The 144,179-nt window shown below is 47.0% G+C and overlaps 2 protein-coding genes and 1 long non-coding RNA gene across 3 annotated transcripts in view; all 3 read right to left on the minus strand.

Moving 5' to 3' along the window:
• Positions 1-2,881: 2,881 nt before the first annotated feature.
• Positions 2,882-51,704, minus strand: rab4b (RAB4B, member RAS oncogene family). Its single transcript, XM_052044094.1, has 8 exons — positions 51,574-51,704; positions 29,391-29,471; positions 28,351-28,465; positions 25,627-25,689; positions 17,886-18,040; positions 16,044-16,139; positions 13,612-13,772; positions 2,882-11,912 (listed from the first exon to the last, which is right to left on the minus strand). Exons 1-7 carry the CDS (start codon positions 51,587-51,589, stop codon positions 13,657-13,659), a joined length of 642 nt encoding a protein of 213 aa, XP_051900054.1. The 5' UTR covers positions 51,590-51,704; the 3' UTR covers positions 2,882-11,912; positions 13,612-13,656.
• A 716-nt stretch (positions 51,705-52,420) lies between these two features.
• LOC127586422 (uncharacterized) lies at positions 52,421-87,244 on the minus strand. Its single transcript, XR_007958682.1, has 3 exons — positions 87,174-87,244; positions 53,870-54,054; positions 52,421-53,078 (listed from the first exon to the last, which is right to left on the minus strand). It is a non-coding gene; the product is annotated as an uncharacterized LOC127586422 (long non-coding RNA).
• A 49,488-nt stretch (positions 87,245-136,732) lies between these two features.
• The window catches only part of rhoub (ras homolog family member Ub), a 14,498-nt gene continuing 7,051 nt past the window's right edge, over positions 136,733-144,179 (minus strand). The window contains exons 2-3 of the mRNA XM_052044195.1: positions 141,645-141,703; positions 136,733-139,887 (exon numbers count right to left, since the gene is read on the minus strand). Of these exons, the coding sequence (XP_051900155.1) occupies positions 139,429-139,887; positions 141,645-141,703 (518 nt within the window). The 3' untranslated portion in view covers positions 136,733-139,428. The remainder of the gene's footprint in view (positions 139,888-141,644; positions 141,704-144,179) is intronic.

Below are 144,179 nucleotides of genomic sequence, written 5' to 3' on the forward strand. Positions count from 1 at the left end.
TAACAGAATGTTATTGTTTATTGCTAGGGAATTGAATACGAAAGTGGGAAGATTTTGCTTCATTATGTAGGGCATCACTGAGACCACATCTGAAGTTCTGTGCACATATTACATCTCCTATTTAAGGATTTTAATGCAGTTCAAAGGTTTACTAGATTAGAATCGGCAGGTTGTCCTATGAGGAAAGGTTGTATAGTTTAGGTGCATCGTCTGGAGTTTATGAGAGGGAAATATATTGAATGATGCAAGGTTCTGAGGGACCTGACAAGGTGAAAGTGGAGAGGATGTTTCTTGGATGAGATCAAGTACAAGGAGTCACTCTACAGAAATGAAGAGTCCGGATATAAATGAGATAATTTTCATCTCTCTGAGGGTGGTGCAAGCAGAGTCTTTGAACATTTTTAAAGGAGAGGCAGATGGATTCTTGATGATCAAAGGGGTGAAAAATAACTGGGAGTAGATGGGAATGTGGAGGTTACAATCAGAATCATAGCCATACAGCAGAGAAACAGGCCCTACAGCCCACTGAGTCTATGCCAACCATCGAGCACCTAGTTACGTGAATCCTACATCAATCACATTTTATTCTCCTCATCAACTTCCCTAGATTCTACCACTCACCTGCATACTAGGGGCAATTTACAGAGGCCAATTAACCCACCAACCTGCACATCTTTGGGATGTGGGAGGAAACTCAAGCACCCGGGGGAAACTCGTACGGTTCCAGGGAGAATGTGCAAACTCCACACAGACAGCACTGGAGGTCGGGAATGAACTCAGGTCTCTGGCACTGTGAAGTGGCAGCTCAGACCAGTCACGACCTTATTAAATGGTGAAGCAGGTTTGAGGGCCTGAGTGGTCTACTCCCAAATTCGTAGGTCTGGTCTCTGTGTGACTCCAGACCAAGAATGTGGTTAATTCATGAATGCAGCCTCAATTTGTGTGGCAAAACAGGGCAATTAGGACCACACACATCAGTGTTAGTCCACTGAGACAAACCATCACAAGAGAATCTTTAATACTGCTTAGTTATTGGTACAATTGGAAATGCTCATGTTTGGCTGGAAGGATTGGGTTCAAGCCCCAGCACACCATAAGCCCTGGGCTGATGACTCGGTGGATGACTGGTTTACCCGCACAGTATGTTTCACGGTCACAGAATCATCACTATTGTAACGTGGGCAGCAGATTTGCAAGCTCTGGCACACATCATTGGGATGATGAACAGATAATCTGTGTTTAAAGTATTTTCAGAAGATTAGCCAGGACAAGAGGGAAAATTTCTCAGCTTTTTCTTTTTTGAGACGTATGCATTCCTTAATGTCTCATCTAAAACACAGCAGCTGTAACAGTGCAGTGCTCTCTCAAACTGTACCTCAGTCTGGCCGTAGATAGTATGCTCCATGCTCTTCCCAATCTCTTGACCAACATTCCTCCCTCAATACACATTAGCAAGAACAGGCTTCACTTTACTTGCTAATCGTGGAACTTTGATTCCAATTTGGCTCCAAATTTACATCACAGAAGGAAGCCATTCAGCCCATTGTGTCTATGCTGGTTGGGAAGGTGCTATCAGGCTAACCTCACCTTGCAGCACTTCAAGGATGCATCCAAGTCCTTTTGTACAATGGCTGGGAAGCAAACTGAAAGCAGTCCTCACAAGGATGACACAGGAGACTCTTTACCTTTCAGTCCAGATGAAGGGTCTCAACCTGAAATGTCGACTGTCCATTTCCCTCCACAGATGCCGCCTGACCCGCTGAGTTCCTCCAGTCTTTTTGCGTGTTGCTCACAAGGGTGATGCCAGAAGTGCAGTGGGCAACTCCACAGGGAAGACCAAACAGGAGAGCACCAGACGAGAGGCAGAGTGAACAAATGAGTATATTCCTGGAGAGATCAGATTTTCCCCGGGCCTGGGCAATTTCTGTTACCATCTCAGATATCCCAGTGCATTACATTTCAAAAAATTAAAATTACAAGTTGGAAAGGAGAACCCCTGATAAAAGTCCTTGCCCCAGTTCATTTATGGTCCATGCAGCTTTCCCTAGTCCCCTGCGTCAATGTGTGCCTCTCATCGACTTGGATAGTTGACTTTCCATCGGAGTCCCCATGGGTTAGGTGTGGAAGTGCTTCCATGTGGGAGAGATGAGAAACAGAAGGGGTTATAAATATCACGTGTTTGCAGAACAAATCCAATGGGGAATACCAGAGAGTCATAGAGATACAGAATGGAAACAGGGTCTTTCGCCCAGAGTCCACACCGACTATCAAGAACACATTTATAACAATCTTATATCTACCCCATCTTTTTTTACCCTCCCCACATTCCCGTCAACTCCCTCCAGACTCTACCCTTCACCTACACACTAGGGACAATTTGCAGCAGCTAATTAACCTACCAGCCCGCACGTCTCTGGGATGTGGGAGGAAACTGGAGCACCCGGGGGGAAACTGATGCGGTCACAGGGAGAATGTGCAAACTCCACACAGACAGGTCAGGATTGAACCTAGGTTTCTGGCACCTGAGGTAGTGGCTCTACTAGCTGGGACACTTCCCTGGAGGGCAAGAATGCCAAGCTTAGTGCTTTTTCAGTTTTTATCTTGTTATTCCTTCATGGGTGTTAAGGGCAAGGCCCCTACCTCAAGGTGGGGGTGATCCACCTTCCCGAACCACTGCAGTCCTTCCGGTGTAGGTGCCCCCACAGTGCCGTTCAGAAGGGAGCTCCAGAATTTAGACCCAGAGATGAGAAATAGTGACGTCGGGACTGTGTGATCCCTCATACCCTCGCTGTGACTGTTCCACTCACATGAACCATGCCCATGGTGCTCTTCACCTGAGACAGACAGCCCCAAACACAGCAAACAAAGACAAGAGTGCAGATGCAATTTTAAGGTGTTTTAATGAAATCAATGACCTTGTTACAGGAATCTGGTACATCTGAGGCAACGTGCTGTTAGCAACAAGTTGCAAGACATGTATGAATGCATGTATAAGCAAAAATAAAACACAAAGAAACAACTTAACAAGGAATCATTGGAGATTTAACCTTTCCCCGAATCACAGTACGAGTGCTTTTCAAAAAAGTTTTATAGTGCAGTCTCTGTGCATATGCTCTCCACACACTTACTGAGAGAGGCACAAGACACAATGGATTATTATATTGAAGATCACGTACCCTAAAAGGCCACAGCAATCTGCTTCTGTTTAATTCCACCGATACTCCCTTAACATTCGTACATTAACATATAGAATAAGTTGAGCTAACTGCGATTTCATTGAACATTTCCAAGGCCCACTATCCGATTTCAATAAATTATTTGAATGGGGTGGAAAAGATAGCATGTAAAACAAGGTGAAGAATTGTTTGATTTTTCTACTTTATGTCTTCAAATTGGAACAAAAGGTGTGTTCTTGCTATAAGGTGGAAGGAAGAGTAACAGGTGATGCTTTTCGGAGTCTAGTTCCCGGCTTGTGTCAGGATGTTACAACATGGATGTCCTTGTGTTTAGCCCCACACACCTCTCCCAATCAGTTCCATTCTCCGACATCCACCCTGGCTCACCCGAGGGGAGAGCTACCTGGACCCTATGCTTGCCAGGATTGGAAGGTTAAGCTTCAGGACCGCGAGCCATCCGGGGACTAAAGAAACAGAGATTGCTTCATTCTATTTGAATGCTGCCAAGAATTGGTTCTTGGGGGGGGGGGGGGGGGGGGGGGGGGCGCGATGCATAGAGTTCAGTTCAGAGAGACTTTGGGAAAATGACTTGCGTGTTTGGTGATCTTATGCCAAGGTTGGAAGTTCACTCTTTGCCAATCCCAGGGGTGTGCTGAAGGGCTCGGAAGACTATCTCCCACTATTGAGCCTCTCTGGCGGCAGCTGTGCCCAATTTTTGAGATTGGCCGGGATAGCATCGAAGGTTTGCAGATTGGGAGCTCACGGGATGTCAGGTGGGTGAACTTGGACCAAAGTTCCTGGGAATCTCCTGCAAGCGCTCTACCACAGATCCTGCCAGCAAGGAACGTTTCCACATTACACTGGAGCCCCTGCTTACTTGGTGAATGCGGTTTAAGAAAAAAAAGAGGTATGTGTACCTCCAGGTGTCACAGATGGGGTGGGGGGGGGGGTGCGGGCGTAACTCCAGTGGTGGTCCTCAGCAGGTGGTGTTGAAGAGGTGGGGGGGAGGGGGGGGTGAGGAGAACATGAGGGAGACCAGTGGAGGAGATGCAGCTGGTTGGGTGTGACCCTGCTGTGCGCTGTGGCACTTAGAACCAGTACCGTTGGGGGAAGCACACAGTCTGGTGATTCTTCCAATCAGACTGAAGCTTCAAATCATGTGGCTCCCCAACCAATGAGCGAGACTCTAATGGCCACAGGGAGCCTGCTACAACAGTCAAGTCTCATGAGGTTGGAAGGCACTCGGGAATGATGAACGCCTCCTCCCTCCAATGCTGCTCACTTCTCCCACAAGGAGGCTTGCTCGCTCGTAGCCACCTGTCCCCACACACTATCCCAAACACGTCTGCTTCTGGTTAGCTCCCTCTGTCCCACCCACCCCACACCCCGAGGTACTGGTCATTGGTTGCCGATCTCACTCCAGCTCTCCCTCCCTCCCGGTGTGAGGCCAGACCAGAGAGAGTTGGGTGGGAGGGGGCATGGCCCTCAGGAATGAGTCAGATCCTTGCTCCCTCCTGATGCCATACGCGGTGCTCTCCAGTGAGGAAGCAATCGGGAGATGGGGAGATCACTCATTTGCTCAACCTTAATTTAACTCAGAGGGCAGTGCGGCTACAGAGGAAGGGGTGCGCTCATTCAGAACATGGGTGGTCCTTCAGAGTAAAGGAATACCATGATGCCAGTGGTGCCCCTACCACGTTGAAGGAGACAGGGCCTGAAACCTCTCAAACATCATCCTCTTTTGGTACAGAGTTAAGTGCGACTTCAGATTTCAAAGAGGCCTCAGAGCCATGAGGAGGAGATTCTGTCAATCCTGTCACAGCCCAACCTTATACACTCCTTCTGCTAAGCTGCATGCTCCAATTGATTCTAAAATCCCGGAGAACGAGCGGCAGTGTTCCCCCCACCGAATCCCACTTTAAATCCCAAAGGTTTCTACTCATTTCTCCAGCAAGAAGGCTGCGGGCACTAAAGATTTACAGCTGGAACATTCTGCAACTGAAGCCTCTTCCTGTCCTGCTGCTGCCGCCGCCCATGACGAAAGGGCCACAGGGGAATCAGGAGCTGCCGTTGGGGATGATCCCACAGGAACAGCGGAGCGTGGCTGAACTCACAAGCTCTGCCCGTGGGCAACGGTGCCAAGAGTGGGAAGCTCCTACCAGCTGTAGCTATTCAGTGGGGCTTCACTCATTCTCTCTTCTCCCCACGCCTTGGTGTCCAGCAAGTGGATAGCCCAGAGTTCCCACTCCATCAACAGTCCACCCATTCAGGGCAGCAGGTCTTGGGTAGAAGAGGGATGCCAGGGACCTCTGCGCTCCATTGGAAGTGCAGCCATGTTCCAAACACATAGGTCGGGCAAAACAACAATTAACAAGCACATAGGGAGCGCCCTTGGTGGCTGCAGCCCACCAGCAGGGGACGAAGAGGGGGGAGGAATGGTAGCCAACTGCATCACCTGTCCCAGGTACTAGGGAGCAGGTCCAAACCCAAATGTAAGAGGGTGATATGGCACACACGCCATACAGGTATCCAGAACTGCGCAGCACAAAAGACCACTTATAGCCTCATTTCAAACAACACTACTGACGGGTGCTAAAAATACCAAACAGCCTTAGATGCTGCCAAACTCAATTAGGCACAGCTCCACCATCCTGCATCTCACCATCTTCCTTTGTGCAGACATTTGATGTGCAGCAATAATCACAGCAGACCTTGCAATGTCGGCAGGAATAAATAACATTGACAAACCCCAATGGGAAACAAAAGTGAAACCTATTTACAGATAAGCTCCAAATATACAGAACCCATTAGCAGTGCGGCAATAGTTTTGTCCTTCAAGATAATTCCTATTGTGTTTAAGTGCTGCATTCGGAGAATTCACTGGGACTGCAGCAAGTACTGCAGCCTAAATAGAGCAGCAGCTCAAGGGAGTTCCGTGTTTAGGGAGACCATAAGAAGCCTCTGGATCCCATTTCCAGGAATGCACAGGAAACTATTGAAAGATCCATGGAATCAAGGGCACCAGGCAAGGGGGAGGTTTAAGCCATTTGCATTGGTTGGATAACCGGCCTGTGGTGTGACAGGAGAAGGTTCCTGTATTTTAGGGAAAAAGGCTTTGTGATGTTTCCTCCCTCGTCTAATCAAACATTCAACCTCCTCCTGCGTCAAAGGGAAGGGATTCCAGCTGGAGACTTCTGAAACAGTCGCTCTTGCTGTTAGTGTGGACAGCTAGCAAGTTATTCAACTACAGGGGGCATCACGCCGGTCTTATAGTGATATCCCATCCCACCCCACCCCACCCCCTGCTAACTCCAGAGCTCCTGCTTTGTTTCAGCTCCACTGACAGTACAGACCAGAAATAATATCTGCCTTATTGATGCTAAATAGATACTGACACACATTCAGTCAATAAGCCACCGGGACAAAACACCTGCAAAGTAGATAAGAATTCGACTGTATGCAAGAGAGCACTGTGCAACAGGAGAAGAAATATTGGCAATGGACGGGCTTTTGTTGGTTATGTCAAGCCTAATAATGGCTCACAAGGATGCCTTTAGATTCAATCTGTTTCTGCATTGTCCAGTGGGGCTTGTATACGACTCTCATTTCAAGGTGATCCCTGCACATCACCACTCGTGGGAGAGAAGCGAGGGGACCTGTGTGCACTAGATCTCAGGAGGAAAAGACAAACGTTTCCAGGACCAGCGGTAATACAACAGCACACTTCATAGCCGGCAGGAAGCCTGGGAACTCCCCTTCCTACACGTAGGCAGAGGGCAACAGCAAGAAAAAAAAAACAGCCTGTAGATTTTTATACTCCAGGGATTAAACCTGCTCCAACCCACTCTTCTGATGGCTCCATAAATTATTCCATTCTACCAGGACAAAATATTCCAGCTGCTACTCGCACAGTGGGGCGGACAAATCAGACCTGCAGATTAACTGCCTGTGAGAGGTTTGCTCTGCAACAAGTGTCTAGTCCTAGTGCATCAATGTGAGAGATTTCCTGAGGTTTTGACCGCACAGTGGCAGGACTGTCATCCAGTGGTGTACTATAGATGCAGTGCAAATGATTAAGTGCACCAAGTCTACAGTTGACCCAATGCACCATACAACAGAAATTATCAGCTGGCAGCGAAGATTCTGTTGGTGTCTTTGACAAGCTGAACTAGAGGAATGACCATGCAAACTGCTCATATGTAACAAAGTGGTTCCTCCTTTCACTTCCTTCCCCACGTCCCAGATTCGAGATTCAGTACACCGAGTTATTTAACACTTTGGTAGTTCCACAGTCGGTAAAATCTGATTACAAACCTGCCAGCAAGATGCTATTAAGAGTTAATGGGGGGGGAAAAAAAAATCACCCAAATTGCTAGTTTAAAGTTAAACTGGAACTACACTGCTTAATGAAACACTGCGTCATCAGTTGAATGAAACAAGACTGCACGCTATTTCTGCCTGCGCTTCCTAGGACAGGACAAAGCTGTTTTATTAATCAGCGACCCCTCCCCCACAATATAATTGATGGATATTCATGAAGGGTGACTTTCTTTTAAAAAAAAGTTTGGGTGCATTTTTATTCAGGACCAGAGAAGGGTAGAAGATGACATACAGAAAGCAAGAGCAAGAGGAAAGCATGCAACAGAATATGCAGCATCTTCTTGGTTGCATGGGAATGTACTGAATGCTGCCTACAGACGCGTTTGGGGGGAGGGAAGGGAGAGAGGTATCTAGTTACGGCAACAGTATTAAGCAGGACATGACTTCCTCAGGCATTAAGTTCAAATGCATTAGTATTTGCCTGGAAGTGCAATGTTAGCAAATTCAATATGATAACCTCATTTGCTAACGTCACGTGGCAGGGTTTCAGAGTCCAGATATTTCAACAGGCCTCTTGTGTGACTCATCAACCACCAGAAAGCTAAAAGCGGCTCTTCCAGGCCTGGGGACAGGGAGGTGGGCCGAGAATGCATCAATTTTGGATTGAGCATTACCTGTGACATTGATAAGAGCAAAAAGTAACTAGTTCACGGGTCAACCTGTGGGGCAGTCAGTAAGTCTTCCCCTCAGTTACAGAAAGCAGCTGTTAGATAGAGCAGCAACTAGCAGCCTAGGTCCCAAAGTAGAGGCTGCAGCTGGTTTCAACAGTGGCCAAGATTCAGCTGACAACCACCACCCCAGTCGGTATCCTGTCTGATGGACTGACTCAGGAAGCTTGTACCATTAAGCCAAGGCACCAGAAGTTCCGTCAGACGTTTCTAAAGGGCAAGTCTCTTTCTTCAAACATTGCCACAGTGACCTGCTGCTTCCTCACAATGAACAAATGCAGAAACAGAGCTCTGGTCAAACTAATGAAAAGGCCTGGTGCAGAAGGCAGCAGACGCACACTTCCTTCGTCTCGTTGGGAGGGGGAAGGGGGTGGAGAGGAACCCAGGAGGCAGAGGGCATAGCATCCAACAGATGGCACAGTGCTGGGCATCCCGCCAGGGAACACATCAAACTATCCTGTAACACACTCGAGGTCAGGCGACATCATAAATTGCCAGCACTGAACTGCATGCTTTAATCATTATCCCAACCCCAGGTGTGTGTCAGCACTGAGATGTCTATATACAACCGTCTGGCGTGTACCTTGCTGCTTGCAGGTTATTTCTATCCATTGCTTGTGGAGACATTTGCTCACTGCTCGATACAAACCCCAAAGTCTGCTCCCACGTCCCAAAGGGGAGTTGAACTATTTAAATGAGTACACTGTGGGTCAATGGACTGACTCTGCTAAGGGAAAGTCCCATTTTAGTGATAATTTTTTTTTGACAAATTATGTTTCTATGAGAGACAGGGCAGGAGAGAGAAGTAAAGAGGGGATGGGTGGAGGCAGGAGGGAAAGGCCAAGGGAGGTGGGAGAGACAGTCTGAGGAGAATGGGGGAAGATCACCCAGGCAGAGAGTATAAAAGCAGGCACACCATCTATCATCCAGTATCCCTTATACATCCCATTTCTGCAAAAGACACTTTGAACGTGTCCAGTACCTGAATTTGGCCAACACGTGTGGTGAGATCCCTTGTCCTGAGGGAGGTCCAGTGAGGTGGGATTCTCAAGAGTTGGGCCTGGTTGCTCAACTGAGACCAACTCTGACCTTTGGATCAGGTTGAAGTGAGTTTGGATTAGGCTGAAATACTTTAAAACAGTTGAAAATAAATATTAACTTGTTAACTGTGTTAAAGTTGTAACGCATGGCTATATTGCACTGTAGTGCAGGATTTAGGCCTATTTTGTGATGCAGGGCTCAACACTCTGCTTGCATTAGCTTAAAGTTAAGATGCAACAAAAATGCCAGCATTTGAGGTGCTGCAACCACTGGGGAAGGGGCAGTTAAGAAAACACAACAAGCCTGCACTTTAGAAGTCCCTCACAGATATTTAACAACTGCTTTGTAGTTGCAGTTTTTGAGTGGTTAAAGGGTCCAATTGGATCAAGAACTGGTGAGGACATTTCACAGATCAATGCCACAGAAGTTAAGCAAAAACGTGCAGTCAGTAGCCTTTAAGAATGTGAATAATTCCTACTAGATACAGTTCTAGAGTACTTGTACTCTGGTACTTCAGTGGTGGTCATTCTTCCTGTCTGAGCAGAGACATTGAACGCTGCAGGGCTTCTCAAACTTGGGACACGAGGTGCAGGCTTCAGTTTTTGCCCACTAACTGCACACCAGATTGTGGGTCAGGGTGCTGGAACTTCTGTGTTGCCTGGTGCCAGTGAGGACCCTGGCCCTACCCCAGCCAAGACACACTCATGTAGGTTTGCCTGACTCAAAACCGCTAGGAATTTACCTCCTGGAAGTGTTAGTATGTTAAATACTACTGCCCGCTGTTAGCAGCTGCTTCAGGCTCCATGCAGCCCTCATCTACCTGTCCCTGTGATTATGGCCGTGTGGGAAGGAATGTTCTCCCACCTGCTTGATACGTGCAGGCAGGATTCAGAGGGCCAGACTTCTCTTTGGAGTATGCCATGACGAATATAAAAAAAGATTAGCAGAAAATAATCCAGTTGGGAATGCTGTGGGAGCTAATGTAACATTTATCAAGGCAAGATGACAAAATATTAATAGGAAGCGAGGTTGGCTGAAGAACAGCTTAACTTTCTTTCCAGAACCCAAGGGAAACTTAGTACTGCAAGTCCTTTGCTCTTCAGTTATTGAGTTTGGTAGGGAGAAGGAATGGGGACATGCAGCTGGGACTGACAACGAGACAAGGTGTTGGTTTATAGCTGCAATGTTAAAGGTGGATAGAAACTGAACAGTTAACCATTTGTACGGTAACACTGAGCAACCGTTGGGTTCAGATTTATTCAGCCCCAGTATTGTTGGGATACTTGAACGGAGCAGTGAAGAATCTGCCAACTCTACAGGGTGTTGAATGGCGATCTCTTGTTGAGCATACTAACCACTCACCACCGTGCCAGAAACAGTTCCCAGTGGTGGAGGGAGAGGACACAGAGGGGAGGTTCAGCCTCAGTCCTCTGGATAGTATGGGAATGTAGGTGGTCTTTACACCTTCATACTGCAATGCAACAGGGTCTGGACAACCCATCCCCTGTTGGGTTCAGTCAGAGATTGAGGACAGGACAGGCATAACCTGCTGTTGAGCTGTGGGCGGGGTGATGGGTCATCCTCAAGATAACTGTCACAGAACCATTCCCCCCAACCCAACAAACACTAAATGTTTGCGTCGAAGTATGAAATATAAAGATATTTCTCTTCAGTATTGGAAAGTTGGAACCCTGTTCTCAGAAAGGTGCAGCAGGAACAAGATTTGTAATTTATCTTTGTTGGGGAACCGTCTTAAGAAAGCAAAAGGATTTGCAGTACGCTTATCTGAATGGCTCCTCTTATGTTCCCATAAATGGACCAAGATCCAACCCTTGGACAGGACAGAGAGGAAGGGATAGGGTAACAGAGCACGGTCATAAATGTGCAAGCTAATATTGTAAAAGAAGCCTGGCAGAGAACAAGCACTCTCGCTCTATCAGATAAGCAAGATATCAGGAGAGGAGGAAGGAGGCTTGAAGTCAGGACAGGGACAATTAGGTTAGCAGGTAGAGAACCAGAATGTGCAAAAGCCTTGATGAGAGCAAAGAGAAACCAATCACCCAGTGCAAAAATAGTGCTACCCACGCTGCACTGGGATTGATTACACTGCCAATTGCAAAGTAAACTTAAATAAAATGTTATTGTGCCACTCGTGCTAATGCACAATAAGTTGCGATTATGTGAGAATGGAGGAAGTCTATCTACATTGACCAATTTGAACAATAAATACACTCAGAATGGCGGTAGCGAATGAAGTCTATTGCACGGAGTTTGCCAGTATAGTTATGGGTTAAGTAACATCACTCTTTACTGAAATAAAATTTAAACAGCCCAAATGGGAGAATCTAAACCATTCCACACACATCTTGTGTGGTCTCTTTTTGAAAAAGAGGATATTATTTTCCATCTTTGCACCCTGTGGAGTCATGTGGCTAGGAAAGCTAACCAAAAGGGATACAGTTATATAAAACATTGGAATCGTAAGGATTGCTCACTAAACAGGCAGATGACACACAGTATACTGTACAGGGAGGATCACTGGGTCATTAGACCTCAAGGCAAGGCACCAACCCCCAGATAAATCAACCAAGGCCAGTGCTTCACCCCCTGGTCCTAAGGTTTCCATCAAACTGATCAACTTGCAGCACTGTTGGAGAGAAGAAAAAGAGCGGTCAGACCTATTACCAAGTAAGATTGCAACAACTCACATAGAAATTTTCTTTAACTTAAAACATATCCCCAAGAACATCTGTAGCCTTAAAGAGCAATGGAAACTGTGACAGTTCAGTCTGAATAGTCTACATTACTTTCACCTGAAGTCAAGGATGAACCATTCCCATTTAACATACCACGTCAATGGTTCAGTGCATTAAAGGTACGTGTGTTACTGTCTCAATCCTCAAAGCTATCACTGATTCCCATGTGGGATGGCAGTGTTCAGTTATTTGTCCTAAGCACTATGCTTTAGTTGAAGAAATATACATACTTAGTTTACCTGCCCAATATTCATGCGTATCCTTTGAGTTCGTTTACCTTGTTGTAACGATATTCAACAACTGAGCATCCACAGCCTCCCCGAGAAGAGAATTCCAAAGATTTAACACCTTACACGAAGATAATTTACCTCACCTCATTCAGCTCCTAAATGGCTGCTCTCTTATCCTGAGACACTGCCCCAGATGTAGGTTCTCCAGTCTGAGGAAACAGTTCCTTAGCATCTACCTTGTCAATCCCTCCCAGAATCCTGGATGTTCCATTCTTCCAAACTCCAGCGGGTATAGGCCCGTCTTCCTCACTCTCTCTCTCTCTACAGGACAAGTTTATTTGATCTTGGTCTTATGTGGGATTTGCCGATCACGGCTACAAATACCGTCTATCCAATCTCCAGGCAAAGTCAAATCCAACTAACCATTCTCAGATTCCTAATTTTACTTTAGATATTCATCCTACAATAAGATTAAAAGAAAAAAAATGCGGCGCTGGAACATCAATAGAAAACTGATGATAAAATATAATACAAGATCTGAAGAGGAAAGTGAAGGCATTTTCAAAATCATGAGATTCTAATCATCACCTAATACAAGTTGCACAATACAGGTTAGATACAGGGTAAAGCTCCCTCTACACTGTCCCATCACACACTCCCAGGGCAGTATCAGTACAGGTTAGACACAGAGTAAAGCTCCCTCTACACTGTCCAATCAAAACACTCCCAGGGCAGGGACAATATGGGTTAGATACAGAGTAAAGCTCCCTCTACACTGTCCCATCAATACACTCCCAGGGCAGTATCAGTACAGGTTAGATACAGAGTAAAGTTCCCTCTACACTGCCCTGCCAAACATTTCCAGGGTAGAGACAGTAGAGGTTTATGCAAATCAGAAATGAAATTGAATGTTCCTGTTCTTAGATGCTTCCTCTGAGACCTGGACTAAAATCCAGTCAAAACTGACAAGATAGCATTCGTTTCTTTCTGCAGAAGGTCTTGTTCAAAGTACACGGTGCCCATCCATTTGGTTATGACTTAAACCTTTTGGAACTTCATTCACCTACCTTAGTATCTTTATCTCAACAAAAATCCCATCAATCTCAGTACTGAAAATGTTAACTCACCCCCAAGCACAGCAACATTCTGGGGGAAAGCTCCAGTACACTCTCTATGAAGAAAAGCTTCCTACATCAGCTCTGATCAGCCCAGCTTTGATTTTAAGGTGATGCCCCCTTTGTTCTTGAGTTACTAGTCAGAGGAACTCTCTCCTAGGGACCTTAACTAATCCTTTAACCACCTTAGACACTCAACCAGATCCCCATAAGTCTTTCACATCCAAAACACGCAGCGATCTTACCTGCTTTTACATGAGCTCCGCAGCATCAGGTCACCACCGCCGTGCCTAGCAGTTGCACTGCTGTTTGTTTTGTGTCTGCATGCTTCTGGGCTGCCGCAGTTGGCGTAGTGAGGCATCACCGTACTGGATCCCCGAGCCCATGCGCTCAGGGTCTAGCTCCCCTGTAAATTACCAAGAAGATAGGAGCTGCATTTACTTAGAGTCACACAACATAGAAACAGGTCCCGAGTCCAGGCCAATCAACCACCCATTGACATTAATCCCATTTTTAAAAAAATTCTCTCCACATTCCCAACAATTTATGTCTGTCCTGATGCAGGGGTTTGACCCGAAACATCAGCAATTCCTCCCCCCCCCCCCCCCCCCCCCACAGATGCTGCTTGACCTGCTGAGTTCCACCAGCAGATTGTTTATCGCTCCAGATTCCAGCATCTGCAGTCTCGTGTTTCCATACTGCACTCGGTGTTCACAATGTGGTCTCCTCTATACTCCTGTCACATTAATTCCTTGTCCCACTTCACTCTGACCTCTCTGCCTTTGGGCACTCACAGTTTTCCAATGTAAATTTGAGGAACAGCATCTCACCTTCAATTTGGGCACCTTGGAGCTTTTGGGACTCAATACCAAATTCAACAATTTCAGTTAAGCACTTCCCCCCCCACCCCCTCCCCCAGTCCATAGATGTTACAAAAGGGCAGCACAGGAGTGCAATGAGCAGAGTGGCTGCCCCACAGCGCCGGTGACCAAAGTTCAATCCTGATCTCTGGTCCTGTCAGTGCGGAGTTTGCACGTTCTCCCTGTGACTGCGTGGGTTTCCCACAGGTGCTCTGGTTTCCTCCCACGTCCCAATGACATGCGGGTTGGTAGGTTAATTGGCCGCTGTAAATTGCTTCTAGTGAGTGGTAGAATCTGGGGGCAGTTGATGGGAAAGTGGGGACAATAAAAATTAGGATTAATTTCAGATGTTGATGGGTGTTTGACAGAACAGATTTGGTGGCCAAAGGGGCCATGAGATGTTGTTGGACAATCGTCTCTCCATGGCTTCTAACTGCAGGTATTTAAGATCATGGTTTCCTTGATAACTTTGCTCTGCACCCTATCACAGACATTTCCTTTGTTGTCTCCACTCTTTCCCCCTTTTCTGTAACTAAGACACACACTTTTATCCTCACTTTTCCAACTCCGACAATGGGTTATTGACCTGAAACGCTGGCTCTGCCTCCCTCTCCATGGATGCTACCCGACCTGCTGAGATCTTCTGGCATTTTGCATTTTTGTTTCAACTATTACTCTACCAACTGAACTACAGACAACTGCAGGGTCCAAAACCCCATCCATTAGAAAAAGTCAGGCCGACATACCCGGTAATTAACTCTACCATATGGAATTCTTAAATTCCAGGTAAAACTGCTGGTTCACTAGTCATTTATTAATTACAGCAGATAATGCATTATATAATTTCATCTCAATGCACTAAGAAACACCTAAATCAGCAACAATTTGCATTGATATAGTATCTTCAATGGAGTAAAACCTTCTAAAGCACATGTGAGGAATTTAAGGAACAGTCAAGATGCAATGAGAACTCCCTAACCTGTCTTTAAACAGCGCCCTGGGATCTTTAACATTTACCTGAGCAGAAGATTTGATTTAAAGTCTTAGCAAAAAGATAAAACGTCTCCCTTTCTGTGTAAGTATTCGACTTGGAGAAAGAAACAAGCTTCTTGTGATGCAACACGTGGACTAGGGAGACAGGCAGTTGAATAATTTACACCCAGTGAAATGTTTCTGGCCACTATTTAGTGACACATGTGTGGCAGCAGCTGAGACTTGACTGTGATCCTTGCTGTGGCTGAAGAATGTGACACTTGGACTTGAATGACGAATGCCCAAATGGCAAAGAAAACACCGTTTGAGTGTTTAACAAACAGAGGAAGGATTAATAGAGTCATACAACACAGGAACAGGCCTTTCAGCCCATCTGGTCCATGACAACCAAGATGCCCATCTAAGCTAGTTCCATTTGCTTGTGTTTGGCCCATATCCCTCTAACCTTTCCTATCCATGTACCTGTCCAAGTGTCTTTTAAATGCTGTTAATGTACCTGCCTCAACTGCTTCCTCTGGCTGCTCATTCCAGATACAGACCACCCTCTGGGTGAAAAAGTTGCCCCTTAGGTTCCTATTAAATCTCTTCCCTCTCACCTTAAAGCTGTGCCCTCTCGTCATTGATTCCCCAATGCTTAGATAGTGCAAGAACAGGCCCCTGCCCCCGGTGAACAGGCGATGTTCAGCTCAGTCCTTCGAGCGAGAGCAGGAGGGTGCTGGCATTGTGGGACCACAGGAAGTGGAGGCAAGAACAAAGCCCGAGAGGTTCACTGGTGGCAGGAGGGCAGAGAACAAACACTGTTCCGCAGCACATTTTGTTTTTACCTGATTCAATTTTATTTAAGATGGTCCTTGCACACTTCAGAAATGCTTCTTCCACATTTTCTCCAGTCAGTGCGCTTGTTTCCAGGAACATCAGCTCTACGGCAGGAAGACCAAAAGAATCTCAGGTGAGCTCTTTAAAAACCCTCAGTTACGTACTGTTACCCCAGCATCCCTTGTACAATGGTACAGTTGCTGTCCAAAGCCGGAGCAATGCACGGAGGGAAGGCGCAACCCCCAGCTTGCTGTCCCATTGACCTCAGTCACATTGCAGATGGGACAGGGCAAGCTTGGTGCTTCTTCACAAGCTCAGCCTGTACTCTCAACTGTTTGGTTTGCATAGAACCAATTAACTTCTTGCTGGCCTCTGCTCTCCAGTTTGCCTACAGCATAGAACAAGGCCACTCATCTCGTTGTGCCAGCTTGTTAAAAAAGCTATCCAATTAGTCCTGGTCCACACACCTTTCCCCTTGACCACCCCCCCACCAAAATTCTGTCTCAGTACCCGAGATGGTACGAGGAGAAACTTTTCCATGTGGCAAGGAGCAATGACCTGGCAAGCACAGTGGTGAAGCCTGTACAGCCACTGCCTCAGAGTTCCAGCAACACAGATTCAATCCTGAGATCTAGTGCTGTCTGTGTGGAGTTTGCCCGTTCTCCATGACTGCATGGGTTTCCTCTGAGTGCTCCGGTTTCCTCCCACATCCCAAAGTCGTGGGGTTGGTAGGTTAATTGGCTGCCGTAAATTGTTCCTGGTGTGTAGGTGAGTGGAAGGATCTTGGGGGACTAGATGAGAAAGTGGGGAGAATAAAAAATAGGATTAATGTAGGATTAGTTTTAATAGATGGATGATGGTCAACATGGATTCTGTGGGCCGAAGGGCCTGTATCGTGCTGTATCTCTCTCTGACTATCTGGAAGTCACTGCTTCAAAGTATGGTGGAAGCAGAGTCAATCATGGTTCAAAAGGTACTGGAGAGATACCCGATGGAGAGATCGCAGGGCTAATGGGAAAGAGCTGGGGAATGGGATTGACACAACCTCTTCTGTAGAGAGCTGGCACAGGCTCGATGGGCTGAGAGGTCTCTTTCCATGCTGTAATATTTCTATAATTCTATCCAGTTCCCTCTGAAAGGGAGCATGCAATCTGCTTCCACCACCCTCTCACCCAGGTGACATGATGTGTTTTCATGTAATGTGTGGTACTGGGATTTTCAGGAAAAGGTCAAACCACTGCAAGACCAATATAAAAAAGGGAACCTTGAGCAAATGCAGTGTCAGTAGAGATCAGGAGCCTCAGAGGTAGAAAGGCAGCAGCAGGTTCAATTTCACATTGGGTCAAGTCAGTCAGCGAATCTCATCTCGGGTCCCGTAACCGAGGTGGTAAAGATGGTAAAGAAAAGCCCAGACTTCTAAAAGTTCATTGGAAACCCCGCTTCAGGTATGTGGTAATTCCCTGCACGGGGATTTTGTGTGTAGGCCAGGAAGCTCTTGACTTGAGCAGGCCAACAGCAAAGAAGGTGCTTGAAAATCCTGATCAGGTTTCTGCTTTCACGCAGCACTGCAGGAAGGCGGAGACCCGTGGATGTTGAGCCAGTGCGAGAACAGGCTCCCTCTCCTGGTGACAGGCAATGTTCAGCTCACGAAGAACAGCCCTTTGTGCGAGAGCAGGAGGGTGCCGGCATTGTGGGACCATAGCCTTCAGGAGAAGGAAAACAGAAATAGAAGCAAGAACAAAGCTCGATCTTCCAGTGTGTTGGTCACTGCGATGCCAGAGAAGGCCAACAACTTCCTGATGCAGATTAGCTCAGGTTAGCTGGGAAACAACTAAACTGCAGAGAGTTACCATTTTCTTGTGCAAAGCGCGATGCCTCCAGGAACGTGACCTCTCGATCTGCGTCCAAGTCCTTCTTGTTCCCGCAGAGAATAATGACTATATTAGGACTGGCAAGGGTCCGGGCATCTGTCAACCAATTTGTGAGTGCGTTGTAGGTCTCACGGCTTCATAAGGAAAGAAAACAAAGGTCAGTTACATTTATTTTTTCTGGATAAGCTTTATAGAATCAAGGTGACGAGATGTAAATCACCCATAACCTAATGGAATGATGGAACAGGGTCGACCTCTTGTTCTCATCTTCCTTATGTACTGTTGCCATCTGTCCATTGGAAGCACACTCTCTGATATGCAAACTGCCTCATTTCCCTCTCCACACAGTGCAAGTTGCTTGATTGGGATCACATTGGTGAGCTTTGGTGGCTCACAAAGATTGCAGCAGATTCGAGGGGTTAATTGGCCCACCTGGCTCACCTTCAACAGAAACTACTCTCTTCACCGAATCACAGTATTGTGCTCGAAGTGCTTTACGACTTTGGCCCTGAACTTGTCTCTTGGCACTTTTCCACTGTGTTTGTGCTTTAGGGTAGAAACCGTGGTGCAAATGCTCTGCTTTATCAAGTTGCTCATTAGGCATTTCATAGGATTAGGAGTAGACCATTCGGCCCTTCAAACCGCTCCCCCATTCAATACAATCTAGGCCAACTATCCATCTCAGGTTCTTGCTCTTTCCCCCTACCCTTGATGCTTCGTGTCTAGTCACAAGATCACAAGACAAAGGAGCAGAAGTAGGCCATTCGGCCCATCGAGTCTGCTCCGCTACCTCCTGTGAGCTACACTATTCCCATCTAGACCCAATTCCCGGCCTTCTCCCCATATGCCTTGATACCTTGACTAATTAGATACCTATCAATCTCCTCCTTAAACACTCCCACTGATCAGGCCTCCACAGCTGTATGTGGCAACAAATTCCATAAATCCACGACCCTCTGGCTAAAGAAATTTCTTCTCATCTCTGTTCTAAATGGGTTACCCTCCAATTCTTAGACTGTGCTCTCTAGTCCTGGACTCACCCACCAAGGGAAACAGCTTAGCCACACCTACTTGTCCAGTCCTTTCAACATTCAAAATGTTTCTATGAGGTCCCCTCTCATTCTTCTGTACTCCAGTAAGTACAGTCCAAGAGCCAACAAATGCTTATCGTATGTAAGCCCTTTCATTCCGGGAATCATCCTCGTAAATCTTCTCTGAACACTCTCCAACATCAGTACATCCTTCCTAAGATAAGGGGCCCAAAACTGCACACAGTATTCCAAATGAGGTCTCACCAGTGCCCCGCAGAGCCTCATCAACACTTCCTTATTTTTATACGTTATACCTCTCGAATTGAATGCCAACAAAGCACTCGCTTTTCTTACCACCGATCCAACCTGGTGGTTAACCTTTAGGGTATCCTGCATGAGGACCCCCAAGTCCCTTTGCACTTCTGTACTTTGAATTTTCTCCCCATCTAAATAATAATCTGCCTGTTTACTTCTTTATTCATCTCCCTCTTAAATATGTAAAGCAACTTGGCCTCCATAGCTCCCTGTGGTGGTGAAATCCACGGCCTCACTACCTCAGAGTGAGAAATTTCTCATTTCAATCCTAACATTTTTATTGTAACCCGAGACTGTGACTCCTTAATCTTGATAAACCAACCAGCAGAAATGTCCTTCCCACATTCAGTCTGTGTAGCCCTGTCAGAATTTTATATGTTTTGGTGAGATCCCCTCTCATTCTTCTAAACTCTAGTAAATACAAACATAATCAACCAGTTTCCTTACATAGCAATCCAGCTATCACAGGAGTCAGTCTGGTGAATCTTTGTTGCAGTCCCTCTATGGCAAGGACATACTTCCTTAAGGAGACCAAAACCGCACACAATACTTCAAGTGGGGTGTCACCAAGGCATGTTATACCTGTAGCAAGACATCCTTGCTCCTGTACTCAATTTATCTTGCTATGATGGCCAGCATATCAACTGCTTACTGCAAATGCATGTTTGCTTTCAGTGACTAGTGCATAAGGACACCCAAGTTCTTTTTCTGCATCAACATTTCCCAAACTAACACCATTTAAATAACATGCCAACTTTCTGTATTTCCTACCGAAGTGGATAATTTCACATTAATCTAATTATACTGAATTTTGTCCACTGGTTCAATCTGCCTCAGTCACCTTGAAGGCTGAGGTCTTTTTCTGCATGGCAGGTGGTGATCAGTAGGATGTTGCTTAGGCCTCAGCTGTTCACCATATATATCAGTGACTTGGATGAGTGAACCTGATGCAGGGTTTCAACCTGAAACAGCGACAGTTCCTTCCCACCCCTCCACAGATGCTGCTCGACTCGCTGAGCTCCTCCAACAGAGGGGGAGCAAACATCATTCAGCTTCTGAAATCATTCCCACTCTCCACCTCCCCCCCCCATCTGCCTAACCACCCCCTCACCTGGATTCACCTATCACCTGCCGGCTCTCGCTCCACCCCTTACCCCCACCTTTTTTTATACCCGCTATCTCCCCTCTTCCTTTCAGTTGAGACAAAGGGTCTCAACCCAAAATGCTGACTGTCCATAAATGCTGCCCAGCCCGCTGAGTTCCTCCAGCAGACTGTTTGTTGTTCCAGATTTTGGAATCTGCAGTCTTGTGTCTCCGTAATATTTCTAAGTTCGTTGGTAACATAAGCTGGGTGGGAAGTATGCAAACAGACTTCAAGGTGATTTAGACAAGTTGAGTGGGCAAATATGTGGCAGATGCAGTGAAATGTGGATAAATATGGAAAAGATAAAATACTATTTAAATGGTGATGGATTGGAAAACGTTGATGGACGAAGGGATATAGGCATCCATTGTGCCAATCACTGAAAGCAAACATGCAGATGCATCCAGCAGTTAAAGAGACAAATGGTTGACTACAGGAACAAGGACGCTTTGCTGGAAATACAAGTAACTTGGTGAGATGGCATCTGGAAAAATGTGTGCAGCTTTGGCCTTCTCACCCAAGATATATTTTCCATGGAATGAGTTCACCAGTCTGGCTCTTGGAATGTCATAGAACCATAGAACACTACAGCACAGAAAACAGGCCAGTCGGCCCTTCTAGTCTGTGCCGACACTTTATTCCGCTAGTCCCATTGACCGGCACCCAGTCCATAACCCTCCAGACCTCTCCCATCCATGTATCTATCCAATTTATTCCTAAAACTTAAGTGAGCCCGCATTTACCACGTCAGATGGCAGCTCGTTCCACACTCCCACCACTCTCTAAGTGAAGAAGTTCCCCCTAAACCTTTCCCCTTTCACCCTAAAGCCATGTCCTCTCGTACTTATCTCTCCTAATCTAAGTGGAAAGAGTTTACTCGCATTTACTCTGTCTGTACCCCTCATAATTTTGTAAACCTCAATCAAATCTCCCCTCATTCTTCTACGGTCCAAGGAATAAAGTCCTAACCTGTTCAATCTTTCCCTGTAACTCCTCCTGAAGACCCGGAAACATTCTAGTAAATCCTCTCTGCACTCTTTCATTCTTACTGATATCCTTCCTATAGTTAGGTGACAGAACTGCACACAATACTCCAAATTTGGCCTCACCAATGTCTTATACAACCTCACCATAACATATGACAAGAGATTAGATAGACCAGGCCCCTGTCAACTACAGTTTAGAAGAATAAGAAGAAATCTCATTGACTGAGCTTAACAGACTGCTTGTAGGGAGGATGTTTTCCCTGGATGGGGCATCTGGATCTGGAACCAGGACTTACAGGTTCAGGACTTGGGATAAAACAATTAGGGTTGAGACAAAGAGAAATTTCATTAAATGGTGTGGTGACCCTGTGGAATTCACCATCACAGAAGACTGTGGAGGCCAAGCCACTGAATATATTCAAGCAGCAGAGTGATTTTTAGTCACAAAGAGCATTAAGGGGCATGGAGAGGAAACAGAAATACAGTAGTGAGTGAGGATCAGCTGAATGGCGGAGCAGAGTCAAAGGGCTGAATAACCTGCTTGCTATTTTTCTATGCTTGCCTTAACCATGGTATTAAACTGTTTAATGTTTATTCTAGTGTGTAACAAATTAAAGAACTCCTTCACATGGTGAACAATATCAAAGGGAAGTTCAGAAACTGCACGCTGTCAATGGGACTGCAGTAGATCACAGCAAGTGTGAACATTTTTACGCACTTTACTAGTGAAGACTACGTCACAGTACATTACAAATCAAGTCCTCTCAACCGATGTGACAGAAGCTGAAATCAGTCATGTATCAAACAGGAACATCAGGTATTTAAAAAGATTTTGAACAGATGGATTAATGTAGTTTAAAGACAAGCATCTGCTAGCTACATCAGTAACAGATCCCTTGTTACAAATACTATTCAGAGACTTTTCAGCTTCAGAGAGTAACAGGTCATTTGATCAGCATTATCCAGGATATAGCTTATGCAAAGCAGGCAATGATAACTGACTGAATTTTAAAAGAACATTGGAACATTTTCATGCAAACTTAAAACACTGATACTCAAACATGACGAATAGTTGTTGTGGGCAAAAGCTGACCAAACAGCTGAAGGGGCACAGCTCATTCTGATCTGTTTGCATGTTAGAATCTACATTGTTTTCTTTTTACTACCTTGATGTACTTGTGCATGGCATGATCTGCCTGGATGGCAGGCAAACAGAAGTTTTTCAATGCATCTCGATACACATGATGATAATAAACCAATATCAAGAATTGGTTAATAGTTTGTACCTGGCTATTATAGTGCAACCTGCTTTTTGAACTATAGTAAACTGCTCATTGACTGGTGAGTTCTGCCTGTTCCACACAAGGAACCACTGGTACTGATTCTGTGAATCTTTGCTGCAAGATGTTCATCATTTACTTTGAAACAGACATCAAAGAACCAAATATTCTTGGCCTTTTTTTTGGTTTACACACAAATATTTTACTCTTAATACCTCACTGTACACTTTCATTCCAAATAAACTTGACAGCTAGTTTAACCTAAATGATATGTTCTAATATATCAAGTTAAAGTTATCAATAAAATGGAAGCAGCATGGCAAGGAATAGTGTTGGCCCTATTTCTCGATGCACTTCAAAGAGGAGATTCCGATTATGAAAATAATCTGAATTTTAACACATGGATCGGATCCCTACGACTCGAAATGTTCGAGCCAAGTGGCCAATGCTACCTACACACTTATTATGGGAGCAATTTCAACACATTGTACAAAGATGTCACGTAAGATGGGCAGCCTCATTCTGCACTGACACCATGTGGAGGTGTTAAACATAATTTTTTTTTAACAAAATAAACTCTATTCATAATAAAAGAAAATATATACAATAATAAAACAGTGCAAACCTTTACATTCGTGTACAGATCAGTTCTTAGTGTTACTTTTTATAAAAACCACAGCACCGATGCCACTCATGTCGCTCCCTGGGTGATACCCCAATCCCATATTTACAATATTTGAGGGGCTTCCTCGCCTGCCCCTGCCCCTCCCTCTCCTGTGGCAGAAGAACCCTAAACTGTCATCCTTCCCCACTGAGCCCTTGTGCTGGCTGCACCCAGCTTCAGTGCGTCCCTCAGCACGTACTCCTGCAGCCTGGAATGTACCAGTCGGCAGCATTCCCCTACGGACATCTCGCAGTGCTGGGAGACCAACAATTTTCGGGCAGACCAAAGGGTGTCTTTCACCGAGTTGATGACCTTCCAGCAGCAGTTAATGTCCGTCTCTGTGTGTCCCCCACCGGAACAGCTCGTAGCTCAGAGAATCCTCCGTTACACAGCTGCTGGGGATGAACCATGACAAGGGCCCCTGCACCTTTCGCCACACCCTCCTTGCAAACCCACAGCCCACAAAGAGATGGGCGACCGTCTCGTCCCCAGCGCAGTCCTCCCGGGGGCAGCGCTCGCTGGGGGGTGATGTTCCACCTATACAGGAAGGATCTGACTGGGAGGGGTGCATTAGAATAGCACTATATTATAGTGGAGTACTGGACCAATGCAAAAAGATCACCATGCTGATACATATCCTCCCCTCTCAGAGTCATCCTGACTGTCCCTAGGATGGCTCTTTGCTCTGGTGATAACTACGTCTCCCTATGCTAACAACATAAGATTCTCATGCATTCAGCTGCATTGGCTTGCTGCCTGGAGTTTTGCCCTTTTCCAAGACTTTTTAGCAAGTCATTTGCTGTTGTGTTTGTTTTGTCTTAAAACAGTTTTGCACATCGTGTCTGAAGGGCTTCCTACTTTCCAAATGACTGGTGGTTACATTGATTGCTGTTATTGGGTTTAATTAGCATTAATATATTAGAAAGCAGGAAGTATTTCAATAAAGTCTAGGAGCAGGGGTGTAACATTTGCATATTACGTCTATTTGAATTATAAGATAAGCGTTTAACTGTAGATTCTATTCTCCCAAGCATGGACTTGTGGGACCTTGATTAACCAGTGCCAGACAGAGATGCTTGCCTGTTCATTGTGGGAGGTTTCCATGCTCCGGTTCCAAAAGGCCGCGCTTCCAGGCTTGAAAAGCCTGCCTCAGGAGCCTCCAGAGTGCATTAACCACAGTAAGTGTGCCTCAAGTGCACTAACCGCAGTTAGCATATTAAAAAGTGATTCAATCTTTCAAGTTTATTTATACAGGCTTGTAACCAGTAAAAATTTTACTGTAATCACATTTGCAAACTCCTGTCACTGGAAACACATTGTTTAGACCACTGAAAGTATGCTTCAGAAACTGGAAAAAGATACCATTGTAAAACAATGGCCATGGCCAAGAAAGCGCACTAGCACCTCTACTTCCTCAGGAGGCTAAAGATATTTGGCATGTCCCCATTGACCCGCAACAACTTTTATAGATGCATCATAGAAAGCATCCTATCCAGACGCATCATGGCTAGGTAATGGGAACTGCTCCGCCCAAGACCCCAAGAAACTGCAAGGGAGTTGTGGACACAGCTCAGCACATCACGAAAACCAGCCTCCCCTCCATGGACTCCGTCTAAACGTCTCAATACCTCGGTAAAGCAACCTACACAATCAGAGACCCCACCCACCCCAGACATTCTCTCTTCTCCCACTTCCCATCGGTAGAAGATACAAAAGCCTACAAGCACGCACCACCAGGCTTAAGGACAGCTTCTATCCTGCTGTTATAAGACTATCGAACCATCCCCTTGTATGATAAAACTCTTGACCTCACAATCTGACATATAGTTCAACAACTGTCATCAGCAATCTCTCATGAGCCAAAAGTGATATGTGTTTTCTGCAACTGAACAATGGCTGCACTTCGAAAATATTGAATTGGCTATAAGGTGCTTTAGGGTGCCTCATTATTCTGATGTCCTGTTAGCTTGATCAATTGTAGTATGTTGTTGATACATGGTTAATGGCCAGCCCTTTCACTCTCCAACATCCCTGCACTCCTCCAATTCTGGCCTGACAACCACCACTGGTGGCTGTGGTTTCAGCTATCTTACCCCCAGGTTCTTAAACTTCCTCCCTCAAACCCTCTGCCACCTTCTTCCTTCCACATAAAACCTTGAACAAAAAACACAGATGCTTGAAAATGAAACAGAAACAGCTGGAGGAAACAAGTTTTTCGAGCACGTTCTGTTTTTGTCCGACAGATCAAGCACTGTTCCACTGCTTTGTAGAAAGGAGAGCAGAACATAAATAAAACATACCTTGTGATATCATATACCAAAAGTGCACCTGCTGCTCCCCTGTAGTAACTCCTCGTTACTGACCTGAAAGAGACAAGGGAAAGGTGAGGCAAATATTTGTTGAAAATTAATTCACAGAATATGGCATCATCCACTAGGCCCAGCATGTTACCCATTCCTAATTCCTCTTAAACAGTGTTTTCCTGGGCCACTTTGGATGACAATTAATAGTGAACCACATTGAAATGGATGTCGTCAAGCTGTTCAGTCTGGGTAAAGACAGTAGATTTCCTTCTCTAAAGGACGTTAGAGGATCCGATGGTTTTTTTTATGAAAATATCATCGTTTCAGTCACTGTCACTGTCACTAATGCAGTTTTTTCCCCAAACTGGAAAATAATTAATTGAATTTATAATACCCACCATACCTAGATACTTCTGGATCACTAGCATGGGCATCTGGATTATTGATCAAGAAATTTAACCACCACTACAACATCCTAATTATTCAGTCAGTAAATATACTTTAATATTTGAATGATGAGGGTAGGGCAGTGGATATTGTTTACATGGACTTTAGTAAAGCTTTCAACAAGGTCCAAGCATTGAATCATGGAAACAATGATCCTATGTATTTTAGCACTAGATAGGAGGCAGGCTCCTTTTTGTTTACCACTGTGGCTGGGGTTGATGCATATACCATGCCTGCCACAATCCATTCCATTCCTAGACATTAAACAACTTTGAGTGTGACTGTGACAGCTGTCAAGACTCTGCAGGGGGGAATAAAGATGTCACTTTATTGTTGCGGCCCAGTGCTTTTCTGAAAAAGTCAGAGCAAATCAATAAATACTTCAGCTACTGCAGAGAAACAAAGCCGAAGTCTAGAGTAAAATAGTGCTTGTGCACTGCGCAAACAACAGTCAGGATGATGCTAAAAGGGGTTCATTCCATCTACCAGTTTCTCTTCAAGGTGCTAAAGTATACAGAATCGTCGATCCTCTTACACTTTAATACAAGAGTCGTTTCAGTGAGTTTTTGGAAGTGAACAGGGAAAAGAACCTTTGGAAGTATCACAGCCAAACCCAATCTTGTCCTCACTAGACATCACAAATGCACAGATCTGAGAAAGAGTGATCAGGAACAGAAGAGGCACCAGACTGGTTGATCCATCATTTGCCATATCCTGATTCTGCTGCTTCCCTATAAGAAGAGACTGGATAGGCTGGGACTGTTTTCCCTGGAGCGATGGAGGCTGAAGGGTGACCATACAGAGGTTTATATAATCATGAGGGGCATAGATAAGGTGGATGGTCTTTTTCCCAGGGTAGGGGAACCTACAACTGAAGGGCAGAGGCTTAAGGTGAGAGGGGAAAGATTTAAAGGGGATCTGAGGAGCAACTTTTTCCACACATAGGGTGGTGGGTACGCAGAACAAACCGTCAGAGGAAGAGGTAGAGGCGGGTATAATTTCAAATGTCTGAAATACATTTGGACAGGTACATGGATAGGAAAGGTTTAGAGGGGTGTGGGCCAAAAGCAAGCAAATGGGACTAGCTCAAATAGAACTCTTGGTCGGCACGGACACGTTGGACCGAAGGGCCTGTTTCTGGGGTGTATGACTCTATGACTCATTGAGTTTGGCAAATTTCCATCTGTGACTCTGAGGAACAGAGAACCAATATGTGCTCAGTTCACTTCATTGGGCACAGAATGGTAAACAGGCTTCAACCCCATCTGTCTGGCTGGTAAAGGCATTGAAATGGTCACAGAGACCAGAAAAATCTCAATTACAATCATGTTTCTGTGGTCATTAAGGTTATCAGAAAACTTTAAAAAATTTGCTGGTTAAAATAGGGGCAAAAGAAGAAAGATCGACACTAAATGCAGAAAGGTTGGAGGTTGAGCAGATACAGGTTCATAAAAGGGAAAAAAAAATTCAAAGTAAGAGATTGTAAATTCATGAAAAGTAAGGAGTGTGCCTAAAAACAATAGGGAAAATATGCACAAATACCCTGATGGCAACATATGGACAAAGCCATAATAAAAGGCAAATGGAAAAGTTGGATTTATAATTGGAAGCACATAACACAAGCAATTGTGAATTTGTGCAAGACATTAGGTTTCATAAGGGACAGTCACTCCAATGAAGCAAGAACATTAATGCAATGTCTAAAGGTACAGTACAGGTTCACCTGGAAATTAAACACTGACAGGCACTTGTAATTTCATATTTGTTAAAGACATACTTTTGAACTATAGACATTTTTAAAAACATTCTCTTATTAAGCTTGGGATGAAGCCAGGATTTATCCTCGTGTTGAACTGCTCTCAACAACATGGTCGTGAGCTGCCCTTTTCAAAAGTCACTGTCCACATAGTGATGATACTAGTTGGCCAGGGGACCCAGGATTGTGACCCTGGAAAGATATATATCCAAGGGATATATTTCGAAGTCAAAGTGTGCAAGCTGGAGGGCAGCTTGCAAGTGGTTGCCAAGCATCCGCTGCTGTTGCTTTAATGTGGGTTTCGAAAGCATTTTGGAAGAAGCCTTGGCAGGTTGCTGCTGTGCATCTTGTAGACGGTACACACATATAAATTGGCATAATGGTTGGCACAGACATTGTGGGCCAAAGGGTCTGTTCCTGTGCTGTACTGTTCTATGTGCTATAACCACAGACTAATGTACAAAGAAGACCTGTATAGAGAAATGTATAGATAAACAAATGTATAGCTTCAGGCTCACCTGAAACGCTCTTGCCCTGCTGTGTCCCAAATCTGTAGTTTAACGGTCTTGCCCCCAACGTTAACTACTTTTGATCCAAACTCAACGCCGATCGTGTGGTTGGAGTCCTGTTTGACTGGAGGTAGTGCATTGAAAGGGTTAAATAAAGCATTTAACAGCGAAGAGGATAGATATAAAACTGTAAAATTCATACCAATGAGCACCAGAATATTTCAGCTCTGAATATGGAGATTTGGTTTTAAAAAACAAAACTGATCATCTGTTAGCAGATCTTGGGTCAGGAAGCAAGGTTGCTTCCCAACACCGAGTAACAGACCTATGTGGGATTCAGTCAGAACGTGACATGGATGGGACTCTGTGCACCTTATATCACCCCTGTAGAGTAAACACTGTTAGGGTGGGGTTGGAAAGAGTGTGGGGCGACCAAGGGTTGGGAAAGGCACAATACCAGTAAACCACAGGGGTGTGGGGAGGAAAAAACAAGTCAAGTTTTTTGCTCCTCCTGCTCTCTGTTCAATGAGCCGTACTGGAAAGTACACTCAATGGACCTTATAAAATCAGTCTCAGTGATGACTCCTTCTCAGAACTGCCTGCCTGCAGACAGATGCAAATAGTGAGTTATTGCAGGAGAAGGAAGGCCCACATACAACTGTACCCCATCCTGCAAATGGCTGGTTCACTCACTAGAAGGGGTATAGTGGCCCTGGGTTACAACTTGTGAATTAGCAATGTAGACCTGGGTTGCCAAGGAACATGCAGACAAAAATTCCATGTGTACCCAAGAGGTTGCACCTTTGAACAAAGGGAAGGAACCTGGGAGATGTGAGGGGGGCAAAGACGGGATAAATTGTAGGGCAGAAATCTGACAATATTACCATGAACAGATGCACTCCACACCACAAGGATAGGGAAAGAGCACAGTCCTCTTCCCAACATACATCTAGATAACCATGGGAAGTCCCTGCAGTGAATTCAACCTGATACACACAGAGCAGGGCTCTAGCTGCAAGAAGTGAATTCCATTTAAATGAGACACTTACATTTGTTTTCAATAAACTGATGAAGAAGACATGATTTCCCTGTCCCCGCACTGCCGATAACCAGGAACTTAAATAGGAAATCTGTGAGAGGAAGACAAACAGAATCAATACAGTAAAAGGTATAGTGCAATGAGGTCACACCCTCAGGAAGCAATTGAATAAATTTACGTTAACTCAAGCCTTAGGCAATTCTAACGTCTGCCATATGGCATCACCGTTGTGCATTTCTGGGTGCTGGCAAACACCTTGTGCAAGTGCAAACAATTAGAACATAGAAAACCCACAGCACAATTCAGGCCCTTCGGCCCACAAAGCTGCACCGAACATGTCCCTACCTTAGAAATTACTAGGCTTACCCATAGCCCTCTATTTTTCTAAGCTCCATGTACCTATCCAAAAGTCTCTTATAGGACCCTATCGTATCCGCCTCCACCACCGTTGCTGGCAGCCCATTCCACGCACTCACTACTCTCTGAGTAAAAAAACTTACCCCTGACATCTCCTCTTTACTTACTCCCCAGTACCTGTGCCCTCTTGTGGCAACCATTTCAGCCCTGGGAAAAAGCCTCTGACTATCCACATGATCAATGCCTCTCATCATCTTATACACCTCTATCAGGTCACCCCTCATCCTCCGTCGTTCCAAGGAGAAAAGGCCGAGTTCACTCAACCTGTTTTCATAAGGCATGCTCCCCAATCCAGGCAGCATCCTTGTAAATCTCCTCCGCACCCTTTCTATGGCTTCCACATCCTTCCTGTAGTGAGGCGACCAGAACTGAGCACAGTACTCCAAGTGGGGTCTCTTTGAGGCTGCTGTGTTTCCCTGCTCCTACTTTACTGAGTAGCACCATCACATCAGGTCCAGTGTTTCTCCTCCTCCACCCACACTCTACCTTCCCATCACCACACACTGCTCCCCCTACCCCACTGTTCCCATCTACCCTACCTGATTCAATGCTCCGCCTTCCTCTCCTACCAAATTCCATCTTCAGCCCTTTGTTGCCTCCACCTCTCACCTCCCACCTTCTCTACATGCCTATCACTCCCCCTCACCTGGATCCACCTATTGTTTGCCAGCTCTTGCTCTCCCCTTCCCTCCACCTTTTCTTTATACTGGCTATCTCCCCTCTATCTTTCAGTCCAGATGAAGGGTCTCAACCAAAAACATTGACTGTCTATTTCCCTCCATAGATGCTGCCTGACCTGCTGAGTTCCTCCAGCAGATTGCATTGCTCCACTGTTTGCCAGGCCTATCTGTTCAAAGGCTGCATGCATTTCTATAGCACCTTGCTCAACCTCTGGTCATCTCAAAGTGGTTCACAGGCAATGATATAATTTTGAAACATAATTATTGTTGTAGTGTGGGAAACACACCAACCATTTTTGCACAGCAAGCTCCCACTAACAGCCATGGGATAATGGCTGCATCATCTGTTTCGATGTTAGTTGAGAGACAAATTATGTCACACTGGGGTAAAATTCTTCATGATATTGCCATGAGAGGTTTTATATCTGTACAAGAGAGCAGACAGCACCTCACTTAGCACCTCATCTGGAAGTTGGTATCTGTACTGCTCCCAAGTGAGGCACTCGTTCCACAGCTCCTGGTGGAAGGGTCCAATCACTCCCTGCCCAGTGTCATAGCCGGGTGGGTCTGCTCTGAGACACTGCTGTGAGCAGCTGCAACACAGAGGCCACAACGTTGGCTGCCTCACCCCTCCCCACACCCAAAGCTATGTGATGGTGGTTGTTTATGTAGCTTCACCCTCCTTCCTGGAGAGGAATGTGAACTGGAGCAAGCTGCGTAACACACAGCCTGTAGTTCTGTTTAAACACTCCATGCCTCTCTACACCAGTCAATTGTGCAAAATAAAACTCCAATAATCCCAGACTTTGATGGTGCTGGACCAGCCAAATTTCTGGACTATTGGATAATACCCCAACAGAATTGATTCACTTTTAAGGTGTTGCATAGTAGTGCAATATATCTTCCCAGCAAATTCAGTGTGTTTAAAGGAGTGCTGGAAACAGGGCCCCAGTGAGCTTAAAGGGAGAGCGGCAAACGATGCCCTGGTGAGTTTAAAGGGGGAAGGCGAGCTCAACTGGAAAGAGGGTCGAGTGAGCCTGATGCTGAACCATTGGGATTTCCAAATAATCTGATACCAGTTGCGCAGCCCAAACCATGAAAGAAGCTACCCAACACCCTACTGACACGAGTATGCTGCTAGATGTCGGTTGAGAATACTGAATCAGAGCTCTAGTTTCCATTCACTCCGAGTTCTTGGTTCAACAACATCAACTGTAGTATGATTAGGCCACAGCACCCCTGGTGTCTATATGGTCAATAAAATCATGGTTTCATCTTTTACCTCAAAACCACTAACCCCAAGTCCTACGATTCCTTTAATATCCAAAAATCTATTGGTCTAGAATATACTCAGCAACAGAGTGTCCAAAACCCTCATGGGTAGAGAATTCTCATGGGTAGAAGATACACTGTCCTCTGACTGAAGACATTTCTCATCTCTGTCCTGACTACAGACAGAGGGACTGACCTCTCTTTTTGAGACCGCCATCTCCAGTTCTAGATACATCATCCCTGCATCTACCACGTCAAGCCTCTTAAAAAAAATTTGTAGGTTTCAATGAGATCACCTCATTCTTCTAAACTTGAGTGGATAAACCCATTCTGGTTAATCTCTCCTACAACACACACCCGCCATCCCAGGAGTCAATCTGGCGAACTTTTGCTGCACTCCCTTTATCAGTGTCCTTCCTGAGACAGAACCAAACTCATTCACACACTCTAGACATGGCCTCCTGAAGGCAGCTGATATAATTGTAGCAAACATATCTACTCCTGCAATCAAATTCTCTTCCAATTAAGGACACCATACCACTTGTCTCCCAAATGTCTGCTCTCCTGGCATGCTAATTTGCAGCTATTTCAGTTCCTCTGAACACCAACACCTACCTACGCTTAGCCTTTCTATTTCTTTGACCAAAGTGGACAACCTCTCAATTTCCCTTATTATATTCCATTTACCGAGTCCTTAGCCATTCTCCTGAAGCCTCACCACATCCTCCCGAGACTCCTGAGAGTCCTCAACAAGAGAACTTGTTTGTTGATCATTCCATATCACAACCATTCACTACACATGAAAACTTTTCCTCACATCACACCTGGTTGTGGAAAAAAAATACATTTTTTTTATAAACTCAATGAGTGGTCAGGATCCAAAACGAACTGCCACTGGGGAGCTGTACAGGTGGATTCACCCAGGGTATTCTAAAGGGATAAATATTTGGAAGGAAAACATTTGCAAGGCTATGGGCAGTGGGACTAACTGGACTGCTCTTGCAATATGCTGGCGCGCACACACACATGCTGGAACCTTCCATGAATGTGGCCCTTCTGCAAATCTCCTCAAATTCGGTTAAACAATAAGGGTCAAAACCAGCAAAACTTGTTCAATACCACAACAATTACCAATCAAACCCACTTCACTGGCTGTGAAGGGTGCTCTGGGACATCACAAGGTCATGACAGAGATGAAAGAAATTCAAGTACATTCATTTTTATGAAAGATCTCACTAACTTCACAAAGGATTATAGAGTTGGGTGATTGCAAAAGCTAAAACAGACAAGTATTACAACAGTGAGGGAACGGAAGGAAAATAACTGCTAACACTGGTAACGTGAAACACAGTGCGCTGAGAGAGGCAAGGGGATACCTTGGCAGACTTGAAACTCAAGCTGGATACAAACAGACTTATGGGACCGAGGCACACAGTTTATTCCTTACCTCTGGTGTGAAAAGGCAGAGAGAGCAGTAAATGTCATTTTGAATCCCAGCTCTGCAATGAAATACTGAATTGCTGGCAGGACAGAAATGAGGAGTGCCAACTGCAGGTGACAAGTGGATAACCAGCCTAGGGTCTTTGCTCCAGACTGTCATCCCATAATGTCCTGCCACCAACTACACATCTGGAGTTTGTTACAGCAGAACTGTCCACCAGAAAATACCAGGAGCCAACCAGACTATGCCTCCAGCAAGTGAGGGTGAACGCTGGTTAGAAAATTGAAGCAAAGTTTTGTTTCACATCTTTACACAAATTACAAGAAATTCTGTTTTATAACCAATACTTAATGTCACAAATGCTTCCCATAATTAACTCTTCTTGAAGCAAAAGGAATGTGATCAAAGGTTCTTTGCAATGACTGAGCCACACAGCTTTCTGTTCCCAAACACACCAAACAGAATGAGACTTTAAAGCAGATACTTTTTGCTTATTCTGCAATGTTACATAGATAATGGCTTACCCCTCCCTCACCACCGTCATATCTCTGCTAATGACATGTCACTCCCCTGTCATTTCACAGATTTTGGCAGGGGTTGCACCTCATTCAGGTGCTCATTACTGAAGGTCATGTCAGCATGTTTCTCTGTGTACCTCATCACTACCCTGCATACTTCTGCCTCCATCATCAACATTCCACCTTTTCTCAATCCTTTACTCATTTCCACCAGACTCAAATATCCAATGTTCTCCTTGCCAATATCTCAAGACGCACCATGTTCTACTCACCCATCATTGTGCTTGCTTGCCCTGTATTGGCTCCTGGTCGAGCATCATCCTTAGTTTAAAATTCTAATCATGTTTAAACCCCATCGTGACTCCCTCAATCCTATAAATGTTCTGCATTTCTCCAATTTTGACCACCATACGATTCTCAACTTCCTTTTCCACACCATTGGAGATGTTACTTCAGCTGCCTTGGGTCCGTCTGACATCCTCCTCACTTTTTCTACCCTATTACATCTTTAAACCTGTTTGACCATCTCTGCTAATACTTATGTGGCTCAGTATCAAATTCAGTCCGATAATATTCTTTCTGGCTCTCTATTCCGTCAAAGTACCATAATGATGCTTGTTCTAGTTGGGTATAACCCTATTATGGGCTGCACTACACAGCTGCCAGTGGATGGGCTTCAGGATGGACTTCTCTTGTTGAACATCAGCTTCTTGCTGTGCATGCTTGTCCCAGCCATTGGGGAGCTATATAGTCTATTGATTCCATTAGGCTTGAGCACTTAGGCACATCTTCCACATCTCTACCGTCTCTCCTCAGGTTGATTAAATTTTAATGGAATCCATTCCAGGAAACAAAAGAAGCGTAGTTAATCTGAGCGGTGACAATGGAATGGGAATAACACTGGTGCTGATCGAAGCTTTCCCTACTTATTATTGGATGAAAAGTACTGGAAATTGATTAAAACCCTACATGATCATGTGCACTTGGAGATTTGCCAGAACAGAACTGATATCAAAGTAATCAAACATCTATTGTATAACAGTACACACACTGAGCCTGATGGGACCACAACTACGTGTTGAGTTGGTCTTGAGTAAAATAAGATCTTGGGCCTTGTTTGGCTCTGGCCAGGCCAGGCCAACACTGGCTACATAAACAGGTTAATGATCTTTATATACAAATGTACCACTTTATAAATAAACGCACTATTACATATCAATAGGGGCCATACAAGTACCCTGCATTGCTGGTTCGAGTGGGTGTTGTGCTGTGTTCCTGGGCATAGCTGTGATCCTGAGTGGCGAGGGTCAATTATATAAATATATGCCAAATCCTTGGGCTGGGTTTGGATCAGTAGCATTTTAATTTTATACCAGAGCAAACCTCAATCCTCCCTCTCCCTGACAGTCTACTAACCTCACCACAGAACAGTTCATATAGAGGGCATACAATCATCTTCTGCAGTCAAAAAATGTCATGCTTGCCAGTAACTCCTACACCTTGGGGATTAATTCAAAAGGAACTGAAAAAAAAATTAATAATTAATCTGGATTCTTCAACAACTTTAGAGGAAAATTGACTGATAATTTGAGATGCCATGGATTAGCACTGTTCAGGTCTATTCTGCGTAGGTTCCCAGTGGGCTGTTAGAACCTCACCTGGGATGGCCCGGTGACTAAGAACCCCCCTCATAACTCCAACTCAATCACACTTCATCAGAAAGGCTGGCTCAGCCTTGCCTGTTCAACACTTGCAGCCAACAGGAGGTGGTTATCTTTTTTGTTCAAGCCACATGTTCAACAACAGTCTAACACAAATAATTTCCAATTTAGCCATGTACGATGTACAGTTGGTGAATGCTATTTACATACTAAGCCACGAGCATCCAGTCAATGCTCCATTTTGGGGATTTTGAGATGTTTTAGCAAAGCTGTCAATTAACCAATTGCTGATTTGGACCAAAATTTGTAACAAGCAGCAAAAATGTCTTAAGAATGCAAAGCCAGGAATTAATAGTTTTCTTTCTCTTATTTGTCAGTTTTCAAATCCACCCCCCTCCCCAACTTTTCTCATCGCAAGTCTTACCGGTTTCCCTCTGCAAGTGATCAACTGCATAGGCTTTTAATGGGCAGGAGAAGACAACACAGAATTCAAACGTCCATGTGATTAACAATAAGTGGGCTGGGTTTGCTGTTTCCGTGCTAAATGATGGCCTGCATACTTTGATAAACATTAGCCAGAGTCTTGGCCGCTGGTTTGCACTTAAAAGGACAAGTCAAATACCATTTTACCACAAGGAACAAGTGTTTTGTTTTAAACTGAAACTTTGACTTTTAAAAGTGGACCCTCCCCTCTTGTCTCCAGGTCCATCTCAGATGACCTATCCTGGGCCCAGCACATAGATGCAATTATGAAGAAGGCGTGCCAATGCCTCTACTTTCTTAGAGGCTTAAAGAGATTTGGAATGTCACCAAGTACTCTAACGAACTTCTACTGATGCACTGTTGAAAGTACCGACTGGTTGCATCCTGGTCTGCTATGGCAATTCCAACGCACAGTTATGCAAGAGGCTGCAGAGAGTAGTGGACACAGCTGGTCCATCACGGGCACAACCCTCCCCACCATTGACAGCATCTACAGGAGGCACTGCCTCAGAAAGGCAACATCTATCAAGGATCCCTACCATCTGGGACGTGCCATCTTCTCTCTGCCACTGTCAGGCAGGAGGTACAGAAGCCTGAAGTCCCACACCACCAAAAAAAGTCTTTTTTTCCTCTCTTTTTATTGTCTTGTATAATTTATATTCTGTGTGTTGTCTGTACCTACTTCCCTGTGATGCTGCTGCAAGTTTTTCATTGTACCTGTACCTTACTATACTTGTGCACACGACGCTAACCTCGAACTGACGACTTGTTACCAGGCTACATCAATGTAAACTTTGCCCAAACTTCCCCGTGCCCATTTGGACTTCTATTTTCTTTCCTTAATCTCTCTCTCTCTCTCTAGATAAATATCCCTATTCAGATTCACAACTCCCTTTGCCTCGATCATTGATAAACTGTTGCTGATTGTTGCCTCAGACTGTTCTCCACTCACAGTCCTCTCCCAACTAAACCTCTCCGCCTGTCACTGCAAACAAAGACTGACCCACAAGATACCTCAGAATTCCCACCTCCCTTCTAAACATAGGAGATTATGGAGCTGCTCAGTCACACCCTCAGCTCAACCTCCGGTGTCTTGGCCTTCATTAACATCGTCACTCTCTTGTGGCCTTGTTGTGGACTTGATCAATCCTGGTACCTTCCTGGTCCACAGTCCAGCAACTCCATAACAATCTGAAATTACATCAAGTTCCTCACATATCAAAAACCTCAAGGTGCAACACAAAAAGCATCTGCAGTCTCTCATCTCCCCAAAAACCTCAAGGTGCTTCACAGAGAAAGATGAACAGGATAGGTAGATGGATACTTATTTATTAGATACTTATTTATTAGTCACATGCACATCGAAACACACAGTGAAATACATATTTTGCGTAGTGTGTTCTGGGGGCAGCCTGCAAGTGTTGCCACTCTTCCAGCACCAACACAGCATGCCCACAGCTCCTAACCCGTACATCTTTGGAATGTGGGAGGAAACCGGAGCACCTGGAGGAAACCCACTCAGACGTGGGGAGAATGTACAAACTCCTTACGGGCAGCAGTGGGAATTTGAACCCAGGTCGCTGGCACTGTAATTGCATTACGCTAACTGCTATACTACTGTGCCACCCGACTATGTTGATCTTAAGGTAACTAAAGAGAAGCAGTGGGGAGGTTTAGGGAGGGAACTCAAGGGTTTATGGCCTGAAGGCATGGTTTCCACCGGTGGGGAAGGCAGAAATTGGAGGACAAATTCATTGAACCAGCCAGAGTTAGATGTGCTTGAGGGAGAGGGAGTGGGAAAGTAATTCACAGCTTGTAGGTGCAACAAATAAAATCACCACTGGGTTATACCACAAACCTAATGAGAGTGCTCCAGAAATGATCATGGCTATCAATATTGATCAAGTTGCTTAATCTTCTCCACGAAGCAGAGCTCTGGTGCCAGAATAAATGCCTCACTGTATCCCTGAAGCCACACCCAGCCCGAGCAAGGGTGACACTATTCACATTTACAGTGCAGAAAGCCTTTACATTGTTTTTCCTTAATCACATCTCTCCCTTGTTCTTAGTGTAGTGTTGGCTTGGGGAGTATCAATTGCCCAATAGCAACCTGCCTGCTCGAGATTTAACAATGAATGGGGTGGGGGAGCGTCAAACTCAAATCTCCATGCTGTCTGCACCCTTGTACTTTCTAATCCAGGCATCACCAGTGAACCCTGGCTAACTTTATGCTTCCTCATCCTGCGTAGTAGTGGCAGACAGGCAAAGGAGTTAATTGGTGATTGGTGAGCATGGTGGATTGTTCATAGTTGTGGGTGGGAGCAATAGGGAGTTGTCAGAGATCAATTTGCAGACTTTTCTGGGGCAGACAACTCAGAACAGACCAGGATCGAGTCCAAAGTCAACCTTGGCTCAGCTAAGTCACCAAACAATCCCACTTGTGGTAATCGCAGCACTGGGCATGGAAACTGAGTCAAGGTTCCAATGAGGCATGTGATGAAATTACCAGGACTATGAAATAATTTCCGAGTTGTCTTAAAAAAACCCCATCAGATTTGCCAATAAACTTTGGGGAAGGAAATCCGCCAACACAAGAAAGAAGGAAGCACAGATACCAGCAGGAGCCGTTGGGACAAATGGCCTGCTTCTGAGCTAAACATTCCCTGCAAGTGTTTCGAGCTCACACAATACTGATTTTTAATTGCTTCTCAAGTGGCCTAGCTACCAGTTATGCAAGTAACCATAACAAAGCAATACATTTCTGCCAGCATCCTGAACACAAGACGTAAATTGGTAGATACACCCACCAGTACAAAGTTCTAGAAATGTTTAAATATTCATTTAAGGGAAACGGGCTTTGTAGGTTGAGCTTGCATTTAATTGCCCATCTCTAGTTGTCCTTGAGAAGATGGTGGGAGCTGCCTCCTTGAACCACTGCAGTTCTTGTGCATACAATATTTACTACTAAATGGAAACACAATTTCAAACATGCAATGAATTCACCATCACATAGAGTAGGCAATGTTCTTAACACTACTTTCCACATTCTATTCAATTCAGATCAACAGTCTGCTGTAAAGAGCAAGACCTAGTTAATTTATTGCACTAGGTCTGGGAAACTGTCACTGACTATCCTTTTTTCCAGGTTACTGGGTTCTTTCACTTCTAACAATAGAGATAAAAAACCCGTCAATGGTTCCCCAAGATGATGAAACACTCAAATCAACCACCAAAAGTGAACTGGGCAGTTTCCATTTCTTGTAGCCTGGAGGAAGAACAGCTCAGCTACTATCACACGCCCAAAATTCCACCCTCTCACCAGAAGCCATTCACCAAACTCAAGGGAACTGCCCACCTCACCCATGGCAAAAATCATTGCAGCTACATATAACCACTGACAATTATATATATTGGGTCTCGGAGTAGGTAATACATTAATGAGTCTGGTGAGACAGTCATTTATTTGTCTGTGCACTCAGGATCTGCAGAGTCCTGCTTCTGGTCATTGTTGAGTGATTCTGGAGAGAATGTACAAAGTGCAGGGCCATGGAGTACAAGATCAGGGATGTTGATGATTCTATCTCCCCATTCCCCCTGCTGAACTGCCTGGCAGAATTCAATGGCCAAGATTCTTGCACATAGAAAAATCACATAGGTGAGGATCCAATCAGCACCAACCTAATCAGACCCAAGCAAGAGATCACCCACTCAGGACAGGAGCTAGGAAACACCGTAAGATATAAGAGCAGAATTCGGCCATTAAGCCCATCGAGTCTGCTCCACCATTCAGTCATGGCTGATCTTTCTTTCAACCCCATTCTCCTGCCTTCTAGCACTTTATGCTGAATTTTGTTATTGTTTTCCCTTGTACTACCTCAATGCACTGATGTGATGAAATGATCTGTATGGATGGCATGCAAAACAGTTTTTCACTGTACCTCAATACATGTGACAATAATAAACCAATTTACTTTACCCTTAACACCCATACCAATCAAGAACCTATCAATCTCTGCCTTAAATACACCCAATGACTTGGCCTCCACCACCCTGAACTGCCTGATAACGAATTCCACAGATTCACCACCACCTGGCTGAAGACATTCCTCCTCATCTCAGTTTTAAAGGGACGTTCCTTTAGTCTGAGGCTGTGCCCTCGGATCCTAGACTCTCCTACTAATGGAAACATCCTCTCCACGTCCACTCTATCCAGGCCTTTCAGTATCTGGTAGGTTTCAATGAGACCCCCCCCCCCCACTTCACTAACTACACCCATTTCTCTGACAGATTGCAAGGAACCCCGCCTTCCATTTCCTACTTTGCAAGTATTTAATGCCCTTAAAGTAAAAACAACCAACTTCACTTCACAATAAACAATCTGCAATCTGGTGGAGGAACTCAGCGGGTTGAGCAGCATCTGTGAGGGAGAGAAGAAATTGTTGACGTTTCAGGTCGAAATCATCTTCGCTTCACAATACCCTATCCTCATATTCTGTTACCTAACCCAAACAAAACACAAGGATAGCAGAGCAAAACACTGGACAATTTTGAGTCTTAAAGGAGAGATGTTCGGGTGTTTCGGGAGGAATGTGCAACATTTAGAGACTGAAAGCACAGCTACCTATAATGGAGGGATGAAAATTTGAAGATGCTTCTGATTCTAGTGGCTGAGGAAGAGAAAAAATCAAAATGAATAAAGTAAGAAACATTTAAACAAGTGAATAGGGCAGACATTATGGTTTAAATATCTTCTTATTTCAAGATAATTTTTATAATTATGAGCAACATGCTGCTGTAATCCAAACACACACACTGGCACTCTGTAGCCCACAGAATACCCATGCACTGCTCTGCAGGCTTATGACACTAGGCCAAGGATTGAGGAAACTCACTGAGTGCTCGCCACCCAACCCCCATCACCCTCAGCTGGTTGATTCAGCAAGTACAACCCTGTACCAGCTTCAATGCCCACAATCAGTACAAAGTACACAATATCTGTGGGAGCAGAATCGGCCAGTGATTTAAGGCATAGGACACATTGCTGCCAGTTTGTTCCACGCTGGTGGCTGCCCAGAAACAAAATGAAAAGAAGAAATGAACCAACATCTCTGCTGCTCTCTCAGGGAATTCCTGTTACAAGGTGGATTCCCTTCACATTCTTAATGGATCATGCTGGGATATGGCTTCAAATGCACTCATTGGCCATATTTCGCTCCCCACTCCCCCCTAGGTGAAGGTACAATGAATCTTGACAAATTATTCAAGCCTAGAAAGGGGGTGGGGTGGTCACATAAGCCACATACATAGACCTGTCTAGCTCAATGGACACAATCCTTGCCTACCATGATACTCTCAACCACTGACCACTGAGGAGAGATAGCTCAGTATGGACCAGCGAGGGAGGATGAAAGGTTCCTGGTCCACACCAGACAATAAAAGGTGACAAGGGTGGTAAAGGGATGAACCTCATAGCTACCCAAATTAATTGTGGCTCGGAGGCACAAAACAAATGAAGGAGTGTAGGAGGCTGAGGGGTGATTTTATAGAGGTTTATAAAATTATGAGGGGTATAGATAAGCTGAATGGTCATCTTATCTTTACTAGGGTATAAGAGTCTAAAACTAGAGGGCACAGATTTAAGTTGAGGGGGATATATTTAAAAGGGTCTTCAAGGGCAACTTTTTCCACACAGAGGGTGGTGAGTATATGGAACGAGCTGCCAGAGGAAGTGGTAGAGGCAGGTACAATTACACCTTTTAAGACCCTTGGACAGGTACACGGATAAGAAATGCTTGGAGGGATAAGGGACAAACACAGGCAAATGGTAGCTTAGGTAGACAACTTGGTCAGCATGGACAAGTTGGGCCAAGGGCCTGTTACCAAGCTGTATGATGCTATGACCACCATTCCTCTTCTCTCATGATTCCCGGTAAAGGAGAACCGAGAAAACTGGACAAGCCATGGCACAAATAGTTCAACTCTTCCCCTCTGATTCTAGATAATCAGGCTGACACAGCCAGGACAGAATCTGAGGAAGTGCAGCACTGCATAGGTGCAGTTCTTTGCAACAGATAATAAAGTGGTCTGCCCTCTCAAAGCAAAGAGACCCCCAAATCATCAAACTCTCCTGAAGTTCTTCCCAGAGTCTAAGACCTCAACTAACATTACTAAACACCCAACATCCAGCAATTTATATATTGCTCTTTGCAGGAGCTTGAGTGAAAATTAGTTTTGGGTATGTCATAGAGTCATGGGTATGTCATGTTTCCGAAATTGTAACACTTCAAATGTACCTCATTGGGTAAAGGTAAATCCAGACATGTTTTAACAGAATTGCCAGCTATACTCAACTAATAAAATCTGTTTAATGAAGTAAATTCAAAACTGAAATATTTAGGTTGTTCAAAGAAAACAAACATTGCTATCGACGGTTGGCAGGGCTGACTTTCAACTCTGTCCTTCAGTTAGCTTTCAATCTCAAATTCCATCTATGCTAGCATACTCACATGCATGCCCTTGTGCTCAGAAAGGTGAGGGATCCTGACAATCTGGAGACAAACAGATTCCAACTTGCTCAGCCAGTCCAACCATCAGATTCTTCCCAACAGGAATAAAATGAGGAAAGCCAAAGAAAATTGTAACAAAAGGAAGGCCATAATCTTTGACCAATCTTGTATTCCTTTCACTGTCATATCTGATTGCTTGAAGTTGACGTATGGAAGGATACAGTCCTAATTTGCGCAAATGGGATCATGTAGATGGTCAAAAAGTGTAGATGTCATGGACACAGTGGGTCAAAGGGCCCGTTTCTGTACTGTATGACTATGATGGGAATGTTCTGAGAGCTAGGCACACATCAAGAAATGGGTGAAGTGTACAAGCCAAGGAGATGCAGACACTGATTGTAGGAGCATGCCACTTCTCAACTGAGAGAAAGAACCTGATCATCAAGTGTGAGGTGCTCTTGGCATTGCTGTATTTGGCACAGCTGTTGCCCATAGCCCAGTCCTATGCTGCAGCAGTCACGTGAACCATCATATTTGGAGGGTGCAAATGGATTGTGTCTGCAGAGGAAGGCAGGAAACGTAGTGAACATGGCCTTCATCCTGATGGTTATCTTTGTGTGTGGCTGCAGCAACCTGTGCATAAACCCCGGGTATGCAAGCACCAAGTGTCAGTATGAGCTTAGGCTCTTTCTCAGGTATTTCAAAGGACAGGACTGACCACATTGCCACTAAATGTTACTTTGAGTTGGACCATGCCCCTACTTTGCAGGAAGTCTGTGCAGAAGAGCACCTTTTATCACTGGTCAATCAGGGAACAGTCTGTGCAGAGTATCCTTAAGGCCTGTCAAAGTTACTTGGAAGAATATCTCATCACCAGAACCTGCTTGGCTGCTGGTGAGAAGGGCCCTTCCAGCTCATCCTGTAGACACAACTAGAGTTCTCAGCTCCCTCATGGCAGCAGTACTGGGGATGGGACCGCCATCCATCTCCTTCTGGAATGCCTATTAGCTAAGACATCGGAAGAGATGTTGCCTGCATGGGCTACTCCTGCACATTCTCCTCTTCCTTGCCTCATCTGCACACGTTGTGGTGGTTTGTTCTGCCACCTGGCAGTGAGTGGGGTCCCCATGAAGGTCTCCTTACACAGAGTTCCTTCCCTATACATCAGGGATAGCAAGTGTTGCACAAAGCAGTTCAGTGCAACAGGTTTTTAAGTCAGTTCATGGACTCCCAGGCTGTCTGCCATTTCTGCATTAGTGTTCCATGTATATATGGAGTGAGAGAGATTGCAGGCACCATTTGAGTATACGAAGCGGCTGCTCGTCAAGTTTTGCTTGCACTCTCCCGACCTTCAGGCACCCAGTTCAAAGGTAGGGAGGGGAGGACGTGAGTCAGTGGGGGAACCTCCTCCTGAGCCTGGTCAAGGTGTCCAGGCAGCAGGATGTGGGGTGGGGTTCCACCCAAGCTGACTGCCTGCCCTTCTTCTGAGGATAATCCTGTATCCAAGCGACCCTGGAGAGAGATCACGGTGTCCATTAGCTCTCTGGAGGCTTCAGGGACCAGTGGCACCACAGTGGTTGGATGGTCATGTACATATTATATAAACTTTTTGTTTTAAAGAGGAACTGTCTGCAATCTTTGCTCGTGGGCTGATGCGTTCCAAAGTCCAGGACTACGTACCAAGGAGGTCACTATAGCCACTGCAGAGGCTTGATGAGGAAAGGCCACAGTTTAAGGCCCTCCCATCATTGCACACTGAGGGGATGGAGGCTGCGTAAAAACCTTTAACTTATCGAATATGGAATGTATGCAAAAGAATAACTGATGTCATGTCAATAGCAAGTAGATTTTGTACGTAAATGGAACATGGTGGTTGTGTAATTCTACAAGGAGAAATTAAACATCTGTACTCTCCCAAGTTTAGAGAAATGAGAAGTGTCCTCACTGAAATATACAAAATACTTGATAGGCTAGATGTGGAGTTGTCATTTCAGGAGCCTAGAACCAGGGGGCATAGTCTCAAAATAAGGGGTCAACCATTCAGGATGGAAATGATATTCACTCAGAGGGTGGTGAAGCTTTGGATTCCACTATCCAAGAGGGCTATGGAAGTTCAGCTGCCGGGTATATTCAATACAGAAAATGATAAAACTTTTAGATATTAAGGATCTGGGGTTAGTGTAGGAAAATGGTACTAAGGTAAAAGATCAGCCACAATCTTACTGAATGGCGAAGCAGGCATGAGGAATCTACTCCTATTTACAGTCTAATGTTGTGCTTTGTAACTTGAACGGCAACATACAAATGTATTTTTAATATTTGAAAATTTATAATAGTTTGGGGGAAAATGGTGTTGAAGAGTTGGTGTAAAAAAAGCTCAAATTTCACAGCACTTTATTTCTACACGGCATGTCAGCAAGTCATCAATTGGATCAATCTACTAGAATCCTTATGAGATTTTTTTTACACAGTTCCTTTCATAACCCCAGGGCATCCCAAAGCACTTGACACCTGATGATGTACTTTTGAAGGGGAATCAATGTTGAACTGCCAAAATGGAGAGGCACAGCAGTGAAATTCCACACAAGATCCCAGAACAGCAATGTGATGGATGATCAGATCATTTTTTAAGTGACAGCAGAGAAGAGCAAGGCTCACTGCAAACACAGCAGAGAAGTTGCCAAATGAATGACTGCACAAGCTGGTCTCATGTTAGAGACACAGCAAAAACCAACCCCACTCTGACCTAACTGTATGCCCGCACTCAAATAAACCCTTCCCATTTCTGTCTTCAGTAGGAGGCAGTCTCTGCCAGAATAAAGCCAGTTTTTTTTTGTAGTGTTGTACCACTGTTTACTTCTTCCAGAGAACATTGGAATGCATCACTGAAAGTGTGATGGAAGCAGATTCAAAAGCAATTTCCGAAAGAAAATTGAATATAAAACTAATAAATAAAAATCTACAGGGCTAAGAGGAAAAAAGCAAAGACAGGGACAATATGAATACCTTTTTCTAAATGGATCGATGAAAGAAGTAGTTTCCCACTGTAATTGGTGTCCTGTAATTCCAGAACACCTACAGCTAGTCACATCTATTATAGGTAGCTTATACCAGAATGAGCATTTCAAATAACAGTCAAGGCAATTGAAAGCACAGAGGCCATTTAGTCCACTGTGTTTGTGCCAGGTCTGCAACCCAATTCCACTTTCCACTGTGTCTGCTGCCTTGGAGGTTATGGCACATTGAATGCATATCCAAATATTTATGTGATTTGAGCCCCCACCCATTCAAGCAGCAAGTTCTATACCCCCACCACTCTGGGGGGAAAAGCAACTTCTTGAATTTCCTTCTAATCCTACCAATTCTCCAGCAATGGGGAATAGTTACTTCTTATCCACTCTATCTAGGTCTTGATTTTATACATCTTGATAGGCTGAACTGCCTCATGCCTCATAAGAAAACATGAATTCTCCCCTCAGCCACCTTTGCTACTAAGGAGACACTACTGGCTTTTCAACTTTGCCTCATAGATAAAATTCGCAAATTATCTTTGTACCCAAGTGCCCTGTGTTTTAAATTCTCTTGGACAGCTGCTGAAGTATCCTGTAAACTTCCTTAACCCTGCCCAAATCTTTAAGTAATTCACAAATATGCACAAGACCTCACTGCTCCACTACAGTATCCAACCATTCAATGTGCCTTCTTATGCCTTGTCTACCATCCTCAAATGCACTGCCTCACATTTGCCCAGACTGATTTCCATTTGCCACTTTCTGCCCCCTGACAACTTCCTTCTTCGCTGTCATTGATAAGGCACACAGATTCCATACTTTCTCCAAATACTTTTCATTTCAAATGTAAAGTAATAAGATTGGGAAACCACAGGGTTACCCCATCGCACAGAAGTCACAGTTACAGAAAGACAGCTGTGATCAAATATCCTGTTGATCACTGTATTATCTAGGAGTTCATTCTTGAATCCACACTGTCAAATTCAGTACCTCAGTTCAAGGATTCCAGAGAGCACTGCACTGTAGCACTGACGGTTCTTCACTCTTTTGCAGATCATTCTACCTCATGGTCATAGATCTGCAGCTAAATGTTGTCAAGCAGATAACGTATGGGACCATAGAGTCATATAGCAGGGAAACAGGTCGTTTGGTCCAGTGAGTCTGTGCTGACCATTAAGTACTCATTTATACTGATCCCATATTTTCTCCACATTCTCATCAATTCATCCAGATTGTACTATTCACCCACACTCAATTTAAAATGACCAACCCACACACCTTTGGAATGTGGGAGAAAACCAACACAGTCACAGGGAGAAGGTGCAAGCTCCACATAGACAGTACCAGAAATGAATGTAGGTTGCTGGAGATGTGAGACAGTAGCTCTGCCAGCTGTGCCACCCTTAAGTTGACTCCAGGGTAGCCCACATTACCCTGCCTGCCATAGAACAGTACAGCACAATACAGGCCCTTTGGCCCACAATGTTGTGCCGACCTTTAAACCTCGTCTAAGACTATCTAACCCCCACTCCTCCCACATATCCCTTTATTTTAAATTCCTCCATATGCTTAACTAGCAATGTCTTGAATTTGACCAATGCACCTGCCTCCACCACCGCCCCAGGCAGCACATTCCACGCCCCAGCCACTCTCTGGGTAAAAAACCTTCCTCTGATATCTCCCTTTAACTTCCCACCCATTACTTTAAAGCCATGCCCTCTTGTATTGAGCAGTGGTGCCCTGGGAAAGAGGCGCTGGCTGTCCACTCTATCTATTCCTCTTAATATTTTGTACACCTCTATCATGTCTCCTCTCATCCTCCTTCTCTCCAAAGAGTAAAGCCCTAAGTCACTCCTCATAATGCATACTCTCTAAACCAGGCAGCGTCCTGATAAATCTCCTCTGCAACCTTTCCAAAGCTTCCCCTGAGGCGACCAGAACTGGACACCTCAGAGTACTAAGTGTGGTCTAACCAAAGTTTTGTAGAGCTGCATCACAATGATTCCAATGCCCCCTGAGAGATGGAAAAATTCAAAGGCAGCACCAACCTCCTCAGTCACTAAGACCTGGCAAAACCACATCAGTGTTTATAATCACACCAGTTATTCTGGGAAACAGCAGCCAACATTTGTGCTGTGGATACAACCCACTGCCCCATAGAATTACAGAAATGTACAGCACAGAAACGTACCTCATGGCTCACCTCATCCTTGCTGACCGTGATGTCAATCTACACTAATCCCATTTGCCTGCGTCTGGCCTATATCCCTCTACTCCTACCCAAGTACCTGTCCAAATGCCTTCTAAATTTTGTAGTAGCACCTGTCTCCACTACCTCATCCCAATATTAACACCATCCTCTGTGGGGAAAACCTTAATCCTCAGATCTCCTTTACAACGTCCTCCTCTCACCTTAGACTTGCGCCCTCTAGTTCTGGACTCCTCTGCCTTGGGAAAAAGGTTCTGACTATCCTATCTATGACCCTCATAATTTTGTACGCCTCTATAAGGTCACTCCTCAGCCTCCTGTGTTCCAGTGAGAATAAACACAGCCTATCCAATCTCTCCTCCATTCCAGGCAACATCCCAGTGAATCTCTTCTATATGCTCTCTATTGCCATCACAATTTTCTTGTAGTGTGGCGACAAGAACTATACACAAACACTGTGTGGTCTAACCAATGTTTTGTACAAATGCAACATGATGCCACAACCCTTATACTCAAATGTCTTGGCCTTTAAAGGCAAGCATACCAAATGCCTTTTTCACTAACCTAGCCACTTGTGTCACTTACAGGGAGCTAAGGACTTGCACCACAAGATCTCTCTGTACATCAACACTAAGGTGCCTGCTATTTACTCTCTCTATCCTAACAATTTGACCTCCTAAAGTGTATAACCTCACACGGATGGATTAAATTCCATCTGCCACCGCTCTGCCTAACTTTCCAGCAGATCTATGTTCCACTGTACGTTACACAACCTCCGTTATCTATGACTCCACTGATTTTTATGTTACCTGCAAACTTACTAATCATACACCCTACATTCTGATCCAATTCATTTATTGCTAACAGCAGGAAAAAGCACGCCTGACCTCTCTTGAAGGTAGGGGGCAGTCCTCAATAAAATCCGCAAGGAACGTGGGCATCATGACCACCTGCTCCACATATGGATTGCTCAATGACCCAAAATGCTGTACTCGTCAGGAATCCCAAACCACGAGGCACATCACGACAACTAACCCAGTAAGGCCTGTCACAGCAGGCACCTGTCTCCAGTTGGCAATTCATGGGACCATCGACTGATCAACAGACTGGCCATTATCGTATAAGGCTTTACAGTTAAGGAGATGATGACGACTCTGTCCAGTAAATCATAACTGATGTATTTTGAGTCACAGAATGGTTACAGCAGAAAAAGAAGCCATTTCGCCCACCATGTTCACACTGTACATCACATGCCTTGCTGCTGTCTGATAAATATAGACAGGGAAGGGGAGGGAGATACTGAAACCAATTTCTTTGTAACATTCCCAATAGATTCAGTGAAACTTATTCCTTCAAAGGACAACTGCAGGTAACTTTGTTAGGAATTGCAGACTCAACCCCACAGAAGCAGAACACATTATAGCAGGCTTGCATTCAGCATTATAACCAGGAACCATGTTGTGGCTTCTACGTGTACAACACTGCATCACTGGCTTTTTTGCAATCAGCCCAAGGTAGAGCAAACTGCACTCAGCAGCCTTTAGGTGGGAGGGTTAGCCCATTAATTTTTGTCTCTTCACAAACTAAAAACTTCCCCTGGGCATGTCTGCAGTAATTATGACAAGCTTTTCTTTCCCCACACTCTTCCCCTGGTTTTTGCCAAGGTGATCACAAACGTATCATTGGCTTTCCAGCAAACTTGACATTGTGGCCACAACTTGGAACCGATGTTTGATGCCAAGCATTTACATACATCAACATCAAACACAACGATATTCCTGCTCCTTATCCACAAATGTTAACCAAAGGCAGTGTGGCTTGCATGGTCCCATATTAGGATAGGCCGCCAACCCTACATTTTCCACTTCCAGAGATTCCTTTAGTCTCAAGACCAAGCTAGTGGGGTGCTGATGGGATGCAACTGTTAGGGTCACTTAACACGAAGCAGCCTCTGTTGATACAGCAATGAGCTTGTACAGCTAAAATTTACTCAACAGTGGAATAAAATGCTGAAGCTACAGCCTTGATTGTTAACAGCAACTGTGTCACAGTCAAAAGCCTGAAGAGCATTGCCCAAACTGATGTCTTCCCTGAGCATGGTCTAAGCTTGCCTCAAATACAGCGATAGTCAGATAAAAATTGTTGAAAGGAAATGAGTGGCACACAGCTGTAATCTGTGTCATTGTGAATGTACCCAACAAAATTCAACATCTGCTCTCAATAAACCAATAGTACACATTTCTCCCTTCCCAATTTTTAAACAAATGCAGAAAATCCTAGTGAAGGAAGTGAGTAGAAGTAATCAGAAAGTCAGATGGCCCTATGGTGCAGTTTTAAGATTGCTAAAAGGTGACTTTTCACAAATCAGTGCGTCCAAAAACACCTTATATCCAATTACATCTGTGGTCACAAAGTAGCTGATTTCTGCAAGGGATGTAACACAGTTAATGGGACAACAACTGGTTCTACTGCCTAGGTGCAGGCCAAGAGATGAATTTATAGCTGGCTGTGAGAGCCCCAACCCATCAGATTGGGAACTGAGTCATAACCTCAGAGAAGGATGTGATACTTCAGAATTATAGTGGAAAGATGCAAGAACGGTGATCAAAATGATAAAGGGGAAGGTGCGGGGGCAAATAGAACTCAGGGAGCTGGGGTCTCATGTGGTGGGAGAGGGGATTTCGGGGGATTGAGAGGGAGGGGAAGGGTGGGGGATCGGGGAGGAGAGGAGGGGGCAGGGGGAGGTGGGAGGGATCGGAGGAGAGGGGAAGTGGGGGGGGAGGGGAAGTGGGAGGGAGGGAGGGGAGGGGAGGGAGGGGAGGGGAGGGAGGGGAGGGGAGGGAGGGAGGGAGGGGAGGGAGGGGAGGGGAGGGAGGGGAGGGGAGGGGAGGGGAGGGGAGGTGTGTGCGGGGAGGGGAGGGTAGGGGAGGGGAGGTGCGGGGAGGTGTGTGAGGGGAGGGGACGGGAGGGAGGGGAGGGAGGGAAGGGAGGGAGGGGAGGGAGGGAGGGAGGGAGGGGAGGGGAGGGAGGGAGGGGAGGGGAGGGAGGGAGGGGAGGGAGGGGAGGGGAGGGGAGGGGAGGGAGGGGAGGGGAGGGGGGGGAGGGGAGGGGGGGGAGGGGAGGGGGGGAGGGGGGGAGGGGAGGGAGGGGAGGGAGGGGAGGGAGGGGAGGGAGGGGAGGGGAGGGGAGGGGAGGGGGAGGGGAGGGGGGGGGGAGGGGGGGAGGGGAGGGGAGGGGGGGAGGGGAGGGGGGGGGAGGGGAGGGGGGGGAGGGAGGGGAGGGGAGGGAGGGGAGGGAGGGGGGGGAGGGAGGGGAGGGGAGGGAGGGGAGGGAGGGAGGGGAGGGGAGGGAGGGAGGGAGGGGGGGGAGGGGAGGGAGGGGGGGAGGGGAGGGGGGGGAGGGAGGGGGGGGAGGGGAGGGGGGGAGGGAGGGGGGGAGGGGAGGGGGTGAAGGGTGGGGAGGGGAAGGAGGGGAGGGAGGGGAGGGGAGGGAGGGGAGGGGAGGGAGGGGAGGGGAGGGGAGGGGGGGAGGGGAGGGCGGAGGGGGAGGGGAGGGGAAGGGGAGGGGGGGAAGGGGAGGGGAGGGGAGGGGAAGGGGAGGGGGAGGGGAGGGGGAGGGGAGGGGGAGGGGAGGGGGAGGGGGAGGGGGGGGGAGGGGGGGGAGGGGGAGGGGAGGGGGAGGGGGAGGGGGAGGGGGAGGGAGGGGGAGGGGAGGGGAGGGGAGGGGGAGGGGAGGGGGAGGGGAGGGGGAGGGATCCTGGGGTGTGGGGAGGGGAGGGTCGATCCTGGGGGGTGGTGAGGAGGGGTCTAGAGGGGTGGGGAGGGGGTGATCGACGGAGGAGGGGAAGGGGGGATGGAGGGGGATTAAAGGGGAGGGGGGATGGAGGGGAATGACGGGAGTTTCTCCCCACCCCGCACCAGGCGACTGCTCCGGTTGAGGGCCCCTACTCCCGGCCGCGGGCTCTGACAGCCCGACAAGCCGTGGTCCCCACTCACCGTAGGTCTCTGACATGTTGCCGGAGGCCGAAGTGCCGCTGCGCTGCTGTCCCGGGCTCAGTGCCGGCCTGCCTCAGGGCCGCTCATACAATATGGCGGAAGCCGCGTCCTCCCTCTCCCTGCCCCCCCTCTCCTCCCGCCGGCCGACGTACCGCGTCACCACGCACACGCACAACCCCCGAGGCGATCGTCATGACGTCGGCGCGGAACCGTTCCTTCGTGAGGTCACACCCAAAGCAGCCTGCGTCGTGACGTCACCCGCTTTATGTCCGTTGCATCATCAGCCCCAGCAGAACACCGCTGCGCATGCGTGCCCCTTGTCCCAGTTATTCTAAGGGACTTTCTTTTACTTTTTACAAGATTTTTATTAATCCCGCAAAAAATACAGATTAAATGAATCAAAACAGGTAAAAGTACCACTAAACACATTGTGTTAAATCATACTTGAAGTCACTATATTAAATATCACACATGATAATTAATTAATAATGAATAAATTGGAATAATTTTATTATATATAAAAAAACAAAACCCACTACCAAGACCGAAGCTGTTTAATAAAGAAAAAGGACAAGGAAAAACCCTTGACACATGGCGATATCAGCCAATATCTGTATTTTAGCCACCAAATCAGAGGTTTTGAAAATAATTCAAAATAGGTTCATCTGAAACTTATTTCTAGTTTGTTTCGTTTTAATTTTTTTTCAATTTGGGTTTTTTTTATATAATAAATCTTTTTCTTCCTCGTTTTGATCTTTTTTGTAATATATTCATTTACTAAGAAACCGTGGGGCTTAGGATATATCTTTTTTTATTCTTTATGACTATATATGTCATGATTGTCCTCCCGATCTCTTTGTATTCTGTGTATAATTACCGATGTTATATGTATTATTCTGTATTAATTTGAAAATTAATAAAAGGATTGAAAAAGAAAGAAAAAAGGTCCCCACAATGTTTGAAAGTCTAAGTTAGATTCAGAAATTGAACAGCGGATCATCTCTAAATTCAGGTATGACATAACATCCCGTAACCATTGAGCATGAGTAGGCGGAGTGACTTCCTCCCATTTAAGCAACATAGCCCTCCTGGCTATAAGAGAAATAAAAGCCAGAATATGTAGATCAGAAAGGGTCCTGATCATTGGTAAAGGCAGATGAGATGAAGGGTCTCGGCCGGAAACGTTGACTGTTTATTTCCCTCTATAGATGCTGCCTGACCTGCTGAGTTCCTCCAGCACCTTTTATGTATTTTTCTAGATTCCAGCATCTGCAGAATTTCTTGTGTCTCTGTCAAGTGTCCAGGGTGCCGGTGTTGTCCTGATGCAGGGTTTTGACCTGAAATGTCGACAGTTCCTTTCCCCCCACAGATGCTGCTCGACCCGCTGAGTTCCTCCAGCAGATTGTTTGTTGCTCCAGATTCCAGCGTCTGCAGTCTCCTGTGTCTCCAATAATATGCGGGTTGGTAGGTTAATAGGCCATTGTAAATCGCCCCTAGTGTGTAAACTGGGAGAAGTTAAGAGAACATGTAGAGAATTAAAAAGATGGAATTAATGTAGGGTTAGTGTAAATGGGTAGTTGATGGTTGGGGTGGAATTGATGGGGTGACTGATTCCGTGCAGCATCTCTCTGTGTTTCTATAACTTGCAGTTCTATGGCTCTTTTGATGATACAATGGGAAGTTAAACCAGCACAGTACGTGTGCAGTGAATGGCAGAGTCTGGGGAGTGTTGTAGGACAGAGAGACCTAGGTGTGCAGGTACGTAGTTCCCTGTAAGTGCAGCACAGATGGACAGGGCGGTGAAGTAGGCATTGAGTTGCCTTCATGGGTCAGGGCATTGAGTACAAGAGTTGGGGCATCCTGTTGCAGCTGTACAAGGTGTTGGTGAGACCACACCTGGAGTATTGTGTAGTCCTGGTTGCCATACTATTAGGAAGGATGCAACTAAACTAGAGAGGGTGCAGAAACGATTCACAAGGATGTTGCCAGGATTGGAGGGTTTGAGTTCTGGAAGAGACTGGATAGGCTGGGACTGTTTTCCCTGGAGTGAGAGAGGCTGAGGGGTGATGGTTATAAGTTTATAAAATCATGAGGGGCATAGATAAGTTGGATAGTCACACTTTTTGACCCATCCCCCGGTGGATCTGCTCTCCCCTCCTCCCCCGCACCTGCCCATCACCATCTCTTACCTGCATCTACCTATCACCACCCTGTGCCCACCCCACCTCCCCTCTTTTGTCCACCTATCACTGCTCTGCTTTTCCCTCCTATACATTGGGCTTCCCCCTTTTCCTACCTTCAGTCCTGAAGAAGGGTCCTGACCCGAAACGTTGACCGCCTGCTTTTCTCCACGGATGCTGCCTGGCCTGCTGAGTTCCTCCAGCATCAGAGTGTTTTTCATCTGGATTCCAGCATCTACAGTCCTTTGTTTCTCGGTTCTGTAAATCATTTGCTCAGACCCCTGTGGTAACTGAATTCAGGCTGTAAATTTCCAGTGTGACAGTGTGATTGCGACATTCCATCTATGCAATAAACACCCAGCTTCCAAGTCCCACAATAATTTGATTCAACACCATACGATCTATGGACAGCAACTAGGTGGATAATCCACTTTAGCCATTAGAGCCACTGCCTCTCAGACAAGAGACCTGGGTTCAATCCTAACCTCTGGTTCTGTCTATGAGGAGTTTGCACGTTCTTCCTAGAACTGCGTGGGTTTCCCCCCGGGTGCACCGTTTCCCTCCCACATCCCAAAGATGTGCGGGTTGGTAGGTTAAATGGCCACTGTAAATTGCACCCAGTGTGTAGGTGAGTTGTAGAATCTGGGGGTAGTTGATGAGAATGTGGGGGAAACCCACCTGCTCACAGGGACAAAGTGCAAACTCCACACACAGTGCCAGAGGTCAGGATTGAGCCCTGGTCTCTGGAGATGCGAAGTAGCAGCACTAACTGCTGCACCGCCCAGCTCAATGGTCAGCCCTTCGACCAAAGCTTTGTTGCCACAAGCCAGATGTTTCCGTTACTTGTGATGGGGCTTTGGCTCAGTAGAGGACGCTGTGTCTCTACAAAGGTCCAAGGACTGAACCTCACATGCACATCATTGGCTGTGGACAGATTGGATTGATTCCCCCTGACATCTCCATCCAGGCTCCTTCTGAAGGCCCCAGCTGATTCTTGTTTCCACTGCCCTACAGGCAGCGAGCTTCAGATCATCACTGCTCTCTGCGTAAAAAGTTTTTTTTCCTCAAATCCAGCATCTGCAGCCTCCCACCCCGGTCATTTTCTCTTCTCCCTCTTTCCATCAGGCAGAAGATATAAAAGCTTGAGAACACCGGACCACCAGGCTCAAGGACAGCTTCTATTCTGCTGTTATCAGGTTCTTGAACGGACCTCTTGTACATTAAAGATGAACTCCTGATCTCGCAATCTACCTCGTCGTGGCCCTTACACTTTATTTGTCTGCCTGCACTGCACTTTCTCTGTAACTGTAACACTATATTCTGCATTCTGTTTTTTTTTTCCTTTTGTACTGCCTCAGTATACTTATGTATGGAATGATCTGTCTGGATGGCACGTAAACAAAAGCTTTCCACTGATCTCGGTACATGTGACAATAATAAACCAATGACTAATTATTCTTGCTTCCACTTATCACCTACCAGCCCCTGCCTCATCCCTTCCTCTCACTTCTTTACACCAGCCATCTCCCCTCTCCACTCTCAGTCCTGATGCAGGGTCTCGACCTGATACTTTGACCATCCTTTTCCTCCCACAGATGCTGCTCGACCCACTGTTCCTCCAGCAGGTTTTTTTTCTCAAATCCACCTCTTTCATTCTTGTCACTTCAAGCATTTCTTTCTGCGCTACCTCAGATTGAACCACTATACTTCTGTTGTTTTACATTCGTTTCTGTATTTATTGTGGTATTTATTATTAACATGTATACTGTTTACTCTTTGAGCTTCACGCGAGCCATCGAGGACATCCTCAAGAGGCGGTGCTTCAAGAAGGCGGCATCCATCACTAAGGATCCTCACCACCCGGGACATGCCCTCTTCTCGTTACTACCATCAGGGAGGAGGTACAGGAGCCTGAAGACCCACACTCAACGATTCAGGAACAGCTTCTTCCCCTCCATCCACGAACCCATGAACACTACTTTGTTATTCCTTTCTTTGCACTATTTATTTATTTTGTAATTTAGAGTAATTTTATATCTTTATGCCGTACTGCTGCCACAAAAAAACAAATTTCATGACATATAAGTCAGTGATAATAAACTGATTCTGTATGGGACAATAAACCAATCTGCATCTTTTGTCAGAATCTTTGAACCCGAGTTCCATGTTTCCTGAACCATCTGCTAACTCCAAACCCCTCACAATCCAGTCCACCCCTCAACCTTCTCTGTTCCCATGAAAACTTCCATCATCTTCTCCAGTCTAACCCTGGAGCTGAAATCTCCTGTTCCTGTGGCGAATTCTCTCTGCACCCTCTCTGGGACCCTCACATCCTTCCTGAACAGCGGGGAGCAGAATAAGTTGCAAAATAACTAGTGTTTAGTGCAGATTCAGCATAATGGTTGCAGTTGCCATCTATGCCACCAGTACAGCAGCTTGTTCCTGCTGGTGGGACCTCACCTTGGACAGACGAGGTTTGGCCTCTGTTGGAGTGGTCTCTTCATCTCACCAGCAGAGGGCAGACACAGTCTGTCACCACCCTCCTCTCTAAAGTTCCTTTGCTGACCTGAAGGTGTCAGTCAAGGATCAATCACCCAATTGGTGGACTTGTCTCATTTTGTCCCCTTCCTATTGTAAAGTGAGCGGCAACAGGCCCTTTGGACAACCATGTCCATGCTGACCATCAAATACCATGTATACTAATCCCATTGACCAGCCCTTGGTACATAACCTTTTATGCCTTGGGGAAATCAAGTGCTCATCCAGATTCAATTAAAGTTTTGTGAGATTCTCTGCCCCCACCAGTCTCTCAGCCAGATTGCAACAACCCTCTGAGTGAAAACAATTTTCCTCAGATCCTCTCTAACCCTCTTCACCTCCAACCTATGCCCTCTGGTGTTAGATGTCTCTGTAATGGAGAAACGCCTCTCACTATCCACCCTATCCGTGTCCCTCTACAACACTGGGACGTTATGCTGCAGTTGTACAATGTGCACCTGGAGTATTGTGTACAGTTCTGGTTACCCTGTTATAGGAAAGACGTCATTAAGTTGGAAAGAGTGCAAGGAGGATTTATGAGAATGTTGCCAGGACTCGAGGGCCTGAGTTATAGGGAGGGGTTGGGCAAGCTAGGACTTTTATTCCTTTGGGCGTAGGGATAACCTTATAGAGGCGTATAGAATCATGAGGGGCATAGATAGGGTGAATGCACACAGTCTTTTACCCAGGGAAGGGGAATGAAAAGCGAGGGGGCATAGGTTGAAGGTGAGAGGGGAGAGATTTAAAAGGGACCTGAGGGGCAACTTCTTCACACAGAGGGTGGTGAGTATATGGAATGAGCTGCCAGAGGAAGTGGTTGAGGCAGGTATAATAACAACTTTTAAAAGACATTTGGATAAGTACATGGATAGGAAGGATTTAGAGGGATATGGGCCAAAGGCGGGCAAATGGGACTAGCTTAGATGGACATCTTGGTCAGCATGGACAAGTTGGGCTGAAGGGCCTGTTGCCCTACTGTATGACACCTATGATCAGGGGTCTGGATCGAACACAAGTCATACCAAAGTATCTGAAAGGAAAGTTTTCAGGGTTGAGGGGAGAGCTGGGAGACTGGAGCGAGCTGGAGACAGAATGGACTGGGATATATTGGAGACTCCTTCCGAAAGCCTGGTCCCCGTGTGTGAGGCATTACTGCCGCAGGATATTTAACCCAGTATACGGCAGACAACCCTGGTCCAATCTCAAACTTGAATCAAGAAAAGAAACTTGAATTTACACCGCACTTTTTTCAACCCTAAATGCGCTCTACAACAAGTGCAGTCGCTGATGTGTGACGTTGGAGAATTGGCAGCCTATTGGTGCACAGCAAGATCCCATAAACAGTGATGAAATGTTGACCCAGATCATCTGCAGGTCAGGAGAGGACAGTCCCAGTGGGGCATGGGGGTCTCACACATCAACCACAGAATGGTTACACTAGAAAAGGAGGCCATTCAGCCCGTTGAGTCCGTCCTGAGTCTCTGCAGGAGAAATCCAGCTACACCTACTCGCCAATGTCTCCCCAAAGCCCTTCCAACTCTTTCCCTTCAGATACATTAGGACGGCACAGTGGTGCAGTAGGTAGTGCTCCCTCCTCACAGCTCCAGGGACCCGGTTCGATCCTGACCTCCGGTGCTGTCTGTGTGGAGTTTGCACATTCTCCCTGTGACCGTGTGGGATTTCCCCGGGTGCTCTGGTTTCCTCCCACATCCCAAAGACGTGCAGGTTGGTGGATTAATTGGCCGCTGTAAACTGCCCCTAGTGAGGGGTAGAATCTGGGGGCAGTTGATGGGAATGTGGGGAGAATAAAATGGGATTGGCGTAAATGGGTGTTTGATAGTTGGCATGGACTTGATGGGCCAAAGGGCCTGTTTCTGTGCTGTATCTCACAAGACGCACCTGGAGTATTGTGTACAGTTCTGGTTATCCTGTTATAGGAAAGACGCCATTAAGTTGGAAAGAGTGCAAGGAGGATTTATGAGAATGTTGCCAGGACTCGAGGGCCTGAGTTATAGGGAGGGGTTGGGCAGGCTAGGACTTTATTACTTTGGGCGTAGGAGACTGAGGGATAACCAGCTCCTTGTTGGACTCTACAGTTGAACCTGCCCCTACTACCTCCGTGTTTTCTCTCTATCCAGTTATATCTTAAAAAAGAATCTTCTCCTTTCGGTTCTTTGGCTAACCATTTTCATTCCATGTCCCCTGTTCCTGACCCATCCGTGAATGGGAGCAGTTTCTCCCCATTGTTGGATATGACTGTTTTAAGTAGTTTTTTTAACATGTATAGTTTTTAATACACCTCAAGTGGCTGCACAAGGAATGGCTAATTCTTAGCTTATTGGTTCATCCATCAGGTGAATACGTGTTTTCTCATTGGTTGGTTTTGCCACAGGTATTTAATAGGTTTTCTGAATGGACTATTGTTAGCTAAGGAGTACCTCTTATCTCAGGTATAAAAGGTGTTGGGTTTTGTTAATCTCTCTCTTCCCTCCCCCGGCCCCAGATCATCTTTAGTTCCTTTTGTCTCATCTCATCTCCTAGTTGTCAAGCTAGTGCCACGTGCTCTGTGACTGTTTCCTTGTTTTAAACTTTTCCAATAAAACTTTGTGAAGCACCAACTTGTTTTCAACTCATTCTTGGACTCCGGAAAGAACCCGTAAATTCGAAAATAACCAGATCTGACACTATCTACCTTGATATGAGACAGTTCCATCAGGAGCTGGTGATGCATCTCGTAAAGGGAGCGAATCTTTTGGAGGAATTATCACACCGCAGTTTAGAGCCAGTGACTGGGCTTAAAACAGTAAGAAATTTCTTCTCATCCTGGACAAAAAGCCCGAAAATTCAGGGAGAGTGAGAGGTAGGAACGAAGAAAATTCAAGCAATCTTTCCCCTGATACTGCCATCAGAACCTTGTAATGTATTTTACTCAGAAGGTTTATCTGACCAGAATTTGACCATCCAGGTTGGTTCCAGAGCAAATATGTCTCTGTCATACCTCAAAGTCACCTTGAGGGTCATTATGAGATAATGAGGGACCACAACCTTGGAGCATCTTAATAGAGGTGGGGTGGAAAGTGTACTGCTAAAAGTATCCTGACTAGTTACATCACGGTCTGGTACGGCAATTCGAATGTACAGGAACATAAGAAGCTGCAGAGGGTAGTGGTCTCAGCCGAATACATCACGGGCACATCCCTCCCCACCATCGGTAGTATCTACATGAGGCACTGCCTCAAGAAGGCAACATCCATCATCAAAGATCCCCACCATCTGGGCCATGCCATCTTCTCGCAGCTACCATCAGGCAGGAGGTACAGAAGCCTGAAGTCCCACACCACCAGGTTCAGGAACAGCTACTTCCCTTTAACCATTCAGTTCTTGAACCAACCAATACAACCCTAATCACTATCTCAGTATAGCAACACTATGACCACTTTGCACTACAATGGACTTCTTTTTTGTTTTAATTGTGTTTTTTGTATAATTTTGCATAATTTATGTTTTTCTTGTGAATGTTGTCCATCTGTGCCTGTGATGCTGCTGCAAGTAAGTTTTTCGTTGCACCTGTGCACACATGTACTTGTGCACGTGACAATAAACTCAATTTTGACTTTGACCTAGCAATTCAGACAGAGTGGAGATGGGATAGCTTGACCCTGCCTCAAAGTTCCTGACCACAGAACAATCAGTCGTTGCGGGCAAGTGAGTAAGAATCCTTACATTTTCTACAGAGTTAACCAGTGAAAGACTCCAGAGGTATTCCTGCCTTTACAAGAATTAGGTCAGGACAGTTCCAGCACCTAACCGGCACAACCTTAATCACTGCAGCTTAGCAACAGGATGACCACTTTGATCACTTTGCCCTAAAATGTGTTTTTTTTTGTTCTAATTGTGTTCTTCCTTGTAAAACTTGTGTTTAATTTATGTCTAATTTATGAATGCTGCTTATCTGATGCTCTGTGCCTGTGATGCTGCTGCAAGTAAGCTTTTCATTGCACCTGTGCACACATGCACTTGTGCGTATGACAATAAACTGGACTTTGACTTTGGTTGGGAAGGGAAACGGAGAGGGAATTCTGGAGCACAGGGCCTGGGCATGGACACCAATGGGGAATGATTACATTGAGAGGCCGGATTCAGAGGAGCCCAGAGATCTGGGTGTTATAGGGCAGGAACAGTTTATGGATACAGGGATTCGAAATTGACAAAGTGCTAGACCAGAGTCAGTATGGGTCAGTGAAGGAGCCAGTGAGGAGGTTTAAGACAACGGCGTGGGATTTTGAAAGTCGATAGTTGAGTTTTATTTTTCAATATTTCAAATTTCAAAACCTCTCCAACTCTGCCTTAACCACGTTCAAAGACGGCTTCCACCCCCCCCTCTCCTTTAAGGAAGAGGGAGTCCAGCACCAGTGCGCACAGGGTTATAATGAGAGGGGAGAAAGTTAAAAGGTCTGAGGGGTAAGGTTTTCACACAGGGGGCGGTGGTTATCTGGAACAAGGAGGTAGTGGAGGCAGATACAACGGTAATGTTTAAAAGGCATTCGGACAGGTAATGGGATAATCTGTCTGTACCTTGGTACATGTGACAAGAATAAACCAATTAACAATTACTTGGAATATGGGCCCAATGCAGGCAATTGGGATTAGTGTTCATAGGTGTTACTGTCAGCATGGATGAGATGGGTTTCCATGCTGAAAAACTCTATGGCTCTAAACAGACGATTTCTTATTTTTAAACACTGCTTCCTCTCCACATCCACCTTGTACCGGACACTCAGCACCTTTTACGCACTCCAGTCAAGTCCGCTTTCACTCTGCGCTCTTCACACACGGTGGAGGGAACCAGTTCTCGGGGAGGTGGACCCACCCACCCTCCCCCACTTCATCTGCAGCCTTATCACAGTAACAGTCAAACACATTTGTGTGAGAAGGTAATAAATTAAACAGACAGCTCGCTTGTAAACTTTTAATTCCCACTCTACTCTGTGTGGTCCTTCACCAGAGTGGCGAGATGTGTTCTGCTTGCTGTCTTCAACCAGCTTAGCAAGGTCACAAGAGCACAGACGGACACAGATAAATGGATGTTTACGATGGAAGTATTAGCGTGAGTCCAGAACCACCAGCATTTCTTCGGCTTTCCTTGACTTTCTGAGGTAAAGTTTCACCAACTTTCCCTCCGTCTCTCTGACACAGAATTCTCCCCATTACAGCACGCACAGAACCTCCAGTGCAGGGGAGATATCTCAGGCAGGGAGCCAAGGTACGTGGGAGAGAGAGAGCGCGAGCGAGAAAGAGGTGAGAGAAGGAAGCCCGGGGTTTGGGGCCTGGGCAGCTGGGGGCACAGTTGTCAGTGGGGCAGAGTTGAAAGAGAACGGACACATAGAACATAGAACAGTACAGCACAATACAGGCCCTTCGGCCCACAATGTTGTGCCAACCTTTAAACCTTGCCTAAGACTATCTAACCCCTTCCTCCCACATATCCCTCCATTTTAAATTCCTCCATATGCTTATCTAGCAACCTCTTGAATTTGACCAATGTACCTGCCTCCACCACCACCCCAGGCAGCGCATTCCATGCCCCAACCACTCTCTGGGTAAAAAACCTTCCTCTGATATCTCCCTTGAACTTCCCACCCATTATTTAAAGCCATGCCCTCTTGTATTGAGCATTGGTGCCCTGGGAAAGAGGCGCTGGCTGTCCACTCTATCTACTCCTCTTAATATTTTGTACACCTCTATCATGTCTCCTCTCATCCTCCTTCTCTCCAAGGAGTAAAGCCCCAGCTCCCTTAGTCTCTCCTCATAATCCGTACTCTCTAGGCCAGGCAGCATCCTGGTAAATCTCCTCTGCACCCTTTCCAACGCTTCCACATCCTTCCTATAATGAGGCGACCAGAACTGGACACAGTACTGTAAGTGTGGTCTAACCAGAGTTTGGAGGGTGGGACGAGGAGACAGGAGAAGAAGGTAGATCGGACCCACGAGTCTGCGCCGACATTCCCTCAGCTCATAGCTGGTCCGGTCCTGGCCTCGCACTCTCCTCGGACCCATCCCACCTTCCCCTTTCCTCCTCCATACTCCTTACCTCCTCCCCACACTCCTCATCCTCTCCCCCCACCCCTCACACCCTCCCCATCTGCCCAGCCCCTCCTCACAACCCTCAACCCCTCACTGTCTCCCCACACCCACTCTCCCCACCTCTCTCCCCAAACCCCACACACTCCCCCACACCCCTCGCCTCCTCACTCTCTCCCCCTCCGCACACCCTCTGCCCACTCCCCATGACCTCTCCCCACATCCCTCTCACCCATACCACTCATCCTCTCCCCACACCACTCACCCCCACACCTCTCTCCACACAACCTCACCCTCTCCCCACCCCCCCCCACACCCTCCCCAAAGCCCACACACTCCCCCCACACCCCTCGCCTCCTCACTCTCTCCCCTCCGACACCTTCTGCCCACTGTGAGCACAGGCCTGACATGCTCAGTCCTTCACATGTCAACCCCTTCATCCCAGGTATCAGTCTAGTGAACCACCTCTGCACTGCCTCCAACATGAGCAGGTCATCCCCGAAATCTGGAGACCCCAACTGTATGTGGGGAAGTCCCACCACCATCTTGTTACGTTGCATCCCTACTTTTATGCCCCACCCCCTCACAATCAAGACCAACACTCCACTGGGCTTCCTAAATACTTGCTGTACCTGTACGCCAACCCTTTGTGCTTCATGCCCGGGGATCACAGATCCCTTTGTACCACCACCTTCAATACTGTAATTCCAAGCAAACTCAGAGACCCAGGACTCAACACCTCCCCCTGCAACTGGATCGACTTCCTGACCAACAGACCGCAATCAGTGAGGATAGGCAGCAATACCTCCGGCACGATTATTCTCAACACTGGTGCCCCATGAAGCTGCATCCTCAGCCCTCTACTCTACTCCTTATATATTCATGACTGCGTGGCCAGATTCTGCTCTAACTCCATCTACAAGTGTGCAGATGATACCACTGCAGTGGGCCGTATCTCAAGTAACAATGAGTCAGAGTACAGGAAGGGGATAGAGAGCTTAGAGACATGGTGTCATGACAACAACCTTTCCCTCAATGTCAGCAAAACAAAAGAGCTGGTCATTGACTTCAGGAAGGGGAGCGGTGTGCATGCATCTTGTTTACATCAATGGTGCTGAGGTCAAGAGGGTTGAAAGCTTCAAGTTCTTAGAAGTGAACATCACTAATAGCCTGTCCTGGTCCAACCACGTAGATGCCACGGCCAAGAAAGCTCATCAGTGCCTCTACTTCCTCAGGAGGCTAAAGAAATTTTGCATGTCCCCCTTGACACTCACCAACTTTATCAATGCACCACAGAAAGCATCCTATTTGGATGCATCACGACTTGGGATGGCAACTGCTCTGTCCAGGACCGCAAGAAACTGCAGAGAGTTTTGGACACTCCATGGACTCTATCTATACCTCTTGCTGCCTTGGTGAAGCAGCCAGCATAATCAAAGACCCCATCCACCTGGGTCATTCTCTCTTCTCTCCTCTCCCATCAGGCAGAAGATACAGGAGCCTGAGGGCATGTACCACCAGGCTCAAGGACAGCTTCTACCCCACTGTGATAAGACTATCAAATGTTCTCTTATATGATGAGATGGACTCTTCCTCACAATCTACCTTGTATGACCTTGCATCTATTGTCTACCTGCACTGCACTTCCTCTGTAGCTGTGACGCTTTACTCTGTACTTTGTTATTGTTTTACCCTGTACTACCTCAATGCACTGTGTAATGAATTGATCTGTATGAATAGTATGCAAGACAAGTTTTTCACTGTAACACACACCCACACACACATCCATACACACACCCACAAACATACAAACACACCCACACACACACAAACACATACACAAGTACACCCACCCACACATACACCCACACACTCACACACATCCACACACATACAAACACAGCCACACACACACAAACAAATACACAAGCACACCAACCACAGACACAGGCACCATACACCCACACACATACAAACGCACCCACACAGACACACACAGACACACACACACATACACACACAATCTCCTGCACACACACATACATGTAGACAGGGGTAGACAGAGACCCTCAACTCTCTCAATCTCATAGAGACGTAAATACATGAACATGCATGCGTGCGCACACACAGACACATGTAAATACACACATCTATGCACACATACACATGCAAACATACACACATATATACACACAAACACAGAGACTATCTCTCTCTGGAGGTGTTCTGGGGCAGCCCGCCAATGTCGCCACGCTTCCGGTGCCAACATAGCATGCCCACAACTTCCTAACCCGTACGTCTTTGGAATGTGGGAGGAAACCGGAGCACCAGGAGAAAACCCACGCAGACACAGGGAGAACGTACAAGCTCCTTACAGACTAGCGGCTGAAATTGAACCCGGGTCGCTGGCACCGTCACTGCGTCGCACTAACCATTACACTACCGTGCCTTGCCACTAGTTGCAGAATCCAGGGGGAGTTGATGAGAAGGCGGGGAGAATTAAATTAGTTGGGGTAGGATTAATGTAAAAGTGGGCCAAAGGGCCTGTTTCCATTCTCTCTCTCTCTCTCTCTCTCTCTTTTCTCCTGGGATGAGGGTTTACTCACACCTCATCCCTCCTGTCCGTGACTGTGAGTGTTTGAGGAATGTGAAGCTGGTTGTGTGAAGGACAGGATTTGATCTGTCAGTTATATCCACTCAGTCAGAAATCCAGAACTCGGCCCTTGGCCCTGGAGAGAGATAGAGAGGAGGGGACAACAGTGAATGAAAGGGTGGTTGGCAGAGAAGGGGGGAATAAGGCAGGATATGTGGAATGAGGGGAGCGGGGCGAGAAAGGAGGTGAGGAGGTGGGGAACCAGGAGAGAGGAAAGTGTGGGGAGAGGAACGTGGCGCAATAGGGAGGCAAGTACAATAGGCACAATTTGCCACAGCTTTAACACCCGTGAGGCATTACACTGTAATTCTGCAGGGAAGTTGTCAGACTAAATGGTACATTGGTAAATTAGTTTAATATTGTCACATGCACTGAGGTACAGTGCAAAACCTTGTTTTGCGTGCCATCCATACAGCTCATTTCATCACATCAGTGCGTTGAGGTAGTACAAGGGGTGAAGCAATAACAGAATGCAGAATAAAGTGTTACAGTTACAGAGAAAGTGCAGTGCAGGCAGACAATAAGGTGCAAGGACCATGACCGAGGTAGATTGTGAGGTCAAGACTCCCACTTTATTGTACAAGGGGGCTGTTCAGTAGTCTTCTAACAGCAGGATAGAAGCTGTCCTTGAGCCTGGTGGTACGTGCTTTCAGGCTTTTGTATCTTCTGCCCGATGGGAGGGGGGAGAAGAGAGAATGTCCGGGGTGGGAGGGGTCTTTGACTATGTTGGCTGCTTTACCGAAGCTGGTTTTTGTGATGTGCTGAGCTGTGTCCACAACTCTCTGCAGTTCCTTGTGGTCCCAGGCAGAAGCAGTTGCCGTACCAATCCGTGATGCATCTGGATAGGATGCTTTCTATTACTGAGGGTCAACGGGGACATCTGAATTCCTTTAGCTTCCTTAGGAAGTAGAGGCGCTGGTGCAGCAATAAGCCACATTAGGACATGAGATGTGTTGTGCTCCTGAACTGTTGAATAGGGCACAGGATACGAGGAACAAAAACGAATTCAGAAACCGTGAAAAGAAGGGCAACTTGTTCCTTGAACTCTCGAACGTTACGTCACACAATTTTCTGCCTTTTCCTTCTTGGGGATGAATGATTCACATATTCACGCTGTTGGATGAAGGTCTAAATTGCTATTTAAATTGTTATTTTTTCTTGTAGTTTGACCTCATGCTTGCTTATATGTTTGTATAATCATCTGTTTTATCTGTAAATTTTCAGTAGATTTTGAGTCACTTGTCATTGGCTCTGTGGTTCTGTGGTGTCTTTGTGGCCCTGAGATGTCAAGGCAGCGTAAATCAAGGCTGTTCTTGTTCCTATCAGAGAAGATTCCCTTATCTTCCTGCTTGAACTAGTTTGCAGTATAAAGGGGAACATGCGCCCTCTAGTTTTTTGTGACTTGCTTGCTATTCTTTTGCTGCTCCTTACTGTTTCAATCTGCCACTGCTTGACCTTGAGGAACATCTAATAAAATTGCTGTAAGCATAAGATTTGTGCCTCATTCTTGACTTCCAAAGAACCTTCTGGACAATATCATCTCTAGATCCAACAACACAGGTTTAGCCCGTCTGTGTGCTTTCCCAGCCTCTTGGTCTTCCCTTGTCTTGCTGTCGATGACCCTGTTCAGTGGAATCTCATTTTCTTCTGCACCCCCCCTCCCCACCAGATCAGCTCCTGCCTTCCCCTCACCATCACCCAACCCTCCCTTGTCCCATTGCTTTTCTTGCGGATTTAAGTGATGGACACGAGTTACTTCCGATGTTGACAAGAGATGTTTTGGTCTGGGCTGTTGCCTCCAACATCCCGAATGTCAGATTAGTTGGGTAGTGTTAGCACTCAAACTCGGGCCTTGTCGCCCTCCCTGCCTTGGATTGTGATTCTGTTGCTGCATCAGCAGCCGTTCCACCCACCCCACCATCCCCCCCCAGCTCCCAGAACTGAGCTGCTCATTAATGACAGCAGGAATATAAGCCCTTGTGATAAGTGGTGATGTTCTGCAGCACAGTAGAACGTTTGATGATCAGAGTCTCTGGAATAACAAACCGAAACACCCTTGCTTCTTCAGTCTGTCTTTTTTGCTTCCCACCACTGGTCTGCTGCACCATTGTGTACTGGATAAGTTGACAAAATAATTGAGTTTAAATACAACTCTTGGACAGGTACATGGATAGGAAAAGTTTAGAGGAATATGGGCCAAATGCAGGCAAATGGGACTGGCTGTAGAGTGGCATCTTGATCGGAATGGATGAATCGGGCGAAGGGCCTGTTCTGTGCTGTATGACTCTATGGCTCTATTATACCATTTTGCTTCATAAAGCATTCAAATAAGCACAACCACACCATTGTATTCTTCTGATAAGCAGGGTCATGATAAAATAAATCTTAATTCTTCAGTATTATTCTCAAATCTGTGCAGGACATAAAATGCCTCACTCCAAATCCCATTGTAAACAGGTGTTCTGTGAGTATTCGGATGCTACTGACCCCCTTCTCCCAGTAATCAACTTCTACTCTTCGGAATGTAAAGCCTGAAGTCCCACACTACCAGGTTCAGGAACAGCTACTTCCTTACAACCAACAGGTTCTTGAACCAACCAGCACAACCTTAACCCTACCTCAGCATATTTGGATGTCTCTGTTGACCCTCACCAATTTTTTAGAGATACACCGTAGAAAGCATCCTATACGGATGCATCACGGCTTGGTACGGCAACTGCTCTGCCCAGTACCACAAGAAATTGCAGAGAGTTGTGGACACAGCTCAGACCATCATACAAATGAGCCTCCCCTCCATGGACTCTGTCAACACTTCTCGCTGCCTCGGAAAAGTAGCCAGCATAATCAAAGACCCTACCTGCCACGGACATTCTCTCTTCTCCCCCCTCCCATTGAGCAGAAGATACAAAAGCTCAATGACAGCTTCTATCCCACTTTTATTATAAGAGTCTTGAATGGACCTCTTGTACGTTAAAGATGGACTCTTAACCTCACAATCTACCTCATCATGGCCCTTGCACCTTATTGTCTGCTGCACTGCACTTTCTCTGTAGCTGTTACACCATATTCTGCATTGTGTTATTGCTTTTCCTCGACGTACTTATGTTTTGAAATGATCTGCATGGTTGGCTTGCAAAACTAAGTTTTTTCACTGTATCTCAGTACATGTGACAATAATAAACCAATTCCAATTAAATCAATCCAATTCTATGCCCCTGCTAGCGAAGGCCACCATTTGGGATGGGTAGTTACAGGGAGAACATGCAAACTCCACACAGACAGCACAGGAGGTCAGGATTGAACCTGGGTCACTGGTGCTGGGGGGCAGTGGCTCTGCCAGCTGCACCACTGCACTGTATCTGCAGTTGTATCTACTCTCCGCAGTCCTCACCTTCCAAGTAATTAGTGACCTCTGTATTTTTTCTGTTGGAATGTACCACCTCACCCTTACTTGTGTTGAACTTCCCTTCCCATTGATTTCCGCCATCTCCAGCGCAGAGGCATTAGTAACCACAAGGTGACATAACCCAAGGCTGCAGGAGGCACTGTTTTCTTATGGTGTAGTGTTGCGGAATCCAGTGGGGGTGGGGGGTGGAAGCAAAGTTAATGGCAAATAGGATAATTAAAAGATTTAGGGGAAAGTCATGGATACAGCATGGAGATAGACCCTTTGATTAATCCAGTTCACACGACCCAAACATTTAAACTAATCTCACATTAATCCCATTTTATTCTCGCCACGTTCCCACCAACTCCCTCCCCCACCCCCCCCAGTATTCTATCATTTACAGCGGCCAATTAACCCACCAACCCACATGTCTTTGGGATGTGGGAGGAAACTGGAGCACTCGGAGGAGACCCATGTGTTCACAGGGAGAACGTGCAAACTCCCACACAGACAGATCCTAGGTTCAGGATTGAACCCTGGTCTCTCGAGCTATGAGGCAGTGGATCAACCAGCTGCACCACTGTGCCGTCTCGACCCAACCGGAGCCTGACAGGACCTGTTTATGTGCATCAGAGTCAGACCAGGATACAAAAAAAAACTGACTCCTTGGGCTCAGGTCAGGTTCGGATCAGCTGTGGTCGGGTTGGTGGTTGATTGGCTGTTGGGCATGGTCGGCTTGGATTCCCATTGGCTGTGGCAAGGGGTATGTGCACCAATATGAAGGGGGAGCGGGACTGATCGGGTCATTCTTTTCAAGGATCTGGCACAAGCACGATGGGCCGAACAGCCTCCATTCTGGGCTATTTGATTTCATTCGCAATAACTATTTGCAGCATTTGTATCTTCAGTAGCTGCTGTGTCCAACACCTCACAGATTCAGCACTATTTGTTTGTTATCTCTCTTTTGTCCTCGTTTACCTCCCTCTATTCACATTTCCTCCAGTCAGACTGACACACCCTCACCACCCTCTCTCAGCTAGCACCAACAACCTGTGGCTCATTCAGCCCCCCCCCCCCTTGGTCTCCACTCCTCCGCAGACATTCCTATTCATTCTCTCCACCCCTCCCTCCCTTCTCAACAAACATCCCTGCATCCCCCCTTTCCCAGGAAAATCCTTGAATTGAAACATTAACCCCTTCACTTCTACAGATGCTGCCCGACCTGCTGAGTGTTCCCAGCATACGGTGTATCCCTGTGCTCCCAGGACATGGAAACTCGCCCTTATGGAATTCACAAATCACAAACAAAAATCTGAGATACGGAATAAAAATTTACTCTTCTGGAATTCACGTGAGAACAATTACTAAATAAGACAAAATGCGACCAACAACATTGAGAATTCCTTTCCCTCCACAGATGCTGCTCGACCTGCTGAGTGTTCCCAGCATACGGTGTATCCCTGTGCTCTCAGGAAATGGAAACTCGCCCTTATGGAATTCACAAATCACAAACAAAAATCTGAGATACGGAATAAAAATTTGCTCTCTCTGGAATTCACGTGAGAACAATTACTAAATAAAGACAAAATGTGACCAACAACATTGAGAATTCCTTTCCCTCCACAGATGCTGCTCGACCTGCTGAGTTCCTCCAGCATATTGTTTGTTGCTCCAGATTCCAGCATCTGCAGCCTCTTGTGTCTCCATTAACAACACTCCCTACAAACGCCTCACCCTATCGCAGACATTCCCTCTGTCCTATCCATCCCTACCTCGGCCCTCTTATAAACTAAAACTCAATGATTCAGGAACAGCTTCTTCCCCTCCGCCATCAGATTTCTGAATGGTCCATGAACCCATGAACACTACCTCATTATTCTTTTTTTTTTGCCCCATTTAGTTATTTTTGTAATTTATATATTTTTACGTCTTGCACCGTACTGCTGCCGCCCAAAGCAAAAAATTTCACGTTCATATGTCAGTGATAATGAATCTGATTCTGATTCTGAGTCTGGTTCTGATTCTGACTAGTTTTTCTCCCTCTTTCCGAGTTCTGATGAAAGGTCTTCAACCTGAAACATTGCCTCTGTTTCTCTCTCCACAGGTGCTGCCTGACCTGCTGTGCGTTTCCAGCATTTTCTGGTTTTGTTTCAGATTTCCAGCATCTGCAGCTTTTTTGATTTACCTTACTTTTTTTTAAGTTAACCAAAAACCTACCAACTTCTGAGTTAAAATTAACAATCGATCCCTACATCAACGTTTGTCTGGGGAAGAGTTGATAACTCCACTCACGTAGAAGCATTTCACTCTTGAAACCTTGCCTCCAATTTTTAGCAAAATTTAGGTTATGAAAAGTTACAGGGGGATTTTGATCTGCTGGGTAAGTGGGGCCGAAGATTTGTAAATGGCCTTTAATTTGGATAAGTGCAATGTGTTCGACTTTGGGAAGTCAAACCAGGGTAGGACTTATACAGTGAATGGTTGCGCCTTGGGGAATGTTGTGGAACAGAGGACCTAGGAGTACAAGTACATAGTTTGCTGAAAGCAGCATCACAGGTAGACAGGGTGGCGAAGAAGGCTTTTGGCACACTGGCCTTCATCACTCAGGGCATTGAGTATAGGAGCTGGGATGTGATGTGGCAGTTGTATAAGACGTTGGTGAGACCGCACTTGGAGTATTGTGTACAGGTTTGGTCACCCTGTTATAGGAGAGACCACATTAAACTGGAAACAGTGCAGAGAAGATTTACGAGGATGCTGCCTGAGTTATAGGGAGAGGTTGCGCAGGCTAGGACTTTATTCCTTGGAGCATAGGAGACTGAGGGATGACCTTCTAAGAGGTGTATAGAATCATGAGGGGCATAGGCAGGGTGAACGCACACAGTCTTTTTCCCAGGGAAGGGGAATGAAAAACTAGAGGTTGAAGGTGAGAGGGAAAAGATTTAAAAGGGACCTGAGGGGCAACTTCTTCACACAGAGGGTGGTCATATATGGAATGAGCTGCCAGAGGAAGTGGTTGAGGCAGGTATAATAACGACTTTTAAAAGACATTTGGATAAGTACATGGATAGGAAGGATTTAGAGGGGTATGGGCCAAAGGCGGGCAAATGGGACTAGCTTTGTGGGCACCATGGTTGGCATGGACCAGTTGGGCTGAAGGGCCTGTTTCCATGCTGTTATTACTCTATGACTCCCTGAACAACAGAAATTTTTCTCTTTGCTTCCGTTCCTTCATTTCCCCTTAAAATATTGAAAACTCCAAGGTTCCTGGGAAGAAGGAAAAGTATTAAAAGCAAAAGTCCAGGCCTACCTTCCCTGGAGTGAAGTATTGAGCAGCACGTCAGGGAAGCCATTTCGCCCCTAGCCTGAAGGCACTGATTAAAAGGCATTCACTTTTAATTAAATAGCACAAAATGGTTTCAATCTCCCTTGCTCGACACCCCCTGACAAACTGAGCTGGGAAAATGTGGGAAAAACCTAGCGAGGCAAAAATACTAATGACCTCTCGGGGTCTTCCATTGTTTCCGTGACACCTTGCTGGCATGGTTACAGAATAGTGTTAACTACAGCGAGTCATGGCATTGTGCGTCGATGGGGAGAGTGCTGAGCTGTGGGAGTTTGGGTCTAATTGGGTGTAGCAGCGGGAGTTGGGTCTGAAATCATCCTGTCAACTCCGGCTGTGAGGAAGGGGCCAGAGTTAAACAGCTTTTGATGGGGAAGGACGGGAAATATGAGGAAAGGAGGAGACCTATTTATACTTAACCCTTCGCACATCAGGGTGGCCAGCCTCTTTGTCTCCAACAAACACCTAGGCGTGATCTGTGGAGCCATACGGGGGGAGGCCATTCACCCTTCTGGGAAACACCCAAGGATTCTTCCAACCCCTCCCTCAATTAAAATCCACATTTTAATGGACTTCAGTGCTCCCATTGCTTCTTGTGGGACTTTGCTGTGCCCAGATTAGGAAAATTTTTCTCTGACCAATAACCTGCATTTAACAGCTTCTTCCCCACTACCAGCAGATTTCTGAGCGGTCCATGAAACCCATGAACATTACTTTGTTCTACTTTTTCTTGCACTATTTATTTTGTAACTTACAGTAATTTTATGTCTTTGCACTGTACTGCTGCCGCAAAACAACAAATTTTACAACATATAGGACAGTGATAATAAACCTGATTCTGATTCTGTGTGGTGCTGCCCTGGGTAAGAGTAACAGGACAGCGTAGAGGGAACTTTAATGAAAAAATAACAAGATGCTGGAGGAACTCAGCAGGTCAGGCAGCATCCACGGAGGGAAACGAACAGTCGACGTTTCAGGCCGAGACCCTTCATCAGGACCGGAAAGGAAGAGGGCAGAAGCCAGAATAAGAAGGTGGGGGGAGGGGGAGGAGCACACGCAGGCAGGGGAGAGGTGAGTCCAGGTGAGAGGGGGGAAGGTAGGTGGGTGAGGAAGGGGGGAAGGTGTAATAAGCTGAGAGGTGATCGGTAGAAGAGGCAAAGGGCTGAAGAAGAAGAAATCCGGTAGGGCAGGGCAGTGGACCATGGAATAAAGGATGGAGGAGGGGAGGAGAGGAGATGGGCAGGTTATCAAGGTGGGGAAGGGAGTCACAGGAATAAGGGAAGACAAAGGAGTGGGGGGGGGGGGGGGAGAAAAAGAAAGGGCGGGGTTACCAGAAGTTAGAGAAATCGATGTTGAGGCCGTCAGGTTGGAGACTCCCAAGGCGGAACATGAGGTGTTGTCCCAGGAATATGAGACATTGTCCCAAGGTGGAATAGGAGGTATTTTACCACCGGGAAGGGGTTGTGAAGGAGGTGTTTGGTTCAGGAGTCTGATAGCAGTGGGGAAGAAGCTGTTCTTAAGTCTGGAGCTTTACTCTGTATCTAACTGTGCTGTTCCTGCCCTGGGAATGTTTGATGGGACAGTGCAGAGGAAGATTTACTCTGTTTCTAACCCATGAGAATGTGCGATTCCTTGAAGCAGACAAGAACCACTGTTTCCCCACCTGGACCTTCTTGGAAAACAGTCGACAGGGGCCAACAACTTGCTTTTGTCCATTTGTTCCATTACTGTCCCTGTGCCTTACCGCGGTGACCATACTTCACACAGGGTGATGCCATGTGGTTCTAATGGGCCACGGAACCTGCACGTCCAAAAGGTGTGAGGTAAATGCAGGAATTCCTCAGTCCAAATTCCCAGAGCGTGTTAGGGGAATTATGCAGGTTCCAGACTCTGAACTCCGTCTGGCCGCTGCTGGCTGGAGAGTAGTCAGGCTGATGATGGAGTGGCCGGCACCAGATTAATGGAGGACGTTCGTCTTGCCCCATGCGATAATATTGACCCCTCTCCCACTCAAACAGTGTTAACGAGGGACCTCATTCACAGAGGGGAGGAAGCAAGCGTCCCATAAGACCTTCCAAGGAGCTTTACAAGGGCATAATCTGACTCCACCTAAGGAAATGAATGGCAAAGGCAACAAGAAAGGTTACGAGGGGCAATAGGACTTGGGGGGGTGGGGGTTTCCAGAGCTCGGGGCTCAGGCTGCTGAAGAAACAGCTGCCCTTGAGGAGTGGGGCGGGAATGGGTGGGGTGATTAGATTTGGGGATCGACAGTCAAAGAGTAAGAGACTCAGAGTCATACGGCACAGAAACAGGCTCTTCAGCCCACCACATCCATGCCGACCTTTCTGCCCATCTACACTACTCCCATTTGCCCGCATTAGCACCGTATCGTTCTATGCCTTCCCTATTTAAATGTCTGTCTAAATGCTGCATTGCATCTGATTGCACCACCTCCTCTGGTAGTGAGTTCCAGATATCAATCACTCTTTGTATAAAAAAACTTACCCCTCAGATCTCGATCCTCTCACCTTAAGCCTCTGCTCCCCTGCTTTTGATACCCCTACAGGAAAGAGGTTTGACTGTCTGCCTTATTTATATTGGTCATAATCTTATGCACCCCTATCGGGTTAGCTTACTTCGCTCCAGGAAGTCGGAGGAGCGCAGAGATCTGGAGCAGTGACAGTCCTAGAGACTGCAGAAACCGGGAGGAGGAAGAAGTGATGGACAGTGTGAAATGAGAACAGAGATCTGAAAATCAGGGAATATTTGGAATTAAAACATTACGTGCTGAAAGGAACGTCAGCTTCCTGGCCTGGGTGCCTCGGTTTGGCACATTTACTGAGGTTTCCTCATTCTGCAGGTAACTTGTTTGAACAAAGTCCCTTGCTGAGGTTGATGAAGGTTGTCACCTGGGCCCTCAGGCACGGAGAGAACCTTCCTTAAACCTCTTTTAAAGAGTATCCAGTGATTGAAAGCTGCTTATTATCTTTCCCCTTGCATCCTGCCTAAACATAAACACGTCTCCCAGTCCTGAGTGTTTACTGCTCCTTCACAAGGCAGCTAAGATTACAGGCCGAGGTAATTAAGCGGGAGATCAGGGAGAGATCAGAGGTGAGGCACTCCTCTGAAGTCATTGTACAGTCACCAAATGAAGTGTTATCGCTGAGAGAGGAGAAAGCACTCCCTTCCAGGGTTGATTACTGGGGAGGATATGGTGAAACCTGACATTGTGTTGGACTTAAGCCTTAATTACAGGCCGTGGTTTCCTCAGCCACCTTTCATTGTCGATTGCTGGAGATTTCAGTGACCTCCTTCCCAACCTGTTCATGCTTCATTTGATGGGAAGCATTAGGGGTAATTTCATTCATCCCTGGATAATCCAGGAATTCCTGCTGAGTGGAGACCTTTAGCCTCCAGGAACTATTCTTCACCTCTTCATCATCCGATGTCAGGGTTTAACGTAGAACATGGAATAGTACAGCACAGGATCAGGCCTTCGGCCCACAATGTTGTGTCAAATTAATTAAACTAGTAATTAAAAGCTTAACTAAACTAGTCCCCTTGGCCTGCACAAGGCCCATATCCCTCCATTTTCTGCATATTCATGTACCTAACTAAGAGCCTCTTATTGTATCTGCCTCCACCACCACCCCTGGCAGCGAATTCCAGGCACCCACCACTCTCTGTGTAAAAAACGTGCCCCGCACATCTCCTTTGAACTTTCCCTTTCTCACGTTAAATGCACGTCCTCTATTATTTTGACCCTGGGAGAAAGATACCGGCTGTCTAGTCTATCTATGCCCCTCATAATCTCATAAACTTCTATCAGGTCTCCCCTCAGCCTCCGCTGCTCCAGAGAAAACAACCCAAGTTTGTCCAACCTCTCCTTATAGCACGATGATGATGGAGGAACTCAGCAGGCCAGGCAGCATCCGTGGAGAAAAGCAGGCGGTCAACGTTTCGGGTCAGCACCAGAAGAAGGGCAGATCAGAAGCTCGGTATAAAATGTCAGCTGAAGGACAGCACTTCCAACAGTGTGGCATTCCTCAGTACTGCACGCGGGACCGCCAGCATAGACCGTTGTGCTCAGGATGAACCCAGAACTATCTGGCTCGAGAAACGAGAGCTCGAAGATAAAGGAACGTCGAGAAAATGTTACCAGGATTTCCTACGGCAAATGCAGAGGTGTAAGTAAACAAAATTGGGTATTGTCCTTTTCCATTTTCTTTGAACACTTTTATTGGTGGGAAGGAGGGAGGGAGGGAGGGAAGAACAAGATTGTTTACTGGAGGATTTAGGCTTAAAAATGAAAAACTGTATTCATAAAACTTCTGAAACGTCCTTGGACAAGGAAGAATTTTGAAGGAAGGTAGTAGGATTGGTTTATTATTGTCACATGTACCGAGGTACAGTGAAAAGCTTTTGCTTGCTTGCCATCCAGACAGATCATTCCATACATAAATACATTGAGGTAGTAAAAAGAAACAGAATGCAGAATATAGTGTTGCAGTTACAGAGAAAATACAGTGCACTATGGACAAATAGAGTGCAAGGGCAACGACAAGGTGGATTGGAAGATCAAGGATTCATCTTTTAGCGTAAGAGAGGTCTATTCAAGAGTCTGATAACAGCGGAATAGAAGCTGTCCTTGAGCCTGGTGGTGCATGTGTCAGTGTCCAGAGCTCAGGGCCCAGTTATGGCCACAGTGGGGGAAGTCTGGATTGGAGGAGGTCAAGGGTGTCAGAGAGTTGTGGGAGGTGGGGTGTGAAGGGAGGGAGAAGTGATTATGGAGATGGAGGGTGGGATTATGCAGGGAACCAGGAGGGATCAGAAAAATAAGGCTGAGATTTTTAAAACTGAGCTGTTGCTTAATCAGGATGCAGTGCACAGTCCTCCCCACCATTGACAGCATCTACGGGAGGCGCCGCCTCAAGAAGGTAACATCTATCATCAAAGATCCCCACCATCCGGGTCATGCCATCTTCCGCCTTCCACCGTCAGGCAGGAGGTACAGAAGCCTGAAGTCCCACACCACCAGGTTCAGGAACAGCTACTTTCCTACAACTGACCTGCACAACCCTAACCCTACCTCAGCAACGGAACACTACGGACCACATCTTGCACTGCCGTGGACTTGTCTCTGATTGTGTCTGTTTTTTTTGTACCTAAGTCTTGTTTTTTCACACTTTTTTCCCTCTCTCTTCACTGATTTGTATAATTTATGTACAATTTATATTCTGTGTGTCGTCTGTACCTTTGAGCCTGTGACGCTGCTGCAGGCAAGTTTTTCATTGTGTCTGTACCTCACCGTCCTTGTACACATGAAAATAAAGGTGACTTGACTTGACAGTGTAGCTCAGAGACCATTCTGGAGACCACCTTGTTGGTCTGGTCCTTGGCCTGGCCAAAATGGCCATTGGCAGGTCCAGGCAGTGAGCCGTTAAGGGGTCCATTCAAGCTGACTGCCTGCCCCTCTTCCGAGGATACGTCAGTGCCCCGGTGTCCCAGGAGAGGGATCACGGCTCACTGAACATTTTCCAGGACCAGTGTAGACTGTGGAGGCTGAAGTGTGTCCTGGACAAGGATAATAATGTTTTAACATGAAAGTGATGTAAATCCTGTAAATATTTAAATGAAAAAGATGTAAAGATCTTAACAACAAATAGTTTGCCGGAGGAACAACATCTCTGGCGGGAAAGGAATTGTGACATTTTGGGTCGACATTTGAGAAAAATGAGGTGACTACTGTCTTTTTTTGCACTGTCTTGCTTTTGCACAGTTTTTCTCTCTCTCTCGCTTCACTGTCTTGTATAATTTATGTATAATTTATGTTCTGTGCGTTGTCTGTACCTACGTGCCTGTGATGCTGCTGCGAGCAAGTTTGTCATTGTACCTCATTGTACTTGTGCACATGACAATAAACTCAACTTGACGGCTGAGTGGGGAACGGGACAGCGTATGACACAAAACAACAGGAAGGGAATTTTTTTTAATGCAGTGAGTTGCCGTGCCCTGCCTGAGAGGTTGGTGGAAGAAGCAAATTGAACAGGAACCTTCAGAAGGAAATTTAACATGTGCTTGAATGGGACAAGATGGTGATCTCATAGAGGTGCATCAAACCATGAGGGGCATCGATAGGGTGAACGCACACGGTCTTTTTCCCAGGGTTGGGGAATCGAGAACTAGAGGGCATAGGTTTAAGGTGAGAGGGGAAAGGTGTAATAAGAACTTGAGGAACAAGTTTTTTTTACAGAAAGGGTGGTATCTATCTGGAGTGAGCTGCCAGAGGAAGTGGTTGAGGCAGGTACAATAACAACTTTTAAAAGACATTTGGACAGGTACATGTATAAGATAAGATTTCTATATCAGTCACATGTACATCGAAACACACAGTGAAATGCATCTTTTGCATAGAGTGTTCTGGGGGCAGCCCACAAGTATCGCCAGGCCTTCAGCGCCAACATAGCATGCCCACAACTTCCTAACCTGTACACCTTTGGAAAGTGGGAGGAAACCAGAGCACCCGGAGGAAACCCACACAGTCACGGGGAGAACGTACAAACTCCTCACAGACAGTGGCCAGAATTGAACCAGGGTCGCTGGCACTGTAATAGCTTTACACTAACTGCTACACTTATGGGCCAAACATGGACAAATAGGGCTACCTTGGATGGGGCACCTTGGTTAGCATGGACCACTTGGGCTGAAGGGCCTGTTTTCGTGCTGTATGACTCTAAGTTTACAGAGAATACACAACAGGATTGGGATGAATTTCAGGGCTCTTTCAAACAGTAGTACAGGCACAATCCAAGGGGTTAACTCGAGAGTGCACCAGCCTCACTCTCACAGTCGCAGATGTGGAACATCTGTCTTGGCAGGTATTGTTCCTGTAATCAGCACCCACCCCCAACTTGCCTGACTGGGATTGAACCTGAATAAACTTTCTCATGGAGCCACAGCACTCAAGTCTGTCACTCCTCTCACCCTGTGTGAAATGTCACTGATGTGTGTGAAGAGCTGAGAAAGGTTTGTAAAGAAAGGGTTCTGGCTGACTGGAGTCTAAAGAGCCTCTTCAGGAAGAGTAGTTCCGAATCTCCTTAATTGACTGACACAAGGAAGTTGATTGAAATCCAGGTTGTTGACCTCTTGTCCCCCTTGGGAACATTCCTACGCTCCCGAGACTTGGTCAGACTCAGGATCCCACTTACAGATGGTAGAGGTTCCTCTGCAATCCTGCAGACTGCAAAAGAAAAGTCAAACATGGCCCGTGATGTATTAAAGCGTCCCAGGGCCAATACTCCTTGTTAAGGGGAGGTGGCCCAAAGCTTGGTCAAAGGGGACAGTCATAGACATGGGAGGAAGGAGAGGCAATGAGGTGATGGACCTCCCAGAGCTTAGATCCATAGGCTCCCTGAGTGATCTGTTTTAGTGATGGTTATCAGTACATAAATATCACCCAGGAAACTGTAGTTAAAGACCCTAGTTTTTCTTCCAAGCAGTACACCAATGTAAAGGTTTGAGAAAACTGATCAAGGTGGATGTTACTGACAGGGCCTGGTGTCACAATATCACACGAAGAGCAAAATCACAGAGAACCCAAATGCAGAACGCCAGGCCGAGACACTTCCTCAGAACCACATGCAGAACGGCAAACAGAAGGAATCTTGCCTCGGGACTCGGCAGAGTCCCAACACAGAAACAGGGTTTTCTAGGAGAAACAGCAAAACCAGAACTGCTCTAGAGTTGACAGCTCTAAGCAGCCAGAAGCTGACAATATACCCAAGGAGAGACCAATAATCTGGCAACCAGTGTTTGTGCAAACAGGGTTCTTATACTAGTCCCCTGATGGCACTCAGGTGTGTGTCATTAGGCAAATAGTAGTGCATGGAAACCATGTGCTGCACAACAAAGCACCATCAATGGGGATAAGGGGCAGAATCGAGAACCAGCACTCAGCACCATGACATCTGGTTGTTATTATCCCTTAAATTTAGTGGCTTTCTGGGTCACCTCAGAGGTGCAATCATGATTCAGATTAGCTTATTGTCATATACGCAAGGGTGCAATTTAATTCCTTGCTCACGTGAAGCTCACAGAGTAAACACTATGCATGGTGATAATAAATACAGTGATGAGAGCAATGTAATGGAATGGTGCAGAGTTGTGCGATCTGAAGTAGTGCAAAGAGAAATGTTAAAGTGACAATAACAGAAGAGGTAGAATTAAGTGTTGAAGAATGTGGCAGCACCACCGGGGAGGGGGTGTGAGAGAGGGGATTAGTTCAGAAGTCCGATAGCAGTGAGGAAGAAACTATCCTTGAGTCTGGACATCCAATCAATTTCAATCGTATTGGTGGGTCTGGAGTCACGTATAAGCCAGCCCAGGTGAGGATGGCAGGTGTCCTTCGCTGACAGACATTAATGAATCCATTAACGAATAATTGACACTAGCTTTATATTCCCAAATAATGTAACTATCTGATTTTCTTTACCTAACAGTGTACAATGGGACAGTGTGGAGTTTGTTTTACTTTTTCTTTGCATCTAACCTGTGCTGTCTCTGCCCTGGGAGTGTGTGATGGGACGGTGTAGAGGGAGCTTCACTCTTGTATCTAATCCTTGCTGTCTCTGCCCTGGGAGTGTGTGATGGGACGGTGTAGAGGGAGCTTTACTCTGTATCTAACCTATGTGTAAAGTACTCATGTGGTCTGTACCCCAACACTAACGAGAGCTATACCACTATGACAGTATATTCTGTACCCCAGAGCTCGTTGGACTGCACCCCATATACATGTAGCTCATTTCCCAGTGCCCGTGTGCCTATATCCCCATAAGTGTGTGACCGGTACCCATTGACCCTGCTTTAACCCCAGTCAATGTGTAACATGATTCCAGATGACCTGCACCCCAGCTACCACTGTGAATGTGCAGTCTGTACCCTCTCACCCCCTTAAACCCACCATGAATGTGTGACGTACCCCTGTGACTAAGTCAAGTCGAGTTTATTGTCACGTGCACAAGTACGGTGAGGTACAGGGACAATGAAAACCTTGCCTGCAGCAGCAGCACAGACACATAGGTTCAGACAACACACAGAACATAAGTTGGACATCAGTTATACAAGACAGTGAAGAAAAGACTGTGCAAAACAAGACTTTAGTACAAGAAAAAGGGGCACAATCAGAGACAAGTCCACAGCAGTGCAAGATGTGGTCCGTAGTGTTCCGTTGCTGAGGTAGAGTTAGGGTTGTGCAGGTCGGTTCAAGAACCTGATCGTTGTAGTAAAGTAGCTGTTCCTGAACCTGATGGTGTGGGACTTCAGGCTTCTGTACCTCCTGCCTGACGGTAGCAGCGAGAAGAGGGTGTGACCCGTATGGTGGGGGTCCTTGATGATAGAACCAGAATCAGAATCAGGTTTATTATCACTGACATATGTCGTGAAATTTGTTGTTTTGTGGCAGCAGTACAGTGCAAGACATAAAGACATAAAATTACCATATAAGTTACAAAAATAAATAAATAGTGCAAGAGGAATAACAAAGTAGTGTTCATGGGTTCACGGATTTTTCAGAAATCTGGTGGTGGAGGGGAAGAAGCTGTTCCTGAAACCTTGAGTGTGGGTCTTCAGGCTCCTGATGCCACCTTCTTGAGGCAGCACCTCCTGTAGGTGCTGTCAGTGGTGTGGAGGGTTCTTCCCATGTGTGACCTTTACCTGGTTACCTGTACACCCTGTACTTTAGTACCACCTGACTTGTGCCCCAGAGCACACTGGACTGTTCTCAGTTACTGTCTACCCGTGTAGCCTCTGTCTCTGTGTTTGGAGAACCTAAACCATCAATTTATAGTCTAAAGACCCAGGACCTTTGGAGACAGGGCGGGAAATGGGAGATTAAAATTTAGCCTGTCACCTTGGTGGTTTGATCAGTATATTCTCCCTTGCTGGGGAGATGAACACCATCCAGAACTGAGGGGGTTAACTCCAAGCCCCAGTCACTGCTAATTGTGGTGATTGGGCCTGTTTTATTGAGGACCTCTGACCCCTGGTTCCTCCTCTTTCCAGGAGTCCCACCTGAGAGGATTATCTCATCGTCACGAGGAACCAGTAGGGCAGAGTTCACTGCAGCCACTAAGACCAGTGAGTGTGAAAGCCAATCCCAGTGGAACCAGCAGGAATTCGGACACTGTGGGAGGGCTCTGGGTCTTCCCTTGGAAGCCATGGTGGCCTGGGACTGTTAAAAGAAATCAAAAGTTAGTTGTATAAATAGAGCTGTGATTCGGGCAGGGAAAGGGAGGCGGGATTGGAGGGTTTTAAACACGGGTTGGATGCAGCAGAGGGAAGCAAGAATCTTCACGGAGATTTCCCTGGGCATCAGTAACGACGGGAAAAGAAGGAAGGAAAAAAGAAAGAGAAAAGGAACGATATTTAGTGAGAGAAAGAATAGAGAGGGAAAGGGGTTGATAGAAAGAAAGGGAACAGATAGGAAGAGGCAGGGACATAAAAGAAGGAAATGGATAGACAGAAAGATAAAAGAGAAAATGGAACGGATAGCGAAAAAAAATGAAAGTAAAAAGAATGGTAGAAAGAGAAAGGAAAGGCGGAGAGAAAGATAAAAAGGATGAAGTGAAGAAAAGAGAAATCTGGAGAGAAACTTGGAAGAAACGGGAAGTTAAATAAAAAAGTGAAAGGAAGACGGAAAAAGGAGAATTAAATAAGAGAATTTCTACTTTACTCCTCCAGCACAAAGTCTGGGTTCTCACGCCTTCTCGTCTCTCAAAGGCGAATGGGGTTGGCGAAGGGGGGATGCGAAGAAGGGGAAAAATCCCCCTTGTGAGGGGACGCTTACAGCGCAGACCCTTGGAGGTGGCTCTTGTTTCCCAGCTCGTGGTGTGCAGTCTGACCCCCCGCAACAGCCGAGCTGGCCCCGAGGTCGATGTCTGAAGAGTTCCAGCTGCCATTGCTGAGGCTCCCAGGCAACTTCAAGGGCGAGTGAGAGGGGAAGCAGGTGCCCCAGGAGGCTACGGATTTACAATTAAATAAAAACACACACACATTTTCTTTCCTCTCCAAACAAGTGAGATGCATTTCAGCTGTTGCTGCCTTCACCCTCCAGATGTTGGAACAATAATATTGTTCTTCCTTCCTGGTCACTGTGGCCCACGTCCAATGTGACAATAGCTCAGTGTGGTCTGTTCCCATGGGATATGGATGGTGTGTGTGTGTGTGTGTGTGTGTGTGTGTGTGTGTGTGTGTGTGTGTGTGTGCGCGCGCGCGCGCGCGCGTGCGCACGTTTGTGTGTTTGTGTATGTTTGTGTATGTGTGTGTGTTTGTGTGTGTTTGCGTGTGTGCGTGTTTGTGTGTGTGCGTGTTTCTGTGCGTGTGTGTGTTTGTGTGTGTGTGTGCATGTGTTTAGTGCTTTTTTTTGTGGTACTTTCCTGTTGCAAGGTTTAGTAAGAATTAGCAGCGCAGTCTCTTGCTAGATCAGAGGGCGGGGTATGAATGTGCAACTCGGTGTTGTGTCCGAGTTCCCATGGCAACCAGAGAAAGCAATTATATCATATTTTCCACAACACGACCTCCTAAGGGCCTTAATGGCCTTCGACATGCCCTCTGAACGGTGGTCGCCGTGGAAACGTGGCAGACAATCTGTGCACAGCAAGCTCCCATAACTAGCAAAGGGGTAAAGGCCCGTTCATTTGTTGCTGGTTGTAGGCCCCAGGAGTGTTGTTCTGTTCTTTGAAGTGGAATCCCACGACCCCTGCGCACAACCCAGCTCAGCAAACCATCCGCAAGGTGGTGTCTCCAATAGCCCAATGCCCCAGAATTGGATGCTTTATGATCTGGAAAGTTCCTCCCTAAATCTTTGTAGCATTTAAAAATTCCTTTGGCCAATCTTGAACTGTATTATTCCACCTCATCTTCCCTTTCTAATGTCATTGGCTCACTGAGTTCGTGCTGACCATCAACCACCCATTGACACTAATCCTGCATTAATCCTTTTTTTATATTCTCCCCACATTCTCATCAACTCCCCCCAGATTCTACCCCTCACCCTCACACTGGGGACAATTTACAGTGGACAATTGAGCTACCAACCCGTACTTTTTCTTTGGGATGTGGGAGGAAACTGGAGCATCCAGGGGAAATGCAAAGAGTCACAGAGAGAACAAGCAAACTCCACATGGACAGCGCCTGAGGTCAGGATTGAACCTGGGTCTCTTGACGTCGTGAGGTAGCGGCCCTACCAGCTGTGCCACTGTGCCACAACCACTCAACCAATGGGTGGGTATTACTGGTGTCCAAAACATCAGACTGGGTTAATGGGAGCCTTACTGTAGGGCTGGGGTAGGTGGGAGCCATTTTGGCTTCTCTTGGTTAGTGTCCCAATTGCAATTGATCACTTGAACCTCCCTCTCCTTCCCCAGAGTAAATGAAGTTGCACACACAAAGCGCTGGAGGGTCAGGCAGCATCTATAGAGGGGAATGGACAGTCAATGTTTCCTCCCCACTTCCCTCCCTTTATTCCATGGTCCACCCTCCTCTCCTATCAGATTTCGTCATCTTCAGCCCTTTGTCACTTCCACCTATCACCTCCCATCTTCTTACATCATTCCCATTCTCCCCCTCCCTCAACTGCCTCTCTCCCCCTTCACCTGGATCCACCCATCTCCTGCCAGCTCTTGCTCCACCTCTTCTCCTCACCTCCCAGATGAAGATGAAGTCTCAACCCAAAACGATGACTGTCTATCTCTCCCCATAGATGCTGCCTGACCCACTGAGTTCCTCCAGCGTTTTGTGTGCTGCTCCAGCATCTACAGTCTTTTATGTCTCCATATGAGGTTGCACTTAGTTTCCACAGCAACGACTAACATGGGAAGCAAGACTTTAGTATTACCATGGTGAACAATGCGCCTTATTCATCTGTGGAAGCTCCAGAGTTTGGCACGGATCGTGCAGATCCTGGTAGATCTGCCATGTTCTAACTGAAGACTCTGGCCTGTCCCCTTCCGCCTGGAGCGGTCAGAGGTCATTAACATCAGCCAAAGCTGGCAATTGGAGTTGGAAAACCTTCCATCATATCCCGGGAAAAACTCTGTGGCTGGGACACCTTAACATCCCCCCTCCCTGGCTCACTTCCCAACATTCTATCGATTTGCCACTGATGACCCAGAGGATGGAAGCCAACTAATTCCGATTTGAGAACTCTACTGATCCCAAAGTCTCTCTGCTTCTGGAACTGTCAGATTCCAAGAGTCAATGAGAAGACCCCATGTCACAGTGAGGTCTAATGTCGGGGTGTCAGTTTGCAGACAACCGAACAATTGCCTCTCTTGTTATTCTCAACTCTTGGAATTATTAGCCTCACTGCCACTTTGATCTGTCCCACAACTTAATTCCCTGAGTCCAATTCTATGTGCCTTTAATCCTCCCCCAAGATCATACAGTAGGTTTGAGGTTGCATACTGGACAACACGCGTGTGCTAGACGAGCATTTAAATCAACAAGGCATAGAAAGCTACAGGCCAAGTGCAAGTAAATGGTAATGGATAATTGGTTTATTACTGTCACAGGCACCAAGATATTGTGAAAAACTTTGTTTGTGTGCCATCCAGACAGATCATTTCATACATAGGTATATCGAGGCACTACAAAAGGAAAAACAATAACAGAATGTAGAATATAACGTTACAGTTACAGAGAAGGTGAAGTGCAGGCAGACAATAAGGTGCAAGGCCTTGACGAGCTAGATTCAGAGATCAAGAGTTCATCTACTTTCATACAAGAGGTCTGTTCAAGAGTCTTATAGCAGTGGGGTAGAAGCTGTCTTTGAGCCTGGTGGTACATGTTCTCAAGCTTTTGTATCTTCTGTCCTATGGAAGTGGGGGGAAAAAAGAATTACTGGGGTGGTGGGATCTTTGATTATGCCCAGCTGCTTTCCCAAGGCAGCGAGATGTGTAGATGGAGTCCATAGAGGGGAGGCTGGTTTTTGTGATGGACTGGACTATGTTCGCAACTCTCCACAATTTCTTGTGGTTTTGGACAGAGCAGTTGCCATACAAGCTGTGATGCATCCAGATAGGGTGCTTTCTATGGTGCATCTATAAAAATTGGTGAGGGTTATTGTGTAAGTGCCGAATTTCCCTAGCCTTCTGGGGAAGTAGAGGTGCTGGTGTGCTTTCTTGGCCATAACATCTACGTGGGAGCCAACCAACACGTTCCTTCAACAACACCTATACTCCTTTGAGCAAGATAGGCTATTGGTGACATTTACACCAATTTATAGAACTTGAAGCTCTCAACCATCTCCACCTCAGCACCATTGATACAGGCAGGGGTGTGTACCCCGCCCCACTTCCTGAAGTCAATGACCAACTCTTTTGTTGTAGCTGGGTGCTTGATGGGGGTGGCATGGACGATGGGCCGAAGGGCCTGTTTCCTTGCTGGGTGATTGTATGACTCAGGTTATACTTGGGAGATCAGGCCGACTATATCCCGTTTCTTAAAAGGAGTATAGGTGTTGTTGAAGGAGTGCTTTGGTTGGCTCCCAGATATTGTTATAATGGTTTCATCACCTACCATGCCTCAGGTTCGAAGTTCTCACCAAAACACTAAACAGCCTCTCCCTTCCTTGTCTCTGAAACCTCCCTGAGTCCCGACATCCTTCCGCCATCTCTGCACTCCTCCATTGCTTATTCCCTTGGTCCATATCGGTAGCCGCGCTCCCTGAGTCCCTAGGTCCTGTGCTCCCGGGTCCCTTGCTCAGGAATTCCCTCCCTAATGCTTCCGTCTCCACCTCCCCCACCCCTGAGAGTCTTCTCAGCGCATATCTCCCTGAGGATCCCCTAAAACCCCCCTTGTGGAGTAACCTTTCAGTTGCCTAACCCAATGCCCCCACTAAGATTTTCTTTCACCTCATTCATAGGGTGTGACGTCACTGGCTGTGCCAGCATTTATTGTCCATTCCTGATTGCCCCCTGAACTGATGAGGCAGTTAAGAGTCAACCACATCGGTAGGGCTGGAGATCAAAACAAAACTGCAGATCCCAGAAATCTGTGATAAAAACAGAAAATCTTGCAAAAACACTCAGTGGGTCAGGCAGCATTCGTGGAGAGAGAAACACTTTTCAGACACTGCCTGACCCGCTGAGTGTTTCCAGCCTGTTTTGTATTTCAGTGGGGCCAGATTTGTAAATGACCAGGTAAGGATGGCAGATCCTTGAAGGACATGAGTTGGTTTTTACAACAATCCAGTAGTTTCATGGTTACCATTATTGAGACTAGCTTGTTTTTTTCAAATTCAAGATCTATTTAATTTGCATTTAAGTTTCCCCTAGTAGCCGTGGTGAGATTTGAACTCACACCCTTGAATCAATTGTCTGCACCCCCGGCTGTTCACCCACTATGGGACCGTGCCCTTACCTTAAAGGCAGCCAGTGGTCATTGATGTTGTCGAATTCCTCAACAATGCTTATCGTTTTTGTGAAGTGCTGTGGTAGATAAAACCTTGACTGCAGTAAGTTTCAAAAGATGAATTATTGATAGGAGTCCAGGAGAAGGGCTGTTAGTTAGAACATGTTGTAACGGATTAACTCAGAGGAATCTCATTCCAAGTTAAACCTTCAGGCTATTTTGGCAGCTGAAGTCAGACAACACTTATCACTCAGCCACTGCAAACCAAGTACTGTAAGTACATTCCTGATCCTTATAATTGGCCAATGAATTGGGTCACTTTCCAGTCAGCCCATTTCACAGGGTCCTAGCATACCCAATCCCCTTCTATTGGTATTGGTATTGGTTTATTGGTTTATTATTTTTATATGTACTGAGATACAGTGAAAATATTTTGTTTATGTGCCATCCAGGCAGATCATTCCGTACATAAGTACATCAAGGTAGTAAAAAGGGAAACAGAATGCAAAATATAGTGTTGTAGTTACAGAGAAAATGCAGTGCAGGCAGACAAATAAGGTGCAAGGGCCATGACGAGATAGATTCAGAGATCAAGAATTCATCTTTATCGTACAAGAGGTCCGTTCAAGAGTCTGATAACACTGGGATAGAAGCTGTCCTTGAGCCTGGTGGTACATGTTCTCAGGCTTTTCATCTTCTGCCCAGTGGGAGGGGAGGGGGAGAAGAGAGAATGACTGGGGTGGGAGGGGTCCTTCATCATGTTCGATGTTCTCCGAAGGTCATTCAATCCCATCAAACAGAATTCCAGTCCTCCCGTCTCCTTCCCATTCATTCCCATTGAACGGAATTAGTCTTCACAAATCTTTCCCATTCACTTCTTCTAATAAGAGTTCCAATCTTCTCAATGCCTTCTTGCTCCATGGAATTCCAACAAGAGAGAGTCAAGCCTCTCACCCATGACATTCAGTGGCATTCCCAGGGCTGAGTCTCGAACCACCAAGATCCTGGGAGTCGCCATTGACCAGAACTCAAACCTGACCTGCCACAGTGGCCATGTGAGTAGGTCAAAGGCTGGGTCTCCCACAGCGAGTGACTCAGTTCCTGACACTATCTACACAGAGTAAGTCAGAAGTGATGCAATCCTCTCCACTTGCATGGATGAGTGCAGTTCCAACAACACTCAAGCAGCTCAACACCATCTGGGATAAATAGTCCACTTGGTTGGCACCCCTTCCCCACCCGAGACATTCATCATCAGCCCAGTGTGTACCAGCTACAAAACTCACTGCAGTTACTCACCAAGGCTTCTCCGACAGCACCTCCCAAGCCTATGACCTCTCCCACCAAAAGGACAAAGGAAGCAGGCAAGGGCAACATCACTGCCTGCAGGTTCCCCTCCAAGTGACCTGGCTTGGAAATATATCATCGTTACTTCGTCGTTCCTAGGTCTAAAAATCCTGGAAGTCCCTCCCCAACAGATCTGTGGGAGCAGAAGGACTGCTACAGTTCAAGAAGACAGCTCAGCCCCTCAGGGGGATGGTCAATAAATGCTAAATACATCCCCAAAAGGGGAAAAATCATGCCAACCCTCATCACCATTCTGCTGAATTACAATGACTTCTTTCCCTTTAATTCTCCATGTTACAGAAGATAAGATCTTTATTAGTCACATGTACATCGAAACACACAGTGAAATGCATCTTTGCGTAGAGTGTTTTGGGGGCAGCCCGCAAGTGTCGCCATGCTTCCGGCACCAACATAACATGCCCACAACTTCCTAACCTGTACGTCTTTAGAATGTGAGAGGAAGCCCACCACCAGGAGGAAACCCACGCAGACACACGGGGAGAACATACAAACTCCTTACAGACAGCGGCAGGAATTGAACCTGGGTCGCTGGTGCTGTAATAGCACTACGCTAACCGCTACACTACCGATGCCTAGGGGATAACCTCGCCTGTTGTACCAAGTCCCAGTTGGTGCAGAGCTTTTCCCTCTCAGGACCATCCTCCATCTTATCCCTGGTTAGTTATGGTCTCAGAGCAACAGATGAAGTCTCACTGCCTTGATGTGAGCCTCTCTGGGATTGACTACTTACATTTGAGTTCGTTCACTGCTTTGCTGAGTCTCCAACAGTTTCATGGTTGGTTTGGAGAACTCAGTCATTGTGACGTCATTTGCACTTTCTCCTTAGAAGACACGTAACAGTCTCATCCTTGAGTGACTGAGACCCAGGTCGCCTCTGTAGGAATGCTTGTGTATCGGTCTGAGCATACTGTACTGGGGAGTGAAGGGGAGCGATTGGGGGAGGACTGACAGAATAATGTTTGATTACCATCCTCTCAATAATATAAACTCATTCTTCGTCTTACCCTTGGGTCAGTGGCCTTACCTGAGTCACAGTTAGAGTCATAGAGTCATGCAGTATGGAAACAGGCCCTTCGGCCCAACTGGTCCATGCCCACCAAGAACTGGGCAGATCAGGAGGAGAAAGAAAAGGGACAGAGGGTTAGCAGTCTTCTGAAGGTTGGAGAATTCAATTTCATGCCATTGGATTGTAGACTATCCAGGTGGAATATGATGTGGGTGTACCTCTAGTTTCCATTTAGCCTCACCCTGGCAGTGGACAGACATGTTGGTGTGGGAATGGAGAGGGGATTTAAAATGGCTGGCAGCCAGGAACTCCAGATGGCCACTGCGGATGTCTGGAGTTCCTAGTTGCTAGCCAGAAAACAAGGGCTGCTCCATAAATACTAAGCCTGGCCGGTGACACGCCTGAGTTAATTAAAATCGCTGTTGCTTTTCTATTTTTCAGGACCACCTCCATCCACCTGAGATGTCAGGTGGTTCGCATCCTCAGCCGAAAGCAGTCACCCCTGAGAGTGCAGCGCTCCCTCAGTTCGATACTGGATGGGGCAGCCTAAGTTTTGTGCTGAAGTCTGTGGGGTGGGACTAGAACTCCCAACCTCCTGAATCAGCCGCTGACCCACTGTCCCTGGTTACAGTAGATTGTGATGACAGAAACTCATTGCCATCAACATCAAAATTAAAATCCAGCGTTACGTCCAGCAATAAACTGCTATAAGACCTGGCAAAGGAGTCTTAAACAATTGTATATCCAACTCAACAAAGCAACAGATCTATCTCATAACATACTGCTCTGTAATTTAGACTAATAATAAAATAGCGTTATAAATCAAAGTCCCTTTCAATTACTTTTATTGCACTTTCAGAGGCTGGGCTCATTCCCTTTCTTTCAGCTGACTTCAATAATCAGGCTTCTAAAATGATGCACGAGGGTTATTTTCAAGGTCCTATTCCAGAGACTTGAGAACAGAGGAAGTGCCACACTGTCGGAGGTGCCGTGTGCAGAGGGAGCTGTCGGAGGTGCCGTGTGCAGAGGGAGCTGTCGGAGGTGCCGTGTGCAGACTGAGCTGTCGGAGGTGCCGTGTGCAGACGGAGCTGTCGGAGGTGCCGTGTGCAGAGGGAGCTGTCGGAGGTGCCGTGTGCAGAGGGAGCTGTCGGAGGTGCCGTGTGCAGAGGGAGCTGTCGGAGGTGTCGTGTGCAGACGGAGCTGTCGGAGGTGCCGTGTGCAGAGGGAGCTGTCGGAGGTGCCGTGTGCAGACTGAGCTGTCGGAGGTGCCGTGTGCAGAGGGAGCTGCGCTCTGTCGGAGCTGCCTGTCAGTTGGATGGGCTGAGACTGTGGCTCTCTCTGCCTTCTCAAGTGGGTGCAGAAACAATTGGAGAAGAGGGGAAGTCCTTCCCAGTCTCCCATCTAACATTTGCTCCTTGACTGACATCAGTAAGGTGGCGCAGTGGTGCAGCTACGAGACCTGCTACCTCACAGCTCCAGTGACCCAGGTTCAATCCTGACCTCTGGTGCTGCCTGTGTGGAGTTTGCATGTCCTCCCTGACAAACATTGCTCCCACTGACCCACAGCAAAGGTAGTGTTGCCACGGTTGTAATGTGGGCACCAAGCAACATCATCGGGGCAGTGTCTTAAACAGATCTTAGTCGGTCTTCTGTTGGGACAAGCAGCACAGTGGCACAGTTGGTACCACTTCCTCACAACACCAGAGACCCAGGTTCGATCCTGACCTCCGACGCTGTCTGTGTGGAGTTTGCATGTTCTCCGGGTGGGTTTCCCCCGGGTGCTCCAGTTTCCCCCCACATCTCAAAGACATGCGGGTTGGTAGGTTAATTTGCCCCAGGTGTGTGTGTGAATGGTAGAATCTGGGAGGAGTTGATGGGAATGTGGGGATAATAAAATGGGAGATCAGTGTAAATGGGTCAGCACAGACTCAGTGGGCCAAAGGTCCTTGGGAAATTGCTGATTATGGAAGCTTGATGTGCATAGAAAGACACTCAAGTTTCCTATATCGCTGCAGTATGCACTCGGTGTAAAGTACTTTGGGAAATGACAGGGAAGTCTTTGATTCCTCTGACTGGGCCGGCGCTGCTGAGTACAGGTTTCATTCTATTTATTTTTGTTCAGGAGATGGGGACATTCACTGCATTGCCCCTCATTTGAGAAGGAGTTGTCAGTCTGGGACCAGGTAAAGCAAGCAGAAGAATTCTCACAAGTAATGACTGATTTAATTAATTACTTAAATTCCCTGAGATGTCATTGGTGAGATTCAAACTCAGATCTCTGTATCAGCACTCCAGGTCTTTGGCCATAGGCCCAGTACCTTAACCACTACACCACACGCCCTTATTGGGTGTGTCTGCCACCCCTGAGGTTGCCAAGGACTTCAGTGCTTCATTTTAATTCAATTATCCTGTGTCCCCTGCTGGCTAGTCAGACTATAGGGCAACGCAGCAGACAGTAATCGAGAGGGTCTTTCATTAACTGACAGAGACTTGCTGATCCTGGCACTTTACTGACTTGGGACTAGTCGGGCCCACTGAGGGTTAGAGACAGTGAGCGCACAGACTGCAGTGGAAAGACTGCTCACACAGTCAAAGACAGTTGCCATGGGACCTACCACATCAGGGCATCCCATAGCGTCTCACAGCCCGGTGAAGCACAGCTGAAGTTTGGAAGAGCCCACTCCAGAGACTAATCAAGGCTGACGATCCCAAGGGAGTGCAGCACTGTCAGAGGTGCTTTCTGTGTGATGAAATGTTAAATCTCAATAAAACATGGCTCCTCTTTGGAGAAGACCGGCTCAGTGTCTTGGGCAAATGTTCATCCATCAATTGGAATTGAGATTGGAATTGGAATTGATTTATTATTGTCACAGGTACAGTGAAAAACTTGTCTTGCATACCGTTCGTACAGATCAATTCATTACACAGTGCATCGAGGTAGTACAAGGTAAGACAATAACAGAATGCGGAATAAAGTGTTACAGTTACAGAGAAAGTGCAGTTCAGGCAGACAATAAGGTGCAAGGCCATAATGAGGTAGGTTGTGAGATCAAGAGTCCATCTTATCGTACTAGGGGACCATTCAATAGTTTTATAACTGCGGGATAGAGACTGTCCTTGAGCCTGGTGGTACGTGCTTTCAGGCTTTTGTATCTTCTGCCTGATGGGAGAGGGGAGAAGAGAGAATGTCCGGGGTGGGTGGGTTCTTTGATTATGCTGGCTGCTTTACTGAGACAGTGAGAAGTATAGAGTGATTATCAGGCTCCATGACTTTTAATGCATTGAGCCTCCTCTTATAACAATACAAAGCCCTTTGTCCCACAGACACTGCCAGGCCTGCTAGTGCTTTCAGCATTTTTCTGACTTTGTTTCAAATTTTTGATTACCACCGTTTTAAAGTTGTCATCACTGTTTTCAAATTGCTCCATTTCATTGGTTCTGTAACAAATCTCGTGAGACCTCCCAAGGACTTTATTCCTTGGAGTGCAGGAGACTGGGGGGTGACCTTACAGAGGTGTGTAAAGTCATGAGGATTACGGATAGGGTGAACACACACAGTCTTTTTCCCAGGGAAGGGGAACTAAAAACTAAAGGGCATAGGTTTAAGGTGAGAGGGGAATGATTTAAAAGGGACCTGAGGGGCAACTTGTTCACACAGAGGGTGGTGTGTATTTGGAACGAGCTGCCAGAGGAAGTGGTTGAGGCAGGTATAATAACAACTTTTAAAAGACATTTGGATAAGTACATGGATAGGAAAGATTTAGAGGGATATGGGTCAAACGCGGGCAAATGGGGCTAGCTTGGATGGGCATCTTGGTTGGCATGGACCAGTTGGGCCGAAGGGCCTGTTTCTGTGTTGTATGAGAATATGCAGCGGGACTGGGATGAACTTCAGAGCTCTTTAAAGAGCTGGTACAGGCACAATGGGCCAAACAGCCTCCTCCTGTGAGATTCTGGGAAGACGACTCCGAGGGGTTAACTTGAGACTGCACCGGCCTCACTCTCACACGCTCACATGCATTGCTCTGTCACTCTATCTCTGAATCAGAATCAGGTTATTATCACTGACATATGTCATGAACGTTGTTTTGTGGCAGCAGTATAGTGCAAGAACTAAAAATTACAAAAATAAATAAATAGTGCAAATAAAGGAATAACGAGGTGGTGTTCAGGGTTGATGGACCGTTCAGAAATCTGATGACAGAGGGGAAGAAGCTTTTCCTGAATCGTTGAGTGTGGGTCTTCAGGCTCCTGTACCTCCTCCCCAATGGTAGTAAATGCAAAGAGGGCATGTCTCAGACGGGTGAGGGTCCCTTAGTGATGGATGCCACCTTCGATGAGACACCGCCTCTTGAAGATGTCCCTCGATGGCGGGGAGGGTTGTGCCCGTGATGGAGCTGGCTGAGTCTACAACCCTCTGCAACCTCTTTCAATCCGCCACTTTGGAGTCTCCATACCAGGCGTGTGATGCAACCAGTCGGAAGGCTCTCCCCCGTACATCTGTAGAAATTTTGCAAGAGTCTTTGGTGACGTACCAAATCTCCTCAAACTCCTAATGAAGTAAAGCCACTGGCGTGCCTTCTTCATGATTGCATCAGTGTGTTGGGCCAGGATAGATCCTCTGAGATGTTATTGCCAGGAACCTGAAGCTGCTCACCCTTTCCACCGCTGACCCATCAGTGAAGACCATCTCTGACATCCTCCAGCCTTTCCAGCCTTAAGATCATCCACTTCCATTGCTCTGCCATTGGCAGTCGACCCCTTCATCTAAGCTATGGAATTCTCTCACTAAACCTCCCTGGTCCTCTAAAAAGCTCCTTAAAAGCAATGGAGTCATGGAGTTGTACAGCAGAGAAATGGGCCCTTCGGCCCATTATGTCCATTCCGACCTTTTTCCCCATCTACGCTAATCCCATTTGCCTGCATTAGGACCGTGTCTTTCTGTGCCTTGCCTTAGAGGACTTCCCCAGATAACGAGCAGGTTCGGTTTTTACGGACATCCATAAGTCGAGTTTGTCCGTAAGTCGGTAAACATCACTCGTTATGGTAACCACACCCCACAGTGTTGTTATGAGTGGCATCAAAAGCACACAAGACAGAACAATTATTAAAAGTGAGAGAGAGGAAACTAGTTCTGCAATTTGTAGAAATGATTGCATGTACATTTTAGTAGTATTATGGGAGCGTATTTGTACGAATGTGTGTCCATAATCCGGGGACAGCCTGTATTTAAGTGTCTTTTTCATTCCCCTTAACCACAGTGATTGTATCTGATTCCAACACCTCCTCTGGCAGTGTGTTCCACATATCAACTAGGTGTAAAAAACTTACCCCTCAGGTCCCCTTTAAATCTTCTACTGTGGCAAAAAGATTTTGTCTATCTAAGAATTTGAATCTCTGACCTGATTCTGATTAGCTGCTATTAAGGGTTCCTACAGCAGCAAGATCTGACATAAAAAGTGCTGGAGGAACTCAGCGGGTCAGGCAGCATCCACGGAGGGAAATAAACAGTCGACGTTTCGGCCCGAGACCCTTCATCAGGACTGGGAAGGAACAGGGCAGAAGCAAGAATAAGAAGGCGGGAGGAGGGGGAGGAGCACACGCAGACAGGGGAGAGGTGAGTCCAGGTGAGAGGGGAAGGTGGGGGGAGGCAGGAGAAGATGTAATAAGCTGAGAGGTAATAGGTAGAAGAGGCAAAGGGCTGAAGAAGAAGGAATCCTGTAGAGAGGGCAGTGGACCGTGGAATAAAGGATGGGGGAGGAGAGAGAGGAGATGGGCAGGTCATCAAGACAGGGGAAGGGGGCCATAGGAATAAGGGAAGACAAAGGAGTGGGGGGGTGGGGGGAAGGAAGGGGTGGGGTTACCTGAAGTTAGAGAAATCGATGTTGAGGCCGTCAGGTTGGAGAATCCCAAGGCGGAATATGAGGTGTTGTTCCTCCAACCTGTGCCTGGCCTCAACGTGGCTGCAGAGGAGGCCGTGGATAGACATGTCAGTATGGGAGTGGGATGTGGAATTGAAGTGGGTGGTCACCGGGAGGTCCTGGCTGTTGTGGCGGATGGACCGAAGGTGCTCGCCAAAGCGGTCACCCAATCTGCATCAGATCTCACTGATGTAGAGGAGGCTGCACCGGGAGCACTGGATGCCATAAGTGACACCCTCGGACTCATAGGTGAAACGCTGCCTCACCTGAAAGGATTGTCTGGGGCCCTGAATGGTGGTGAGGGAGGAGGTGTAGGGACAGGTGTAGCACTTGGTGCGGTTGCAGGCATAAGTGCCAGGGGGATTATCAGTGGGGAGGGACGAGTGGTCAAGGGAGACGTGCAGAGAGCGGTCCCTTCAGAAAATGGAGAGGGGGGTGAGGGGGAAGATGTGCCAGGTGGTAGGATCCCATTAGAGTTGGCAGAAGTTGTGAGGAATGATGTGTTGGATATGAAGGCTCGTAGGGTGGATCCCAGTGCGGCCTCCTGTACATTGGTGAGACGCGAGGCAGATTGGGTGACCGCTTCATCGAACACCTTCGCTCCGTCTGTCGCAACAGCCAGGACCTCCCGGTGGCCACCCACTTCAATTCCACATCCCAATCCCTCACTGACATGTCTATCCACGGCCTCCTCTACTACCAATGTTGGGGCCAGACGCAAGTTGGAGGAACAACACCTCATATTCCGCCTTGGGAGTCTCCGACCTGATGGCCTCAACATCGATTTCTCTAACTTCCGGTAACCCCGCACCTTTTTCACCCCCCCACCCCCCCCCCAACTCCTTTGTCTTCCCTTATTCCTATGGCTCCCTTCCCCTGCCTTGATGACCTTCCCATCTCAACTCCTCCCCTCCCCCATCCTTTATTCCATGTCCACTGCCCTCTCCTACTGGATTCCTTCTTCTTCAGCCCTTTGCCTCTTCTACCTACCACCTCTCAGCTTATTACATCTTCTCCTGCCTCCCCCCACCTTCCCCCCTCACCTGGACGCACCTCTCCCCTGCCTGCGTGTGCTCCTCCCCCTCTCCCCCACCTTCTTATTCTGGCTTCTGCCCTCTTCCCTTCCAGTCCTGATGAAGGGTCTCGGCCCAAAACGTCGACTGTTTATTTCCCTCCGTGGATGCTGCCTGACCTGCTGAGTTCCTCCAGTATTTTCTGTGCGTTGCTCCAGATTCCAGCATCTGCAAAATCTCTTATGTCCGCAGCAAGATCTACAATTTTGTTTGCTGACACTTCTGTGAGGTTACCTGGACCCGTTGAAGATTTAAAGGCCTGCTTAGGTGGCATAGTGACACAGCGGGTAGAGCCACTGCCTCCCAGCTCCGGCACCCCGGGTTCAATCCTGATTTCGGGCGCTGTCTGTGTGGAGTTTGCATGTTCTCTCTGTGACTGTGTGGGTTTCCCTGAGTGCTTCAGTTTTCTCCTACATTCCAAAGATGTGCAGGTTAGTCAGTTAATTGGCTGCTGTAAGTTTCCCCTAGTGTGTAGGTGAGTGTTAGTATCTGGTGTGTCATCCAGCCATAGAGCTATACAGCATGGAAACAGGCCCTTCGGCCCAACTCGTCCGTGTCGACCAAGTTGTCTACCTGAGCTAGTCCCATTTGCCCGCATTTGGCCCATATCCCTCCAAACGTTTCCTATCCATGTACCTGTCCAGATGCCTTTTAAATGTCATAATTGTACCTGCCTCTACCACTTCCTCTGGCAGCTCGTTCCATACACCCACCCCCTTGACAAAGTTGCCCCTCCAATCTCTTTTAAATCTTTCCCTTCCCACTTTAAGCCTATGCCCTCTCGTTTTGGACTCCCCTACCCTGGGGAAAAGACCTTATCTATGGCCCCTTATTCATAAGGTACAGGGGAAATTATTGGCAGGGAAAGGCAAGGTGCTCTAATCCAGTGGGTGTTGGTTTCTGGTGAGGGGGAAGAACTTTGGAAGGAATCTGAGGAAGAGTTTTTCATACAGAAAGTGACTGGAATCTGAGTGGGTGGCAAGAGGCAGAGACTCTCACAACATTTAAGTATCTCAATGCCTTCAATCACCGAGGCATTGAAGGTATGGACTAAGTGCTTGTAAGTGGGGTTGGCGTGGATGGCTGCTCAATGGTTGGCATAGACATGATGGGCTGTTCCTATGCTCTGTGGTTCTATGGATTAGCTCTGTGAGTGGGCATGGACCTGATGGTCTGAATTGGCTTGTTTAGAACTATGGAAAGTGATATCTAGTCATCGTTTCAAAAGAGGAGATAAAACAATCGACAATAAAACAAGGAAATAGACTAAAAATAGCTGAGGAGATGCAGTATTGTTCCCGCAGGGCTGTACTTTGGAACTCAGGAAGGGAGCTGGAATATTTTATCTAATCTCCAAGCTCGGGTGACATTTACAAACAGTTTGAGCTTTATTTATGTGTCGATGATGTCAGATGGCGGCCTTTTAATTACATTACAGAGATGGAGTTCCCTCCCAGGCAGCCAGCCGTTAGTCTTTCTCTCAGGAGGATATACTGGATAAACTCTCGGGATTGCTTATCACTCTTCTGTAGCCCTGGGGTAGTTTCAAAGCACATAAAACAGAGAGGAGTGTAGTTAATGAGGGATGTGGTGAGAAAGAGATCGAGGAACAGTGAAGAGAAGACACTAATGATGAGAGAGAAAGTTTCTACTGTAGCTACAAGCCATTTGGCCCATCTGCACCCTGCTGGTGTTCCTGCTCCTCATGAGTCTCTTCCACCCCCCTTCCTCTCCCTCAACTCCCTCCATTCCCTTCTCCAACCCATCTTTGCTGTTTGCTTCAACCCCTCCCCCTGTCGGTCTCCAGAATTTTAACTCAAGATACCTTTATTAGTCACATGTACATCGAAACACACAGTGAAATGCATCTTTTTCGCGTAGAGTGTTCTGGGGGCAGCCCGCAAGTGTTGCCACGCTTCCGGCGCCAACATAACATGCCCACAACTTCCTAACCCGTACGCCTTTGGAATGTGGGAGGAAACCGGAGCACCCGGAGGAAACCCACGCAGACACGGGGAGAATGTACAAACTCCTCACAGACAGTGGCCGGAATTGAACCCGGGTCACTGGTACTGCAAAGCGTTATGCTAACCACTACACTACCATGCCTGCCCCGGTCTCCACCAGTTTCAGACCCCTGGCTCTGGAATCTTTGTCTGGGGAAGTGCTTTGGGACAACCTCCCATGCCAAACCCCTTCATTACCTTAAAGGTTACCATTGTGGCACTGATAAGTCTTCTCATCAGCCTACATTATCCTCGTACAACCTTAAGCAACAGTACTAACAAATGCACACCTTCCCGTCATTGTCCCATCCCGTTTATGGGAGCTTGCTGTGCATACATTGGCCTTCATTGTTCCAGTATGACATTGACCTCACTGCACCAGCTGGGAGGCATTAGGTGCTTCCTGAGGTTGTGACAGGTGCCACAGAAATGCAAATTCCTTCCTCTTTTCCTCCTTCCTCATTTCAGTGCCTCTACATTCAGGTGGGGGATGGAAGACAGTTCTAAAATGGGTTGGTGAGTTCAACAGCAAAGGATGTGATAAACCTGCAGGTTGAGCTCCCATTCAACGCCGATAATCTGGCAATCTCGGGACTTGCAGATGTTCCAGACTATTGGATGTTAATCCCTATCAATATCCCAACACACTATATCTTGCTGTTGTTTTACTGTTTTTTGGGGTGGCACAGTGGTACAGCTAGTACAGCTGCTGTCTCTCTGCTCCAGGAACCTCGGTTCAATCCCAGCTTCTGTGTGGAGTTTACACGTTCTCCCTGTGACCGGGTAGGTTCCCTCCAGATGCTCTGGTTTCCTCCCACATCCCAAAATTGTGCGGGTCGGTGGGTTAATTGGCCACTGTCAATTGTCCCCTAGTGTGTGGGTGAGGGGTAGAATCTAAAGGGAGTTGATGGGAATGTGGGGAGAGTAAAATGGGGAGGAGCAGTGTAAATAGCAGGTTGATGGTCGGAACAGACCTGATGGGCCGAAGGGCCTGTCTCTGTGCTGTACCTCTCCATGACTCCACGACTCTGCGACTCTGTGATATGCTACACAGCAGTGTAATAAATTTTCCAGTGAGTTTAAAGAGAGCGCTGGAAACAGAAGCTGGTGAGCCAGATGCCGAACCATTGGGATTTTCTGAACAATTACCGGATACCGGATTATTGGTGTTGCACTGGATTGACAGAGCTTTCGGCTCTCAGGTGAGATGTTAAACCAAGGTCCCAGCTAATCTCCAAGTTGGATACAAAAGATCCCAAGGCCATTATTCTGAAGAAGATCCAGTGATCCTCAGGCTAATATTTATCCTTCAACCAATATCACAAATAAAATTTTTAATCTGGTATTTATACCCTTACTGGGATCTTGCTGTGCACAGGTTGGCTGTGTTTCCTGTGCTTCATTGGCTGTAAGTGCTTTGGGACTTAATGAGGTTGCAATAGGTGCGGAAGCGATGTAAGTCTTCCTTTTCCTACACCTGTAATTTCTCATACCTGCTCCTGTTTTAGACCAACAACACTTCTACCGAGGGAGAGAGAGAGGGATAGAGAGAGGGATAGAGAGAGGGATAGAGAGGGATAGAGAAAAGGAAGAGGCAAAATAAAGTGAAAGAAAGAGAGAGGAGAGAAAGAGGGAGAGAGAGAGACAATTAGAGAGAGAATGAACAAGAACTAGAGAGAAAGTGAGAAAAGTAGAGAAAATTATAGAGGAAGTGTGTAAGAGGGAGAGATAAAGAGAGACAGTTAGTGAGGAAGAGAAAAAGAGAGTGAATGAGAGAGAATTGGAGAGTAGATTGAGGGAAAGAGCAATGGAGAGGCGGAGGGGCAGACGGAGAACTAGAGAGAGTGAGATGGAGTGAGAGAATATGGAACAGAAAGGAGGAAGAGAACAGAGAGGGAGAATGTAACATTGACGAGAGGAGAAATATCCCATCCACAGTTGCCTGGTGATGGTGGTGATGTGTCTGTTCTCTGTCTGGTGAAGGTCTCTGCGATGGCTGGTGGATTGGAAGTGTCCATGTTAGGGATCCACCATGTTGCCATAGACTGCAGTAACCCTGACCTAGGCAGTAGTACAATGGGAAAACAGAATGCAGAATATAGTGTTACAGTTACAGAGGAAGTGCAGTGCAGGCAGACAATAAGGTGCAAGGGCATGACAAGGCAGATTGTGAGGTCAAGAGTCCATCTTATCGGACTAGGGAACTGTTCAACTGTCCTTGAGCCTGGTGGTACGTGCTTTTAGGCTTTTGTATCTTCTGCCTGATGGGAGAGGGGAGAAGAGAGTATGTCCGGGGTGGGTGGGGTCTTTGATTATACTTACCAAGGCAGTGAGAAGTGTAGACAGAGTCCATGAAGGGGAGACAGGTTTTCATGATGTGCTGAGCTGTGTCTACAACTCTATGCAGTTTTGTCCATCCAATTGTCCATGCAATCTGATGTTTAACCCTCCCTCATTGGTACCACAGATCCTGGATCCCGGGACACCAGTTGTGATCTCATCCCAAGAAAGTCAGAGAACGGATTCTGGTAGATTGTGTTGTTGGAAGAATCAGCTTAAACACCCCAACGTTGGCTGAGTCTAAAAGCAGAGGTCTAAGATGAGAAGGGAAAGATTTAAAAAGGATCTGAGGGGCAACTTTTTCACCCAGAAGGTGGTGGGTATATGGAATAAGCTCCCAGAGGAAGCGGTAGAGATGGATACAATTACAGTGCTTAAAAGGCACTTGGACAGTTGAAAAGGTTTAGAGGGATACAGGCCAAATGCAGGAAAATGGGACTTGGTTGGATAGACATCTTGATTGGCATGGATGAATTGGGCTGAAGAGCCTGTTTCGTTGCTGTACAACTCTATGACTATGAGAATCATCTGGTTAAACACTCATTCATCTGAGACAGCTACTGGTCAGACCACCACGGAGAACTCCTCAGCTTTGGAATATCGCCACGGGATCTACCATAATTGTGTGATTTGCGATAGTGCAGCACAGTTTTGTAGAGAATGTTATAATGTAGCATGGTACAGGAACAGTGGTATTATACGGAATGGTATACATTGCAGTACAGGATAGTATCGTAGAATGCAGTATGGTAGATTGGTACTGTATATTGCATTGCAGTATTCTCTTTATTATTCATTTTTGGGATCAGGTTATTGCTGGCAAGGCCAGCATGTATTGCCCATCCCTACCTGCCCTTGAGATGGTGGGAGTGAGCTGCCTTTTTGAACCGCTGCAGTCCTTCTGGTGAAGGTGCTCCCACTGTGTTGTTGGGGAGGGAGTTCCAGGAGTCAGACCCAGTGACGATGAAGGAACGGCAATACGTTTCCAAGTCACGGTGGTGTACGACTTGGCGGGGAACCTACAGGCGATGTGTCTCCTGAACCTGCTGCCCTTGTCCTTCTTGGCGGTGTGGGTCACGGGTGTGGGAGGTGCTGTTGGAGCAGCCTGGGCGAGTAATGTTTTGTAGATGGTGCACACTACAGTCACAGTATGCCAGTGGTGGAGAAAATGTTTGTTGGAACACAGGGTTTCTACCTGAAACGTCGACAATTCCTTTCCTTCCACAGATGCTGCTCGACCCACTGAGTTCTTGTTTGTTGAATATTTAGTGTGTTTGATTGGATGCCAATGTATAGAAGAATATTGGTTAGCATTGTACAGTGCAGTACAACACAATACAGAAGTCAGGTATAGTAGTCTGGAGTGCTATGGGACAGGACAGCATAATCTGGGTGGAGTGGTACTGAATAAGTCAGTTTACATTGGTGTGGTTCAGCATGGTACAGTAACTGTCCAACACACTGGAGAGACAAGGCACCATGGCGCAGCTGGTAGAGCCACTGCCTCACAGCTCCAGAGACCCAGGTTCAATCCCTACCTCGGGTGCTGTCAAGACAAGATATATTTATTAGTCACATGTACAGCGAAACACACAGTGAAATGCATCTTTTGCGTAGTGTTCTGGGGCAGCCTGCAAGTATCGCCACACTTCCGGTGCCAACAAACCATGCCCACAACTTTCTAACCTGTGCATCTTTTGGAATGTGGGAGCACCCGGAGGAAACCCACGCAGACACGGGGAGAACGTACAAACTCCTTACAGACAGCGGCCGGAATTTAACCCGGGTCGCTGGTGCTAACCTAACCGCTACACTACCGTGCCTGTCAGTGTGGAGTTTGCATGTTCTCCCTTGAGTTTCCCCCCGGGTGCTCCAGTTTGCTCCCACATCCCAAAGACATGCAGGTTGGTAGATTAAATTGCCCTGGTGTGTGGGTGGGTGGTAGAATCTGGGGGTAGGTGATGAGAATCTGAGGGAGAATAAAAAATGGGATTAGTGTAAATGGGTGGGTTGATGTTCAGCCTGAACTCGATGGGCAGAAGGGCCTGTTTCCCTGCTGTATCTCTTTACAACTCTACAAATAATATCTACAGCCACTGGAAGTGGTTGTAGGTGATTCCCCGAGTTACTAAAAGAGCCTAACTCGGGGGGAACCAGCTCTTACCTCAACCCCAGCCATTCCTAAGAACGCTGGTGCGGCAGACCCCGACACCCCTCCCTCCGCGCCCCCATCCCAGTTTCTAAGGCTCAGCAACAGCCCTGTTGATTTGAGCACGGAAAGGGTTAACACGCTCTGCGTATTTTTCCCCCAGTTTCTTCCTCCTTATTGTCAGAAGTGATTCATTTTACTCCGGGCCGTGAGTGTGACTGACTCGTTGCCAAACAAGCATTCTCCCAGCATTGTGATTCAGAGGCTCCGGTCCTCTGATCTGCCCGTGTTCCGATAAACAGATCACACTGGAGGAGGATAATAAGCATTTAGACCTCTCACAGCTTGCGTTCGCTCATTAAGTGGCGCGCACCAGTCTGCTGTGGGTGTCAGAGAGCGTACAGGATTAACACAGCATCCTGTCAGTACGCGAAGCCTCCTCTCCCCTCTGAGCCCACACCAGTCTCCAAAATGTGTAAGCATGTCTGGTCGCTGGGACGCCTGTCTTTGCTTTATCCTTTAACCAGTTGTGGCTTTGTGTATATAAGAATAAGCAATTACATTGATCCACAGCTTCAGTACATCTTCAAAGTGGTTCTCCCGCTAGCATAGTTCTAAGGTATGCAGGGATCATGGATTTTATAAATAGACCCAGAGAACACAAGAGCAAGAAAGTCGTGATGAATCTTCATTAAGCATGAGTTTGGACATAAATTGTGCTTTGGTGCTGCACTTTCGGAAAGACGTCAAGGCTTTAGAGAGGGTGCAGAGGAGAGTGAGTTAACAGTGATTCCAGGGATGAGGGAGTTTCACTGCATGGACAGAACAGGGTTGTTCTACCTGGAACCGAGGAAGTTGTGAGGAGATCTGATAGGGGGATTTAAAACCATAAAGGGTAGATCGAGAGGAACTGTTCTCATTGGTGGAGGGGTCTGAAAGTACAGAGTGATTGGCAAACAAACCACAAGTGACAAAGTGGGGAGAACAGAACATAGAACATAGAACAGTACAGCACAGGAACAGGCTCTTCGGCCCACCATGTCTGTGACGACCATGACGCCAATCTAACTAACCTCATCTGCCTGCACATGGTCTATATCCCTCCATTCCCTGCCTGTTCATGTGCCTGTCTAAATGCCCCCTGGACATTGCTATTGTATCTGCTTCCAACACCGCTCCTGAGAGTGGGTATCAGGAACCTACTACTCTCTCTTTTCTCCGTGGATTGTCACCTTGTCGTGGTGGAGAAGCTTGTGTGGTCCTGAGATCCCGAGAGTGATGCCGTCTGGAGCTATGCTCCTGGTAGGTTCACCCATGGCGGTAAGGTCGAGGGCGAGGTCCCTGACAAAGAACAATCCCACGATGGAACAGGCGGACGAAGTTACTTCAAACTCAACGGCTGTGAAGGCGGATGAAGGCTGCAACAAATCCATCAGCTCCAATCGTCGTGGTTTCCATGCCATTGGAATCAGTTGGCTGATTTGTGAATTATCGTGTGCTTTTTGTAGTGCAACATCAAGCACACATTAAACAAATACACGCACAGGTGTCTTCGCTCTGTGGGCTTAAGAGAGGCAGCAACAACTAAAGCCCAATCTGCCATCTGGAACTACCTGTCCTGAATGCGGATGAACTTTCAGAGCCAGGATTGGACTCATAAGCCACTTGAGAGCCCATAAATAGATCAACGGAATAAGACCATCATCCTCGACCTCGAGGGATAACCACGATGACGACTCTCTTTTTAAAAACCTTGCTTCGTTGATAAACTTTCCTCCTCTCACCTTAAAATTATGCCCTCTAGTATTTGACATTTCCACCTTGGGAAAAAAGACTATCTAACCTGTCTGTGCCTCTCACAATTTTATAAACTTCTGTCAGGTCTCCCCTCAATGCTTTAGAGAGAATAATCCAAGTTTATCCGATCTCTCCTTATAGCTAATACTCTCCAATCCAGGCAGCATCCTGGTGAACCTCCTTTGCACTCTTTCCAACACCAGGGTAGAGGAGGCAAAGAAAATCATGGAAGTCAGGGCAAGCTGGAGAAGTATCTGCAAGGCAATAGGGAGAGGAGAGGCACTAGTGGGAACACAATCTTTATTGTTGGTCAGTTGGTTGGGGAGACCTGCACTGTATCACATTAAATCATGTATTAATGCAGGCAAATGGGATTGGTATAGATAGGCATGATGGTTGGCATAGACACAGTGGGCTGAAGGGCCCATTTCTATGCTGTACAGCTCTGTGACTCAACGTCCTGGGATCACGCTCAGACACCTGAGCAGGTGGGCAGGATCGCAACAACAATAACTTGCATTTTATAGCACCTTCAAGATCATATGGGTGATAGACAAGGATGTTATCTAGCAGAAGTTGAAAGCAAGGTAATTATTTGCACAGGCAACCAAACGTTGTTGATACAGGTAAGTTTTAAGGAGTGTCTTCAAGGAATGGAAGCAGGTGGAGATGTTTACGGAGAGAATTTCCAGAGCTTGGGGCCCAGGTAGCTGAAGGCATGGCCTCCGGTGATGGAAATTCACCAGGATAATTCTTGGGATGAGAGGGTTGTCCTATCAAGAGAGGCTAAACAGTTTGGGTCTGTATTCCATGGAGTTAAGAAGTATGAGGGTGACCTTATTCAAACATATAAGATGCTAAGGGGCTTTGACAGGGTAGATGTTGGGGTGTTTTGGAGGTGGTACACTTTGGAAGGACAAACTCCAAGGTGGAATACAAGGTAAATGGCAGGATTCTGGGCAGTGTAGAGGAGCAGAGGGATCTGGGGGTTCATATATATCCACAGATCACTGCAAGTTGCCACACAGGTGGATAGGGTAGTTAGGAAAGTTTATGGGATGTTAGCTTTCATAAATCGTGGGATTGAGTTTAAGAGCTGCAAAGTAATGATGCAGCTTTACAAAACTCTGGTTCGACCACACTTAGAGTACTGTGTCCAGTTCTGGTTGCCTCATTATAGGAAGAATGTGGAGGCGTTGGAGAGGGTGCAGAGGAGATTTACCAGGATGCTGCCTGGATTAGAGAGTATGGATTATGATGAGAGACTAAGGGAGCTAGGGCTTTACTCATTGGAGAGAAGGAGGATGAGGGGAGACATGATAGAGGTGTACAAAATATTAAGAGGAATAGATAGAGTGGACAGCCAGCGCCTCTTTCCCAGGGCACCAGTGCTTAATACAAGAGGGTATAGCTTTAAGGTAATGGGTGGGAAGTTCAAGGGAGACGTCAGAGGGAGGTTTTTCACCCAGAGAGTGGTTGGTGCATGGAATGCGCTACCGGGGGCGGTGGTGGAGACTGATACGTTGGTCAAGTTCAAGAGATTGTTAGATAAGCATATGGAGGAATTTAAGACAGAAGGATATGTGGGAGGAAGGGGTTAGATAGTCTTAGGAGTGGTTTGAAGGTTGGCACAACATGGTGGGCCGAAGGGCCTGTATTGTGTTGTATTGTTCTATGGTTCTATGGTTTTCACTAGTGGGAGAGTCACAAACAAGGGGACACAACTACAAAATGGGGGGCTGGCCATTTCCAACTGAGGTATGTCGAAATTTCTTCTCTTGGAGGGTAGTAAATCCCTGGAATTCTCTGCCCTCGAGAGTGGGGGAGGCCGGATCATCAGATATATTTAAGGTGGAGATAGATAAATATTTGAAAATTTGAGAAATTGAGGGTTATGAGGAACTGACACAGAAGAGGGACTGAGTTATGGAGAGAGGTTGAGCATGTTGGGACTTTTTTCATTGGAGCATAGGAGAATGAGGGGTGATCTTACAGAGGTGTGTAAAATCATGAGGGGCATAGACAGGGTGAATGCACATAGTCTTTTCCCCAGGGTTGGGGAATCAAGAACAAGAGGGCATAGGTTTAAGGTGATGAGGGAGAGATTTAATAGGAACCTGAGGGACAACTTCTTCACCCAGAGGGTGGTCAGTATATGGAACAAACTGCCAGAGGAAGTGGTTGAGGCAGGTACATTAACAACATTTAAAAGGCACTTGGACAGGTACATGGATAGGAAAAGTTTAAGAGGGATATGGGCCAAATGCGGGCAAATGGGACTAGCTTAGATGGGCATCTTGGTCGGCATGGACCAGTTGGGCTGAAGGCCTTGTTTCTGTGCTGTATGACTCTATGACTCTTAAGAGGTGTTGAGGCCTGCATAGGTCAGCCACGATCATTATCATATGGTGGGGATTGGCTTGAGGGGATGAGTGGCCTACTCCTGCTCCTATGTTCTTGCGTTTTTGGTTAAGGGGATGGGAATTGGACGAGGTTGGAGACCTGGAGGAGAGTTACCAAGGTCATGAAGGGTGAGGACTTAAAAGCCATGGCATTGGCAGACCAGGAGCTGAACTGCATCAACAGTTCAGGTGATGGCGTGACTTACGGTGGGACTTGGTAGCCGGCAGGACCAAGTTCCGTTATCCCACATCAAGCAAGATTTTGGAGGAGATCCAATTTACAGAGGGGTGGAATATCACAACAGAAAGCGGCACTTCCAACTCTGTGGCACTCCCTCAGCAGTGCGTCATACTGTTAGGTTATAAGCGAGGTAAAACCACAGATGCTGGAAATCTAAAACAAAACCTGAAAATGCTGGAAATATTCAGCAGGTCAGGCAGCATCTGTGGAGAGAGAAGCAAGAACTAACGTTTCAGGTTGAAGACACTTCGTCAGAACTGTAAGGAGACAAAAGACACGTTAAGCTGCAGGGAGGGTGAGGGAGGAGGGAGATGTCTCTGGTAGGGTAAAACCGGGGGTGGGGGGGGTGATGGGGATACACGGTAATGCAGCTGGGAATTTAAATTCGGTCACTGGAGCTGTGAGGTAGCGGCTCTACAAGCTGCTCTGCTGTGCCAAACTGCCCATGCAGGACACTGAATGGCAGATGTAGGCTCAAAGGGATCAACGACCTACTCCTATTCCTATTTTCCATGTTTCTATGTTGGTAGAAAAGTGGGATTGCTTTCCACAAAATGTAATTGATAGCAGCTCAATTCTTCCCGAAATCTAAGACTGGTGGTCAATGGAATGGAAAGATTAGGACCAAGACAGGTGGATGAAGTTGAATAGCAGATTAGCCTTGATGTTACTACAAGATGGGACAAGTTTGATGAGCTGAATAGCCTCTACCCATACCAATATTCCTTACTGCCCGTCAACTAACTGGGAATCAAACGTTCAAAACCCTCAGTGATTTCCTGGGGCCTCCAGAAATTAGATTGTGCCATTTCTGTGGAAAAATAATAGATTTCTTTCATTCTTTTTATTGGTTAAAAAACACATTGATGGAAGGTTTGGGGGAACACTGGTGGATTGAGTGACAGATGTCATCGAATGAGATGAGAGAGAGAGTCTGTTCAGGTGATTGACATTTTAAGTGACTAATAATGGATGGGGGTGGTTGCAAGGTCAAGTGGCAGAACTTCCTGGATGAGGTCCAATTGGTGTTGGCAACAAGACCTGTGGGTCGCCACCCACAACCTTGGAGTGTTTCTCGGTGTCATTGGGCAAGAGTATAATGATATGTTCCTTCAACCTGGCCTCGCTTATCTTGACAAGCAGTCAAAGAAAATATCCCAAAAAGTGCAGATAAACATGGACATATAACATGAAGTGTTCTTAAGCAATAGTATGGTATTAATCCAGAACAGTATGTTATGTATTGTATGACAGGCTGTTTTCAACGTGTTGGAACATAAGAATGTGTAAGTTCAACTGAAGGCCAATTGGTCCTCAAAAAGGCTTTTAAAGGGCTTCTCACGATATGCTTGCTCTCTCCAGAAACCTGCCTCACTCCTTGATGGATCGTGACCCAATGGGTAATGGAAGACATGTTCAAGACCCTCCTTTGGAAAGTCGACAGCGGCAATGGAGCTGCCAGTTTGCGATGAGGTCCCCTGCCCCCTCGATTGGGTGTGATGAGGAAGTGTTTTTTGTGCTATTGCCACTGACATCCCAGCCTGTAATTATCTCCTCACGGTACAAGCACCAACAGAGAGTGTAGTTCTTGTCTGTCTGTGGGACCTTGCTGTGTACCATGGCTGTTCCCTCCGGCAACCCAGAATTGACTCGGTGTTGAGTGGTTGGCTAAAGGACGTCCTGAAAGGTTGCTGTAGAAACTGACCTGGGTCAGAGTTCAGTAGCTTTCCTTGCAAGATTTCCAAATCCCGTCGGCATGCAGAGGTGATTGCAGAAGGTTTTGGCTGGGTTTCAGGGCTGGGTTCTCCATGTGTGGATGAAGATATTGCCTGGCTGAACATACTGGCTATTAATTATGATACTTTGTACATGGCTGCCAAACCAAATGAGAGACTTCCTGAGGCAGTGGGATTATCAAGAAGATTGTAATGAACCTCCGTAATCTGTTGGTTTACTGCAGTACCAATGACTATACTGCTTGACACCCACACATTAGTCAATGTCTGTCTGCCTTCCTTACCTGAAGACACTGGGATGTACTTCCCTTTAGAGAGTCCCAAGGCCGATGTGAATCCAACAGGGACCTAACCATGCCGATCCGAATCCCAACCTGACCAAGGCCAATCCAAACCCAACACAATCATGGCCAATCCTAATCTGACTTGACCACAGCCAATCCAAACCTGGCTTGATCATGGCCAATCCAAATCCAACAGGAGCCATCGCAGCCAACCTAAACCCAGCCTGACTGCAGCCAATCCAGATCCATCAGGATCACAGGCAATCCAAAGCCAGCCTGATCACAGCCAATCCGGATCCATCAGGATTATGGCCAATCCAAAACCCAGCCTGATCACAGCCAATCCAGATCCATCAGGATTATGGCCAATCCACACCCAGCCTGATCACAGCCAACCAAAGTCCAGCCCGATCCTGACCACGGCTGATCTATACCCAGCTCGATAGTAGCCAATCTCGACTAGGGATTGCCACAGCCAATCCAAACCTGAGCCGACCACGCCAATCCATAACCAACCTGACCATGGCCAATTCGAATTTGACCTGAGCCTGAGGACTCAGTCTCTGGTGTAGACAAATAGGTCTTGTCAGGCTCTGCTTGGGTCAAGACGGCAGAGTGGCACAGCTGGTAGGGTCATTGCCTCACAGCTCCAGTGACCCGGGTTCGATCCTGACCTTGGGTGCTGTCTGTGTGGAGTTTGCACGTTCTCCCTGTGACCGTGTGGATTTCCCTGGGAGCTCTAGTTTCCTCCCACATCCCAAAGGCGTGCGGGTCAGTGGGTTAATTGGCCGGTGTAAAATGCCCCTAGTGTGTAGGTGAGGGGTAAAATCTGTGGTGGGGGGAGTTGATGAGAATGTGGGGAGAATAAAATGGGATTAGTGTGTGGTTGATGGTCGGCACGGACTCGGTGGGCTGAACGGCCTGTTTCTGTGCTGTAGAATCAGGCCCTTTGGCCTTCCGTGTCACCCATAATCACACACCTGCATTAATTCCATATCCTGTTGTTCAAGTACTTGTCCAGATGCCTCTTAAGTGTTGATACTGTTCCTGCCTCCAACACCTGCTCTGGCGGCTCATTCCAGGTACCAACTACTCAGTGTGTGAAACATTTACCCCTCAGGTCCCTCTTAAACCTCCTCCCTCTCATCTTAAACCTATGCCCTCTGATTTTAGACACCCCTACTATGGGAAACAAACTCTGGCTCTCTACCCTATCTATGCCTCTCATAATGATATATACCTCTATCATGTTACCTCTCAGCTTCTTTCGCTCCAGGGAAAACAGACCCAGCCTATCCAATCTCTCCTGATAACTCAATCCCTCTAATCCAGGCAGCATCCTTGTGAACCTTTCCTGCACCCTTTCCAGTTTAATCACGTCCTTCCTGCAGTGTGACAACCAGAACTGCACACAATACTCCAAGTGCATCCTAACCAATGATTTGTACAGCAGTAAGATGAAGTGCCAAGTCTTATATGCCTCAGCCTATGAAGACAAGCATGCCGTATGCCTTCCTCACCAACCTGACTACCTGTGTTCTAGTTTTCAGGGAACTATGTACCCTTGCTTAACAAGAATCGAGTCCCAGATCGGCCATCAGTTGTGACAAGGCTGACAACAGCACATCCCTTCCCGGTGGAGCTTAACACATTCTATGCACATCCCCTTGGACTTTTGACCTCACAATCTACCTCGCCATGGCCTTTGCACCTTATTGTCTACCTGCACTGCACTTTCTCTGTAACACTTTATTCTGCATTCTGTTATTGTTTTCTCTTGTACTACCTGTGATGAAATGATCTGTATGGAGAGCATGCAAAACAGTTTTTCACTGTACTTCAATACATGTAACAATAATAAACCAATTTACCAAGTTACCAATTTTTTATGGCAACTGCCCTGCCCAAGACCGCAAGAAATTGCAGAGAGTTGTGAACGCAGCCCAGTCCATCACGTAAACCAGCCTTCCCTCCGTGGACTCCGTCTACACTTCCCGCTGCCTCAGGAAAGCAGCTGACATGATCAATGACCCCCTCCCACCCTGGTCAGTCTCTCTTCTGCCGCATCCCATCGGGCAGAAGATACAAAAGCTTGAGAGCACGTACCACCAGGCTCAGGGACAGCTTCTATCCAACTGTAAAAAGACTGTTGAACGGACCTCTTATACAATAAAGGTGAGTTCCTGATCTCTCACTCTACCTCATCATGGCCCTTGCACCTTATGCTGTTATCAGAGTCTGTACCGAGGTACAGTGAAAAACTTGTCTTGCATACTGATCGTACAGGTCAATTCATTACACAGTGCAGTTACATTGAGTTAGTACAGAGTGCATTGATGTAGTACAGGTAAAAACAATAACAGTACAGAGTAAAACGTCACAGCTACAGAGAAAGTGCAGTGCAATAAGGTACAAGGTCACAAGGTATATCATGAGGTCATAGTCCATCTCATCGTATAAGGGAACCATTCAATAGTCTTATCACAGTGGGGTAGAAGCTGTCCTTAAGTCTGATGGTACGTGCTCTCAGGCTCCTGTATCTTCTACCTGATGGAAGAGGAGAGAAGTGGGGTCTTTGATTATGCTGGCTGCTTTACGAAGACAGCGAGAGGTAAAGACAGTCCAAGGAGGGGAGGCTGGTGTCTGTGATATGCTGGGCTGTGTCCACAACTCTCTGCCATTTCTTGTGGTCTCAGGAAGAGCAGATGACGTACTAAGTTGGGATGCATCCAGATAGGATGCATTTTTGCATTTTTCATACAAAATTTTTCATTTTGTACATATAATTCAGTACAAATAAAGTTTATCTTTGAAATTAAAAGAGAATTATTTATTGGAAACACTCCTGTGAAGATGGTTGGGAGTTTCAGTGGCTACCCACTGCCTCACAGCTCCAATGATCCAGGTTCGATCCCGACCTCCGGTGCCACCTGCGTGTGGAGTTTGCACGTTCTTCCTGCGGATATCCCCTGGGTGCTCAAAGGGATGGTGGGTTAATTTTCTGCTGTAAATTTCCCCTGGTGAGCGGGTGAGGGGTAGAATCTTAGTGGGGGGGGGAGTTGATGGGAATGTGGGGAGAATAAAATGGGATGCATGTAGGATTAGTGTAAATGGGTGATTGATGGTTGGCATGGACTCAGTGGGCCGAAGGGCCTGTTTCCATGCTGTGTGACTCTGTGACGAAGGAATGGAACCAGGAGAAGGCCATTCAGGCCCTTGTTCCTGCTCTACTGGTCAATAAGATCTACATCAGAGCCACTTTCCTGCCTTGATCCCAAATCCCTTATAATCCAGAAATCTATTCATTCTGTCTTGAATATATTGAGTGACCCTCCACAGCCCTCTTGGGCAGAGAATTCCAAAGGCTCATCAACCCTCTGGGTGAGGAAGTTTCTCCTTATCTCTGTCCTGAATGGCCCACCACTTATTATGAGACTGTGACTCCTGGTAATGGGCAGCCTTCAAGTTCGAGCCCCGTTAGGATTTTGTACCTTTCAGTGAGATCACCTCTCCCTCAGGAGGGCAAAGTTCCGGTCTGCTTAACCGGTCCTCGAACAGACTCCACCCTCCTATGTCTCAGGAGGGGCCGCCTTTCGGATGAGAGCTTACCCCAAGACTTTGCCTTCCCACTCTCAGGCGGAACGTAGGGAATTCCCATGGGCACTTTTAGATGCACAGGTGGACAAGACTTTCCCCTTGACCGCAGTCACTAGACGGGTGACCCTGAGACTCTGGCTCGTGGGATCTTGCTGTGCCCCCGATCAGCTTCCGTGCTTCCTGTGTAATGACAGCAAGGGTGCCCTCACTGGCTGCGAGACACTCCCAATCCCTCCTGGGATAGTGAAAGGCAGTACAGAAATGTAAGTCAAAGTCAAAATTGCCATCTGCACAAGTCCATGTGCGCACAGGTGCAATGAAAAACTTACTTGCAGCAGCATCACAGGCACAGAGCATCAGATAAGCAGCATTCACAAGAAAAACATAAATTAAACATAAATTATACACAATTTTTATAAGAAAGAACACAATTAGAACAAAAAAACAAAGTGCAATGTAGTCAATGTGGTCATTGTGTTGCTATACTGAGGTAGTGATTAGGGTTGTGCCGGTTGGTTCAAGAACCAAATGGTTGAAGGGAAGTAGCTGTTCCTGAACCTGGTGGTGTGGGACTTCAGGCTTCTGTACCTCCTGCCCGATGGTAGCTGCGAGAAGATGGCACGGCCCGGATGGTGGGGATCTTTGATGATCGGTGTTGCCTTCTTGAGGCAGCGCCTCCTGTAGATACTACCGATGGTGGGGAGGGATGTGCCCGTGATGTATTGGGCCGAGTCCACTACTCTCCGCAGCTCCTTACGTTCTTGCACATTCGAATTGCTGTACCAGACCGTGATGCAACCAGTCAGGATACTTTCAACAGTACATCTGTAGAAGTTTAGTGTTTGATGACATGTTAAACTTCCTTAGCCTTCTAAGAAAGTAAAGATGCTGGCGCGCCTTCCTTGTGAAGTCTGTTCTTTCAATGCAAGTGTATTGTGACAGGGGGCCGGGAATTGTTTCGGTTGGCAGAGAGCAGTTGGCGTCAGGCAGAAGACAAAGGAAATATCACAGAGCAGGTTAAAGTTCGCAGAGAGGTCGCATTGTGTTAAACCCTCCCCTCCCGCCCCTTTTGCATCCTCTTCAGAGCTCATTTCAGTCTCTCTCTTCCCACCTCCCAATGATCAAAGCTTCACTGTGTTCTGAAACCTTTGTTCTGAACCTGAACCATTGGACCAGAACATACGCACTTAATGTGTCACACACAAAACACCAAGGACTCAATGCGTTTTGTTCCCTCAGACCATCCTGGAGTGAGGGGCAGTCTAGCAGAGAGGATTCACCCAACAGCATCCTGTTCCTCTTCTCTTATAGACATACATTGCAGAGACAGGCCCTTCAGCCTACCAAGTCTGTGCTGACTATCATGTACCCATTTATCCTAATGCCATTTTATTCTCCTCACATTCCCATCAACTCCCCTCAGATTCTACCCCTTCACCTACACCCCAGGGGAAATGTACAGAGGATAATTAACCCACCAACCTGCATGTCTTTGGGATGTGGGACAGAACAGGAGCAGCCACGCGGTCACGGGGAGAACGTGCAAACTCCACACAGGCAGCACCCGAGGTCAGGATTGAACCTGGGTAGCTGGAGCTGTGAGGCAGCAGCCGTACCCGCTGCGCCACTGCACCGCACAGTTGCTCCACAAACCCCACCCATCCTAGCAGCCCTCCCCCTCCAGGCAGTGTCTTGTCCGCCAATAGTGACCACCTGCATTTGTATAGCGCTTGTAAAATAGTGAAACACCTCAAGGAACGTGGTGTGAGGAATATTCAGCCACACATCGGCCCAAGTGCTTTGAAGTTTGGTCAGAAGTCGGGAGTTTCATGAAGGAGAAGGGAAAAGGCATTAAGCCTTTGCTTGGCTGGTGGTAAAGTCCATCCTCGTCAGATTTGTCAGGCACAGCTGGTGTCTCAGACCCCCTTCACACTACCCTCGAGGTGGCTGCGGTGAGGATGAGACGTTGACCCACCTTCTTGCCTGGTGGTCTTTGCTGAGGTCTGTCCCAAGCAGTTGTGTAACACAGGACTCTGTGATCTACAGGCTGTTCCCTGGGTGCACACTAAATCAACCTTGACTGCTGCTGGAAGATTGTCCACAGTGAGAGGCACTCGAGTCTCTCCATGAACTCCAGGGGCTCTCCGTGAATGGATGAAAGCACATACCAGGGTCCAGGAGCTGGCTTTGAGGAACACACTGAGGATTGGTGCAGAGCATCTACGGGGAATGGCCGCGGTTCGCGGGGTTGTCCTCTCACTCCACACTGAGGAGTCGCACCCATGCGGACACCACCCCACCCCTGACTGTCCACCAATGGAATTAGCGAAGGCAGCTTGATGCCAGGCTTTGGTAATGTAAGTGGAGCAACATAGAACTGATTGTGGACTTCAGGAAGGGGAAATCAGGTGAACATGCAGCAGTCCTCTTGAAGGGTCTGCAGTGAAAAGGGTGAGCAGTTCCTGGGTGTCACCATCTCGGAGGACCTATCCTGGGCTCAGCACATGGATGCAACCACGAAGAAGGCACCAATGTCTCTACTTTCTTAGAAGTTTAAAGAGATTCAGCATGCCATTGAAGACACTGACAAACTTCTACAGATGTAGGTGGAAAGCACTCTGACTCATTGCATCATGGCCTAGTGACGGGAACTCGAATGCACAGGAACGCAAGAGGCTACAGAAAGCGGTGGGACTCAGCCAGTTCCATCACGGATACAGCTCTCCCCACCATCGAAGACATCTACAAGATACGATGTCTCAGGAAGGTGACATGCATCATCAGGGACCCCCACCATCTGGGCCATGCCCTCTTCTCGATGCTGCCATCAGGCAGGAGGTACAGGAGCCTAAAGACCCCACACCCCAAGGTTCAACAACAGCTTCTTCCCCACTGCCGTCAGGTTCTTGAACCCACCTGAAAAACACTAATTCTACCACGGACTATATTTCCCTTAACTTACACTAATGTCCTTATGTTTATTTATTTTGTCATGTAAGTTATGTATAATTTATGCTAATTTAAGTTTATGTTAATTTATGTTAGTCATGTTTGCAACGTTCTGTGCTGCTGTTGCAAAAAGCTAACTTTCATGGCATTTATACCCTGGTTACACATGCCCAAGATAATGAACTTGATGGCTTCTGCATAGAAAGGCCGCACATACATGCCTGCAAACAAATATTTGCAAATTTTATGAATAAAGTAAAAATTTAAAAATAAATGCCTCATCTAATAAAGGAAGATCTAACAGCAAAACTGGAGGAGCACAGAGATCTCAGGGGTATTGGTATTGATATTGGTTTATTATTGTCACTTGTACTGAGGTACAGTGAAAAACTTGTCTTGCATACCGATCGTACAGGTCAGTTCATTACACAGTGCAGTTACATTGAGTTAGTACAGAGTGCATTGATGTAGTACAGGTAAAAACAATAACAGTACAGAGTAAAGTGTCACAGCTGCAGAGAAAGTGCAGTGCAATAAGGTGCAAGGTCACAACAAGGTAGATCGTGAAGTCATAGTCCATCTCATTATACAAGGGAACCGTTCAATAGTCTTATCACAGTGGGGTAGTAGCTGTCCTTAAGTCTGGTGGTACGTGCCCTCAGGCTCCTGTACCTTCTACCTGATGGAAGAGGAGAGAAGAGAGAATGTCCCGGGTGGGTGGGGTCTTTGATTATGCTGGCTGCTTCACCAATACAATGAGAGGTAAAGACAGAGTCCAAGGAGGGGAGGCTGGTGTCTGTGATGCGCTGGGCTGTGTCCACAACTCTCTGCAGTTGGGGTTGCAGGGCAGAGGAATTTGTAACAGCCAGATGGGGGAGGAAGGGGTACATATCCAGACTAGGAAGTGAAGCAGGTAATGACGTGGGCAGCGGGAGGGAGGGTGATCAGTGAAAGGGGCAAGGAGGAAGTGGTGTGAGTCAGGTGACACTATCCCTTTAAACCAACCCTTCAGCTGTGACTAATCCTACAACAAGCAGCGCCAATATTTGCTTAGTTTTGTGGTCTGCTTGGTGGAAACAGCCCGGGTTGTAACTTGAAAGCACCACTGTTGGGGATCTTGGGGTCTAAGTCCACAGCTCCCTTAAAGTCACCGCACAAGTTGATAGGGTGGTAAAGAAGACGTATGGTATTAGTCGAGGCATAGAGGTCAAGAGCCATGGAGTTTATGATGCAGCTTTATAAAACTCTGGTTAGGGTTGCAACTGGAGTACTGCATTCAATTCTGGTCACCCCATTACAGGAAAGATGTGGAGACTTGGAAGAGGGTGCAGAAGAGGCTTACCGGGATGCTGCCTGGATTAGAGGGTTTGTGCTACAAGGAGAGGTTGGACAAACTAGGGTTGTTTTCTCTGGAGCGGTGGAGGCTGAGGGGAGACTTATCTATCAGTCTATAAAATTATGGGGCGGCTTAGTTAAGGTAGACAGCCGATATCTTTTTCCCAGGGTCAAAATGTCTAGTACTAGAGGGCATGAATTTAAGGTGAGAAGAGATGAGTGGGGTAAGCTTATTTTACACAGAGAGTGGTGGGTGCCTGGAATGTGCTGCCAGGGGTGTTGGTGGAGGCAGATACGATAGAGACGCTTGAGGCTCTTAGACCGGCACATGGATATGCAGAGATGAAGAGATATGGACCACATGCAGGCAGGATGGATTAGGTGTCATTAGCTTAATGAGTTCGGCACAACATTGTGGGCTGAAGGGCCTGTTGCTGGGCTGTACTGTTCTATGCTCTCTGTTAGAAGATAGCCTCCAGCCATCTACTCCATCAAACTCTCTCTGAATCTACGAGGTGGCCCAGTGGCGCAGCTGGTAGAGCCGCTGCCTCACACTCCGGAGACCCGGGTTCAATCCTGATCTCCGGTGCTGTCTGTGTGGAGTTTGCACGTTCTCTCTGTGACCATCTGGGTTTCCCCCCGGTGTTCTGGTTTCCTCCCACATCCCAAAGACATGCGGGTCGGTAGCTCAATTGGCCACTGTAAATTACCCCTAATGTGTAGGTGAGTGGTAGAATACAGGAAAAATTGGTGGGGGAATGGGATTCCTCTGTGAGCTGGCATAGACACAAGGGGCCGAAAGGCCTCCTGCTATGGTGTAAGGAGATATTGAAACTATTCTTGCATGTCCCAAAAACAGGACCTCTGATTCTTCAGTCTTTGTCTGATAAACGAGCTATCGGACAAAGAGGCAAGAAGATTGGTCATCTGAAGGCTCCTGGGAGACTTGGTAGCGTTAAAGGCACTACAGAAATGCACAAGAAATCTGTTAAGGCAGGAAACAGGCTGGGAAGGTCAGCCAGTCGGAGGAAGCATTTGCCAGGCCTGGTGAACCCTGAACCCTGAGATAAGGCAGGCTCTTTGAAATGGCTTGAGGACGCAATGTCCAAAGGCAAAACTCTGCACGAGGTGAAGGTTAAAGCATCACAGAAGTGGAGATGGAAGAGAGATAGCTATCATTCTCTCCGCCCAGACCTAAGATAAGGTAAGGTCAACTGTAGAGAGGCCACACTCCAGAACGCAGAGCCTTTGATATATAGGCCAATGGACCCATCCACACAGCATCTTGTCAACTTAGCCATTAATTCTTGTCACAATCCGTTGGACGTAAGCCCAGCTCTTTTTTTGCCAAATTTCTTTGATAATTTTTCTTTAACTACCCATCACCTTTAGCGATGTTTTTGCTGTAGGCCTTATCTCGCTTAGTTGGCCTGTTGTCGATGGCAACAGGGCACCGTTTAGATAAAAAGGAGTGAAGATAAATACTCACAGGGGCCAGAAATCTGAAATAAAAGATAGAAGGTTCCAAAAACATGAAGCGTTTCACTGGCGTCAGTGTTCGAGCGGAACTGATCAACCGTTGGTATCGTTTCTGGACATTTCTGTTCGGGCTGGGTAACACTATCGATGGCCATTGCCATCTCCAAGGTGTTGTTAAGCGACTCCATCATGTGATCCAGCACAAAGGGAGCGCCGCACTGTCAGAGGCAATGTCACTGTCCGACGAGATGATCGAAGGAGAACACTGCAGCTCTGTGCAGTGTCCTGAGGCCCATATAGTTATCTCTGAGCCAACAGCACTGAAGCTGGTTGGTGTTTGTGGGATCTTGCTGTGCTCAACTTGGCTCTAATTCAGGCAAGTGAAGAGTACTCAATCACGCTCTTGATTGGCAGCTGGTGGATGATGGGAAGGTTCGGGTGAGTCACTCGCCACGGGTTAATGGTCCATCCTTAGTTGATCCTTGGGACAGAGGGGAAGACGTTGAGCCATTGGGTGGCGCGTAGGGGCCACAAAGCACACTTGAGTTGCAGGTTGTGGTGCAGGACGGGAGTCACATATAGGCCGGAATGAAAGATTTCTATCCACAATCCTGTTTCCTGGTAAAGTGCCAACCCAGAGGTCCGAGAACAAAAATCTAAGCATCCCGGGACATCGCTGGGGGAGTGCTGCACTGTCTGAGGTGCCACTAAAGCGAGTCTTAGTTTCCAGCTTCCCTCCCACACCTTCGTTCAATTCCGGCCGCTGTCTGTAAGGAGCTTGTACGTTCTCCCCGTGTCTGCGTGGGTTTCCTCCAGGTGCTCCCGGTTTCCTCCCACGTTCCAAAGACGTACAGGTTAGGAAGTTGTGGGCATGCTACGTTGGTGCCGGAAACGTGGCGACACTTGCGGGCTGCCCCCAGAACACTCTATGCAAGAAGATGTATTTCACTGTGTGTTTCGATGTACATGTGACTAATAAAGATATCTGATCTTATATCTTATAAAAGATCCCACAGCCATTATTCGGGAGGGGGGAGGGGAGCGGTTTCCTCCCAGTGACCTGAGGGAAAGGATAATTGTTCAACTGAAACGGATTCCCTGGCCATTGCATCATCTGTGGGATCTTGCTGTGCTCGCAGCCACACTTGCAGCATCACGAGAGCAGTGCACAGCCGTGAGGAGTCACTAATCATCCAGGGAGCATGTTGCAGGGTGCCGAGGTTGTAAGCAAAGTTGAATGCAAAAATATTTACCCCTTTGCTCATGCTCCCACCCCACCACACCCCTGCGGTGTTGAGCGCGCTTGGACCCTGGTTTGGCACGCACTGCACTGCCTCCCAAGGTCGAAAAGCCTTTGACACCCAAGCCTGGATTTATTTTCAATGGGGAGAGGGTGGGACAATCTGCATTCCTCTTAACAAGGGCATGTATGGCTTCGATAGGCTGAAAGGTCTACTTGTCACCAACCCATGTTTCTGTGGTACAAGATGGCCAGAAAGTCTGGTCACCTTGGGAAAAATTAGATGAGCAGCCACTTGAAGAAGGTGATGTTGCAGCTGTATAGGACCCTGGTCAGACCCCACTTGTACTGTGCTCAGTTCTGGTCGCCTCACTACAGGAAGGATGTGGAAGCCATAGAGAGGGTGCGGAGGAGATTTACTAGGACGCTGCCTGGAATGCGGATCATGCCTTATGAAAACAGGTTGAGTGAACTCAGACTTTTCTCCTTGGAGCGACGGAGGATGAGGGGGGACCTGATAGAGATGTATAAGATGATAAGAGGCATTGATCGTGTGGATAGTCAGGGGCTTTTTCCCAGTGCTGAAATGGTGGCCACAAGAGGACACAGGTTTAAGGTGCTGGGGAGTAGGTACAGAGGAGATGTCAGGGGTAAGTTTTTTACTCAGAGAGTGGTGAGTGCGTGGAATGGGCTGCCGGCAACGGTGGTGGAGGCGGATACGATAGGGTCTTTTATGAGACTTTTGGATAGGTACATGGAGCTTAGAAAAATGGAGGGTTATGGGTAAGCCTAGTAATTTCTAAGGTAGGGACATGTTCGGCACAGCTTTGTGGGCCGAAGGGCCTGAATTGTGCTGTAGGTTTTTTATGTTTCTCTACGTTTCTATTCCTCCTTATTGTTGGTTGAAATTATTCCTGGAAGTCCCACCTCTCTACCAGTGGGAGAATCAGAATCAGGTTTATTAACACTGACGTATGTTGTGAAATTTGTTGTTTTGCGGCAGCAGTACAGTGCAAGACCTAAAACTTACAATAAATTACAAAAATAAATAAATAGTGCAAAAGAGGAATAATGAGATGGTGTTCATGGGTTCATGGACCATTCAGAAATCTGATGGCGGAGGGGAAGAAGCTGTTCCTAAGACATTGAGTGTGGGTCTTCAGGCTCCTGTACCTCCTCCCTGATGGTAGTAACGTGAAGAGGGCATGTCCCTGGTGGTGAGGGTCCTCGGTGATGGATGCCGCCTTCTTGAGGCACCTCCTCTTGAAGATGTCCTTGATGGCGGGGAGGGTTGTGCCCGTGATAGAGCTGGCTGAGTCACGCCTTCATTTTCCTGGGCCCTAAACGTAGGAATTCCTTCCCAAACGTAACCTTCCTGTTATCAACCGCCTCGTGTAGTCAAATAGCCTTTATTGCCATCTCACCTCCCCCATGTTTCCACTAGCAACAAACAAAATAGCTAAGAAGTTGCAAAAAGAATTCCACACACAGTTTTGCTTGTAATGCTTCTGGGAGACTGACCTTTAATCCTGAAGATTCCGGCTGCACAGAGCTCAGGAGGATCCTAATCCAGGGGCCTTTGATCCTGGTTTGCACTCCAGTAAGCTTCCAGTGTCTTCAGGAGGAAAGGATGTGGAAAAGGTGGATCCCTTGAACAGTGGTTAGTTGTGTCATCAGCACTGGGAAGAGAAAGGGAGAAGTACACACACCCCAGAAATAAAAGTGTTTCAACATGTTTGAAGCTTTTATCTCTGCAAAAATAACAGACTTTACAAAAACATCATGGGGCTGAATTCTTGGTAACTTCCCTCAAACAACCTTCTGCATGTTGTTGGCACATGTCTCCTCACCTGCGCACAGATTATGTTCCTCAGGACAGAGAAAGAACGGGAATCAGAAAACCACAGATTGGAAACTTAAAAAACAGAAGTTACTGGAAACACTCAGCAGGCCAGGCAGCATCTGAAACAGAGTTCACGTTTGAGGTCTTTAAACTGTGGAGATTTCCGGGACTCTAAAACTAGAGGGCAGAGATCTAAGGTGAGAGGGGGCAGATTTAAAGAGAATCTGAGGCGGAAGCTTTTCACGCAGAGGGTGTGTGGAACAAGTTGCCAGAGGAAGTGGTAGAGGTGGATCCAATTATAATGTTGAAAAGACATTTGGACAGGTACATGGATAGGAAAGGTTTAGAGAGATATGGGCCAAATATAGGCAAATGGAATGAGCTGGTACCTTGGTCAGCATGGACGAGTTGGGCCAAAGGGCCTGTTTCCATGCTGTGTAACTCTATGGCTTTAATTGTTGCAATACCAGGATCTGAAGCTCGGTTAAACATCTGCCTTTTGCACCAGCTCTTTCACCCCCTCTGTTCCCCTCTCCTGTCCAATGACTCGTGCTCATTCCAGCTGAGAATCGGCTCTCCAATTGTGCCTCAGATGGCTGAGAGGTTCTTCAGGATGGATAGACCGACATTCAACAAGGCCAATCGATAGAGACAAGCGGATATACAGACACGCCTTCTGAATCATCATTTTCTAACACAGCTGTGCCTTCAGCTGCCCAGGCCCTGAGCTCTGCAAAAAACCTGCCCAAAACCTCCCATTGACAAATGTAGGGTCAACTTTCTCAATGTTTGCAGACAGACTTGGTGGTGAAGTTTGAAACCAACACTGTAGGGCCCCGTAAATAACACTGGCAAAAGTAATGGTTAATTTTCCAAATTAATACTCCTCACTGTGACACACTGATACACCCCACACCCCTCACTGTAACACTGATACACCCCTCAATGTAACACCGATACACCCCTCACTCCTCACTGTAACACTGATACACCCCACACCCCTCACTGTAACACTGATAAACCCCACACCCTTCTCTGTAACACTCCAATACACACCACACCCCTGACTGTAACACTGATACAGCCCACACCACTCACTGTACCACTCTGATACACCCCACACCCCTCACTGTAACACTGACACACCCCACACCCCTCACTGTAAAACACTGATACACCCCACACCCCTCACTGTAACACTGATACACCCCGCACCCCTCACTGTAACACTGATACACCCCACACCACTCACTGTAACACACTGATACACCCACACCCCTCACTGTAACACACTGATACACCCCACACCCCTCACTGCAACACTGACACACTCCACACCGCACACCACTCAATGTAACACCGATACATCCCGCACCCCTCACTGTAACACACTGATACACCTCACACCCTTCACTGTAACACTGATACTCCCCGCACCTCTCACTGTAACACTGACATGCCCCACACCCCTCACTGTAATACTCTGATACACCCCACACCCCTCACTGTAACACACTGATACACCCCACACCCCGCACTGTAACACTGATACACCCCACACCCCTCACTGTAACACTCTGATACACCCCACACCCCTCACTGTAACACTGATACACACCACACCCCTCACTGTAACACTCTGATACACACCACACCCCTCACTGTAACACTGATACACACCACACCCCGCACTGTAACACTGATACACCCCTCACTGTAACACTGACACACCCCGCGTCCCCTCTCTGTAACTCTGTGATCTAATGCATTATTCTGCACTGGATAATGTCGCAATATGCTATTTTACTCTCCGTGCAATAAAACCTCGGTTGCTGGGGCCGAGTTAGTTTCAGGGCTAATGACGGACAGTCAGATAAAGTGAAGGTCAAGGAAACTCTGAGAAGATCAAGGACACTGTGCTGCTGATAACCAAATAACTGAACCAGAACCGACTCAAAGTTTGCAGTACTCTGTGTGGAATCTTCTTTAAATTGCTGGGGCGAGCAAGTTTAAATGCTTTGCCCCTGCCCAGCACACCTCCCACTGAAGCCTTCATACACGCCCAATTTATCTCTACACTTGACTGTCTCAAGCCTTCAGGCTGTGTAAATGTTCACTCAACCAAACCTCTGCTCCCTCATGTCCCAACTCCCTGTTACACACCACCCCCATTCCCGTTGACGTACATTGGTTCCCAATCCAACCATATTTCAGTTTTGGAATTCCCATGCATGAAGCTGGCAGGGTGGTAGGGCCACTGCTCCCGAGACCAGGGTTCGATCCTGACCTCTGCTGTTGTCTGTGTGGAGTTTGCACGTTCTCCCTGTGACTGTGTGGGTTTCCTCCAGTTGCTCTGGTTTCCTCCCACATCCCAAAGACGTGCGTGTTGGTGGGTTAATTGCCCACTGTAAGTTGTACCTAGTGTGTAGGTGAGGGGTAGAATCCGGGAGGAGTCGATGGGAATGTGGAGAGTATTGAGTAGGACGAGTGTAAAGGGAAGTTTGATGGTCAGCATTGTCCTTATGGGCTGAAGGGCCTGTTTCTGTGCCCTGTCTCTCTATGAATCCTTCCACATCCTCATCCCTTCCAGCTTTTCCAGACCCTGAGAGATCTGTGCTCCTCCAAGTCCAACATCTCGGGCGTTGCTAATTCCTGTCCTCCACCACTGATGGCCATGACTTCTGCTGCCTGAGCCTCCCTCAGCCTCTCCAGCACAGTGAAGGTTATCCAACGTTACAACGGGATCTTGATCAACTAGGTCAGTGGGTTGAGGAATGGCAGATGGAGTTTCATTCAGATTAACGTGAGGCAGGACGTAAACAGTAGATGGTAGGGGACTGGGGGGTGTTGTAGAGCAGAGAGACACGGGGGTCAGGTACGCAGCTCCTTGAAAGTGGCGACACAGGTTGACAGGGTGGTGAAGAAGGTGTTTGGCACACTTGCCTTCACTGGTCAGGACACTGAGTACAGGAGTTGGGATGTCAAGTTACAGCTGTACTAGATGTTGGTAAAGCCACATCTAGAGTACTGCGTACAGTTCTGGTCACCCTGCTAGAGGAAGGATGTAATTAAACTGGAAAGGGTGGAAGAAGATTTATGAGAATGTTACTGGGACTGGAGGGTGACATAAGATAAGATTTCTTTATTAGTCACATGTACATCGAAATACACAGTGAAATGCATCTTTTGCGTAGAGTGCTCTGGGGGCAGCCCGCAAGTGTCGCCACGCTTCCGGCGCCAACATAGCATGCCCACAACTTCCCAACCCGTACGTCTTTGGAACGTGGGTGGAAACCGGAGCACCCGGAAGAAACCCACGCAGACACAGGGAGAACGTACAAACTCCTTACAGACAGCAGCAGGAATTGAACCCAGGTCGCTGGCGCTGTAATAGCGTTACGCTAACAGCTACACTACCGTGCCTGTTATAAGCAGAGGCCGGATAGGCTACTGCACTTTTCCCTGGAGTGTAGGAGGCTGAGGGGTGATGTTTATAAAATCATGAGGCACACAGATAATGTGAATAGCAAATGGGACTAGCTCGTTTGGGCAACTTGGTCAACACAGACAAATTGGGCCGGAGGGCTTGTTTCCGTGCTGTGTAGCCCTATGAGTCTATGACTCTCCTCTTTAAATCCTTCATCAAGCTTTGGGTCAACTGATCTTACGTATTAACATAAGAAGGTAAGAATTAGGAACAGGAGTAGGCCATCCAGCCCCTTCAAAGTGCCCCAAATTCCATCAAGGTCATGGCTGATCTTCTAGCTCAGTTCCATTTTAGAGTTATCATTGATGAATTGTCCTTCATCAATCGGGGAATTGAATTTAGGAGCCGTGAGGTATTGTTGCAGCTATATAGGTCCCTGGTCAGACCCCACTTGGAGTATTGTGCTCAGTTCTGGTCACCTTACTACAGGAAAGATGTGGAAGCCATAGAGAGGGTGCAGAGGAGATTTACAAGGATGCTGCCTGGAATGCAGAGCATGCCTTATGAAAGCAGGTTGAGGGAACTCGGCCTTTTCTCCTTGGAGGATGAGGGGGGACCTGATTGAGGTGTATAAGATGATGAGAGGTATTGATAGGGTAGATAGTCAGAGGCTTTTCCCCAGGGCTGAATTGGTGGCCACAAGAAGACATAGGTTTAAGGTGCTGGGGAGTAGATATAGAGGAGATGTCAAGGGTAAGTTTTTTCCTCAGAGAGTGGTGAATGCATGGAATGGGCTGCAGGAAATGGTGGTGGAGGCGGATACGATAGGGTCTTTCAAGAGACTGTTAGATAGGTACATGGAGCTAAGTAAAATAGAGGGCTATGGGTAAGTCTAGTTATTTCTAGGGTAGGGACATGTTCGGCACAGCTTTGTGGGCCGAAGGGCCTGAATTGTGCTGTAATTGTTCTATGTTCTATGTTCTATTCCAAAACAATGAAGGCAATCTGGGGCATTGTTCCTGCCCCATCAGTGACTTGGTGTGGAACTATCTTTCCTGTGAGACAAAACCTTGGGTACAAGTTCCCACCGTGGAGCCTTGCGCCCAAAATTCAGGCTCTCGGTGCGGGGCTGAGGGAGTGACCTCCTGTTGTACGTGCTGAGGTGCTTCAGATGAGGTGTTAAACTGAGAGCCAATTGGATCTCTTAAACAAACATAAAAGGGTCCCTTGGCCACCATGTGAGGGAGACCAGTGCCCCTGAGACTCTGGCCAATTACTAATAAGTGATCTGGCCAGGAGAGTCATGTTATTTGTGGGAGCTTGCTGTGCCTTGTTGCAGCAGTGCTGCTGTGCTACACTTAAGGGTCTTGTTGCTGGTTTTAGAACTGCCTTTAAGGCAGAAGGATAGGAGGTTAGGTTGGGGGAGGGATGTCTAGGGCCCGGGATCCAGGCAACCGAAGGCAGGGCCTCCAACGGATACTGAGGTTTCAACGTGAACGGAGATTTGGCCTGGAGTGTTGTTGGGCCAGTGGTTACAGAGATGGGGAGGGGTAAGAAAATGGGGGGATTGGAAAAGAAACCAAACTACGAGACCTGGGACTCAACATCTTCCTCTGTAACTGGATCCTTGACTTTCTGAACAACAGACCGCAATCAGCGAGGATAGGCAGCAATTCCTCCAGCACGATAATTCTCAACACTGGTGCCCCACAAGGCTGCATCCTCAGACCTCTACTCTACACCCTATATACTCATGACTGTGTGGCCAGATTCTGCTCTAACTCAAATTGCCTCCTATGTTGCAAGAAAATAATTGGAAAGGTGTGGAAATAATTGTTTAATCGTGAGGAAGTTGAGGTTAGGCGTAAAGGCAGAGTAGGAGTAAAACTGGGAGTGAGAGCAATCCCCTTTGTTACTGTCTCTTCCCACACACAAACTCCAATGACTCAGTCCACCTGAAGGGTCTCGACCTGAAACGTCGACTGTCCATTTCCCTCCACAGATGCTGCCCGACCCGCTGAGTTCCTCCAGCAGTTTGTTTGTTGCTCTGGATTCCGGCATCTGCGGTCTCTGGTGTCTCCAATGTACCATGTTCCGCATTCTGCCACGTGTCTGCCCAGAATGTGAGTGACAGTGGGCTGTTATTCTATTTACTCTGCCCTGGGCAGTTTCCATCCTGGGCTGCCCTGCGTTCTGAGAGTACACTCTTCCTTTCACTGGCAGCTGCTGCCTCTGTGTTTTCACTAATTGTTGACCCTCTCAGGTGAACATGCCCTCCTTATTTACAACTGACATTAAGGTGGATGAACAGCATGTAAGCCCAGGGTGACTTCTGCACTCCGAGGTCAGGGGTTGTGGAACTACTGTGGTGCCTTTGGCCATGTTAAACACTCATTAATAATGCTAACAATGAACCTGGTTTCTTACTTTGTTAGAGAAAAGAAACAGAAATGAACAAGGCCTCCTAACGAAGATCTGAGAGAGAGAGAGGAGAGAGAGAGAGAGAGAGAGAGAGAGAATGAGAATGGAGACAGGCCCTTCGGCCCACTTTTACATTAACCTTTCCCCAACTCATTTAATTCTCCCCGCCTTCCCATCAACTCCCCCTGGATTCTGCAACTGGTGGCAGGCACGGTAGTGTAGCAGTTAGCACAGCGCTATTACAGCGGCAGCAACCCGGGTTCAATTCTGTGAGGAGTTTGTACGTTCTCCCCGTGTCTGCGTGGGTTTCCTCCCACATTCCAAAGACGTACGGGTTAGGAAGTTGTGGGCGTGCTATGTTGGCGCCAGAAGCGTGGCGACACTTGCGGGCTGCCCCCAGAACACTCCACGCAAAAGATGCATTTCACTGTGTGTTTCGATGTACATGTGACTAATAAAGAAATCTTATCTTATAACTCACCTACACACTAGGGGCGATTTACAGTGACCGATGAATCTCTCTGAGTGATGTTTACAACAATCACCTGCAATTATATAGCGTCTTTCTCTCCAAAGATGCTTCTCGGCAATGTCATCAAACAGAATTTGACACCGAGCTGCATTTATTTTCTTATCACGACACAGGAGGCCACTCAGCCCATTGCTGACTCCCTGGAGAGCAATCCCATGAGTTCCATTCCCCCTCCTTATTTCCCTGTAGACCTCTCTCACTCCCTTTCATTCTTTTTTAAACTTACTACACATTAGGGGCAATTTACAGCTTCCGATTAACCTACCGACCTGCATGTCTTTGGGACGTGGGAGGAAACCGGAGCACCCGGGGTCACTGCAGCTGTGAGGCAACTGTGCTAAATGCTGGATCTGCAGTGCCTGATATCCTGATGGACCTAGATTTAAAATAGGAATTTGAAGAGATGGTGATAGGTTACGATCCCGCATTTCTGTAGTGCCATTCACAGCCTCTGGACTTCCCAGATGTGTTTCTACAGCCATTGTAATACTTTTCTAGGACTTACAATTGGCCCACTTGGGCACAGCAAGATCCCACAGGCAGCATCAGGGAACCCACACAGTCACAGGGAGAATGTGCAACCCACGCAGACAGCACCGGAGGTCAGGATTGAACCGGGGTCCCTGGAGTTGTGAGGCAGCAGCTCTAACCACTACGCCACGGTGACCTGCTTGAGGAATTTTGGTCAAGGGATGAAAATCAGACTTTGTATTTTGTACTATTGTAATGAAATGATCTGTATGGATGACATACAAAATAAAGGTTTTCACTGTACCTAGGTACAAGTGACAATAATAATAAACCGATTTAAACCGATTTAAGGTCACCCCTCAACCTCCTACACTCCAGGGAAAACAATCCCAGCCTGTCCAGTCTCTCCTTATAACTTAAGCCCTCCAGTCCTGGTAACATCCTCGTAAACTCTGGGGCTCAGGCACAGAAGTCCAGGCTGTTAAGGTTTATGGTTACATTATTAAACATATTTAAGGTGGAGGTAGATAAATATTTGAAAGATCGAGGAATTGAGGGTTGTGGGGAACTGGCACAGAAGAGGAGTTGAGGCCGGCATAGATAAGTGGGCTGTGGGCAGGTTATGGAGAGTAGGAGGGCTGGGGCTGTGGGAGAAGGAAGTACCTACCAAGCCATGCGATGATTAGGACAGAGACACAGGAGACTGCAGACGCTGGAATCTGGAGCAACACACCAAAAGCTGGAGGAACTCAGTGGGTCAGGCAGCATCCGTGTCTCGACCCGAAACGTCGACTGTCTGTTTCCCTCCACAGATGCTGCCTGACCTGCTTGAATGACTGGAACAGCCACCGGGAGCCCAGTATGTGCAGGCAAGCATGGGGTGGGTTAGCACATAAGGCAGTGGGACTTCAGGGTCCCATCTCCTGCCTCTGCTCCCAATGTAAATGGGGTGCAGCCAGACCAGCCCACACCCACAGGAACAAAGCTCACATCCTCGGGATGTTGTGCGCCGGGACAATCTGAGGGAGAAGAGACACGATTATGGGAAGGAGAGTGGGGAGTCAGCCAATCAAGTCTCCTGCTTGGTGCCATCACAGGGGGCTAGAAACACTTTAGTTTGGGCAGGAATGAAATAACAAAAGGACTGTTTGTTTAAAGATAAAGCAGCCAGCCATAAATTAAACAGATAACATGTGTCAGGCAAGATGAGTCATTTACTCTGAAGTGGATGAACCTGTAACCCAAGGCTGATCTGAGGTTTGCCAGGGTGTGTGCTGATCTGGCAGCCTGTACTCTGTCACCTCCCTGTGCAGTGAAGGGCGGGGAGGGAGGTGGGGATAGGAAAACACAAACTTGCATTTCCATAGCACCACTCACAACCCCAGGAGGTCCCAGAGTGCTTCATGGCCAATTAAACATGATCAGGGGGTGGTTATGTACCAGAGGTTCACCAGATTAATTCCTGGGATTGGGGAGGAGGAGGGGTAGTTTTTTCTTTGAGAGGCTGGGCCTGTATTTGGAAGAATGAGAGGTGATCTCATTGAAATGTTCAACGTTCTTAAAGGGGCTTCACACAAAAATGTGGAGGAACTCAGCAGGTCAGGCAGCATCTATGGAGGGAAGTGGACAGTCGACGTTTCTGGTTGAGACCCTTCATCTGGACTGGCAGATACCCAGCACCCTCTGTGTGAAAAAGTTGCTCCTCAGATCTTTCCTCTGCCACCTCAAACCTATGCCCTTTAGTTTGAGACTCTCCTATCCTGGGAAAAAGACTTGTGACTATCCACCCTATCTATGCCCCTCACAATTTTATAAAGCTCTGTCAGGTCACCCCTCAGCCTCCTTCACTCCAGGGAAAACAGTCCCAGCCTCTCCTTATAACTCAAGCCCTCCAATCTCAGTAAAGTATCCTCGTGAATCTTTTCTGCACTCTCTCCAGCTTAATGACAGTGGAAATCCTGTCAACCCCTCCTGTTTGTCTTTCCAGTCATGGCTATGAGCCCTTTCATATCCACCTCAGAGTAACATCTCACCTCAAAGTCGGCAGTGCGGCACTCCCACTGCAGTGCACCGAAGCTTTAGCTCAGACTCTTGTGCTCAAGTCCCTGGTGGTGGGGACTGAGCCAAGACCTTCGTGTTTCAGTGGTGAGCGACTATACACTGAGCGCTGACACCGTCATGATACCTGAGCAATAATCTTACCCTGTAACGGCACAGAAGGAGGCCATTCAGCCCATCAGGTTCATACTGGCTCCCAAAAGAGCAATGCCATCAGCGCCATTCCCCCTCTTATTTCCCTGCACCCACCACTGTTCACACTGCAGAATGTGTGGGGTACCATCGCTAGTTTTTTATCAGAGGGAATGTGGGCAAATCTCTCTGAAATTCGAAGAAGGTCCCCTTTGTACCGGCCCTGAGCTGGCTGTAAATCCCTCAAAGTCCAGCGGTCCCTGACCTTCGATGGGCCTTTCCCAAGCCACGTCAGCCAAAGGAACTCACCGCTTCACAAATCAACCTCAACACACCAAGCACTTTCAAGGTGGAAAAGTCCCTGCTTCCCAGCAAGGTCACAGCCAATAAATCTCAGGAACACTGAGGTTTAACAGGCCACACCCTGAGGGTGAACTGGCAGGGCCTCAAGTCCGGAGCTGTAGCTGATTGGAGCCACTTGGATGATGTCATCCTCTGACACCACCAATGACCTTAGCACCATGTGGAGAGTTTCTGGGGCTATTTGGCTGTTAACCCTCGAATGTGGTAACGCTCTGTTGCCCTGTGGTTTAACCTCACCAGCTTGCTCCATCATGGACTTAGAGATGACTAACTAGTGACTCTGCAGGCTTGTGGTTTCTCACTTTCTATCAGTGACCGCACTCCACGAGGACTTGCAGCTGTAAAGCACCGTGGCACGTCCTGAAGTCAGAGGGGAAGGGGAGTGAAAGTTTAACTCCTTCAGAACCATGTGGGTATTTACACATCATCCACACACCACCAGGAGTGTTAACAAACAAATCAGGATTAAAAATCATCTGGGTGTTTAGCAGAAGATATCTTTATTGAATAACTTTACTTATTCATAATGATATTGGAAGTGGGGAAGAGGTTGTTTGACCCAGTGGGGAGGTTAGAGGTGACATGTCATATAAGATATCTTTATTAGTCACATGTACATTGAAGCACACAGTGAAATACATCTTTTGCGTAGAGTGTTCTGGGGGCAGCCAGCTAGTGTCGCCACACTTCTGGCGCCAACATACCACGCCCACACCTTCCTAACCTGTACGTCTTTGGAATGTGGGAGGAAACCAGAGCACCCAGAGGAGACCCACGCAGACACGGGAAGAACGTACAAACTCCTTACAGACAGTGGCGGGAATTGAGCCCAGGTCACTGGCACTGTAAAGCGTTATGCTAACCGCTACACTACCGTGACATGTCATATAATGAAGTCTACAGCATAAATTCAACCAGATGCTATTCCCAGAATCTGGCCCATGACTTTTCCCAATCTCTGTGCCGACAGAGGCCAATATCCCTGCCTAGAATGGGATAGGTTGAAGTATTTTTTTGGATTTTCCTTCCTGCCTTGCCATTGGCCTGTGATGGGAGAGTCAAGCTCAACGAGTCAGTGGTTGTAAACTTGTCAGGCCAGCAAGATTCCACATTCTCTCCCTAGGCTGCCCAGTGTTGGGGATGGGTGGGTGGGAAATGATGGGGGAAAGGGATGGGGATGGGTGGGTGGGAAAGAGTGACAGGTTTCAGTAATGCCAACACCTCCCAGCTGTGCTCACTTCTCCAGTGGAATGTTTGTGCCCACAGGCCAGGGTTGGGTTGGGCCTCTTTTAGTCAAATAGTCCACCATCTCTCAATGTCAAGGCTCACACATCCTAGAGTTCCTGCAGCCTTTGTCCTTCTTGGGGATAGAGGTGGCAAGTTTGAAAGGTGCTGTCGGGATAGTAGAGTCCACACAACCAGCCACTGTAAGCTAGTGCTGAAGTAAAATCAGTGCCCAAGTCCCTTTAAGAGACGACATAGATAAGGTAGATATTTGCCATCTTTTCCCCAGGTTAGGGGAACCTAAAACTGGAGAGCTTAGGTCTAAGCTGAGAGGGAGAAGATTTAAAGAGGACTTGAGGGGCACTGTGGTCTGTAAGGAGTTTGTACGTTCTCCCCGGGTCTGTGTGGGTTTCCTCCAGGTGCTCCGGTTTCCTGCCACATTCCAAAGACGTACAGGTTAGGCAAGTGGCAACACTTGCGGGCTACCCCCAGCACATTCTCACTAATGCAAAAAGACGCATTTCACTGTATGTTTCCACGTACATGCGACTAATAAACTGAGGGTGGTGGGTATGTGGAACGAGCTGCCAGAGGAAGTGGCAGAGGCGGGTACAATTACAACATTTAAAAGACATTTGGACAGGTACATGGAGGGAAAGGTTTGGAGGGATATGGGCCAAACACAGGGAAATGGGGCTAGCTCAAGTGGACAATGTGGTCAGCATGGACAAGTTGGGCTGAAGGGCCTGTTTCCATGATGTCTAACTCTATAACTCTTGAGGGAAAGAATAGTTGGGCTGTTTGGTAGGGTGATAATCAAGCAGGCTGCTTTGTCCTGTTTCATGCATGTATCTGTCCGTGTGGACAATGTGTTGCATGTAATGTGTTACGTTACATACTTTTCCTTTGCTCAATGCCCAGTTTCTCTTGCCTACCTCTTCCCCCACAGGTGCTGTCACTGAAAGGGGCTGAGGGACTGATTCCACCCCCGACACCATTACACAGTGGCTGCAGTGTGTACTGTCTACAAAATGCATGTCACTCACCCAGGCTAATCCAACACCACCTCTCAAACCCGTGAGCTCTCTCACCAGGAAGGACAAGGGTAGCAGGCACAGGGGAACATCACCACCTGCAGGTTCCCCTCCTAGTCACCCAGCATCCAGGTTTGGAAACATATCACCAGTCATTCAGTATCCACTGGATCTAAATCCTAGAACTCCCTCCCTGACAAGATCTTCACCAGAAGGACTTCAGAGGTTCAAGGTGGCAGCAACTCACCCTTGAGGCAATTCAGAATGGGTAATAAATGCTGGTCCAGCTTCATTGAATGAATAAATTAAAACCGTTTTAGTGGCAGAGGAATGTTGAACAAGCCAACCAAGATCTTCCCAGAAGCAGAAATTACTGTAGAAAATGGCTACAAGATGGTGCTGGAGCGTGGCGACTCATTGCAGGCTGCTCTCTACAGATCTACCCATTACCCTTACTATAATCGTTCTACACTTTTAAGTTTAAACTCCATGTACCTGTACTACATCAATGCACTCTACACTACCTCAATGCACTCTGTACTAACTCAATGTAACTGCACTGTGTAATGAGTTGACCTGTACAACCGGTATGCAAGACAAGTTTTTCACTGTACCTTGGTACAAGTGACAATAATAAACCAATACCAGTTAAGGTCCAGTATATTTCCAAATGCTAAATTACAGAAGTTCACTAATGGCATTGCTTTTAAAGCTGCTTAATTCATCATTTTACGAAAGCAAATGTAACCCTTACTATAAGTATAGCGCCCTGCAAACAGCAGCCCCTGAGGAGCGGATTATCCCTGGCAGTGAACAGGGGTAAAGAGAGGTTTGAATAGGAAATAAACATATTTGCAACTGCAGTTCTCCAAAACCATTAATTTAACTTGAAAACAATTAAAACCTCTGCCCTAAATTATGGGCAGTTCCCAGAAGCAGAAATTAACGCCCAGTATGTTCATTCCGACAGACCAAAACCTGTGGAAAGCTTGGGTGGTGTTGGAGATTTGGTAACATGCTGAAACATGGGTTGAAGCACTGATGTTTGTGGTGTACAGTCACATCACTGACATCCAAGTAATCCGTAAGATTTATATTCTCAATTCTATCCAAGTGAGTTAATTCCAAATTTGTAAACAATTTTAAGGCAATGATAATTTTTTTTAAAATGATGGAGAGAAACAGTAGGAGAGTGTTAAGTGGCATCTGCAGAGCAGGAGATGATGCACTTACTTCCGAGTTAGAAAGTCCTACACTGGAGATTCGAGCACAAAAGTCCATGTCAACACTTGCCCCGCAGTCCTGTGGGAGTGCTTCACTATCCGAGGCATTAAAGAGGCCCCACCCGTGCACGCAAACACTCTTCAAAGCCTTTTGACGGAACAGGAGCGAGCTCTCCCCAGTGTCCTTGTTTGTACTTAAACCAATGCCCTGCACTAAAGGAGGGAGTTGGCAAACTGCTACATTTCGTTCTATAGTCCGCACTCTAGAAATAAGTGGGTACACAGCTGGTAGAGCCACTACCTCACTGCACCGGTGACCTGGGTTCAATTCCCACCTCGGGCGCTGTCAGCGTGGAGTCTGCACGCTCTCCCTGTGTCCGTGTGGGTCTCCTCTCGCATCCCAGAGACATGGGTTGGTGGGTTACTTGGCCACTGTAACTTGCCTCTAATGTGTAGGTGAGTGTTGGAATCTGGGGCCAGTTGGTGGGAATGTGGAGGTGAATAAACCAATGGATTAATGCAGGATCAGTGTAGATGGGTGGCTGAAGTGTTGGTGGACATGAGCGACCAGGTTACAGGGAAATGAGGGAGGCAATGGAATACTAGCATGGACTTAACGGCCTCTGATGTTGCAGTGATACAGTCGGTAGAGCTGCTGCCTCATAGTTCCAATGACCCAGATTCAATGCTGATCTCTGGTGCTGTCAGCGTGGAGCTTGCACGCTCTGTGACCATCCACAATTACCCCAGGTGCTCTGGTTTCCTCCCACATCCCAGAGATGTGCAGGTTGGTAGGTTAATTGGCTGTTGTAAATTGCCCCTCATTTGTAGGTGAGTGGTAGAACCTGGTGAGAATAAAACGGGATTATTGTAGTGCTTGATGTTCAGTCAGCTGAAAGGCTCATTTCTCTGTATGACTGTGGCAATGATAACTATGACATGAGCGATTCCTTAAGGGAGATAAGACTTTTAGATAATTTTATTAGTCACATGTACATCAAAACACTGTGAAATGCATCTTTTTGTGTAGAGTATTCGGGGGGTGGGGGGCAGTCTGCAAGTGTTGCCACACTTCCAGCACCAACACAGCATGCCCACAACTTCCTAACCTGTATGTCTTTGGAATGTGGGAGGAAACCCAAGCAGACACATGGGGAGATCGTACAAACTCCTTACAGACAGTGGTCAGAATTGAACCCAGGTCACTGATGCTGTAATAGCGTTATGCTAACCACTACACTACCACACCTGCCCTTTGAAAGGGAGTGTGATTCTGCTGCACAACAGGAGTAGCCCAACACCCAAGTGCATTTTTCTCCTTTCTCTGAACTTTCTAAAAAAACTTTTATAGCCTCACTGGCTTCCTGTAACCTTTAGCATCATACCTTCCCTGGCAGTGGCAGTGCCCAGTCAACAAGGGAGCTGCATTCCCCTGCTCCACTGGGATACTACAGAGTCATACAACACAGAAAACAGGCCCTTCAGCCCAACTTGTCTATGCCAACTTGGATGTCCACCTAAGCTAGTCCCCATTTGGGCCATATCCTTCTAAACTTTTATACCTATTGAAGTGTCTTTTATATGTTATTGTACCTGCCTCAACTACTTTCTCTGGCAGCTCGTACTATATAAGTACCACCCTCTGCGTGGTTGCCTCTCAGGTCCATTTTAAAATCTTTCTCCTCTCACCTTAAACCTATGCCCTCTAGTTTTTTATTTGTTCCCTTTCCCTGGGGAAAAAGACTCCATCTATGCCCCTCATGATTCTATGCACCTCTAAGGTCACTGTTCAGAATCTTATGCTCCAAGGAATAAAGTCCTAGCCTGCCCAACCTCTCCCCATAACCCAGGCACGAGTCTGGGCAATATTCTTGTAAGTAAAAGGTTCATTTGAGACAGGAAAGCAGACATGGCGCATTTCTTTGAAAATACAGAAATTTTATTATTTTTACTTCACACTGCAATGGTTGAGACCGGCAGCTTATGAAGCAGTTGACTCCACAGTGGAGGGCACCCTCCCTGCTCCAGAGCCCCAGTGTAAATTATTCTTTAAAAGCAACCCAGTGTCAAGGGCTACCTCTGTACTGTTCCAGCATCTTTGACTTGACTTTCACACTGGTAATACTATCCAGGTGGTGTTTTACATGTGTATACATTATATATTTGAACAATTTGAACTTCTGCAAAAAAGAAGCATCTTTTAATATTTCACACATCTCCCATATTCCCATGGAAGTAATTTTAACCTTTTCCCTCCCTGATTACATGCTCCCCCATCCCTGCCTCCCCACCCAAGCTTTTGGCACTAGTGGTATTTAAAGCAAGAGGTGCAGTTCCTCAGTTGGCTATAGCAAACTTTGATCCACTTTCACCAACTAGCCCCAAATTCTCATAAAAAGTTTCCAGGCTTGTTTCTTGGTAGCCAATAACAGCCAAGACTGCCTCTGGCAAGGTGAAGTGGTACCCTGGCAATGCTTGGAGGATGTGCCAACCAACTGGCCTCACCAGCTGATTGCCGACTGCCATCCAATTGCTGAGATGGACATTGTACCCAAATATTGTCTTGTGGCCGCTCCTGCAACTTCTAGGGTTGGGCAAAGACTCCAACATGGTGCAGTCACACACATGATACTGGAGGGTGGGGCCAGCAGTGACCAGATCCTCCTCCTCCTTTCTAAACCAGAACTCAAGCAACATGGGGCAATTTGTCAGTAACTGGCACTTAAACTGCTGCTTTGATTCTTAACATTCAGGAGACAAAATGCCAACAGTAGCAGAGCAAACTGCTGCATAAAATCCTCAGAATCTAATAAAGTCAACTAAACTCAGCCAATGCAATACCTAGCAGTAGAAAGCAATGCCCTAAAATACTCAGTTAGGCTGGTTCCACAGCCCCTTTCAATTACTTGCAGGCTTGGCTTCTTGGTTGCCCATGGTTATGGTACGACTGGTTCCTGCATGGTTGACTATAGCCGTCACTAAACAAATTATCCAAGGTGTCATGATATTCTGGCTGAATAAAGCCTGGTTGCTGGGAGAAAGGGGTGAGAAGGCTGGGCTGTGCACAAAGTACAGAGTATCTTAACACAGGCCAAATCTGAAGAATTTTTGGGGGGGGGGGGGGGTGGGGGGGTGTGGTGAAAGGTTGAAACAGGGTCCTGGAAGGGCCCCTTGTTTGGATTGACTGTCATTTACAACTAGCACATAATCCAAATCATTTAAAGGTCCAAAGCAGAAATTGAGACTTTGAGCACAAAGTCTAAAGGTAAAATGAACCCCAAAACCCCAGGTAGCTACTTCCTGCAGACATAACCTGGATAACAATGCACCTGACATCTTACGAGAGAGCTAGAATTTCATTAATTCCCATATAGGGGAAGACTGAGTTGCTGCATTGCAGGAGTAATTTAAAGTATAACTGAGGCACCAAAGATTAAATCAGATTGTCAAAGAACTTCAGAGCAGTTTTTTTTCTTAAAAATAATGTTCCCCAAAGATGGGTAGAGTCATTACCATAAAGCAGCATTTAGCTGATGGATACAAAGATCGCAAACTAAAGAAATGCTACAGATGCTGGAAATCTGAAATAAACCCAGCAAAAGTTGGAAATAATCAGCAGCTGGGGAGAGACAAACAGTTACTGCTTTTGGTTGAAGCCTCTTCAAGTTAAAGGGGCTTTGACACAAGACCTTAACTCAGTTTCTCTTTGCATATAAGATCCCAAGTCCACTCTCCACCTCCTGCCAATTACTGAAAGAGCAGTGACAATTGCCCTCATCAATACATGCACCTTAACACAGAAGCAGAGAGTTGGTCCAATCTAATTGGTATTTGTGGGATCTTACTGGCTGCAACATTACTGTAGGGCATATCACTGACTGGGGTTAGGAAGGTGCCACACAAATGCAATGTTGTGTTTTCAATAAAATGGCATTCACTTAGTAACCAAGTGAGATGGGGGAAAAATTCTGCCAGAGCTTTGGCCTAGAGAGAGATCCTGTCCACTTCTTCAACGGGGGTGGAAAAAAAGCAGACATGACCCCACCCAAATGGCAATTCTACGATGGAAGGCATTGGAATCAAGCCCTCCCTCACTGTGACCACAAGGCCCAATCTCCAAGTAAGGTGAGGGTTGACTGGACAGCTGGAACCCAGGTCCACAACCAAGCCCATTCACCCCTCCCTGGTGCAAGGATCAAGCCCAACCTGCCATCCAACCCAAGTGTCCCTTGCAAAACATTAAGAATAAAGCATCTCACAAAATACTGCAGGAACTCAGGTCAGGCAGCATCTATGGAGGGAAACGGACAGTCGACGTTTCAGGATCTGAAATGTTGATTGTCCATTTCCCTCCATAGATGCTGCCTGACCTGCTGAGTTCCTCCAATGCTTTTGTGTTGCTCCAAATTCCAGCATCTGCAGTCTCTTGCGTCTCCATAGAGCAAAGTATCTGCCTATTGGAAGTAAAAAAAAATGTACAGTAAGAAATCAGTCAGCCAGAATTGGGAAACCCCTTCCCCACCCACTCCATCCTGGGCACCATTCATTCCTCACCCCAGAAGTTCAGTAGTTTGGCAAGCATCCCCATGACCCCGTTGCCCAGCCTACAATTTTCATACGATGCAGATATACTTCTTCCACCAGGAACTCGACAGTGTCCTCATTTTGTTGGCGGTCAAGGTCTTCATCTTGCGCTCACTGGCCACTTGGCTGTCCAACTGACGGAGACCGCAAACAATGGCCATGTCGAAGACCTCCTTCAGGTTCTTCTGGGTCAGCGAGGAGCACTCAATGTAGGTCACAGCTCCAATCTTCTCAGCGAGGCCATGGGCAGCAGCCAAGGGCACTGGCTTCTCCTTGCAAGCAGCCAGCTCGATTAGGACCTTGACGTCTCCTCGGAGGTCGCACTGGGTGCCCACCAGGACCACAGGGGCGGTGGGGCAGTGTGACCGGATCTCGGGCATCCACTTCTCCACCACGTTCTGGAAAGACGAGGGACTGACCACGCTGAAGCAGAGCAGGAAGACGGCCGATTTGTGGTAGCAGAAGTGGCGGAGTTTGTCAAACTCGTCCTGGGAAGGAGAGAGGGAAGAGACACAAGAGGTGGGTTCAGGGGGCTGTCTGATGGACCCACCAAGACCACCTTAATTTCAGATGAGCCCTGAAGCCATGTGGGAAACTCAGCAGCCAATTTATGCACAAGTTCCCACAAACAGTGAGGTGATAGTCAGTGTGTGAAGTTGGTTAAGGCATAGTTCACTGGACAACCAACCTACCCTTCAAACATGGCCCCCCACACGGGGCAACAAGGCTTTGGAATGAGGTCACATTTTAATTGACAGTGCAACACTCCAGGCAGCCTGAAACCTCACACCCCTGGCTTGGATGCTGAGGAGCTGCCTGCATAGCCAGACTGTTGGCGAGAGCTTGAACCAATCCCAGATCAGTGTGGAGACAGGCAGTAATGTCATTGGCACACTCAGTCATCCACCTGATGTGTTGATCCACAGATGCTGCCCGACCTGAGCAGTTTCTGATTTCCAGCATCTGCAATTTTTTTGGTTTTGCATTTCTATGAGTTGGAGCAATAGGAAAGAGGGGGGTGGGGGGGGGGCAAGTCTGAGCAAGATGGCACTGGAGCGTGGTGACTTGTTGCAGGCTGCTCTCTACAGATCTACTCACTACCCTTACTATAATCGTTCTACACTTTTAAATTCTATGTCACTTACTACAACTCAATGTAACTGCACTGTGTAATGAACTGACCTGTACGATCGGTGTGCAAGACAAGTTTTTCATTGTACCTCAGTACAAGTGACAATGATAAACCAATCCCAAAAAAGTAAAAAGAAAAACTAATAATCCATGGCAGTCCCAGCCCAGATCACCATTGGGCTTGTAAAGCATGCATGACTTTACTTACACCAAACAATTCCTGGACCCATCACTGGGATGCCACATCCTCCTATCCTGCACTCCAGAGTCCCTCGATAACTGGAAGGTGGGAGCTTGAGTGGAAGGTGCAGTGGGGGGAGAAAGGGTTTGGGGGAAGAAGGAAGTGAAGGATTTGAACTCTGTTTCCCCAGATTGTTAGCCCCCAGCTGCTGAGTTACCAAACTGGCAACTTAACCACGACACCACCACCCACAATTACTTCAAAAGGCACCTTGGGACATCCAGAAGACAGCATTTGTTGCTCATCCCTCAGGACCCTTCAGGCGAGTGGCTTGTTGGGACATTGATTCAACCACATTGGGAGGTCTGGAGTCACATCAGCCAGACCAGGTCAGGACAGCAGATTCCCTTCATGAATATTAGCAAGTCTAATTGGTTTCCGACTCTCAATCCAGTCGTTTTCTGATCGTTAATGGTGGTTCAGCTCTGGCACAGTGGGTCAGACACTCACCCCTCCAGGTCAGAAGTTGGAGGTGAGAAAAGAGGGTCACGAGTGAGCCTTTAAATCCCACTCTAAATGTTCAGTTGGCATTCCCAGGAGGAGGTGATCAAGAGGCAGGGGGTGGTGTCCCAGTTACTAGTTCAGGAATTGTTCAGTGTGAAGAGTGGCAAGTCAGGCATCCCCTTGAAGCTTAGTGATCCAGACTGTCAGAGAAAAGAAAAAGGCCCAGCCCCCATTGCTCACCAACTCAGATAACCTAATCTTGTACACCTGTTGCTGGGAGACCTTGCAGAGATACCAGATTACAGGGCAACTCCAGCCCAAAAGCCCTCCACTGGGTGTATAGCAATGCAGGGGCACCAAAGCTGGGGGTGGGGGGGGGGGGGGGGGGGGAGAGTAAAGTACTGTGTAAGTGCATGTAGGGATACTCACTTGGCCTGCTGTATCACACAGTTGCAGTCTTATTGGGGTCCCGTCAACTTGAACGACAGCTACAAGACAAACAAGGCTTCCTTTAGATTAATTCTCACAGGAAAGCACTGTACCAGGTAGAGAGGATTGTAGAACTTGAGCGTCTAAGCCAAGACACTGGAATTGTTCTATGCACGGAGTTGTTTCATTTTTCACAGGCGATAACCATTTGACCCATCAAGTCAATGCTAACATTCCCACCCCCCTCTGAGTCCCCCATAATCCTGTGTTGCTCTCCCAACTCACCAAATCTACTACTACCTACATTAGGGTCAATTTACAGCAGCCAATTAATCTACCAACCCACACGTCTTTGGTGATGTGAACCAGAGTACCTGAAGGAAACCGGGAAAATATGGTCACAGGGAAAATATGCAAACTCCAAACCAGAGGTTGGGATCAAACCAGTCTCTGGAGTTGAGGTAGCAGCACTACCTGCTGCACGGTTCTGCCCATCATTTGAGACAAGCAGAGCCAATATTTATTGCCCATCCCTAATTGGGCCTTGAGGTGCTTGCTGGGACATTCCACAGGGGTGCAATTAGTGGCGGGGAGGGGGAGAAACAGACCACTCGAGGACAGCAGGTTCCCTTTCTTGGTGGGTTTTCAGGACAACCTGATAATTTTTTCATCCCTTCTCAGGACAATTCTAGATTATCAAACTTAAATTCATCAGCTTCTGTGATGGTATTTGAACTCTGTTTCCCCAGATTGTTAGCCCCCAGCTGCTGGGTTACCAAACTGGCAACTTAACCACTACACCACCACCCACAATCACTTCAAAAGGCACCTTGGGACATCCAGAAGACAGCATTTGTTGCTCATTCTCAGGACCCTTGAGATGAGTGGCTTGTTGGGACATTGATTCAACCACATTGGGAGGTCTGGAGTCACATCAGCCAGACCAGGTCAGGCCAGCAGATTCCCTTCATGAATATTAGCAAGTCTAGTTGGTTTCCGACTCTCAATCCAGTCGTTTCCTGATCGTTAATGGTGGTTCAGCTCTGGCACAGTGGGTCAGACACCCCCCCCCCCCCCCCCCCCCAGGTCAGAAGTTGGTGGGCTCAAGTCCCACTTGAGGCTGGAACAATACAGGGGGAATACCACCATTCCCCACAATTTATCCACCCCAAATGCCCCATGCCAATATTTATCCTTCAACCAACATCACAACAAGCACTGACATTACTAGCTACCTATTTGTGGGATCTTGCTGTGCTGAGGGGGTGGCACTTTTCCTGCAATTGTCCCCTCCCTGTTGGGCTGTCTGTAAAACATTCCGGAGGCTCTGGAATGTATTTCAGAAAAAGTTAAAAAAAATCAATCCACTTTTGACATTTTGCACTTTTCAAAATCTCAGCAATGTTTCTGTTCCTGAGATGTGCCTGGAAGGGAAGCACACTCCAAACCAGTGTAGGTTGCTGCTCCGAGTGTGGGGTCAGGGCTTGCTTTAAATAGCTGGGGGTTTCCAGACCATATCAGGAGTGGAGGCAGACAGTGCTGCGACAGAGAGAAAGAGAAAAGGAAAATAGAAAGGGGAAAAAAGGCAAGAAAACGAGAGACAGAAAATAGGGGAGAGAAGGAAAAAAGTAAGAGAAATACTGGGATGTGGCTTATTAATAACTCATTCTGGGAAACCCGATACAAACAGACTTTGGACTCTGGGAGAGCAGAGGAAGGTTGCAGTGTTGAGCAAACATTCCGAGCGGGAGATCAGAGGGACAAAGCTTCAGAGAGTAGGGGGGGAGCAAGGGGGTCAGAGTCAGAGGTCCCTCAGCCTCAGATCAGAACTGGGAGAAGAGGCCTGCAGTGCAGATGTTGATGGTCTTCAGCACCCACCCACCTCCCTCCCCACGTAGCAGTGACTTGTAAGAGCACACACACCTTTTGATGTGCCGCAGATGGGAAGTCCCAAGCCTGACCTTCTGTATCAGTTGAGTTATTTGATCTCGTACAACTTGCTTAACTTTTCAAACACTCCACCTAATGGGGGGAGGGGTGGAAACAGCTCATAGTCCTCGCTTCTGAGCAGCAGTGCTGAGCTCCCCAGTTGAATTGCTGGCTGTGATACTGGGGATGCAATGGATGAGGTGCCAGGTGTCTACAGTACCTGGAGGGGAGCCAGCTCCAAGGACTGAAGATCGATCTGAGGTAGTGATATGGACCTTAAGAATTGACCCACATACCAGCAGCAACAACTTGTATTCATGTTGCACCCATGCAGAACACTAAGTATTTGACTAGAGTCGCAGCGTAGTGCAGCTGCTGTACAGCTTCTGAGACCTGGGTTCAATCCTGACCTCCAGTGCTGTCTGTGTGGACATTCTTCCCGCTGCCCTGCAGGTTCTGATTTCCTCTGACACCTTGTGGGCTGGTGGGTTAATTGGCTGCTGTAAATTGCCCCTAGTGTGGGGGGAAGGCACGAGAAGAATCGGGGGGGGGGGACGCTGATGGGCAGGTGAGTGAGAATAGGTTACAGGGAAATGTGGGAGAGTG

The sequence above is a fragment of the Pristis pectinata genome, chromosome 35, assembly GCF_009764475.1.
Source record: "Pristis pectinata isolate sPriPec2 chromosome 35, sPriPec2.1.pri, whole genome shotgun sequence".
Lineage (NCBI taxonomy): Eukaryota > Metazoa > Chordata > Chondrichthyes > Rhinopristiformes > Pristidae > Pristis > Pristis pectinata.

Bases quoted from the DNA above. Each gene is read 5' to 3' on its own strand.
- rab4b (XM_052044094.1), bottom strand. The intron at 25,690-28,350 runs GTGAGCCTGAAG...TGTCTCTTTCAG, and splicing joins GCAGGGCAAGAGCGTTTCAG to GTCAGTAACGAGGAGTTACT. The intron at 18,041-25,626 runs GTATGTTTTATT...TTCCTTATGAAG, and splicing joins TTGGTATATGATATCACAAG to CCGTGAGACCTACAACGCAC.